The sequence below is a fragment of the Peromyscus leucopus genome, chromosome 3 (assembly GCF_004664715.2).
Source record: "Peromyscus leucopus breed LL Stock chromosome 3, UCI_PerLeu_2.1, whole genome shotgun sequence".
Taxonomy (NCBI): domain Eukaryota; kingdom Metazoa; phylum Chordata; class Mammalia; order Rodentia; family Cricetidae; genus Peromyscus; species Peromyscus leucopus.
The window spans coordinates 78136050-78280228 of NC_051065.1; the positions used below are offsets into that span (position 1 = coordinate 78136050).

At 38.0% G+C, this 144179-nt stretch overlaps 1 protein-coding gene across 3 annotated transcripts; it reads right to left on the minus strand.

The window, feature by feature from the left end:
- Nucleotides 1-13437: 13437 nt before the first annotated feature.
- Snca (synuclein alpha) lies at nt 13438-117923 on the minus strand. 3 transcript variants are annotated; one of them, XM_028889269.2, is made up of 6 exons: nt 117816-117923; nt 115531-115677; nt 107352-107393; nt 101765-101907; nt 15482-15565; nt 13438-14019 (listed from the first exon to the last, which is right to left on the minus strand). In XM_028889269.2, the coding sequence occupies exons 2-6, from the start codon at nt 115649-115651 to the stop codon at nt 13987-13989; spliced, it is 423 nt and encodes a 140-aa protein (XP_028745102.1). In that variant the 5' UTR covers nt 115652-115677; nt 117816-117923; the 3' UTR covers nt 13438-13986. The 3 variants fall into 3 exon arrangements, with proteins under 3 accessions (XP_028745102.1, XP_028745101.1, XP_037059679.1); XM_028889268.1 differs by lacking the exon at nt 117816-117923 and adding an exon at nt 116876-117146; XM_037203784.1 differs by lacking the exon at nt 117816-117923 and adding an exon at nt 116209-116232.
- Between the last annotated feature and the right edge of the window lie 26256 nt (nt 117924-144179).

Here is a 144179-nt window from a genome sequence, read left to right on the forward strand (position 1 = left end):
AACAGTCTTATTAAATAAGAAACACAGAGCCAAATGCAGAGTTAAAAACCCAAGAGGTCAGAGTAGTAGCTAAGAACTGATACTAAAACCCTTTCTTACCCTTCACTGCTACTGTCATCTTTCCCCTCGAAAGAGACCTACTTCCTGTGTATCTGTCTTTTTATTGACTTTCTGTTCTGCCTTCTCATTGGTTCTAAACCCAACCACATTACCTCCTCATCACTGCCTGTCTATACAGACCTCCAGGTCTTCTATGGTTGGCATTGAGATTAAAGGCTTGTATCTCCATGCTGGCTGTATCCTTGAACACACAGAGATCTGTCTTTCATGTGATCGGGATTAAAGGTGTATGCCACCACAGCCCGGCTTCTGATATGGCTTGCTAATAGCTCTGACCCCCAGGCAACTTTATTTATTAACATACAAATAAAATCACATTTCAGCACAAATATCACCATACATATTTACATGCTTCTTTGCAACCTAACTTAATACTGTGTTTATGGAGTTATTGTGAATCAACAGACATTTTGGAAATTACCAATTCTATATAAGATGAAGTAAAAGAAAATATTTCAGGATTAGTAATACTGCTTTAAACTTTATTTTAAAAATCTTTCCAGTTTTTGCCTTAATCTCTTATTCTTTCAGGTTTTATTTATTTATTTTTAAAATAATCCTCACAGTAGCAATAGAAAGAATCACTATAATATAAATTTATAGGTATATCTGTTTAGATAATATATTAGTTTGATGGCATCTTGCTCTTAAAATTTGATTTTTTTCCTTTTATGATTTTTTATACCACTGAAGGTGAGAAGATAAAACTCTAGAACTTACTAACAATACTTTAGTTATAGTAAAGCTTATTTCATCTCTAAAAATGCATAAAATGCCCAAATTCTCAAGTTATATCTAATGTTTAGAGGCTAAGATATTTCCTAGGTTCACATAAGAAGAGTGTCAGAACAAAACCAAAGACTAAGAACACAAACAGGACCAAGATGTTCATATTGGGAAAATGGAAACATGTTTCCCTTTTTAATAACTTCAAATTTGTAGGACATGGTCGTGTATGCCCATAGTCTCAGCACTTGAGAGTCAGAGAACAGAGTTGTTTGAACCCATGAGTTCAAGGCCAGCCTGGGTACCGATGGGACTACATGCCCAGAAGTAGATGGCCAATACAAAATAAACTCTGACTTTTTGGAGAATTTTTATCTCATATCACTTTGTTTGGGCATTGGTTTAACCTTAATGTTCTTTTGCTTGTATCATATGGCTTCTATTTCTTTCTTTTTCTATTTTTTTTATTTATGTGTTTGTTTTCTAAAGAGAGAAAGAAAGGTGGTGTGGAGTTGGATGGATGGGGGAGTAGGGAGGATCTGGGAGGAGATGGGCAGTAAAACAAACAAACAAAAAAAAAAACCCCAAAAAACTGTGATCAGAATATACTGTAGAAAAAATCAACTAAAAGAAAAGATGGTGTCTCTAAAGAATAATAATGAGTATGACTTCAAAACACTGGGTCAAACTTGCTGAAATAAATAAGAACTTGTCTTTGGGGAAAATATCTTGAGGCCAAAGCTCAGTGACTGTAGCCATGCTTGGTGGCATAAGGATATGCTCAGAGCCATACATCTCTGGGCAATTCCATCACTGTTCACACAGTTTAGAACTAGAAAGTGCTAGTCTCTCATTATTAACTACACACGCTGTCTTGTGTCAAGAGGCATGGCAAACGGTGCAAGACTGTTCTCTAAGTGAACTTTTGTCCTAAGTAGGATTCTAAAATGATTAATCACAATCGAAAATGATGAATAAACCGGCCAAACCATTATTCATTGTCATTATTGAGTGTTTGGTATATAATTTTGTGCTATGTTCTTTTCATAACTGACAGCATGGTAGGTTTGTTTCCCGTGCATTATCATGAATGTAGACTCTGTGGCACTTGATGATGACAGTGCCATCATGGCACAGAGCAAGCACAGCTCTGGTCTCCATTGTGATTGTGATCTTACAGGAACACTGTAGTCATGTGGTTTGATGTTCCCAAACATCACAACTGTATACAGTTTACACAGTATTCAGGGTTCAGTTTCCTTTTATTTGGTGTTTCCTAGGACTGTGGAGACTGTGAAGAGCCCTGCTCTGATATCCAGATCTATGGGGTGCATACAGAAAATCCCTCTCATTATTTTAATACATTTTGCACACACAACACACACACACACACACACACACACACAGACAAAAAACAAAACACAACAAACACACACACACACACACACACACACACATCTGTATCTTTTCAAAAGTAAATCTCCAAAGAGAAAACCTTTCTGTGGCTGGCCCAGTTTGTAGTCTTGTCTCTTGTGTAGTTGCTTAATTCACACCTGCTGCTTCTCCATCTGCTAAAATTTTAGATCAGTGAGACCTTCCCAAAATATATGGAAAATGTCAAACATAATCCAAAAAAGCACTGTCTTCTTCAAGATTATGGTGTCCTAAGCTGACTGATGCTTTTCCTATATTAGCACTGCTTCTCCTTTTTTTCATTAACCTGGAGTCTCTGAATTTAAAGGATCAACACAATTTGGTCATGGTTTAAAGAACAGAAAGATAGCATTTCAAAAGCAAATGCCATTGTGCTCAATGGGAAGCACTTGAAAGGTTATCTCTCCTATACTTAGATGATATTAATCACATGCTTGAATAATGTAAGAAGCCTTAATGATGCATTTTGACATTCAGAGAGTATCCAAACAGCTTCTATCTCCACCTTAAATATCTAGTATGAGAAATTTTACACGGAACAGTAATATCCAATGACTTGATTTTTCATGTGAATATTTACTCTGAGCAAGATGGCTACAGAAACTAATATGAGGGATCCAGAAATATGTCCAGGAACTTGTTGACATCATATTTTTGCAGATGTAAACTTGGCTCTTAGCTGATTGTATGTTTTGTTCTTATTGCTTTCTGTTTCTGGAGAATTTGGTGTTTACTTCCCCACACATTTATATAAGCCTTGTACCTAACATTTCATTACCTAAAATTTGTCATTTCATGGTTCACAGCAATAAGGAAGATCTAGGGGTAAAGATGATCACAATGGCTCAAAGGAGTAAGATGCAATGAATTTCAAGCATTAGAGAAACATATGTGTGTTTCTCTTCTAGTTACATACTGGGGTGATGTCAGTCTGTAGCACTGAATTCACTAATTGTTTTTGTAACAATAAAGTATTGATCCTAGAAAGTTTTATTTTAAGTCACAATGGTGAATTGGGCAATGTTGGGTATTTCAATGAAAGCACTGAGTAATTAATAGGTTATACAAATCTCTAATTCTGAGCCAGTCCACAGCTTTATGGTTATACTGGTGTAGAAATTCATGCCATCAGGCAGGTCTGAGTTGAGGCAAAAAGTAGGATTAGTCTCAGGGAGGGGGTGTGCTATCCGATTAGAGACTATGGAGATTAGATTTTCTTCCATCTGTATTACATCCTTGAAACTTCATTTTCTATATCCTTTATCAATGTAGACTATATCAAACTGTGTCCTTAACCGAGGCAGGCTCCATCAAGCTGTTATGACTTTGCTGCCTCTTAGGGTATCTCACTGGAATAATCCCACCTGTAACTCCTCTTTGAACCAAGAAAATAAACACATTTGCCAGGATGAAAAGTAATGAGCTAGTTGATACTCCACCTATAAACCAGAACTTTTCCAGGGTGTGCTTTTGAGGACATTCACAGTGCCCAATGCCAAGCAGATGCCTCCTTGTAATTTGTATATTACAGAACCTTAGTTTATCCCTGAAACAAAATAGAATGAAGTGCACATGGGGTCTTAGAATATGTGACTCCCATGTAAGCAGCAAGTGGAAGTTTTCAACGTCCTGCCTTGCCTTGGACTGTGACATGTTGGAATATTTGTTTCGGAACAAAATTCGTAGCAACATTCTAAACTTTATTTGAAAAATAGACATTTGTTCATCTCTCAAAGTATCAAGAGCACGGTAAGGGCTTTCTTTTTAGTTGGCTGAATGCCTGCCCTGCATCTGAGTGCTTTACTTGATATGAAGATGCTGGGTGTTAAGGAGAGCTGATTGTTAATCATGTCATAACCTTCATGTCGTGTGTGTATGTGTGTGTGTGTGAGAGAGAGAGAGAGAGACAGACAGACAGACAGACAGACAGAGTCATGTTTTGATCACATTCACCCCTACAACTCTTCCAGGATCCCCCCCTTACTTACCCACACAATGTTGTGTCCTATACAACTATTCTTGGGTGTGTGGTCTTTCACTGGGGTGTAGTTAACTTACCAAAACTGAACTCTTTAGAGAGAACTGTCTCTTTCTCTCCCAGCAGATAACAATTGCCAAGAACCCCATGGCTAGATGTGGAATTTTGTGCCCAACTCCCATCTCCATGTTGAGATTTGGTCTGGTTTGGGCTTGCCCAGATTGTGTATGTGCTGTTGCACCCACATAGGGGTTCATTGTGCAGCTGTCCTCATGTGTCCAGAAGACGCTGTTTTGCAGTCTCTCTCTGACTCTGTCTCTTGCACTCGAAACACTCCTTCTTTGAAAATGATTGCCGAGCTTTTGAAGGAGGGGATGCTGTATATATGCCCCACTTGGGCCTAATCATTCTGAAGTCCATTACTCTGTGCACCTTGACCAGTTGAGGCTCTCACTGTTAATCACTGTCTATTGCAAATAGAAGCCTCTGAGGTGAAAGGGCTTAAAGACCCAATGACCTATGGGTATAATGATAAAACATTAGGAGTCAGTTTAATACTATTTCCATTTAGCAAAATAATAGTAATAGGTTCTCCATTAGGGTCTGTGACCCTCTAGCCATAAGTCTTGATTGGATAGTGCTGCAAGTTATGGATTTGATATTGCGGAGCAAAACTTAAATCCAAGCAGACAGTGATCTGTTATTCTCCTCCCCCATGCTTGTGCCACTACTGTACCAATAAGCACGTCTTGCCAGGCCAGTAGTTATTACAGCTCACAAGGCTCACAGTTGGTATGGTTTGTGATTACTTTTCTCTTTTGGCAGCTGCCTAGCACCTTCCAGCACTACGAAATCTAACCAATAGGGATAAAACTTCCAGGTCAGTACCACCTTGATTTATCTATGTTCTATGACTCAAGTATGCAGTATCTTCAGCAACAGCATCATACCCTCTAATCAACTTATGGGAAGCTCTGCCATTCTACTGGTGATCCTCTGGCTTGGGTGAATGATGCTTTCTGCCATCAGACTAGTCTGGTAAATGCCACACATTTTTATGTCCAGAGTGCTGCTTTACCTGTATGCTTTTGTGACTTTTTGTTCAATTGTAAATCCACTATCTATTTTCTATTTATATATATCTATACTCTTCCCTGACAATTCCTTTTCTCCAAAGACAAGTCAATTTTATAAAGTTTTTCCCACCGGCATGATTCATACCTCTGTATTACCTCTGTACTGCAGTGCAGTTACCATGCCTTGACAACATATACAGGTCACTCTACTGGGCCCATTTGTTATGGAAAAGTGTGGTAGTGTTTTTAGGTCTGTCACTATGGTGGCACTTGGGACTGGGGTAACTGCTTTGGGAAACATAGCAGAACTGACTATCTGAAATATGCCTCTGGGTGTTTTAACTCCTAGACTAAAGAGGTAGGAAGTACAATTGGCTCAAATCCTTTGCCATTAGTAAACCTGGGGACCACCAGTATTTCTTCTTCAGGAAAATATCCTGGTGATTAAGATGTATTTGACTACTAGAAAGTATAATTTGGAAGGGTATCATTTGATTGTGCCCTGTCTTAAAATAGGCATTTGGTGATAATATTAGAAATTTAATTAATTATTATATGCTACATTCTCTAGTTAAATTGTTATTATTTAGAAATTTTTTATATTAAAAAGTCAGCACTATTTCACAATCTAATGTAGTGTTTTGTGTCTGGTTTTGGGTGATAGTTGCTTGTTACATTGTAGGTCGGGTATTATTTGGAGACAAATTGGATATAGATATAAGATTAGCATTCAGCAGTTGAAAATGTTACACACATATTACATGCTAATTATCATATATGAACATATCTGTTCTTAATATACTACATAATTAAATATGCAGGATGACAGATGGTCTGTATTAAGCTGAGGTGGGTAGGAGTAGGAGTGGGAATGGAGAAATTTGTCAGCTGAGGAACTGCTTCAGGAATTCAAGTCAATTAAAAACTGTCAATAGAAGTTTTCATCTACAAAAAGGGAAATAGATGTCTTTCTGATTTCAAGAAGAATTACTCCAGAGGAGGAGAAACCCATTTCTAATGCATTCGGCAATGGTCATGAAAATGATGATCCAAAGATATTTGTAATGGCTTGGAACTAGGTCTGGAGAAAGTAAGCAAAGCATGGCATTTGAATATCTCTCGTCACCACAGACAATGACAAGACAGCCATAATAATATGGATACCCAGAGCTCTCCTGAGACACAGCTTTGAGATATGCTAGACTCCTTAGACTGCATCAAGTGTTCACCAGAACATTTCTGCTGAAGAAGCTGTGATTGCTTAGCCTCAAAATCCATTACCAACCATCTTTAACACTGCTGTTAGTTCTTGTATCTTCACTTACCTGAGAAGATCTTTGAAGTTGTGAGGAAAGTATTATCTTTGTAATTACTGTTTTGTTCATCCTCCTCAGAAAATGGCCTTGGGGAAATTATTTCATAAGTTGCTAAGGTCTCTCAAGGCTGGTGGCTAGGGACATCTGCCAGCAACACTTGACAGTTTCTCATTATTCAATATGACACTCCATCTTCCGCAGCAGGAACCAGTCCTGCTGAATTACAAATACTGGCAGCCTCTCAAGATTGGCCCTACCATTTCCACAGAGAACTGGGAGAGGCCTCATACAACAGACAGAGTCTGTATGTAGGGATTATATTTTAAGAGTTAGTTTTTGTTAGGAGTTATAGCATTGGATAATAATGTTCTGCTATTCTTAGTTCCTGAGGCTGTAAAAAGGTGTGAGTGTCCAGAATGTGAAATATTGTCCAATTCACTGGCTTCTAACACTACCCCTCAGGGTGGTCCACAGGCAACTGCCACAGAAAATACCTCATCTGTCACTTTCCCTTGGCTGTCTTCAACCACAAGCATAAAAGAAAACAAGCAGTACTTTCCCTGAAAATATACCTGCTGGCATCTCAGCTGTTTCAGGGATAATGTAGAAGCTGTCACATAAACATTACCTTCTTTGGGGTCAAACATTTAACCCAATAGGAAGGACATGGGGAAAGATTAAAAATGGATTAGACTTAGGAATATGATGGACACTCATGTCTGGCCTTTAAAGTCATTTTTTTTTCTAGTTGACAGATCAACTAGATCATTTACCATGGTATCCTTTTACCATGATGTTTATCTTATTACCATGATGACCAGAACTCTAATCTAAAGCACTCTAAAGACTGTTTATCTATATGTATATATGTATCCCCCTTTCTATCAGCCTATCATCTCACTCAGTTGAGAAGCTAAGTGGCATGATGAGTATAGTTGAGTCTAAAGATAAATGTGTTCCATCAGCATACTGTTTATGGATAAGACACATATTCATCTCCCAGCAATTTATAATTGTTCTGAGAGCTTAACAATATTCAGCTAACTATATATGGTAGCACTGCTATTTATTAAACTATTACAATGTTCCAACTTCAGTTAGTTAATAGCTTATGGCTCTAGTCCCCAACACAGTTCTAACATCATCTAAATCCTGTTAGGTGTGTTCTATTAAGTGTACATATAAATTATATAACTGAGTGCATGTGACATTTCTTCCATAGCTTAAAAAATATAACATATTCTAACCAATAATAGCAACATTGGCTCACTGTTCATTTACTTTAAGCCAGGAATAATCCAAAGCATTCTACTTAATATTTACCATTTGCACAGTAATGCTTTGAAGTACTATGATTATGATATGCATTTTTTGGCAGATAAAGAGAGGCACCCATCTGAGTATCAAGGAATTTGCTCAAAGTAACACTAGCAGTATGTTAACCAATCTTCAACAGTCTTGTCTTCAACACTCCTTCTGCCAGCCTCCCCAAGCATATATCACTGACTTTTCTACATCAAGATTACTATATCTTTCCTAAGGTAAGCACTTAGATTTGCTACTATATTGCTTAGATTTGACTTTTCTGGATCCCAGATTTAATTTTACATTTATGGACATGGGTCAGATTCTATGTCTTCTCAAGATATGAACATGATATTTATTTACCTACAAAAGGCAGCTAAGAAGGCTTGGAGGGACATAATTAAAATGCAACAAATTTCCAAGGCACAGTATCTTGCTGTGTTGCCATAGAAACAGTGGGAATTTCTGGTCACTGACCTTTGAGGGAATCCAAGGATACATTTTCATAAGGCTTATAAGAGAAGCCAACCAAGGAAATTAATATATAGTTGCAGGTGCAGCATTTTGAAATGCCCTATGTAATCCTGGATGATTTTAGAGTTAAATTGTATTATTCATTCTTACTATAGAGTTAAAATGGAGCTTTCTGAAAAAAATGTGTTTAACTGATTATAATAGGATCTAAGATAATCACAGCTACTACAGGAGCAGCAAAGAAAAGGAACTCTTAGATGAGTGTACTGGGATTATTAAAAGCAAGTCACCTTTAAAAAGTCTGATGCTGTATCTGTTTGCTAAGCTTAGGCTTAGGCAAAGCATAAAATATGGCCTCACTGTATCAAAAATGTAAAAAAAAAGAAGCTTGTAACAAAATATTAAGTTATCAGCATCATTTACCAATGGAAATTCTTAGTTCACTCCCTTGCTATGTAATATGTTTATACATTAAGATATTTCAATGATAAATCTGATAAATAAGCATAATTAAAAATGCTACTTGTGTGGATACTAGATGTAAAGCAAAGGGTAACCAGACAACCCACAGCTCCAGCAAAGCTAGCTAACAAGGAGGACCCAAAGAGGGATGTATGGATTTCGCTGGGAATGGCATATAGATGAGACCTCCATGAGTAAACTGAGGATGAGGGGTAGGCAATGGAGGGTAGGGGATGGAGGATGAGAATATAAGGGAACAGGATGGTCTAGTTGGAAGAGGGATGTAGTGGGAGAGCAATGAAAGAGATACCATGATAGAGGGAGACATCATGGGGATAGGGAGAAACTGGTTGCTAGGGAAGTTCACAGGAATCCACAAGGATGACCCCAGCTTAGACTAGTAGAAATAGTAGAGAGGATTCCTGAGCTGGCTTACCACAGTAATCAGATTAGTGAATACCCTAACTGTCATCATAGAGCCTTTCTCCAGTAACTGATGGAAGCAGATGCAGAGATCCACAGCCAAACACCAGGCCGAGCTCCAGGAGTACAGTCGAAGAGAGAAAAGAGGGATTCTATGAGCAAGGATCATCAAGATCATGATGGGAAATCTACAGAGACAACTGAACCAAACTAGTGGGAACTCATGAAATTTAGATCAATACCTATGAAGCCTCCACGGGACTGGACTAGGCCCTCTGCATAAGGAAGACAGTTGTATAGCTTGATCTGCTTAAGGGGCCCCCTGGCAGTAGGATCAGGATCCATCCCTGGTGCACTGCTGGCATTTTGGAGCCCAGTGTCCATGGTGGGACACCTCACACAACCTAGATTCAAGGGGAGGGTCTCTAACCTGCCTCTACTGAATGTACCAGGCTTTGCTGACTCCCCATGGGAGGCCTTACCTTCTTGTAGGAGGAAATGAGAGGTTGCGGGGTAGGGGTTGGGGGTGGGGAGAAGGTATATAAAAATTTGTTATTAAAAATCCTACTTATGAATGAATTTATGTATTTCTTTGGCCAATTAGCAGAAACCAAATACCAATGAGGAAGTAACAAATCTTGCCTTTTTTAGACCATTGTTACTCTTACATCTATATTTTCATTTTCTATTGAAAATAAATGACTAAAATCATTTAATTTTAATAAAATATCCATTAGAGAATTAGTAGTATTCCTAGGATCAGAAATCTCTCTTCAGATATGAAATTCTCATAGCACACAAACACCCGAAGGAAAACAGAAACATACTAATAATTGTACTTTTAGAAGTAGATTCCACACCACACTGCTTAGAGTTCTGGAAATTTCTCTTATATAGTTGCACATTCTTCTCTGAGAGACATTGTGAAGACTGGGACTCCAGGCCCTGCCACTTATTAGTGAGACAGCCTTGAGCAAACTTCTTATCCAGTAGCTGCTTAAGCTCACTCATGGAGTATGTGAGACAGAAAATTGAATCTCTTAGTGTTGTTTTGAGAACTAAATGACCTAAAATTATATATTAGAACCACACCTAACTCTATATCGGGAAAAGAATGTTTTCTTAAAGTATATCCAAATCCAAGGACAGGGCTTATATGATCATGCCAGTCCCGATGTGTTTTGCCCAACGCAGAAAGAACAAAGTGATGAGCTCATCTTACATAGGAATATAGCTTCCCCAGGGCAAGGGGAGGGGCAATGTGTTAAGTTTGTAGTTAGAAGAATATATTTTCTTCTTTGGGATGGGTTTGGCTAGCACTGTCTCTGGTAAAAAGAAAAAACAACCCACTTTTTTCTGCACTAAGGCTCAGGGTTGAGTTCAACAAAACTGTCTCCAACTTCAGATGCCAACAGCTAGTGCCGGGTCTTCTAGTTACTTCCAACTTCTGACTTGGCTCCTAATTACAGGTTCCCAAGATTCTCTGCTTAGTTTTGATAATTTTCAGGAATGATTCACAATTTATAAAGTATATCATCAGCTTATTCCAAAAGATACAACCCAGGAGCAACCAGATAGAGGAAATTCAAAGGGCAAGGTATGGGGTTGCTGTTGTAGAATTTCAAGTTGTCTCTGGATGCTTACTTGCTCAGAAGCTCTCTGACCCCAATCTTTTAGGAACTTGTACAAAGAAATGGTGAAGATGGGTCTTGATGTCTAGATCTTTTCCCTTCTTGGGATACTGGAATAAGGTCTGAAAGTTTCAGGTTTGCAAACATGACTTGACCTTTCTGGTGAAGAAGACCAGGACTCAGCACACATGTCTTGAAATATCACACCTTGGCATTCTGTGTATTTTAAGCTGAAGGAAACAGAAAGCTTCACAAGGGTCTCTCTCTGTATCCCCCTTATCCCCTCTCTCCTCTCTTTCTCTCTGACCTCTTCTTGATTGAAGACACCCAAAAAATAACAGGCACCTGCTCCCAAAGGAAGAAATGCCGAAAGAAGCAAGACGAATACAAACAGGATTTGCCAGCTGCCCCACCCCAGTATATCACCTGAGATTATACCATGTTGTTATTTAACCATAGTTCTATACAACAGTTTTGTTTACACAGAACTCAAGCATAAAAATAGTTTCCTTGTATTTTGGGCCCTTGACTCATGAGTAATTGTGTGTCATGTCAAACTTTCCTTAGCTAAGTTTGCTGTTCATTTTGCCCGTCTTTGTTACAGGGATGTTATTTGCCATCTTTGTGGTGAATGAGGAAAATATACTACTTTCTCTCTTATATACCAGCTTCAGATGCCAGAAGTGTACTTCATCAGAACAAAAGTCAGAAAGTTCCCTGACACTGGGAGCTTGTCTAAACCAGGGATATAGATCAACTATTAGAAGAAAAGACACACTCAGCAACCTTAGCTGATGTTTACAAAATCACAATGCTTTTAAGTACTCTGACAAGAATTGGAAGCAGAAACTATCTGCATATGTGTTTCTTGAGACAGTGACTCAAATACATGATCCTCCTGCCTCTGAATAGATTACAGGTGTACTAGGTGTATGCCACTATTTCCTGGCAAGTGTGTGTGTGTGTGTGTGTGTGTGTATGTATATATATATACCAAATGCATATGTACACATGCACAACATGTGTATGTACATATATTTTCCATATATCACTAATAGCTACAAAGTTAAATATACCTACTTCTTACAATGGAGGAGAGATTTTTGAAAAAAAAAAAAAAAACAGTTGGAATTCCAAAGTATACACTTGAATATGGTATGCTGCCTATTGTGTGCCCAAGCCTGTTGTGGAAGGCTTTCTTTAAAGTCCTTGGTGGACTCATGACAGATCAAAGAGATCAGACTTGGGATTTACATCCTCAAAGCTTAAGCTTTAGACAACAGCCTCTTCAGGCCATACTAGGCAGGTCCAGGACTCCTGTCAAGGCTTGTGTGGACTGAGGAACTTTGTTAAGTGCTGAATGAAAAATAAACTATTAAGATTAAGAAAAAAACAACTAATTAACTGCTCACACATAAAGAGCCAGAATCTGCTTGAGGAAGCAAAGCTTTATAATATAATTTCTATCAACAGAAGTCCTCAAGCTCAAACACTTTCTTCCTCCACCCCACACTGCAGTCAATTTGATTTTATTCTGTTACTTATTACCATTTATTTTTCTTTTTTTAAAGAGATGGTACTTTTGGTAGATTTAAAACATACCTTAACAACATTGGGAGCACCTTAATGGTGATGAATCATTCATCAGCTCCCAGGAAACTTAAGAGAATTGTCACTTCTGTCCAGTGTCAAAGCACACATGCCTCTGAACACTCTGAAGTTGTAGTCTCTCAGCTGGGCAAAGGAAACTTCCAATGCTGTCTTCAGAGTCTCTCCTTCCTCTTCCTTTGCTGTCACTGCCCAACAGGCATCAAAGCACTCATCATCATACATAAGCCACAGCATCCTTTACTGACATTATGCCATCTGCAAATAGCTTCTACCATGACTCTGCTATATTTCTCCTTAATAACCAGAAAGATGAACTAAATAAGTTTTCAATCATAGTCAAGTTTTTTTTTCTACACTCATGGGGAATTAATTAATCCTCTTAAAGGAAGTTTTTCCTAAAAAAAAAAATTCTCAAATCCCTATATTCAAAAAATGAGATTTCTTTTGTTCCATTTTGCTTTTGTCTTCCCATACCTGTTAAGGTATCATATATGCCAGCCTGCTAACTGGGGACCCTGAGGTATTTTAGGTATATATGTAAGGAATTCCAAGGTCAGCTGTTTCTTTCGGGAGGCCTCTGATATGCTAATGTGTCTTATGAATATGTAAATGGCAGGTAGTCACTACCACTCACATTTCTTAGTTCCAATGAACTGTTTCTAGGAGCAGCCAGCACTCAGAGCAGCACTGTAGATCAGAGCTGGCTCTGGGCAGTGGCATTGGGGAATTCCTCCTGCAGTTGAATGATCCATCTCTTACTCCTCTCAATTTCTTAAGTCAGTGTTGAAAACGTTAAATTCAGGATCTTTGTGTCAGTGGTCTTTTCTGTTTATGTTCCTGATAAGCATGGTTTCGGTACTAAAGGGAAATGGAAAAAAAAATTGCAATGAGATGATATTTTATTTTAATTTTCACCATTTATATACAAACACAAGTTAATAAAACACATCACAAAACTGTAAAATTCATAACTGATATTTATAGGTGCATAGTTTCATGCTCACATATTTTAAAATATATATTAACAAATTTCACAATACATCATTCTTAGACAGAAAGAATCATTAAGGACACCTAAAACTCTTGTAAGATAGCAAATCACAACTCCTCAAGAACAGCAACAAAAAATAGTGAAGATTTAGAAATAAGTGGTAGTCACTTAGGTGTTTTAAATTTCTTCTAACGTTTTAGGTTTGAAGCCACAATATCCACAGCACACAGGACCCTGCTACCATGTATTCACTGTAGTGAGAGGGAAGCACCGGGATGCTGAGGGGCAGGTACAGGACGTCAATCACTGCGGATGGAAGACTTTGAAACACACTGTACAGCTTTGAGAAAAGGTCATGAATGGGCACGTTGGAACTGAGCACTTGTACGCCATGGAACAGTGGCCGGCAGATCTCAGGACACTGGGAGCAAAGACATTCTTAGGCTTCAGGCTCATAGTCTTGGTATCCTTCCTAACATCAGGTAAGAAGCGGGGAGAGGGAGAGAGAGAGAGAATTACTTGTCAGTGAAAGTGACAATTATCAAGTGCTACTTCACAGGAGAGAGAATCCAACCTTCCACTCAGATAAAATTGATCCTCAGAACAGTGTTTGGAACATTTCTGTCACAAACATTTATTTGTTTTTTCATACTGATCATGTATAAGTTATGGGAGATGTCAAGGTTAGTTTATTAGGCCTAATTCCATATGTATCATTTGATTTGTGATCTTGTCCTACAGTATGAATCAGCTGGGGCTCTGGATTTGTTTCCCTAGCTGTGCACTGTGAGCTGTTAGCACCAAGGTGAACTGCCTGGGACCTCTTTCAGACCCCTTGTTCCCAGAAGCGACAATGCTTAGAGACAAGGGACACTTCCTCTGCTTTCTCTCTCCCATTAGGAAACTCTGTTGGAATTCCTGGCCATTCCCCCAGCTGCATGACTACACATGTGCAGTTCAGTAGCCAAGTAAGGGGCCTTGTATCCTATGGAGGAGTAATCCTTGCGCTGCGTGATCACGTAATTTGTGCCCAGTGTGATCACGCAATCTATGCGCATGTGTAGCATAGCTCCATAACCCCATATGCACATGTGCAGAGGAATCCATAAGAAGGGAGACACAGACTCCTCCCTGCCTCCTCTTCTCCTCCTCCCCACCTTCTCTCTGCATGTGTTGTCTTCCACGGGCCTGGTCATTCTCTCTTCTGTCCCTCTCTTCTCCTAATAAAGCTCTGACCGTGCGTTTTGTTGTGCCTTGTGGCCTTTCTCGTACTGTAACAGCACCACTTAATATATAACATTTGCACTGCCGCTTTAAAACCAACGAACTCCACCTTCATGGAAGGCTTTATTGGCTCCTTTTTCTTTATTCTAAAGCCCAAGCCTCTTGGACAAAATGTGGATGACGTTCGCAATGGTAATAGCCCTAACTGACTGGATTAGGTAGCCTTCCTCAAGAGTAACTCCAATTATATGGAGATTTTGCTGTTCAACTAAACCTGTCTTCATACACTTGTTTTTGTTTTGTTTTGTTTTGTTTAATTTTGCATTGTTTTAAGTAAATATAAACTTAAATGACAAAGTTACCTTGGTGTTCCCCAGGTTGTCCATATCCTTAATTATGTTCTCAGTCTTAATCTGTCATTTTTCTGTTTTCTAAGCATGATTAATAACTGTGCACTGTTGCTCAGACACGTCCATGTGCCTTTGTTTCTGGTTATCTCTTATACTAGAATGTTCTCTTCTCATTTTGACCTATCATATCTCCCACACAGATCAAAATCATTTCCTCTAAATTTTTTTTCTTGGCTGAACTACCCAGACCCTAATTCTGGAGAAATCTGATAGTCATAAGGTTTTGGTGGTACTTGTTGGCATGATCCAAATTCAACACCTCACTCATTTTTCTTAGTTTTCTGTATATAGGCCATTTACCTCTGAAGGCATTTCATAAGCCTCACTCCCAGGATCCACAGGCATGTCTTCCAGAATTCCTTCTTGTGGGTACCCTTCTTCACCCTACCATCAAAGAGGGAAGCACAAAGTACAATGAGACGACATCTTAACTTTTGAAACATCTATGGGATACCGGAAGGATTGTTGTCAGAACTGCACTCTTTAGCACTGCCGATGGAATTCTAATGGTACCACACCTCTGGAAAAATCCTGTGCAAACATGGGTTACCAATCTGAAGAGTACAAAGTTTTTACCCAGGTAACTAGGAAGTCGCCAAAGCTAGAGTCCATAAATTCTCTCCATAAAAGCAATGCAGTCATAACACAATGGTTATAATCAACGGGTGATGATGAATCACATAATGGTGATTTATTCAAATTATTATAAAAACATGTTAATTTTCTAATAATGAGAACCTACCTATGGAGTAATATTTAGCAGGACATCATTTTTGTACAGAGCCCATGTAGTATTTGAATGTAAAAGTAAAAAACTCCAAAACAGTAAAACAAATATTGACAGACAAATTATTATTTATTTTTTCCCTAAATTTTATAAGGTAAAGTATATATGGTTTGTAATTCACTTAAAACATTTCTATTTTATGTATATGGGTGTTTACCCTGTATGTATGTCTGTGCACTATGTGCATGCCTGGTGTCCATAGAGGCAAGAAGAAAGCATTATATTCCCTAGAACTGGAGTTATAGACAGTTGTGATCCTCCATATGGGTGCTAGGATTTGGGCCCTCTGGAATAAGAACCTGTGCTCTTGACAACTGAGCCATATCTCCAGACCCAATAATTCATTTTTAAATGCTGGCAAAGAAATAAGTTCTCTTCTCAGTTATGAAATTTGAAAATATACGTACTTGGAGTTAAAAAAAAACAAAAACAAGATTGAAACAATTTTTCAAGTTATCTCTCCATAAATGTAGACACCCTAACATTCAGCCCAACACAATGAAGCTTATTTGTATTCTCCATCAAAAGTCTTCTGTTCCTTTCCATTTGTTCCAGCAAGACAATTATTAAATGACTGAGTTCAGTAAAATTTCAAAGATTAGAGATGCAGCCAGAGTCTAAACAGGCTCATTGAACATGTCAAAAGATACTCAGCTTATGTGGACAATATCCTTAGGTAAACGTTAACTCCCACTGCTTTTACCATAGACAAGATGGGCCAGTAGGCAGAGGAAAGAGACAATAGTCGACAGTGAGGCATGCTTTTGATAGCTGGGGAGAACAACTTATAGATCATCCTATCATGCTTTCTGGTCACCACCAATCTCTGTTTACAAACCCAGAGAGACCAATTTGCTTATAAGTTAAATAAATTACAAACCATGCCACAAACACCTCACTTCAAAATGTGGAGTAAGATATTACTTTCACAGTGTTTCATACTGTAATATAAGAATCCAAGTTTTTGTTGTGTGGTGGTTCAGCACCAGGATTTGGTCATAAGACTCATGTTACAATTCTATTCACACTAGATTATCAATCTTCTGTGACCCTGGACACATTTCCTATGCCACTCCTCAGCATCAATTAGCTTTAGTAATAAAAGAAAGTGGAGAGATCTTTTTTATTTGTATACAACTGGAAGAAGCAAGTGATACCATTGACCTCTTCCACTGATGTTTAAATGCTTCTTAGAGACAGTCAATGTAATGGAAATATGGTAAACCACCAGCTCTGTGCATTTTTAATGTAGTCTGTGAGATTTATGTTCTCAACTGGATGAGACAAATGGAAAGCCAATCTTGGGGACTGCTGACTCTCATAAAAAAAAGTGATTCTGCATAAGTAGGCAAAGAGGAGACCATTGCATGTTGGTGTTCATGTCCATGTTTTCACTTCAAAGTTCAGCCAAGCAACACTGGATGTTGCTTGTGGATTTCTTGTCATGTACTACAATCAATTAAAATCCATCTTTGTTTCTTTTAAATATAATATCAGCCAAATTGTAAATGAATAATAATTGGTTATACTTTTAAAATACAGTATATAAGTTTCTGAGTATAAATTTTTCTTGTGCTAAAGACTGATAAAAACAAAATATGCACTTATATTGAATTAAATTCAAAGTATAAAGATTGCACTCTCCTGGATCTCATTTAGGTAACATTATATTTCACAAATTCTTGAGGAATTATCTTTGTCAAAGTTTTTTTTTTATCTTAAGACATTCAAAAATGTTTGGAGGCAAGGGTTTTAGAAATCATTAAGGAACCAGAATTTCTATAATAAAAGTGAAATCACAGACATATGTCCATAAGTTTATCTGTGAACATGTTTCAAGGGAGCATTATATCTTTATGGTATGAATATATACCCCCAAAGAACAAAACAAAATGAAATATTTGTTTAGATAAAAAGCAATAATGTCTTAATAAAACACTCTGATGGGTCACCAGCATGTGTAAAACACCAGCCAAAGGGCAAAGACAGAGCAAGGTTTTGGGACAGATGAAGTAGTCATACAAAAGACAGGCTCACATCAGCCATTGTTCCTGCAGAGAAAGTTGTCAGAATCTTGTAACAAGGATATTTTATATTGTACCTCTTCTTTGTCAGGGAGATCTGTACTGTAATACCACCTGGCTCCTTATGCATCGCTTGTATCCTATCTAAACTTTTAATGAACAACATGCATGCTACCTGGCCCTTAATATATCCTGTGTCCTATCTGGCCCCTAATATACAGCCTGCATTTCATCTTGTCTTTAATGCACAGTTTGCCTCCCACCTGATCCTCCATGCATAGCTTGTATCATATCTGGCCCTTACTGCATAGCTTGAATCCTCTTAGCCCTTAATGCACAGTTTTCAACATGCCTGACTATTTGTATCAATATACAAGAATCCATAACCATGCAAATTATTTAAGGCTGATATTTTACTAAATTAGTTTACTACCTTCATATTCTATAGCTATCAATTTTAGAAAATATCAGCCTTAGATAATTTGCATGGTTATAGATTCTTATATACTGATACAAATGTAAACTATTTTTATATTCCTATTTAAGATCATTTGCATATTGATACAAATACAGGACTATATTTGTTGTAATGTACATATATTTCTACTTCTATTTGAAATATTTTGTAAATTGATACAAATGTAAAATTATATTTGTATATATTTGTATATATATTCATGCATATCTCACAGTTTCTTGGCCCTTAATGTATAGCCTGTGTCCTAATTGTCTCCCCATGGATAGCATCCATCCTACCTGGCTCCCATGTATAGCTTACATCTTACCTCCCCTTAGCTTGCACCAAAATTGTCAATGAAGTTTGCTACAGAGCATTCTGTGTAGGCTGGTTCTTGGTGGCAAAGTAACTATACAGAAATATAGAAAACATGGATTTATTCATGAAGTTAGAAGCAGGAAGTTAAGACCAGAACTGACGAATATTTTCAACTGATCTTGGAAATTACTGTCTACGGTGTGCAATCATTTGTAACCTACATGGTGTCATTTAGTATAAAAACAGAACAATATACTTGCTGCCAGTGTGAATACAATAAAATAAAAGATGTTCTCTACTTCAAAGTTTATGGAGGCTTATGAACAGTTGGGGCTTCTGAAAGACTGTACAACAATACATAGTGATATCTTCAATGGCAAAGGTTAACCAATTACCTGCTATCTACAGCTAGAACACTGAAAGTGGCAGATTGAGATTTTGCCCTGCTGCTCTTATGCTAAGATGGGTTTGGGATATAATCACTGTTTTGTTATAAAGTCAGGCAATGTTCATCAGGCCCTGAATAAAGAAAGCAACACATTTGCTCAATAGAGCAGATCACAAAGATGGAGGAAACAATAGCCATAAATACAAAGGAAGAAATTTAAAAGAAAGAAATTTGACATAAGAGGGTAAAGGTTCTATTATATATAATTTTACTGTGTTAAAGTTAAAACCTTCCTTTTTGATTAGATAGAAAAAGGGAGGTGCTATGGGACATCTTTCTCTATGTTGTGAATATGTGTTGCTTTAATTGGTTGATAAATAAAGTGGCATTGGCCTATGGCAAAATAGCTTAGAGGCAGGCAGAAATCCAAGCAGATAGAGAGGAAGAGGAAGGAGAGGCAGGGAGACACCAGCCTGTTGCCCAAGGAACAACATGCCAGCAGACCGGTAAGCCATGAAACACATGGCAAAACATAGAATAATAGAAATGGGTTAATTTACGTTATAAGAGCTAGCTAGCAAAAAGCCTCCTGTAGGTCATGCAATTGGTAATTAACATAAGCCTCCGAGTAATTATTTTATAAGCGGCTGTGGGACAGTGGGACAGGCAAGACCAGAGAAATCTTTCAACTACATTGGTTAATAAGTACACATATTAGTGTGTTAAGTGTTTCTAATATAAAATACAACTCAGAACTCTGTTTTAGATGAAAATAGCACAGATTTCTTTAAAATGTACATTGCTGAACATAATTTCTCCCCAAAGCCTTGGGTTATTAAATCAAACATCAAATGCCAGAGGTGGGATGTTTTCTTATGACTTATTGATCACAAAGATCCCACAAAACACCCAAACAATAGCAGCTCTTGTCATTCTTCTTTGTTGTCTGCCAGAAGTAGATAAGGCTCTATTGTTAAACACACTAACCATCTTGGATGCAGGACTAAGAGAAGTCAGTCTGGATCTGAGCTGGAAGCTTCCTCCCTATGGCCTAGCTTTCACAGTCTTAGAAGGTGCTATGCAAGATACTGGAAGTAAAAAGACATCATTGTTCTTATCTCATTCCATGATCTATGAGGCCAACTTTCCAAGCACAATATACAGTAGTGGCACTATTGTTCGGGAGGTAACCCATTGCTCTCTGGTTGAATTAGAGTGCTACTTCCAATGAAGGAATCCAAGTCTAGTATTATAAACATGACAAAAACTGAAATCCTAGTAGGAGATATCATAGGTCCTTGAGGAGTCTTGAATAGTGTTGTTTAGCAAATTGACCTAGTATCAAGCTGCCTCTAAATATTTGTTTATGCTCTTAAACAAATGATAGTTTGAGCCTTTAGCAGAGAAGCCTCTTTTTCTAGTGAACAGTGGTGAATGTAGACTCATGACTGTAAAAGGCACTGAGAATTGGTAATCAGCCTTAAACAATATATTTATACTATCCCCTTTAAAGATCAGTGGACCTTGAAGAAGTAGTGACAGAAAGAGCCAGAAGAAAGAGCGAAGGGCAATGAATTGTTATTTCCTTGTCAGGACAGAAATTTCAATCACGAACTCATAGCAGCTGCAGGTGCCTGCTCTGAATATGCATAGAAATGAGCCTGTCAACAGGCAGGCATAGATAGAAGAAGGGCTCAGATGACCCTATCTCTCACTACTGAACTATTTTCTGACTAATTTAGGGAAAGGGTAAATCATTGCCTTCAGTTTTATAACCACTGATGATTCCACTATGTAATAATAGACAATTCCAGCCAAATGTTCACATAAAGGGGCCTGATTAAACCAACTGGGTCACAAAACCAAACCCGAAAGCCATTAATCTGGGAAAGGGGCTGTTAGCAATGTTAGGAGTAAGGTCTTGAATGGGATGAGAGGAAAATATGAAAATGTTAGAGAAAGAGAATTAGGAGGTATGTGTGTGTGTGTGTGTGTGTGTGTGTGTGTGTGTGTAAAATAGTCAATTTTAATTGAAAATGATGTACATACTATATATTCCACTTCTAATATAGGGAAGTCCACATATGTATAAATTAAAAAGCACATTTTACTAAGACAAATAGCCATGTACTTATGGTCATATTAAAAAGTCAAGTTGGCAGGAATGAAAAGCTTGTGAGGAAATAGGTATAAGATGTATTCCATGTATTCACCTTTTTTGTTGTCAGTTTTGCCAGGGCCTAGACATTCACCACCATCAACAATTTACAACATGGAAGGTCTTTGTTCGATATGAAAAATGCTTGGGGCTGGAAGATGGCTCAATCAGTGAATTGCCCTCTCTAAGCATGAGCATCTGTGTTGAGTAGCTTGTGCTTGTAATCTCTGGGTAGGGTATATGGAGGGTTAGTGATGGGCATGAAGTGAGGATGTGAGAAGTTGATCCCTGGAGCTTGCTGACCATCTAACCTAGTGTAGTCTATGAGTTCCAAGTCTGCAAATGACTGTCTTCTTGGCACCTGAGGAACAATACCTGTGAGTTGTCTTTTGATATATACATGCCTGTGACTAGGTATACAAACACTCCTATTCACATGCATGCACCCTATATTCATAAACACATAAAATGCAACTATGAGTTCAGTGGTTGAGGTTTTTCCCTTGACCTTGAGGTCTACTATTAAATTAACAAAAACACAACTATGGCTTGATTTTAGCAGAAACAACAACAACAAAATGACTAGCACAAAGCTGTCTGAAGATACATGGTTCCTGGCTCATCTGAAAGGCTACTTTGCTATCATAGTGACTAATCTGCCCTCACTTGTTACACGTAACAAGATTTCCTCAATGGACAGCAAATTGCTATGGCAGCAGCTACATGTGTCATGTGGAAATAGCAAAGGTGTGGAGCACTGGTAAGCCATGCAGTAAAATACACTGTTCCCAGGTCACACCTGTAAAGAGCTTTTTGAGATTATGAATGCAAATTTATCCAGTTAAGTGGCATATGTGGAGAAGCTAGTCCTAGACAGAAGTAGATGTGTACTCATGTTCTCATTGAACATGGGCATGTTCTCCTTGGGAAGACCAATAGGATAGCTCATTCCTCATTTTCTTGTCTTCTTTCCTTCTGGCACAGTGATTTAATCTCAGCAATCGTGTCTCAGATGGCTAGAACAGCATAGAGAAAAGATGAACACCCACTTATCTCATTGTTTTAAAAGGTTTAGGAGAAGAGGAAAAAGGTAAGATAATATATTAAATACATTTGAGGAATCTTTGTAAATGCTTTCTATCAATTATCAAAAACCACTTGTATAAAACACTTGGCACACTAAATAGGTATCTGTGTAAAAGCCTTTTTAAGGAGGGTTTTCAGGAGGTAGCATGCTATCTTAATCCTCATTCTCTTTGGGAAGCTGTGTAGTGCATGCCATATTGAATGCACAACCATGTCATTAGCTGACTCATCTAATGAGACTGCACAGCATAGCAACAACTACCAGCATTTGTTCCTGTTCTTTGGATCTGATCTGGTTGAAAATACTAACACACAATGGAACCCAGAGAATAAACTGTGTTTTTCATGTTTAAGGACTGTTGAGTGAAAATATTATTTTATATGTTTAAATATATCCTTGAGATTTTTACTCTTCATTTAACCTTGTATGGATTGGACTCATAAAGATAAACTCCCTGGTTTGAGAGGGCATAGGACATCATCAGAGTTCAAGTGGACTGAGCTGAGGAAGATTTGTTGCACACTGCACTCAGAATCAGCTAGCCACATCCTCTTTGCAAGCACACTGATCTTTGAAAGCAGGTCCTAAAATCAACAACTGAATGAAAGGGTAGATTTTGCCCCAAGTATGAAACAGGATCAGTGCTTTTATTTCAGGTGACTTTAGGGAATCTTGAAGATCTTAGAGGAAAAAGTAGGAAACATTAATACTTTAATGAGCCAAGGCACAAGTGTTTGCTTTAAACAAACAAACAGCAGACATTCTATCTTACTATCTGACAGGTAGGAAATACTTCAGGTAAAACAAGCTGTTTGTCTGAAAAAGATGGACAGGACTTATGGGGTTCTGAAGCAGACCGTGGAGGCTTAAAAATCAGAAAATATAAAATCAAGAAATCTCAGAGAGCAAAGGAAGGCCATGTCTTCCTTACCTAAGTGATTAAAAATATTTAAGAAATTTGGAGCAGTAATTCTAACAGAGACCAAGTGAAGTCAAACAGGCCTACGGTCTAGAAGGAAATGTTCCTCCACATCTTAGGGTTGAGTGTGCTATGCAGTGTCTACATGGGACCAGAGAGCACTGAGTAGCTAGTGTCTCAAAGGTCCTAACAATCTACTTCAAAAGGACTTGAAATTTCTGTCACAATTCAATATTGTCACAGTGGTACAGTCACTCTCTCCTCCTCTGTTTTTTATTTTTTGTTTATTTGTTTATTTTTTTGTTTTTATTTTAACTAGACTTTTTTTTGGAAACTTCTAACCACGTCTGAACAGATTTGTGTTAAAGGGAACTTTTTACCAGATTGTAAAGAAAGCTGATGAGCAAGGGGAATCCTTAGGAGAGAACTGAAACCCAGCATGGTGGCACATGCCTGTAATACCAGCACTGGAGAACTGAAGCAGGATTTCCAAGGATTTTAGACCAATCTGGGCTTCATTGTAAGCTCCATGCAAATATACTGAGACTTGCTTATAAAAATAAGTAAATTAATGAATTAAACAAATAAAGAAAGAAGATAATTGATAAGAAATGTTACTAAAATGTTTTCTTTTCCATCTTATTTATAAATGAGCAACAGTTAAAAAACAAACAAACAAAAAAAAAAACAAAAAAAAACCAGACCTTCCTTGGTGCTTCATAAGGGTCTGGGCACATTCCAAAGACCTTAGAAACTTTACCTGAACTGAGAATTCCTGTTGAATATTCAACAAAAGGAGATCTAAAGGAACCAAATTAAAGAATGGTCCTTTGAGAATGTTGAACAGAGCAGAGGACTGACTTACTGAGAGTTTAATAATATAAGTAATCCAGAAATAATGGATGCTTTAAAAGTAATTAAAGGACTACAAAGAAACACTTAGTGCCTTATTATAAAGAAAGGAAAGACAACATTGAGCTCATCAATTGTGATGAGGAACTAATCTTTTCTTCCTCTTCAGATCCTACATGAATAAATAAGCAAACTAACATGATGACTAATTGTGGCATCTGCCCAGTGGACTTACTTAATGGATCATTATGCTTTATTGTAATAATCAAAGTGGACATAATACAGGGGCTTAGGAGGGATTACCATCTTCAGTGCTCAGCAAAGCTTTGCTCCTTGTCAGCATGGGAGAAGGAAGCAACTTAAGTGATGATAATTCAAACTATCCTGCATATTTTTAGTGTCGGGGCCTCTGATAAAATAGCTTACCACAAATTCAGAAAAGAATGCTGTCTGAGTAAGGCTCTTCATTAGCAGAATTTTGTTCATTGTCCCCTAAATAATAATAATAAAATCTCTTTTTGTCCTTGGCAAAATATTACACACACACATACTGAATTCCCTTAGCAGTCTGAGATTATTTTTCCTGCTGCAAATAATAACATGCTTTAATTAATACCAGGCATAGTTCAGGTATTTAATAAAATGTTTTACATTTTTAGAAATTAATTATTCCTTGTTCATGGAGTCTGGCTTAATGTTTTATTATGAAGATTTTATTTACAAAAAGATTTATAAAAATACAGCACAAGAATTAAGAGGGTGGGCTTTGGAGCCAGGTGCAGTCTGTTCAGTGGTAGATAAAATCAGATCATAAGGACAGCCTTATCTAAGAGAACAATGTAAGCATCTCCAGTAGCTGTAGGTACTCTTGTTTGGTGAGAGTTCATGTGTATGTGAGAGAAAAGCCCATCTACGGAAAACTGCCAGCTCAATCAATTTGGGGAAGCTTTTTTCCTCACAAAACCACTCCAAGCATCATGTATCAGGTTCCCCTCCTAGAAACTATATACACATGTTTGGAAAACTGGAGAAAATATGCTTTATCCTCAGCTAAGTATTTGGTAACCAAATAACAAAGTGGCAAATGGTACCTGTGACATCACAGATATTAAATATGATGACATAAAGTAGCTGGTAAAGAGCCGGGCGGTGGTGGCACACGCCTTTAGTCCCAGCACTCGGGAGGCAGAGCCAGGCGGATCTCTGTGAGTTCAAGGCCAGCCTAGTCTCCAAAGCAAGTTCCAGGAAAGGCGCAAAACTGCACAGAGAAACCCTGTCTTGAAAAATCAAAAAAAAAAAAAAAAAAGTAGCTGGTAATGACTACTGGTTACATAACAGAATATTTGTTAAGAATTTACTAGGTGCTAGCATAGCATTTGATTTTGTTATGTATTTCAATAAACACATATTATTTTACTAATGAGTACTAATTTTTACATTATCAAGTTATAGCTAAATTTTTTTCTTAGAATAGACTAAAGTTTAAAAAAACTCTATATTTTAATAATAGAAACTTTTTGTCTGTTTTCATCAATTAGTTACATTTGAGTCTATAAGGAACCTTTGTGTTTGTCTTTCTCAAACTGGTACACAGGCCCTTCCCTATCTCCATCTCTTAGCTGCCCAGGAATGTGGATACAGACTACAGTAACAAATGCTGAAGTCCTAAACATGGATAAGAAACATCCAGTAGGAGACTAACAAAGCAGCAGCTAAAAGCACAGCGCTCTCAACATCCTTCCATACAGGCTTATTCACAGCAGCAGGAGCAGGACTTACAGTGGACTGCATGGAAGTGGGACTCTCCATCTTGGTTCTGGAGAATGAGTAGACTTCTATTAGTTTGTGTGATGGTACTAAGAAGTCATTTCTTAATCTTTTTCTGTCACTGGTCCTCTTATGGAAGGCAAAATAAGAACTCAATGAAAAGCATGACCTTTCCTTTGTAGACCCTGGGTTCAAACTCACAAATAGACTAACTAGTGTGCTGCCTATGAAACTTTCACAACTGAACATGAGCATGGTTGTGATCTTAGAGCTGACAAATAATTATTACATGATATTAGTGGCTATGATAGTGACTGGCTGCATGGTGGCTAGCTTCCAAAAACATGACCTATCTTGTGTTACAAGGTTATATAACTTCTGCAAATGTAGACTTAATGTTATTTTATTTGAAGAACTGACCAAATCATAGAGATGTTGTGATATTTTTATGTACCAGTAAAGACTTCAAAAATTGGTGAAGGTTTTTTCCCATTCTGTAGGCTGTCTTTTGGTCTTATTGACTATGTCTTTTGCCCTACAAAAGCTTCTCGGTTTCAAGAGGTCCTGTTTATTAATTGTTGTTCCCAGTGGCTGTGCTGCTGGTGTTATATTTAGGAAGTGATCTCGTGTGCCAATGTGTTCAAGACTACTGCCTACTTTCTCTTCTATTAAGTTTAGTGTAACTGGATTTATGTTGTCAACTGAAGACTTGGTTAAGAAAATGTGGTACACATACACAATGTAGTACTACTCAGCAGAGAAAAACAATGACAGCATGAAATTTGTAGGCAAATGGATGGAACTAGAAAATATCATCCTGAGTGAGGTAACCCAAACCCAAAAGGACAAACATAGTATGCACTCACTCATAAGTGGATACTAGATATAAAGCAAAGAACAATCAGACTACAACCCACAACCAGGGAGGCTATATACCAGGGGGGACCCTAGGATGACTGTGGTTTGTAATAAGTTTTGGTTTTACTCAATTACTGAACAAGCCTCAATGAAACATTTCACTATTAGGATAAGAATTGATACTGTGTCAAGCTGATAATAGAAAAATAAATAAATAAATAAATAAATAAATAAATAAAATAAAATGAAAAAGAAATAAACATAAAAAGCAACATTTAAAAAAGTCTTCAAAATTTTCATAAAATTGAAATAGAAAATGTTATTTTCACAGTCTAATTCAGTGATGGAATCTATGTTTTATGCTACCAAAACTGCAATGTTCCTACAATATCAACCTATCAGTCTCTTCAAGTTCTATAATAGATCCTAAAAAACAAATTAGAAAGAAACAAACCAACCACTGAGAAGCAGTATGTAATAATAGAGACCTTGCATTGTCAGGGAAGACATGGAGCATAAAAAACAGAACCCGAGCATCACCATTTGAGGTCTGCTCAATCAGTCCAATATTCCAAGTTTTCTCTAACAGTTAAGACTTACTGCTGTGGGATGGTCTGTATGTCAAATGTGTTGCTCTGATTGGTCAATAACCAAAACACTGATTGGCCAGTAGCCAGGCAGGAAGTATAGGTGGGACTAACAGAGAGGAGAATAGAGAGAACAGGAAGGTGGAGGGAGACACTGCCACCCGTCGCCATGAAAAGCAGCATGTGAAGATGCCGGTAAGCCATGAGCCACGTGACAAAGTATAGATTTATAGAAATAGATTAATTTAAGATGTAAGAACTAGATAGGTAGAAGCCTGAGCCATTAGGCCAAACAGTTTAAATAATATAAGTGTCTGTGTGCTTATTTTATAAGTGGGCTGTCGCTTGGCAGGACCGGAGAGAAAACTCTCCAGCTACAACTCACTCTAAATTTTTAATCTTTGAAGGACAGAAATTCTTAGAGGCTGTTTTGCATCTATAGTTAAAAAATAAATAATGTCCAAAGTAACAGATAACAAAGTTTCTTCAAGGAGAATCTTCAGGTAGGTTCTATACAAGAGTCAACAATACTACAGTTACTAAATGCTGAGTCAAACACATGTGTGACATGTATGCAAAATAGTCTGCTATCAAAGTCCTAAATTAAATTCCTATTTATTAGTCATAAAAAAAAGATTTAAAAGAAAAATGTCACTTAGACATCAAGCAAACATATAAAAGAAAGCCTATACGCAATGGACTTTAAAATTAAAAGTTGGCTGCAATAGGAACAGGATCTATCCCTGGTGCATGAGGGGGCTTTTTGGAGCCCATTACCTATGGTGGGACACCTTGCACAGCCTTGGTGCCGGGAGAAGGGCTTGGACCTGCCTCAATTGAATGTACCAGGCTCTGCTGACTCCCCATGGGAGGCCTTACCTTTTCAGAGTAGGGAATAGGGGATGGATTGGGGGGAAGGCTGGAGGGGGCGAGCAGGAGGAGGGAAGAGAGGGGGCTCTGTAGTTGATATGTAAAATGAATAAAAAATGTCTTAACAAGGAAAAAAATTTCCTCTCAAAAAAATTAGTTGTTTTTTGAAATTAAAAACAATCAGGTCTGTTTTTATTTACTTGTTCTGGACAAATACTGTTTTGCCTTCTCTCTTTTTAGAAACTTACTACTCTGCTTACCTATTTTGATACATCCTTGCCACTTTAATTTTTTAATTAAATTTTATTTTTACTTCTTGAGACTATCAGACATGGGTAAAATGCACATTGACTCTAACACTTAGTTTTGACAACTCTCAACTCTGAGTTATTTCCTGGTGACATCTGCTGAATGACGGCAACCCCCTCCCCCCTGAAAGTGTGGCTCTTCTTCGTTACTATTGTGCCTTAAACTATAATTTTTTGTCTAGTACCTGAACATCGGATCTCTTCATGATCAATTATGGTGTAGGCAACACCAAGATGAAGGGTGAGAAAGGCCACCACCATGTTGGGGGGTGGCAGTGCACGCCACCTCCCAGGCCAGTCCCCCACCCCAAAGCTTTCTTTTGAGATGTGTCCTAGGCATCCTAGTGGTGAAAGCTTCCTTGAACCATGGATATTTTAAACCACAGTACACTACATTCAGGTTGTATAGCTATATGGCTATGCTTCTGCTGGGAAATAAGGCAGGTTCTCTAAGGCTGAAGGTCATGACTACTGCCCAGATGGTCCATTTGATTGACTTAAGCCTCTCTGCCATCATCATTTTATTTCACAGTTGCCATTACGAAAAAATGCAAAACAACACTATTTATAGTGTTGCCTTGGCCCAGAAGACTTGGACACAGAAAATGAATCTATAGTGTCCATGGGGGCAAGCATGACAGCTATAGCCATGAACTCAGTAGTGTTTCTATCACTGATATAATAGTTGATAAAATGGAGTGCTGCTGATTAATAAATGAGGTTACTTTCACTGCACTAAAAGATTGTTATTGTACAGAGTACTGAATATGCTGCATATCATCAGCATACCTATAAAATTGGGGGTTTTCAAAACAATTCCTCAATGAGAGCCAATTAGGAAAACTTGGGGTTTCCCTTTTATTTTCTTCACAGTCAAGCAAAATATGGACTGGATGAGTCACCAAACTACTGCAACTGGTTGACATGTCTTATTTTTTGTCACATAGAGAAGAACAACCATTTGTAAAGAGTATTTAAAATGAACCGGCTCATGTATTGCTCCAAAATCTCTCTTTCACTATTAATTCATCTGCTTTGCATGTTAAGTGCTGTTCCTGCCTCAGACCCTCTCATCAAATGTCTCCTACCTCTGAAAGGAAGGATGACTAACCTTGCTTAGTGAGTACACACTACTGTAGAGCAGAAGGCACCTGCAAGAAAAGGCTACCAAAACCAGGAAAGCAACCCAGGAAAAGAAGAAAGTGCAGGTAACAGAGCAGATACATATGGTCCAACTTGTAATCTACTGTGCATCTGTCACAAAAGGAACACAAGGTGCTTTGAAAACACAACATGACCTGTGGTTAAAGTTAACACTGTGACTACTCAATATAAAGCACAATGTTCCTTCTTTCTTGAAGGACATGCAGGACATCTAGACTTGAGAGCAAGCTCTGTCTCTAAAGTAATTTTACACGCTTATCTTGAGATTCATGGAGAAGATAACGCTTATTATTTTTAGGAAGCAATGCCATAATTCAAGTCAGACAGGGTCACCGAGAAAAGGTTTTTTTAAAGGCTTAGAAATAAAACCAAACACTTTTATGTGGTTTCAGATTGACTTAATGTGTGAAGTCCAGAGAGATTCCATTTCTTTTTAACTGAAAAGATGGAAAACAAATTTACTTGGACTACTACCAATTATGAATTTAAGTCAACAGGAAATTTAGTTAATGGGTATTTGAATATGGTATCTCAGCAAGATTTTTCCAACACTGCCCATCACTGGAGTACTAAAAAATGCTGTCCTAAGGAATGCCACATGTTAGGAATGCAACACATTAGGAATGCAACACATCGATGTCTGATCTCAACCTTAGCAAATAATGCTCAACTGTTTGCTGTTCTGGACAGATCTTATTATTTTTTTTTTTGCCTCACATTATTTATTTCTATACTAGTACTTCCCAACTTTATTTTTAGTTAATCCTCTAATTTCCAGCATTTTACTTTGTATTGAAATCCCCCATAGAGACTTTAGTAATGTTTGAGTTTCTGATATGCAGCTGACTTTGTCAAGTACAAACACCAACACAAATGAAAAGATTTTAACAATAGAAGGCCTAAATCAACACAGAAGGTCAAGTTTCTCAGGATGTCTTATGTCTTGAAATTACTCCCTCCTGTAATTATCTGAAGCTTTGGTTGGATAATTACTGAGGGACTCTGCAGTTGTCCCTTCTGTCTACATAGGTCACCACATTAATTAAGAGAGCTTCACTGGGGACAGGTTGCTGCTCTGCATTTTAAAGTATTTTATTTTTAGTCTTTTATTTCCAACAGAGGTGGAGAAAACATTAAGGAAAAAAAGCTGCTTCTCAGCTGAGTTTCTCACACAGAGATTTAAGAAAAGGCGGGTGGTGGGGAAGCAAAAGCAAAGGAAAGAATCTTCTAGAATGAGCCTTCACATTGGTACTTTTACACATTTTAAAAATGAGGTCAGTTTGGAATTCACACATCTTTCATAACTTCTAATATACTTTTCTGGCTGATTTGTTTGAATTAGCAGGAACATGTGAACCAGGTGCTGACTTTTGGCAAGGGGCTAAAGTTGTCTTCACACTGCATCACCACCACTATCGAGTGTGAAAACACAGTGGGACAATGAGTAAGCTGAGAACTGAACTGACCAACAGGAGACCGGTCCACATCTACCCAAATGGCTCCTCTTGATCAGATATGATGGTGATGGGGAAAGACAATTAAATCATGTTTCCCATAGAGCTTTCCCAAGGCTGCCTGTGTTACAGTAATACTGTAAGCAAAACAAGTCATCTAAGTGATAAACTTGAACTCACTTTCATCACCAGTTGTCCTAACTACCTGTGCTAAGGCTGGCAGACATGCCCCTAGAAGAGAAGGGGTGTGAGAGGAATAACCTAATGGTGTTCCCTATTCTTAGATCCTGGAAGTGGTAACCAATAGCCAGACTTGGTGATCTTCTACAATTATCTCTTCCCTGTGTGCTTCCTCAAGTACCCTCCCACATACACCACCAGGCTGGAGAGTTCTGGTATAGGTGAAAAGCCTTATTCCTCTAGGGTGGTGAGTATCTAAAAGCAAGGGAATCACAGACTCCCATCTGTACCTTCTTCATCTGTTCTTTCTTCAATGCTTAGCAAACCCTGCCAATGAATAACAAGTATGCAAGACAATTTAACTACTTTCAAACAGCAAACTCTCAATGTTTTGTGGCTGAAATTTAGACTCAGATTTTAAAAAAGGAAAATATGAGTTTTTTATATCATAAGCCAAAAATGTACATTGCTTGATGTTGAGTTTTTATTTCACTTTTTTCTTTTATATTTTGAGATTATAATATAATTACATCATTTCTCACTTCCCTCTCCCCCCAGCCCTCCCATATACCCCTTGCTCTTTTTCAAACCTATAACCTCCTTTTTTACTAATTGTTGTTACATGCATATATGTGAATGTATTTCTAAATATAACCTTCTCAGTCTTTATAGCAATACTGACACGTATTTTCAGGGCTAACTGTCTGGTATTGGTTAGCCAATTGATGTACTCTTCCCTTGAGAAGACTATTTCTTACATCTTACACTATGGGAATTCCTTAGTTGCCTGTAGTTCTTTGTGAAGGTTTGAAATCTCATGGGCATTTTTTTCCTTCCACTTAAGCCTCTCTTGTTGCCCTTGTTGAGCTCATGTTTAGGCAGTCACGTTGGTGAAACTTTATGGGTGCAGCTTCTGACACTACTAGAAGACACAGTTTCTCAAAATTACTAGAAGATAATTTCTATGGATCATGTTTAAATCATATCTTGACAATAAAGGAATCTGTAAAGCAGAGCACTTATGTTGACATACTTTTGAAGATTTGTTTCTTGTCAGGTGAACACTAGGAACATTACCTCTGTCTTAGTAGCTATGCTCCAGGATTAGGCATACTCTGTAGACGATTAACCTAGAGCTCTCAGTTACAGTGGATGCAATTGGAAGTGTGGCTGTGTTCTGAGATACCAGGCCTCCATGCCTCTCAGAGCACACTCCTGTGTGGCTTCAGGTTTAGAAGGTGAACATGCCAGTTTGACTGAAACCACTTCCTAATCTTTACCTTGTGGTCTGAAATTCCAAGAAAATAAGAAAACCCTTGTACTTTAAAAATAATTGAAAGTGTCATTGAATTCATCCATAGCATACATGATACATTTTCCAGCACTACAGTAAAAGTATAACAGGTAGCTGGGAACTTTATAATTGATTTGTACACAAATACAAAAAGTACTTGTTTATATATGAAAAAAAGTTTTTTTTTTTTGTTTTTTTTCATTTGACATCTTATTCTTAAGTCTGAAGTTCTCTCTGGATTTGGCTTTAAATTCTGCCACATTGCTCAGAAACTAATATGTCTTCTTACAAACTTCTACTAAATGTTTAGGAAAAAGGAAACAGACTGAACACAATAATTCCTTACACTACCAGCAGTCTCACATTGCTTCTCTAGAGGGTAACACCTCTTCCACAGTGGTCAACAACAGGCAACTCTGTCCGTGTTAGAAACGGTTAAAATGCAGCTATGTAAGCAGCACATTTAGACCATGCTTGTGGTGGGCATGCTTTCTGAGAGCTGGTTCTGGGTCCCTGAGTGATTCTTTACTTTGGTCAAGTTTCTTAGTGTTCATTTTCATGAGAAAATAGATTAGAACTAACAAACTGCTGCATGTCCTCTATTTTCCTTTTTTGGTTTTGTCTATTTCTGTGTGTGAGCAAATGCGTATGTGTGTGGCGGGGGGTGGGGGAGAGGCCACAGGACAGCCTTGAGTGTCATTCCTCAGGATCTATCCAATTTGTGTCTTGAGATAGAGTCTCTTTTTGGCCTGGGACTTTCTGATTAGGCTAGGCTGGCTGGCTGGCTAGAGAGCCGCAGGAATCCATCTCTCTATGGTTCCCCATTGCCACCACAATGAGGCTCAAACTTGGGTCCTTGTGCTGTGAGTGACAAGAACTTTATTGACTTAGGTATTTCTCCAGCCTGATACATGTCGTGTCCTTTAAGTGTGATTTTTATTAATCCCTGGGTTTGACTTTGTTAGTAACAATTTGACTAGTGCCCCAACACCTTACAGTTATATAAATAACTAGTAGTATTCTGCAGTAGAAAGCACAGGTTCACTGCTTTGTAATGGTAATGTTAACCAGTTCCTGACCATTTGTCAGGCTCACCCCCTGGTAATGGTAATGCTAATCGTCTCTGCCCACTGGTCAATTGATTTCAGAGCCTATGGCCCACTGTTTCATTCTTCCCACAAGTTTGCTAAATCATTGGGCATCGTCTTTGACATGTGTTGGTTTTGCCTCTGTGCAGGAATAATATTCTATAGCTTTTGTAAAAATGATTCATCAACTCTAGTTCAGCAACTGCTGAACAAAACTGAAGTGTGGTGAAATCATTTTCTTTTTTTAGTTTTAATAATCTGTATAATTTAAAGTGTTTTAAACCTCAGAAAATGCCTTCTTGGTCTCTATTTATAGACTTTGTCAGTACTATAATGTCATCCAAGTAGATGAGAAAAGCTCCACACAGACTACAAATGCCAGAGAAAGCTGTTTTCCAGGTATCCAACTGTGCTCTCTATAATGGATCTTGACTCTAAGCTAGATGAGATTGAGCGGATGGTTTATAGTACACTCCAATGGGATATCACTGTAAGTCGATTTTAGAAAGTGCATTGTCTCTTTCATTTATTTTTGTATTTGAACATATTACACCCTTTGAGAATTACAGAATAAACACGCCACTTACTCAAAAAAATTTTTTTTTTCTGAAGAGTACAGGTAAGTGTGCTAAGAGAAGAAACAAGAATAAGTAGCTGATCCTCTGTTCAAATGGCCTCAGAGCACACAAGCCAGAGCTTCTCCAGCTGGAAGAGAGTCTAACCACAGGGAAGCTCTGGAGAGGCAATGCTTTTCATAGGCAGCATCTTTCTGTTGTGCTCCAAGGACAAAAGAACTCTCCAGATAATACCTTTTCTCATTCCCCATTCTTTTCTACACATAGACCCAAAGAGATCAATTAACAGTTGTTCCAGGAAGAAACACAGACAATTGCATCCGTATCATGATATTCCTTTGTGAATAAGTTTGAAACTTATGGAGAGGAAGAGAAATGTTTTGAGAAGGCAGAATAAAAACAAACCCCTTGACCTTGTTGCTTAACAAGGTAAAACCTGTGGTAAAATAAAGCAAAAGCATGGTGTATTGAGTGTGGACTGTAATTGTAGGCCTGGTCTTCTGAGAGGATTACATAAAATAAATGAAGCGTCTAAAGTCCATTGTGCTCAGAGAAGGTCAGAAGATTTAGCAAGCAGACAGGAATGTTATGAGCAGAAAGACAGAATAGGGTCCAAGTATAAATAAGCTTACATAGTACTGGTATAAATGGAGCTTCATTTTGTACAACAAAATCTATGGCATATCCTCAACAGTTTTAGAAGTGTCCTTGTTCTTTCAAGAAATCCAATAAAACCAATGCTTTGAAGACTTGGATAATTCTGAGCCCTTTTCAATTGGTAAATTCCAAGTTCACTTTTAAATTAAATGTTTAAGTTAGTATGTAAAGTGATTCATTTCCTTATGGTATTTTCAAGCATGTATATCACTGTGCTTGATTATATTCACCCCTATTGTCTTCTTGTGACCCTCTCCATCATACCGGTATCTGTCCTCTTCCTAAGTGCTCCTCTTCTCTTTCCATGTCAAGGTCAGAGCAATATATATTTAAATCTAGATTACATGTATGAGAGAAAACATGAAATATTTGTTTTTCTCCCACCATTGCTGTTTCAGTATCCCTCTTTCTCTCATTGGCTCCCTTTCTCCCAAGATTAGATGATAGATCAAGAATGTATGTTCATTAACCAGATGAAAATAAGGGGATACATAATATACATCTGCTTTTGTGTGATGGTTTGGAACCCATCAACCAGCCAGTTACAACCTATCTATTCATAAAACTACTTGAAAGTACTTAGGTATAATTTGAATAATTTTTTCTTCCAGAATTCTAAGAAGACTAAAAAATTATAAATGCGTTAGCTCAATAGTGATATAATGTTTCTCATTAGCAAGTGGAAACCATTTTTAGCAACCATCCCCAATAAAAATTAGTATTCACAAACACAGGCATATAGAAATTTATAAGCAAAGTAATAAAAGGTCTTTACATCTTTATACTGCATAAATACATTTGTGACCCAGTTTACCACTATCATTCCAGTGTCTCTGTCCAGGTTTAATGTTCCTGGAACATGTTTAGTTATAAGTAAAATATGTCTTAAGTTGGATTATAATAATCTCCTTCATAAAATACAACAAGTCTATGCACAAAATCAAAACTTCTTGCTATGGCTGTACTAAGACATCTACCCGCAGGCTGCATATCTTCTCTCCCTCACTCTCTCCCAGTTCTCTGCCCTCTTTCAAGCCTTTATGACACAAGGTTCTCGTATCTAATTCAGGAAATTTCTCTGCTTTGGATATGTTGTTCCTACAATCTAATGGCATCATTCCCAGACATTCTGTTTTTGTGATATGGCTTGACTCTTTGCTTGTCTAATCTACAATGAAACGTGGTCCTTCTGTATAAGCTTTATATAAATTGGGCTGCCTTACCCTCCTATTTCATATGCTGTTGTTTTATGAAAATTTGGAAAATATGTGTACATGTGCATGCATGCATTTACAATGGACATAAATAGCTATGGGAGAGATTCAGGTAACATTGCCTGTTCCCAGCCTGCCTTGAAGGATCACACTACTGTCCACAATGGGTACATCACCAGAACTGTTGATACTCCATCTTAAAAACTCCAGACACAAGAAACGGGGTCACTAGTAAGGGGAAGAGAGTGGCATGATTCCTTGCTGAGTAACTCATAGGTAGCTGGTTACCGCAAGGACAGCCAAGCAGATCAAAGTGAACACATTAGTTCTCAAGTGCATGAGATACCCTTGCAGACACCAATAAATCACCAGTGATCCTGGAAGGGTGGCTTAGGGCCCAAAGATAGTATTTACAATGGATGAAAACCATGTTTAGCCTTGAATCCATCATGTCTGAAGATTTTCAGGTTAAGTAGATGAACTTTGGGATGGAAAGAGTGAAGATTAGCAGTTACAGATCTATCTCTATACCAAAAATAGATACCACATCTAGGATTATAAAAAGCTACAAATCCATTTCAGTTCCTTATCAGGAACTCACTCACAGTTCGCCCCTTACCTCCTTGCTACTCAACAGCTACTGGGCAGCTGTCTAACAGACAAGAGGTGGAGATGCACATTGCTCTGTGATTTAAGGTGAATAATTAATGAAACTTGGTATTAGCAGGAATTTCATCTGTTTTTGAACTAGCTTTCTTTTAGCAAAGCCACAAATCCACCTGTAATTGTCTTGAACTCAATGATTCACTACATATAAGCATTCATTTGACTTTCAACAGTGAAAAACTGCAGCTAATTTGACAGTAAGGATCTGTTCTCATCTCTGTACATATTGCATGATACTATCAATACACAAGCTTTGAGGGTCTTTTTTATTTTTTGCAATGTCAGAGAGCTCAAATCATTTTATATCCTCATTGACCTGCTTTAAGTAAAATAGAAAGTATTTGAAAGGCAATGGCTGTGGCAGAGTATATAGTTGGCCATTTGACTATTCTCTTATGTCAAACAAATAATGTTTTTAGAAAATAAACACAGCATATCTATTCATTTTTAAGACACATATGCTATCACATCATCAGTTAGTGATGAAATTATATAAAATTCTGTAATCAATAAGAATAAAGATTCTGTTAAATTGAGATATTGGATTGATGTTTTAATCTCAAGGGTTGTCATTTAAAACAAGTATATAAACATTTATTTCTTAATCTAAAAACAAATTTAAGAAATTAATTTAGTTTTAAATCATGTTTATATTTAATAGGTTCTACAGTAAATAGTAAATGTTTGTGTATTTTAAAAACATGTTTGATATCCTCTACATATTTCTGAACATGGACAAGATTTTGAAATCTCCAGGAACTTTTATTCACTGACTGAATCAAATACAAAGAAACTTAAGGCTTCATCAAGTGTTAATTTAACATCTCAGGTTTTATTCATCAACTCATAAGGGAGGTAATGAGATTAAAAGAAGAGGCATCATCTGTGAACAACTCTGTTTCCAGACTCCAATTAAGCCATTTGACTATTTATGGCCCTGAGACTGAGTCAGACAGGTTTGTGTACCCTTCTATGTGGCCATATTGTGCAACAGTAGGGGGTTTGAAAAAAATAGGCTCACTCATCCTTTAAGGCTCCAAGAGAAGTGGAGGAAGCTTCAGTTTGCAGCTATGATGAATTTCAAAATAGTCATGCTATTTACAAGTCTATGTGGGTCCAAAAAGTAAAAATACACAACAGCAAAAGAAACTAATTAGAACTTGACTGGTTGCTTCAGACATAGTTATTATGATATACATATTAAATATCAGGATACTTTTTTTTTACTGAAAATAGATTATTTTCTCATATAATATATCCTGATTACATTTTCCACTTCCTCTATTCCCCCCATGTCCTCCCCACCCCCTCCCATCCAGAGCCGCTCCCTTTCTGTCTTTCATTAGAAAAGAACAGGCTTTTAAGAGATAATAATAAAATATAACAAAACAAAATATAATAAGATAAAACAAAAGCAATCACATTGATGTTGGACAATACAAACCATTAAAAGGAAAAAGCCCAAGAGAAGGCATAAGAATTAGAAGCTCACTCATTCTCATACTCTGGAGTCTTATAAAAACATTAAACTGGAAGTCGTAATATATATGCAGAAGACCTGGTGAAGACCTATGTTGGCTCTATGCTTTCTGCTTCAGTCTCTGTGAGTTCATAGGTGCCTTGCTTAGTTGATATAGAGAGCCTTGTTCTACCATTCCCCTTTGGTGTTAATACGCTTTCTGCTTCCTTTTCTATGGGGTTCCCTGAGCTCTGAGGGGAAAGATTTGATGGAGATATCCCTTTTCCAGCTGAGTATTCATGATACACTTGTTAATAATATATTCCCCTTATAATCCATTCCATTAAATTAAAATAATTAGCATATAGGTTTCTGGTCAATGGACTTCAAGAAAATACAGACCCAAATATATATACTATCATTGGGCACAGGATGGTGAACTAGAAGCCATGTCAGGACATGGCTTTTGCTAGGAAAAACAAAGATGTAGAAACATTCAATAGCTCTCAGCTTTGCTAACCTTTGAATGGGTTTGATCAACACCCCAACAAACATTTATTATTGGACTCCCAAAGTTTGTCTGTCATTGGACTGGATTTGATGCTGGGTCTGCAACCAACACAGCTTCCACCACTACTGCATTTTTTACCACCTTCCAGAAAGATGGCCTGAAAATGGCCTACAAAAGCTGTGCTGATGAAGATGTTATAAAGGGGATTCCCAGTGACTGCTGCTCAGGCCATCATTAGCATCCCATGGGGGAAAGCAAGGTGGTTAGTGCTTAATGAGAGCTTGAAACATTCCTGTGGGTACCACAAAGCCAGCCTCCTCTATTGGTCCTGAAGCAATATAGCAACTCGGTTTCAAAGACTTTTCCTCCACCATCTACAGTTTACAGAAAATAGTCAAGAAAATGCAAGAGGAGATGTGAGGACTTGACCAGCAAAAATCAACGTGGATGTAGCAAAGACCAGAACCAGGGAGACAAAGCCTCAGATCTGCCAAGGTGATGAAAACAACACTCAAGACAGTGGCCTCATTTCCTTATATTGTCCTCAGTTCTCTTCCCCACTATAACCATCACACACCTGTCAGAGATTTCATATATCCATGTAGCTCTCCTCCTGGCACAACTATTTCCTACCTAAACAGCCTAGTAGGTCAAGTATCAGTCCAACACTGGTCCTCTTTCTCTTTGCAGCTTTTACTTATTTGCATTCTTTCTCCTAGTTTCTTTTTCTCCTCCTGCTTGTCTTCCTCATTCTCCTCTTCCTTCTCTCTTGGTTTTATTTTTTCTTTCTCTTCCTTCTCTCTTTTTCTGTACCTTTTCCACTTACTGTTACATCTCCCAAAGTTCAAAGGCTGATCTGGTTAATGATATCTCGGTCCATATTTTTTTAGTCTACTAAACAAAACCTCCACACATCCATGACAATGTTCCCTTTACATCAATTATTCCCACTCATACATATGTATTTCTCTCCTACTTCCCCTCTAACAACCTAATATTTGTCAGTACTCTCACCATGATTCCTAAACTCTTCTTTTCCTCTCCAATTATAACCACACTAACTAACATATTAGTATACACAGAGCTATTAGAGTCGCCTTACCCCCTAAACCAATCAGTACTTAACAAGAGTCTTTTTTTAGTCACCTGTTATTCAGAGTGGGTTAGCAGTTGGATAGAGACTGCTGCCATAGGCAGTACTCAACATACAAGGGCAGATTAGAGATAGAACCTGGTGCTTGGAATACCAGTCTAACAGACAAAATATAACTAAAGAGTACTACAACCTAGTCTCCCATGAACACAGCAAACACATCCACAGAAAGAAAAGAGACACTGAATTAATGGTAAGTGGATGTTACTCAATTAGTGGTACCAAAGAATTTTAATTATTGGTCAAACTACAGATTGTTAGATACAATGCAAAACCAAAAGTTCATATAAATGTAGTATAACAACTACTTATAAAGCATTTAGTATTATGTACTATAAGTATGCTAGAGATAATTGTAAGTATGTAGGAAGATACAAGCTGAAAGTATATATTACACAATTTTATATAAGAACTCAGGCATCTTCAGTTTGGCATCTGAAGGGGATCCTGGAGCCATCTCCTATAGATATAGATGGATGGTAACATATGAATCATAGGCCTTAGAAGGGGTTCTATAGCTTTGTCCTAGAGATAAAGAGGGATGATGGCATATAAATAATTAGCATCTGAAGGGGGTCCTAGAACCAAGTCTAAGAGATATAGGGAGATGATGGTTACATGACTCATTGGCATCTGAAGGGGGTTCTGGAGCCATTGCCTACAGATATGGATGAAGAAGGCCATATGAATTAATTGGTGTGTAAAAAAGAAAATAAGAAAATGTCACAAAACTTACTTTATATAACCACTGGGAAGGAGTGTTATATGGAGGGACAATAACATAATTTATTGGTATATAAATAACAAAAAAAGAAAATGTTACAAAATTTGCTTTATATGTCCACTGTGCATGAGTATTTGATGATTATTAGAAGGAAAATGTGAACAGATATATTAAATACACCTAAGACAATGTATAATTTTAAATAAAGAAAACATTGTTTTAGTTTAAATTTATTAAATAAATATATTACATGATAACATGATCATATTTTACCAACATTAATAGCTTCTAGTTTTAGATGTATTATTTCCCCCAAACATATAATATTGATTATCTCTCAAAATAACCACTTTAAAAGAATTTATGATAAAATTTTCCTGATATGCTTTGAGAGATGTCAGGAGATAATCTTTCAGCATCTGTGATGGAAGGCAGTGGTAAAGGAAGGAAGAGTTTCTTTCCAACAAAAAAGTAGTTGACGTTTTGTTGTTTATTTTTGAAACTGTATTTTTAATTACAATATTTCTCTTTCCTTTCATCCCTCCAAATGTATATAATTTTTTCAAACTGTCTTCAGTAGCAGTTATTTCCATATTCCCTCCTCTACCCCACCCTTCCATTCCCCCCACACTCCATTTAACCCTTCATGTTCCATAACTTCCATTTAACTTCCACCATGCTCCTCCTCCTGTCCCTTGAAATCCTCCAGATGGCCTCATAATTTCCTGATCTTTATGAACAGTCCACATAAAACACATATATCTAAGGATCTAAAACTAACATCTATAAATGAGAGAAAACATGGGAATTTATTCTGGGTCTGGATTATTAGAGGAGCTACTTTTTACAATAGATGGTGATAACAAAGAGACCCAAAGAGAATAAGCAATTGTGGAATGCTCAACCCTAAATGAGACATCCTAATCAGATTGTCTCTTCCCAAGGCTCAGTGATCATAAAGGAAGAGAGGGCAGAAAGATTCTCAGAGCCAGAGGCAGCAAATGATTATAAGAGAAACAGTGATTTCTGGACATAGCAGAGCTTGTGCACATATGAACTAACAGTAGTTTCCACAATATGGACAAAACCTGTGTAAACTCAAGCCAGACCAAATCCCTGCCTGCATGGGGGAGAAGGTGGGCACAACGTCCCACCACTGGCCAAGGAATTATTGGACATTGTTAGGTGGTGGGAGAGGGGGAAGGGATTTTCTTTAAGTGTATTTCTCCTGGTAACTAGACCACAGTGGAAGACCACACATTCAAGAGTACATAGGCAGTACAGATTTTATTTGATAGTTTTGTTGGTTTTTTGTTTGTTTGTTTGGTTGGTTGCTTGGTTGTTTTTGTTTCTTTTTTTTTTATTTTGTTTTTTAGAAGACACAAAGTTGGATTGACATAAACAGATGTGGATTTTGGAGAAGTTGTGGGCAAGTGAATATGATAAAAATACATAACACAAATTTCTCAAGGGAGTAATAGAAAAGTGGGGAAATATTTTTGATGGAATTAAAAAGTTTTAGCTACAGATTCTTATTTCAGAGGTGGTGTGACAGTTTATAAGAATTCTATGGCTATAAGAAATAAATTCACTATGCAAACTATGAGGAAAGAATAATGTCAACACTGAATCACAAAGTGTTTTGAGACATTGGAACTAACTGTTCTGAGTCATTTTTTTAGTTGTGTTTGACTCACAACTGACACATTATCTTGAAATAGCCTTTAAAAGAATGTCTTCAGCGAGGCCTTAAAACCTGACATGGAATGTGTTGGAAATAGCTATGTGGGGTAGCTAGGGAATAAACAAGGTTATGGGTACAGTGGGAGATTTAAACTTTAGGCTGCAAGGTGATGTCATAATAGTTATGCTAAAGAGCTGTGTTTAAAAATGAGTTGGTCAGCTCCATCATCAATGTTCTAAAACATGAGGTAAAGATAAATGTCAGTAATTTATATATTACAATAAAATAATACTATAAAACTAATTTTTCTAATACATAATAGAAATATATACTATTTGCAGTGTGTATGAAACTGTAAATTCTGCAGTGTGACTTGGAGACAATGGGGGGACAGGGAGTTTGTGGTTTTTATGAGCCAGAAATCAAAGTCTTTCCTTCTATTAGCTGTTTTCAAGGGAGATCTATGTGTGTGTGTTGGGGAGCCAGAGAAAAATTAGCTTGTAAGCCATTATCTGCTGCAAAAGGAAACATTTATGAATTCATCCATGAGGCGATAGTTTGCTAATAGCTAGGCACTCACACAAATCTTCAGGGACTCAGATTCTCTAGAGTGTGACAGAATATTCATCTGAAATGCAGCAAACTCATTTGAAAAGATCACATGCAGCAAATGGCCTTGGTATTGTGAGTTCTGCTCAGTGACAGGTTAATTTTCAATCAGGTTAACATGTGAAGATGAAAAATGATCCTATATCAAACTTCTCCTTCAATACTTCTATGTGAGCCCTGCTAGCAATAGTCTTTGACTGTAGTTAAGAATGATCTTGAAAGCATTTAAAAGTGAAACTAACTTCTGGGAAGCCATAGACATCACTCTGTTCATGCTTCTCTTAGATTATTATCTGAGGACTATAGATGTGAACAAATGTTTATCTCACACCACCCAAATCCAGAATGGATTTGTCATCATTGAGCAAGATGTGTAACAGCCTTGGTGTAAAAATAGGCTATACTGACAAAATCCATTTCTTACTTATCTCCTTGCTTTCATCCATTTTATTTGACAACCAGTTGTTTTATGTCTGAACCTATGAAAAAGGCCCTGTTAAAGGCTATCAGGGTATACATACATTTCCTGAATTGCATCTGTTTGTAAGCCACAATTATCATCTTTGTTTGCTTTTCCAATTTGGTCCTATGAGCTTCAGAGCTATTTGCATTAGGAATGCCTCATGAAAATAAGTAGTGTTAAACCAACTGGGACTCTAAATGTTTGAAAAGGGTCAGAACATATAATTGATAATTTTTGTGTAATCTTTGTGTATAAATGACAAAAGGAACATTTACTCTGTCATTCTTTTATGAGAATAAAAAGATCAAGTTTATATTATCACAGAAAGAACAATGGGAATTATTCATTCATATATTTCCAGACTTGCAACTGCAGTGATTCTTTATACCAGTGCTTTCACTTAAAAATATTTTTATTTATGATATAGCCTTCTTTTCTTAAAGGATACTTTAACACATGTATATAATCAACATCTGTATTCTTTGTTGTTCTATACATTTCCTGTAAGTATAGCACTAGTTGCTCAGTTTCAGTCTGATTATATTTGTTGTTAATGGCACATGTATAAATCTTCTACCATCATTAAGCAGGAAATATTTAAGGAATTTCAAATTCTTTTAGAGCAGAAAAAAATAATGATTTGCCATGGTGCATAAGCTTTTAATATTGACAGTGATCTATACTGGCTGCAGTCCTACAATTGCTGTTAGAAGTGAAGAGGGTATGAACAGACCTGCTGGCTGGCTGGCAGACTATTCTTCCTCCTGTCCCTTCCTAGCAGATCTACAGTGGTATTGGATAGTTGAAGCTAGTTCCTCTCCTGTGATGCAGCCAAATGAGTCGCATGAATAGGGGGCTGTTTGTGTGGACTGGACAGTATTGCCACAGGCAGTGGACAATAGGAAGGATATAGGCTTATAGAGGTCTTGGAGGAAAAGGTCAGGAGTTAGGGGCACTTCAAAGACAGCATCTATTATTTAGTAATGGGGTCATCAAAATCCAATATTTCTGTTATATTTGATAGCACTCATTCATAAGAGCTCATCCAAAAGGGGCAATAGAGCATAAAATACATTCCAATTTCAGTTGTCACCTAACACCAGCTTTCATTTCTCTTACACCATTTCCCCAAGTACACAGTGAGAATGCCATTCATATTTCTTGCATATTTGTTATAGCATCCTTGTGATTTTTGTTGTTGTTGTTGTTTGTCTGGTGTTGTTGAATGTTTTGTTTCATTTAGATAGACAGTCTCTATGTGTAAGGAACTGTAGGAACTCTCAGAGATCAGAACATCACTAACAACAATGGGGGGAATTAAGTATCATGAGAGCTGCTGGATGCCCCTGTTCACAACTGGTCAGGGAGATGAGTAGGAATGGGAATCTTCTATCCCAGTGCTGAAACTCTTACCCTCCAAAAAGAACAACTGTGTTCTTGCCAGACAGAAATCACCCTCAAGCATCACTGATGAATGACTTAACTCTTTTTCCTCAGACATTTTCTTATATTCTGTATTTACAGGATAAGCCTACATAACAACTTACCTGCCTGGGCTAGCCATGTCTCCTCCGGTGCTCAATGTTTGTGCAAGGAGTAAATAAGCCATGGCTCATGAAAAATTATATTGTTGAATTTAAAATTAATTTGGAGGTGATATATAGCCATTGATTTACTAGGGCTAACATACTGCTGTATTTTTACTGTTAAACTCCCCATAATTCAATTAAGAAAGGTGGTATTGGAGAGTTATGTACTTGATAGGTGAATTATCTATAATTTTTCTGTAGCACTGACTTTCTAAAATTACGTTACAAATACAAATTATATGGCATTGAAGACTATAAAACTTTCTATTTATCCTTTCTATTAGCAAAGGTCTGCCTGTATAAAATCATAACAAAGTATACTGTAATGTAAATTGTATGAATTGTCCCTCTCAGAAACCTGTAGGAGTGCACTTATGCTTATAAACACCAGTAGACCTGAAAGGATGAATATATCTTTCAATAAAGCTTGTATGTACCAAAGACATTCAATTTCTAAAACCTCACTATGTAAAACTATACTGAAAGTGATAAAAAAGACCAAAGCTGCAGAGATAGTAATGAATCGCTACAGACCAATTACTGTAATGTCTGCAGGGGATCCATGCCAAATGTTTTACTCCTAGCTAATGAGTGCTTCTACAAACATTTCTATTCAGACCTATCTTCAACATTAAGATCTTACTGAGAAGAAGAGGGAAACAGAATGATAAATTTTTTCATTTCTCTCTGATATGGACAGAATTAATTCATTGATACTCAATGATTGTAAATTCACATAGAATAAGAATATTCTTTGTTTAGTTTCATTGGCAATCAAATACACACACCATTTTAGGTTCCATGGAACTCACTAATTATATAGTTAGTTGGCATCTTTAATGACCTTTCTGAACCTGTGGTTACCAGGCATGTACTAACTGAAAACTTTATCAAACACTGACAGGTCATAAACGCTCCCTCCACAGAGCTGGAGCCCATCTTCAGTAGGCTTTGTCTCTGGTCAGCTACCACAACTTTAAAACATGACTTTTACATGGCAAGTTATTTATTTGTGCTAGAAACTTAAAGTATGATTTTGAGAAATAAAAGGTAATTTCAAAGGAAGGCTACTGTGTTTTAGGATCAGAATTATTTGGAAACAAGATACAAAAGAGTTATCATTCTTAATTCAAATCTTCTCACTTGCAGTTTAACAAAACAGGCTTAAAATATGAATAGCCTTTTGAAAATAAGAAGGTGGGCATGGTGGTACACACTTTTAATCTCAGCATGCAGCAGGCCAAGGCACGAAGATCTCCATGAGTTCAAGGCCATCCTGGTCTACATAGCCAGTTACAAGACAGACAGCTAGGACTACAGAGAGAGAAACCTTTCCTTTAAAAAAACAAGAAACAAAAAATTGAGAATGACTGTAGAATTTATATTTATGAATAAAGGGTAGACTGAAACAACTGGTCTTTGTAGAATTTCTATTTATGAGTAAAGGGAACCCTGAAACCACTGGTCTTTGTGGAAACTGATAGAGGGAGAAACAGTTGAGAAGGCTTTCAGCTGTGACTCTCTGTGATGAGCAGTAAGAGCTACACCTACCTGCTGGTCTAAGAATAACTAGAATGCAATCAGGCCTTACACTGAGATTTTAATTCTTTGAGAATTCCATACAGCATATTTGGTCACATTCACCCCAGCTCCTTCCCCCAGTTCTTCTCCGATCTGTCTCCTTTTCCCTACCCCCTAAACTTTGTGTCTTTTATTTTATTCTCCCCTTTTAAAACATTTTTGGTAAAAAGACCCTATATGTTAACAAACAACCTGGTCCTCTGGTTCTGGCCATCTTTCTAGCCCTCCTTCCACAATGTTTCCTGGCCTTTAGTTATACGGGTCATTTGGAGACATATTGACGGGGGACAAGCAAAGTCAATTGTTTTCTACACTTGACCAGATATGGATTTCTGTACTGGTCTCTTAGTTGAACTTAGGTTCTGCTCAACAGGAGGACATTTGAGCTTGGTACTGTAAACTCAGCCAAATACCCACGGCTGGTGAGGCAATGGACCCCAGAGGCGAACCTACTGCTGCCACTGTTCTAAGTCAGTGTAATTACTAGCTGCATTCCAAATAGCTACCACTCATCAAAACAGCTGTTAGCATCAGAAATAGATCATCACAGAAAGCCACAACTGAAAGCCCTTTGAACTATTTTTCCGTCAGTCAGTTTCCCAAAGACCAGTGTTTTCATTCTTCCCTTTATTTGCAAATATGAATTCTTCAATCACATATTCAGTCATTCTGCGTCCAGTTCTTTCCAGGTCATATCTAGTCTATGTTTTATATCTTTACATTTATAGATATCGGAACTCTAAAGTGCAATTAAGGTCAACTGTGTTCCCTTCATACCACCGCTGAATTGAACTGAATTGAATTGTTATGTGAAACCCTTTATTTAAATCTGTTGAAGCAGGAGTAATTTTTATGCTCATCTCACATATGATGAAACCAAGGAACACAAAAAAATAAGAGATATTGTACAAGATCTCAGGGCATGTAAATAGTCTCTTTGACAGGAAGACAGTTGGTCAACAACTGCAATCAGACATTTGGTCCAGAGGCCATGAGCCACTCATTGCACAAACTACACACAGGCTCTTCGTGCTTCATGTTCACCCCTCATGTGCCAGTGATAATAGAATTTTACTTGCATTGGAAGTCACTTACTGAAAACATAGCAGGAGAAGAAAATGAAGGTAGACCACAGATAACCTGAGTTTGCTAATAAGACCCTTTGGCATTGTTTTCTATGCTTTGGGAAAACATTAAAGGGCTGTAGCTAGAAGTTTATGGAAGAGCAAGGTGATCTCTAACTGGAGACCAGGGGAAAAATAGGGAGATGCTGAACTATGTTATCTTGGAGAAGATGTGTGTGGAACTGCTAGTTAAACATGGTTGACAATCACTGTGGAAGGCAAGATGGCATATATCTTGACTATCACTGTAGAGCTGGAAAAGAGACTTGTTTCTGGTTCTGCTCTTATTGCCACTGTTGGCATGGGCAGTGCCTTTCATGGGCAGCTTCCTCCAACAATAAGTATCCAATCTCATAGTATCAAACAGAAAGCACAGAAAAAAGAAATATGAGGAAGCCTGAGGCTGCTAGGCTTTCTAAGTGGTAGCTTAGGTGTTGGTCTCTATGCAGATATATATCTTAGACTTCCTTTAAATAATACTATAATCTGTCTCTAACTAAAATACTAAAATCTTTCTAATATTCTATTTAAATAATACTGAAAAAGATCAAAAATAAGATTTAATTGGATCTTTATATTTTCAAGTAGAAGTCCTCACCATGAAGTAGTATTTGAACATGCAGCTATTTACCAAACAAAAATTATAGAGATGATGATGATGCCTCTGTATCCAGAGGAGAGCCACATCTTACCTATAGGGACATATTGTTAAATGCTGTGGAATTAAATATTATCTAATGAGTGTGCTTTCAATGTAGCTCTTAAGTGGCAAAAATAAAATAGTTGTCACAACTTTACCACATCAGCATAAAAGCTCATTTAAAACTGAATTTTCCTTAGAACATCTTAGAAAATCCCACAAGCCTTGTTTGATGGAAGAAGGGTTAGCCAAGGAAGACTTTGGAGTCCTGTAAGCTCTGCTCAGGCAGATCAAGTAAAAAAAGCAGGTCAGAAGCAAAATGAAATAAATATGTGCCAGCCAAGTATGTGTGCAATGAAGCATCTTTAGTGTGAAAACTGGGGAAGAAAGTGCATATGAACATAGGAGTGTAAACATGAGAACATTTTTGGAAAGACATATCCAAAACACTTTTTTAAAGTCAAGCAAAGCCTGAGTTTATTTAGAGCTCAAAAGGAAAAAACCTAAAGCAAGCAAACTGTAATTCTCTCAACAGGTGCCCAGAAAGGGAGAATAAGGAGGAGAAGGAAAAAAATTCTGTATGTTGGGGGAAGCACATTTAGAAAAGACAGAAGAGCTGGGCAGTGGTGGCACACACCTTTCATCCCAGCACTCGGGAGGCAGAGGCAGGCAGATCTCTGTGAGTTCGAGGCCAGCCTTGGCTACAGAGTGAGATGGAGGAAAGGCACAAAGCTAAACAGAGAAATCCTGTCTCGCAAAACAAACAAGAAAAGAAAGAAAGAAGGAAGGAAGGAAGGAAGGAAGGAAGGAAGGAAGGAAGGAAGGAAGGAAGGAAGGAAGGAAGGAAAGAAGGAAAGGAAGGAAGGAAGGAAGGAAGGAAGGAAGGAAGGAAGGAAGGAAGGAAGGAAGGAAGGAAGGAAGGAAGAAACAGAGAGAGAGAAAAAAAGAAAGAAGAAAAGCAAAGACAGAAGAAAGGGAAAGTTATGGTCCTCTGTGTAATTTGGCAAAGCAGACCAATTTGTGATGATAACTATACTCTGTACAAGACTCTGCCAATGGGTAGGAATTCTGAGATGTAAAACTATCTCAGGAAAGGGATAATTATTCTGCCTATCATTTTAGCAAGCCTTGAGCTGAGTCTACTACCTGTGGAGTGGCCCTTTGGCTAGGTGTCTGTATAACCTAATTCTATTCATTTATTTATGTTTTGAGTAGTTTTGCAGTGTTAGTTCTTGCTAGGAAAAGCAAGAATTCTAAAGAGAGGCCACCAGAAAGTTTTTACTTTTTTCTTCATATGTTTACATGTAGGGAATGAGGATACCAGAAGACAGTATAGAACAAGGCATAAACCCAAACACATAGTAGGCTCTTGCTGAGTAGATAGCAAATGATGAATGAAAACCAGGTCATAGAAATGAGTGCTGTGCAAGTGAAATACAGCCATCTGCTCAAACTCTCCATCTGAGATGCAGCTGTGACTCTGGCTCAGGACTTCAACTGTTTTATTAACAGGATGTATAAAACTATGTAATAAAAATCCACCACACAGAGAATTCCCTGAACTAAAAGTATCTCTATAAGAATAGAGACTACTTAAAATGGAAAATTGCTTTCACTTAGCTGGGTACCTCCAGCTGGACCATCTAACTCTGAAAGCTGTGGTGGATGGTGTCCCTCACCTCCTTTAGGAAAGCTCCTGGAACCAAGCTAAAGATTCTGTCTTGCCCAGTCTAAGCTTCTCCACCTCAGGGTACTTGGAGTCATATAGATGCTCTTTTTGAGGCTGTCCTAAGGACATTTGTCAGGACTCCAGAAAAAAAAAAAAAAACTTCTTTTTTTTTTATTATTTTTCTTTTATTTTACAATAGTATTCAGTTCTACATAACAGCCACAGATTCCCTTATTCTCCCCCTTCCTGCCCCCTTCCCTTCCCCCCAGCTCAACCCCCCATTCCCACCACCTCCAGATCAAGGCCACCCCGAGGACTGAGATCGACCTGATAGATTCAGTCCAGGCAGGTCCAGTCCCCTCCTCCCAGATTGAGCCAAGCGTCTCTGCATAAGTCCCAGGTTTCAAACAGCTATCTCATGCAGCAAGCCCAGGACCTGGTACCACTACCTAGATGCCTCCCAAACAGATCAAGCCAATCAACTGTCTCACCTATTCAGAGGGCCTGATCCAGCTGGGGGCCCCTCAGCCTTTGGTTCATAGTTCATGTGTTTCCATTCGTTTGGCTATTTGTCCCTGTGCTTTATCCAACCTTGGTTTCAACAATTCTCACTCATATAAACCCTCCTCTTTCTCGCTAATTAGACTCCCAGCGCTCCACTCAGGGCCTAGCCGTGGATGTCTCCATCCAGATTCCTCAGTCTTTGGATGGGGTTTCTGGCACAAATATTAGGGTGTTTGGCCAGGCAGGTTGCTTTAGGGGCCATAGTTTAAATGATAGCATCTTCACTATTAAGAGTTACCAAAATTATTTTATTTTTTATTTATTTATTATTTTTTTTTTTTTGGTTTTTTTCGAGACAGGGTTTCTCTGTGTAGCTTTGTTCCTTTCCTGGAGCTCACTTGGTAGCCCAGGCTGGCCTCGAACTCACAGAGATCGGCCTGGCTCTGCCTCCCGAGTGCTGGGATTAAAGGCGTGCGCCACCACGCCCGGCTAAGAGTTGCCAAAATTATTTTAAAAGTGGCTGACAACAGAATTTCCCTTTTCCTACTGACATTTGAGGCTGTCAGAGTTATGTGCTGAGGTGGAAGAGCTAATGGACAAAGAAGTATTTCATTGTTGTTTGACTTGAGACCATCTTGAAGTTGTTAACTACATTATTGGAAACTTGAGCCTTGAAAGGATTTTTAGTCTTGAAGAGTATGCCTCTCTGGCTTTTTGGTCTTGCTTTTTAAAGTCTTCCTTCCATAGTCTCCTTGGATTCCTAGCCATGTGCTTTTAACAGTTCAACCCTGTACTTGAGAGCAAAAGTACCTATACTTTGTCGGTTGTATTGCTCCTTCCTTTATAGCTAGCTAGTCCTTTCTTTGAGGAAGGGGGGTTTCCCCACTCTTGGTTTTCTTTTCCTGGTAGCTTGGTTCGACCATTATTAGGTCACCAGGCTCAAGGAGACTGAACTTTAGACAAGCCACTGGATGAGAATAAAATGGAACAAGATGAAATTGAGCTCCCAACAAACTGAACTATAAGTAGATGCTCAGATTATTCTGTCATAACCCCTTTGGTAGATGCCAGTCAAAGTTTTAAGAAGTCCAGTCAGTCACCAGAACGTTGTAAATCTAGAATCAGAGGGAAGGGTGTATGTCTGTCTTGAAGAAAGGCTCCATATGAATAGTAAGTTCCTGATTGGTGAGATGGTTTTTGTTCTGTGAGAATTGTTGGTGCTGAATGTACTACCACTATCCCTCCCACCCCCATGGTTAATATCCAATAATTAGTGGTTGATTTTCAGCACATTTCTTTGGTCTACTTCTGTTCACGAAAAAAACTTCTTAAACTCAGGTAGTCTCTCCTGTATTTCCTATGAGGATTCTATGGAAGCTGACTTTGCTCTTTTGCCCTCCATCACAAAGAGGTGTGACCACATGACATTTGGAGCTCATTCACTGTGTGTGAGGCACTGTTCCCAACATGAACAGGTTGTAGTTTGTTCAAATGTGTAATGCTTTTATTGTCCTCCTTCTGGGAAATTTGGGAGAGGACAGTATAACATTAACACCAGCAAGAGCAAAAACAGTCACTATTTCCACATGATATTTACATGTCTCATTTAAAAAACTCAGAGAAAACTGAAAATGCACTATGTCCCATGAACTTGACATAGGGGGAAGGTATGAAAGAAAATAATCTAACATTTGATGAAGGCTGCATATAGATTTAAAAACAGCTTACTCATATAAGCAAACTTTCTGTGAACTTTGCTTTAGAAGTTTTGTCTCTTGTGTTGATAGTTGTTTCCCACTGACTCTGTGACTAAATTAACGGCCTCTGTTCACTGGCACTGTGTGGCACATGGGTTTATTTCCATCTAGACATCACAGGATTGTGGTTATTCACACACTGTAAATTTGATTTATTGTTATTCTTCACTATCTTGAACACAGGATGACCAGTCTGTAATCAGGCCCTTGAGTATGTATAAAGTACCACTACACAATGTGAAAATACAAATGAAAGTATGCCAAGCTCATTGCACTGAGATAAAACCATCACTTTGAAAATAAAGCTTGGTAAATAGTAGCTTGGACATGCTAAGGTTGTGACTTGGATCCATAAGCTAATGGTGACACTATGGGGTCTGGAGCTGAGGCTGTCTGTGGCTTGTCATTGTTAAGAGTCTGTTCAAGGACAAATCCTTTAAGTTCACAGGTGTCTGTATCCTGAGCAAATACAGGTAAAGGTGACCAACGGTGCTCAGCACGTACCAACTGATCACTGTTCAGTACTGCTATTCTGTCAATTTAGGAGTTTACAGGACTATGCTTCTTTCCTTTTTAAAATTCTGATATTATGATACATATTTTGAATCAGGAAATATATTCTCTTCATTGTCTGTCTCACCAGTCTTTCCAGTGTTACTGAATAGGTTGTATATTTTACTGCTGGTTTAATAGTCAGGAATATGTGAGAACAGGATATGTTTGATTCAAAGACTGAAATAGAATGACAATGAACCCAGAGAGGAGGAGACATTATTGACAGCTCTGAATTGTGCTTTATCTTAGTCGTCACATCTCCTCCACAATGCTAATTCTGTTCCTTGGCCATGTTCTTATTTAATACTCAACAAAAATCTCTTTTGTGATAATCATAAGTGGTATGAGAGGTGCAGAAAGTGTACTGTGCTACCCCTTACCTGCAGGACACCAAAGCTAGCATAAAGCAAACATGAAGACATTCTTGCAGCTTTGATTGGAGAAATAGGCCAACTTCCAAAGGATGAAAGTGATACTAGGTAGTCAATTCAATATTTTTCATTTTATGATTGACTATAAAATGCCCACCAAAGAAATTTTGAAACTGTGTTACTCCCTGGACTTGACACTGAAATTGTACATTTCTTATATGAAAATGGTGTAGCTACTACTCATGAATGTGTTGCTTCCTGGATTCTCCATGGACTACAAGTATGTGGAGTGGATTAACATGTAATCTACACTGTCTCATGTCAGAGAAATAGATGGCCTGGCCAAGGGTGTATTGACAAGCCAAGTGTATTCCCTTCTGCTGACATCAGGATCAAAATGGGCACTCCTTAATTATTCCTACCATGAAGGTCAGAAGCCTGATGATTGATGGATTTACATAGTCAAAGTTCATATTAAATATTGTTCTAACAAAAGGTGAGAAATAACTGATTTTTTGCTGGGCAGTGGTGGCACACACCTTTAATCCTGGCACTCAGAAAGAAGAGGCAGATGGATCTCTGTGAGTTCAAGACCAGCCTGGACTACAGAGTGAGTTCCAGGAAAGGCTCCAAAGCTACACAGAGAAATCCTGTCTCAACAAAAAAAATCTGATTTTTTTTTGAAGAAGGGTTATTATACTTCAGTTAACCCAGGGCTGATGTCAACTGATGTATTATCTTTAAGTGAATACATTGTGTTACTAGACTCTCGATGTAGAACAAGTTGAAAACTCAAAAGAAAGTGAGTTATTCTAGATAAGAAATGAATTGCTTCCATCTGTAAACTGCTGACATGTCCCATATCTGAACATGTGAACTGTTTTTGTTATCATGGGTATTTCCATGTGGTAAGACTCATGTATAGACATATGGTAGTTGCTGACAGTTTTAAATAAGAAATGTTGGTTAGTGACAGTAAAAAAAAAAAAAGCACAGTAGACAGATATTGTCTCTTACTCTATTGAGAAGATACCTAATATTGAAATGAGGTAGTAGTTGGTTTGTGGTTATTTATCTAATTAAAATAAACATATATAGGTATAGGTATGGGCATTTATCTTCACAAAACTGATAAAGATCAAACTCCCAGGTAGCTTCAACCCTGTGTAGCTCTATTCTTCATGCATGTGAAACATTTGCTCAGAGACACACAAACTCATCTTTCAGATTCATTTTACCTGGGTGAAGCTATAGTTGACATGGTACAAGCTATTACTACCAAACCAAATAGCAGAACACTTTTAAAAATGAATGCACCAACATGGGACAGCATAAGCAAAGACTGTGTTAGGTTGCTCTTGCTCACAGGCAGTTTTACATAGCGAGGCTTGGGCTATATTCAGAACCTTTCTAGCGTTTAGAAAATACACAGATAAAAGAGACACCTAGAGTTTGTGTCTTTCTGAAGTGATCTCCTCCCCAGGAAGTATAATGGAGACCAGTTTCCTAAGCACTGAGGAAGCCACAGCCCTCATTCTGAAGAAGAAGGATGAGTACTATTTTGAAGCCTTCTCTATTTCCTGATTTCTGAATAGAATTCTGGATCCAGGAGCACAGGATTTCTGGCCTTTGTAACAGAATCATTTTGCAGATCAAGCCTGATATTTGATGCAAAGCACAAACAATTTGGCATTTGGCTTCAGAAATATCCTCAGTGTTGACAGTTTCTCCCCTCAGCAACAGGCATGCAGCCAAATCATTTTTAACCAAATCCCAGAGCCCAGTTCTGCCGCTGCTACCGAGACTATTTCATTTGCTGTCAAGACACGGAAAAGAGTGAAATATTGGCACTTCTGAGATAAATAGATTGCTCACCAGTTATAGTCTAGCTTAAATCCAAGTTGCTAAGAGTTTTTTGTGGCTACTTTGATTGTTTTGTTTTGAAGCTGAACTTGGTGAAGTGGGAAATAAACATTTCAATCAGAAATATTCAACTTCTAGACTAGCAGCTTAGGTAGAACCCTGACCTAAATAGCCTCCTTAGACTGAATCTTTCATGCTTTCCACAAACTGTGAGGAACTTGAATTTTATTCTAATATGGATGAGAAAATGAATAAAATGTCTGTTGCTATTTTCTTACAACACTGTTGTCTGATATTACTTTAAAATTCTGTTTTTTCTTTTTCCTGAACTTCCACATTGTTATATAATGAAGCATTTTCCCATAATTCATTGAAGTTAGTGAACGAGAATCCTGTATTTTCCCTCTCATGGTTTAATTATGTAGGTTCTAGAGAAATGGTTAAGGTGCACAGGATGTTTTATCAAGGCTTAGAGGACAAGTTAGAATAAAACTAGGAAATTCTTCAACCAACATCATGAGAAATAGTAGACAGTATGTACATATGCACATATTCTAGTGCTTATAGGACCTTTTAAGTGCATGGGGTATTATTATGATAAATTATTATATTAAGATCAGTGATATGTAGATATATTCTTGATTTCATGGAGGTAGAGAGTAGAACAGCTGTCAAGAGAGGCCAGGAGTGGCAAAAAGGGATAGACGAGGCTGGAGGAGGCTGGGTAAATGCCCCAGAATATAGACCAAATGGAGGAATGATCTCTGGTGTTCTACTGCAGCATAACACAACCACAGTTTATAATAGTTTATTAGCTATTTTTAAGGGACTAGGGGGATGGCACTAGGAGTTTCCTAACAAAATAATGAGAAATGGCTGAGGCACTTTACAGCCTGCTCTCTTAAAGTGAGTGATGTGTGTGTGTGTGTGTGTGTGTGTGTGTGTGTGTGTGCGTGTGCGTGTGCGTGTGTGTGTGTGTGTGTGTGTGTGTGTGTGTTCATATGTGAGTGAAGGTGTGCATTTATCTGCAGGTGCATATGTATGTGTGTGTGTGTTCATGTGTGAGTGAGGGTGTATTTCTCTGCAGGTACGTGTGTGTGTGTGTGTGTGTGTGTGTGTGTGTGTTAGCCAGTGAACGTCTTCTGATGTTGTTCCTCAGATTCTGCACACATTTTTTTTTTTGACAATGTCTCTAACAGACTTGAATTTTGCCAAGTCCATAGTGCTGGCTAGCCAAGGACCCCAGAGGTCTTCCTCTCTCTACTTTTTCAGAGCTGAGATCACCCACGTGTGTCTTTTAAATAATGCCCAGCCTTATTTTAATGCAAATTCTGGGTGTCAAAATCAAGTCCTTGTGTTTGTGATATACCTACTGAGCCACTTCTCTGGACTGGGATCCCTAATTGATCATTACACATCAGATGTGTGTGCATCAAATCACTGCGTAGCACTCCGTAAGGATACACGATATGATACCAATGGTAAGTATTCAGAAAGGCTGTTCCTCAACTTATGATTAGGAAAAGGTAATATGCTGTTTACATAGGGTCGTGGGCTTAGTAGAACTCACTTCTTTTTGCTGGTCTGGGACCTCAGGAGAATTTGGTGGCAATAAGGACAGACTCCTTTGGCAAAAGTGGATATTAAAGATTATAGAGTGAGAATTTATACTTCTTCATTTTTCATTGTGCAGGTAAACTGTTAGTCACAAGTATTTTCCTTTGTTCAAAAGTAAATATCAGGCCTGGTTAGCTCAAAGACTCCCACTTTCGTTCACCTTTTTAAAAACAGACATCCTCACTCATGCTTCATACTGGAACTTCATACTCCTATCACATAATTTGGGAGCTTTTCTCTATTCTCACCTAACAGTTTGTGCCAGGCCTTCAGTGATCCCTCACTTGTACTTACACTTTCAAATGGAAATCCTCTGCCCGAATTTATTGATTCTACACAGATCATGTTTCTAAAACCCAGAAGCAAGTCTCCCATTAAAAAGCAACTGTCAGTAGGTGAGCATAGCCCACTAGCTATAGGGTTCAAACCAGCACACAGCATTCATGCACCACAGAAGATGAGCAAGTGTCCAACTTTCATCAGCTGGTGTTGTGCAGAGGGTGCAAGAAGGTGGCAGCCATTGTCAATGAGCTCACAGTGCAACTCAGGAGCAGGACCTGCAGACCGTTGTAAAACAGTTCCGCTGCTGCAGAAACAGAAATGGGCGTATGCGACATGGAAAGAAAAGGAAGGACAGATAAGCAGCCAGAACTAGAGGGAAAGTGGATTAAAGGAGACTTGATGGAGGATACAACACATAGAATGAATGTGTAAAGGAGTTGGCTGACGTACGGAGAAGGGCAGCAGTGTAGGAGGATAGACCATGAGCTGAAGAAGTCTGCGTTGAAGCAGTTTGGAGACTGACAGTACGCGCATCTGCACACTCTCCTCCACAGGTACTCCAATCTGCACTCTCCTTCACCCGTAATCACATCTGCATGTTCTTTTCCACCAGTACTCCCATATGCACCCTCTCTCTTCACCAGTACTCACATCCACACACTCTCCTCCACCTGTACTCACATCTGTGCACCCTTTTCCTCTACCTGTGATCACATCTGCACACTCTCCTCCACAGGCACTCACATCTGCACATTCTCCTCCACCTGTACTCACATCTGCACTCTCCTCCACCTGTACTCACATCTGCACACTCTGCTCCACAGGCACTCACATCTGCACACTCTTCTCTACCTGTGATCACATCTGCACACTCTCCTCCACAGGAACTCACATCTGCACACTCTCCTCCACAGGCACTCACATCTGCACACTCTCCTCCACCTGTACTCACATCTGCACACTCTTCTTCACTGGTACTCATATTTGTACACTCTCTTCCACCTGTACTCACATCTGCACACTCTCCTTCACAGGCACTCACTTCTGCACACTTTCCTCCACCTGTACTCACATCTGCACTCTCCTCCACTTGTACTCACATCTGCACACTCTGCTCCACAGGCACTCACATCTGCACACTCTTCTCTACCTGTGATCACATCTGCACACCCTCCTCCACCTGTACTCACATCTGCACACTCTCCTCCAGTGCTCTTGGTATTATCTGTGTTCTTCTGTCAATTTAAATTTGATTCTCTGTTCATCTCTGCATCACTCACCTCTGGAGGATAACCATAGAGTGACCACACAGATGTTCTGTGGATTTGGGTGCTGTGGGATGGTCTGTATGTCAAATTGCTCTGATTGGTCAATAAATAAAACACTGATTGGCCAGTGGCTAGATAGTAAGTATAGGTGAGACTAACAGAGAGGAGAAAAGAAAGAACAGGAAGACAGAGGGAGACACTGCCAGCCGCCGCCATGACAAGCACCATGTGAAGACTCTGGTAAGCCACAAGCCACGTGGCAAGGTATAGATTTATGGAAATGGACTAATTTAAGCTATAAAATGAATTAGCAAGAAGCCTGCCACGGTCGTACAGTTTGTAAGCAATATAAGTCTCTGTGTTTACTTGGTTGGGTCTAAGTGGCTGTGGGACTGGCAGGTGACAGAGATTTATCCTGACTGTGGGCAAGGCAGGAAAACTCTAGCTACATTTGGGGGTCTCAGGAGATTAAATGGCTAAGGTGACATGGAAGCTTTATGACTTATCCCATGGAAACCAGGAGACCCAAATATCAGTTGTTAAAAAGCACTTGCTTGTAAAATCCCCTTGTTTATGATGCTGAGGCATCAAAAGCATATTTTAACCAAGGATGATGGGGTACAAACAAACAACATAGTTGCCAACAATTTAATACTTGAGATCCTTAGCTATTATGAGAACAGCTCTGGTCAAATAAACCACTTCAAGAGCTTCACAGAAAGGTCAGAATCACTGGACTCATCAATTTCCCACCAGGCCTGACTTCTTTTACATCCCAGACCTACCTGAAATATGGCTTGAAATACTTAAGCAGCACCAAGTGCCTATTTAGGTTGCACTGGGCAGTCTCTGCCTCTGTCTTGCTGTTAGCTTTTCCTTCATTCACTTCAGTCATAGCCAAGGCACATAAGGCACTAGCTGAAACCCCTTAATGCCTAAGAGCTGATTACTAGGAACCTAAATTGATATTCAAGTTTCACTTAATGTAGACTTGTTATGGGCCAGTGGCTTTTAAAACTACCTCCTTTCAGCCATTATCCAACAACACACATGTAAAACCCTGTATGGTACCCAGGTCTCTGATCTGAAATGAGAGGTTTTAAGCCAATATTCCAGAAACCCTGTTAATCTGACCCATGTATTTCATGTTGTCCAACTTGAATCCCATTTTACATCTTTCTTCTCATCAAGTGTGGTGGTATATGCTTTTTTTTTTTTTTGGTTTTTCGAGACAGGGTTTCTTGTGTAGCTTTGCACCTTTCTGGAACTCACTTGTAGCCAGCTGCTCGAACTCAAAGATCGCCTGCCTCTGCTTCCCGAGTGCTGGGATTAAAGGCGTGCGCCACCACCGCCTGGCTTAAGTGTGGTGGTATATGCTTTTTAAAAAATATTTATTATGTATACAGAGTTCTGCCTGTATATATACTTACAAGCCAGAAGACAGCACCTGATCTCACTATAAATGATAGGCACCATATGGTTGGTAGGAATTGAACTCAGGACTTCTGGAAGAGCAGCCAGTGCTCTTAACCTCTGAGCCATCTCTGCAGTCCTTGGTATATGCTTATAATCCCAGTGCTCAGGAAGCTAAGGCAGGAGAATCATGAGTTTGAGGTCAGCCTGGGTCTTTACCACAGCAAATACTGGCATCTGCTTAACGTGAACCCATGATATATTTTCTGGAAACTAATACTCCCTGATGGACATCCAGGATACATTTTCTAATACTATGGACTTCTCCCTGCATACAAATGGGTGTATGTGTGTGTGTGTGTGTGTGTGTGTGTGTGTGTGTGTGTTACTTTATTTTACTTGTATCCTGAGGAAACTCTTCCACAGAACTGCATTTGTGTGTTTTGTCAATTATTGATCTGTCTTCAGTAGAATCCATTGGTACCAATGACATGGGCTATCCTTTTTGGATGCTGGTTCATTCAGCTTCTCTATTATGGATGAACAACCATAGGACAATCTCAATTGAGAGATAAGAAACACAATGAGTATGAAATAATTTCAGACTTTTCATAAAACATCTGAATGCCCTAATATGGTTTGAAGTCAGTGTATCAAAACCATCGACAAATACTTAACATGCTATTTAAAATGAGGGCCTTAAGAAATACTACAACTGCTTGTAAAAGTTTGACAAATAGGAATAGATTAAATTTCAAAACTCTTCTCCACCACAAAAATGAGAAAATGTTACTTTAAAAATGCTCTACATAGGCTATTTTTTTTAAGTTTTATTTATCATTTGTACATACGTGTGTGGTGTGTGTGGCATGTGGGGGTAGAGACAAGTGCAATGTGTGCATGTGGAGGTCAGAGCCCATCTTTGTGCACCCGGTTCTCTCCTTCACCCTCCTGTGGGAACTGAACTCACGACATCAGGGAAGCATTACAAGTACTTCAACCTGTTGAGCCCTCTTGGCTGATAATATGCAAGCCACTGTAAACAGAAGAATTCTTGTTACATTTTTTAAACATTTGCATAGCATTCAGTGTACACAACCCTGTTATGTAAAGGCATTTCAGATGAATTTACTGTAGATTTCAATTTTTAGTTCCTACTTCTAAATTCTATCCTAAAGCATTTTGCACTTGCCATCAGAGTAAATTCAAGTTTCATGTTACTTTTCTTTTTCCTAGTTTTGAGGGACCAGATGAAGCTTCACTATTGTATGCCTAGTTCTCACTCCACCCTTCCCTATTCTCCTCCAATACATTTTCTTTAACATTCAGTGTGTGTTTTACTTATTAATCCATAATATAACTTCCTTATCTTTGAGTATATACTTGAGTGTTAGTCATAGTAATTCATCTGTTATTACATGTGTTGATTAATTCTTAATATCTCATTTTAAACTTTTATTTATTTAGGGTGGAGGTGCACATATGCCACAGTGGCATGCAAAGGTCAAAGGACAGTTTGTGGGATGGCATTCCATCCTTTTACTCTGTGGGTTCTAAAGAATCAAAAAGGTCATCAGGATTGGCAGGAAGTTTCCTTACCCACTGAATCATCTCACTGACCCTAATATCTCTTCACTAATTGCATCTTGAAGTATCTAGTCAACTGAGTAGAATCACTCTGTGAGTGATTGCTGATTGAATTATTCTTAGCATACAGAGCCCCACATGAAGGAAAAGAGTCAACTATAAATCAGTTAATTGATCAATCAACTGACTGCACTTCACAAAGGCTTGAAAAAACAATATCTCACAGGGAAGTTCACCCATATTTTAAAATAAAGCTGGAAGTCCTGTGGCTCCTTGATTTGGAGTTAATTCACAAAATTAGAGCTTTTCTAGATCCCCAGGGACACAGTCACTCTTTCACAGTGAGAGGAGCGCTAGGCCTGAGTGACAGCCCGGCAGTACAAGCAGTGGTCACAGGAGGTGGGCTTTGCAGTGCCATTGTAAATAAGGGAACTATGAACCAAAGCTTGTGCAGAATCTTGATTGCAATTCAGATCCAGTCTGCAACAGAGGCCCGCACCTCACAGTCCGATAAGTAACTACAGGAAGACAAACTCACAGAAGTCTACCCAAGAGCACTGGCATCCATGCTGCCTCAGATTGGGACTTTTCCTCCCTCCATCCCCACCCCCCAGACAATTTTTAATCCTTTCTACTTTGAATACAAGGCAAATACCAGGTAACACATGTTTCATAGGCACAGTCCTCAAAGTAGATATATCCAAACACCTAAATTTTGCTACTTTTTTTTTTTTTTTTTGCCTGTGTCTTTTATGACTATAACCTGAAACCACCCACAAGTGGTATAAAAGCTTGTCGAGTAGCATGCAGAGTAGCATGCGTGGTGTCTGCTTCCTTTCTCCTTCACAGAGGTCAGCATTTTATTGGTAGTAATATGTAGAAGCTAAAGAACTTGCAGTTCATACATCTTTCTTTTTTGTGTGTTTTGGTGGCACTGGGAATTGAAGCTAGAACTTATGCCATGCTCACTAGAAAGAGTGCTTGCTACCAGGGAGATAACATTCTCAGACCTCGAATCTTCAAATGTGGTGTAATGATTTTAGTGATGGATGGGTGTGTGAGATCTAGAAAAGAAACATTCTTCAGATCTGAGAACAGATGGCTAATCATTGTGACAGGAGAGAACATATCCCAGATGAATGGCTGTCAGGCTGAACTTGTTTTAATTTTTGAAATCCTCCATCAGTTGAAATGCCCTGCATTAGCAGAGGTGACACACACAAGCCTTTAGCATGGTCCCCCTGCTTTGGTAAGTCTCTTATTGCCTGTGCTCAGCAGAGCAGCAGTGTGGTCTCAGGGACTGCTTCTTTGTGACCTCAAGTGTCCACACAGAATTGGTTGTTTCTGCATGACAGACAAAAAATAGCTGCCATACTAATGCAGGCCTTAAGTACAATTATTTTTCTGTAATTATTTTATCATGTAGAATTCTGAGCCTAATTCATCACTAATTCATTTATTTGTTCCATGATCAAAGGCTAACTGGAGGTTTCATTGTAATGTTTGAAGTTGTGAGAGTCAGGTAAGAACAAAAGTGAGATGTTTGTTTAAGTCATGGTGCTAAGACAAAGATTTTCGGAATGAGGATAGTGGTTTCTGTTTTTTTTACTTGATACCTTCTACCAGGAAGTGGGAAAGACCTACAGAGGATTTTCAAGGTGAAGTCTCCAATCTTGTATTTACTTTAAACTCTAGAAGCTTGAAACAAAATTCACAGACACATCTTGTGAATGACAGAAATGATTTCTATTTCTTTGAATCCAGATGGATATAGTTAAGGCAGTGTTATGGGGAAAAATTTTCATCACATTTTGCTCACAAAAGATGAAAAAAAACAGTATTTAAGTTTTTCATCAAGTGCCTTTACCAGAATCTATAAATATTTACTTTAGTGAATCATAATATCATATTGGCTATTAATTTCAGAAGTCTAGCATTTAAATGAATAATTAGGCAGTCATATTCTTAACTGAAGGTTTTGGACAAACACATTTATAATTCTGAGCATTTTTTGATGGTAGACACCTTGAATATTTTTTCCTTTTAAAAAGAATTTGGCCTAGAGTATGGATGAGTGGGTAAAGTGTTGGCTGAAAAGAATGAGGAAATGAACTCAGATACCTACCACACATGTCAAAACCAGGCATAGCTGCGTCTATAAACCCAGTGTGGGGGCATTGAAGGAGTTCAAGGGGCAGCCTAACAGTCTAACTGAAACAGTGATTCCAGATTCAGTGAGAGAAAGTGTCTCAAAAAATACTCTGAGAATGGTTGAGAAAGAGGTGATGCAGACCTCTGGCCTCCACACACAAATGCACCGAGTTGTACAACTAGATACCACACACATATGTATACACTACACACATATACATACATAAGTACATGCATATGTACCTACATGCATACACATTTGGCATGAAAAATGAGGAGAAGAGTAACAAAAAGTCCATTGTTTATAGGAGATCTATATTTTAACATTTATATTACAACATTATATAGCACTGTCATATAGCACAAATATATGTTTACTATACCTTACTATTGTAACTCACAATTAGTGACCTGACATAGACTTGTGAAATATTTTTGGAATTGATTGTTTGAATGGAGAAACAGTCAAATTAACCAAGAAAATTGTTCTTGCTACAGATACAACTTTAAAGAGGGAGAATCCTGAAGTATGCCCCAGGTCAGGGACAAGAGTAGACAAAAAAATAAGTAAGTATGTGTTTTTACAGGAAGAGATAATGAAGCAAACAGGATGTGTTGATGGTCACTACATCTCTCCTGGGGGGAGAAAAGAACTGACATCTGAAATTTGACTCAGTAACAGCCAATAAACAACTGAAGTAACAAATGACTAGAGGTTGAATTGATAAACAGAAAGAGGCTTATACCTGGGGACCCTTTGAGTCTTTGTGCATAAGTAACCGAAGTCTCTTAAAAGGAGCATGTGACAGGCGTCCTCCACTTGTATACAAACATGGGGATGAATAATACAAGGCCATGAAGCTCAGAATAATATAAAAAGGGAAAAGGAGGAAAGCCGAGAGTTCCTCTGCACATGTGACACAGCATTTCTTCTAATGAGTTAGGAAACACTACCTTGATGTGAAAGAAAACATTTATATTGGGTATTGTTACTACCAAGTATTTTGCAGACAATGGAGAGGAGATGGATGGCAGTATTTATTTTTTTAAAGAGTTGCCACTATCATGGGGTGGGATGGACAATGGGAAAGTGTCATTGTTGATTAAAACTATGCAACAGGACAACAAAGAAACATCACAGGGGACAGAATGCTTGATGACATCAGAACACAGAAAGCTTTGTAGGAAGATGACTCTGCCAGCCAAGGCTACACCTGTGCAGGTGCTCATCTCATCGGTCCAGTTGAGTGACCACAAACCAGTTAATCTGGGTCTCGAGATTAATCTGAAAATGAAGGACAATGTGAGTCCTTCCAGAACTAGAAAATTCTACAATACGAAGGGTATTGGACCTATATATCATGCAAGTGTGGGGATGAGGGGATTATTTTTTTAATGTGCTTAATATTTATTTATTTTGTATATAAATGTTTTTTCTGCATGTGTATATGTCCACTATGTCCATGCCTGGTGAGCATGAAGAGTGGAAGAATGTGTGCTATTCCCTGGAACTATAGTTACAGACAGTTGTAAATCACTATGAGGGTGCTGGGAACTGAGCCCTGGTCCACTGCAAAAACAGCAAGTGCTCTTAACTGCTGAGCTGTCCCTCCATCACCATGGTGACAACTTTTTATTACTTTGTAGGAAATAAGCTGTTTCCTACATAATACATGGTATGATGTAGCTTCCTCTTTCTGGGACCAGTATGCCCTGGCCATGATATCATTGTGCCAATCAACTGCACCCAGAAGATGGGATAAGATGTCAAGGTAAACTTTCCATAAGCTTCAAAGGTGCTCAGATGGTTTTCTTTTACAGCTTGCTCTTTAAAATGGACCATATGAGGCACATCTTGGAATTGACCCATTACCAAGGATCTGTGTTTAGAGAATGCTTCAAGTAAGTCCATGTGTTTATTTCTTTTAATGTAATTTTGTAAGTCTGTTCTCTGTAAAAAGCTTCAAAATTTCACCATTTCTTTATTTTTAAATATATATAATATGTTCAACTAAAACACAAAGGCCAATGGACTTTATTTTATATGTTGCTTAAAAGCAGTGTTATATGTTTGAGTTTAACAGGTAGGTTATATAGCCTGTGCTGTATTTTGGCACAAACTCCACCCCTACCAAAAAAAGCACCAGGTTGGACAGATAGCTCAGCAGTTATAAAAAGTACTTGATGCACTTGCAGAGAATCTGGATTCTGTTCCCAGTACCTCCATTGTGGTTCACAACCTCCTGTAGCTCCAGTTCCATGGGATCTGGCACCCTCTTCTGTCCTCTGCAGGGACTGTGCACACAGGTGATGCACATATTGGTGCTCATATACACATTAAAAAAAAGTGCCCACTAACAAATATTATGACATACTAAAAGAAAGCTAATATAAACTGAAATTAAATCTAAAGACCCCTAAGTTTATTTTTCCACTTCATTAATAAAAAATTAATAACAATCAAACTATATGGGTCATTGTTGCTTATAAAGTGGTATTTTTACATGTTTCCAACTGAGTGAACACATTGCCTTACTATGATGCATACGAGGTTGACAGCAATTCTCCTGCTAATTAGATTCTGAAAGGATAAGTGACATAAATACGACTATGGATTTCTAAGACTATGTTGTATTGATAACCCCCATATTTCCTTTGATAAAATTAACTGGTTCCACTGACATAAAAAAATGTTTATGGATAAATGATTCCATGAAATTTTACTGACATTTTCATGACCTGACATGCATTTACTTAGAAAAGTATTTTAAAAAATAAAAATGAATAAATATTGAAATGAGAAATATTTACTAATTATGGTGCATTTATTTATCCATCAGAAATCTATAAGATTCTGAGTGGCAGTTTTGTACTTCTAGTATTTACTACAAAATTTCCCAAGGATCAGTTAAAATATAACAAGGGCTGTTGAACAAAACTGTATTTATAATATATAAAATGTTTCTTAACCTAGTCAAATGGATTCAAATTCAAAAATGGGTGGACGAAGAGGTTTTATTCAAAGGTAAAGGGAGGCCAGAGAGGCTGCCAGATTTCCTCACTGCACTGCCGGAGGCAAAAGCAGATGTGGATTAAATCTTTGTTATCTGCCCAGACACAGATTCACCCTGCCAGGATACTGTCTATATTCTACCTGAAGGGCTGGTGGTTTGTGCAGCTGCACATGTGAATTCTGTCTTGTGTATACTTTTGACTATGACCTAAATAAAACACGGGGAGCAGATGGGTAACTGAGTAGCAGAACCACAACTTATATGCTGCTGTTGTGCCAAATGTTAGTAAGACAATGTTAAATCTCTTTCCTGGGTCTTTTTGTTATAGTTTTTGCCTTTGGGTCTATTAAGATAAGACCTCACCATATAGTCTAAGTTGACCTTAAACTCACTATGTGTCTCAGTCTACCTAGAACCCAAGTCAGCCTGCCTCTATCTGCTATGCTGTGGTATAGTTATACACTACTGTATCCCATATCCAAGGTCATGATCTACATCTTATGTCATAGGTAGTCCAAGGTATTCTATTAGAAATTAGTCTATGAAGGCCTCACTCACCTGAAAACTAAAGGCATGAGTGATATGTATTGAAAAGTAAGGGATAAACCAACATAGACATTTTAACTGAGTTTTTTTCATAATTAAACTTTTCTTACCCACATAATGCTTTTGAGTTCCTAAAACAAATTAAATCTAAAACAAAGTAAATTCAAGAACAATTTCAAATAAAAGATAACTCAGAGTTAATAATTGAAAGAGACTTCTGAGCTCACATTCACAGAGGCTGCCAGTGTTCAGCTGGCAGTAGATGCTTCTAGGGATGAATCATACATAAGAAGCCAAGTTCAAGCTGGTCCACAAGCTGACATTAATTACTTGAATCAATTCCCAGTAGGGCAATGCCTAAAGATGTTTTAGTTAGAATAGCATATAGATTTGTTTAAAAAGGTAATGATCTAGCCAAAAGGTGTCTGACCTCCAAATATGCCATTAGTAAAGAATATGTGAGGAGGATTTGGATGTGAGTGGGTGGAAATCTGCAGCACAAAATGGGCATCTTCATATTCTGGTCATGGCCACATGCATGGCCAAGTCAATTTACCAAGTCTTTAAGAGCAACCAAGATGATTAGATGACTGCCAGTGGAAAATGCAGAATTTTCATTGATAACATGTTCTCTTCCTGTGGTTATAAAACTGTAATCTTTACTTTCTGAATGTTGAAAAGTATAAATATCTTTAAACATAAAATTGTAAAAAAAAAAAAAAAAACTATTTTAGCAATTACTATCTTTCCATCTAGTCTTTCTTTCCTTGACATGATTGCATTAAATGATGGGTTTTAGCCTGCCTACAGAAATTTATTGCTAAATTGTACTTGAGAATACTTCATTTTACTTAAATGATACAAGTTCTATGTAGGCATGATTATTTTTCATCTTCATCTTATTGTGAGTTCACTGATAGAACTATATCCTCTTGTTAAATTCATAACTAGCCTAGTTTCAAGCAAAAGAAAGACACCCCGCTCTCTTTTAGCATCAGCCCACATATTATGCTTAATAGGGGGCCCATTGTGTTTTTTTAGTGATCTGCCAAAAATCTGTTCTCCCTTCTCTGTCAGACATGTGCTCTACAGGACACTTTTCCAGCCTCGTTAGATTGTGAATCAAAGCCCATGGCATGGAAAAACAAATGATATGTGCTACTCCAAACAAGTGGTGGAGTGGAGGACACCCTGGGAGAAGACAACGGGGAGGCATTAGGGAAGAGTTTGGCTACCTCAATTTCTCTGCTCAGGAAACTGTCACTTGCCAAAATGCCCACTATGCACATATTATATTTCATCCATTTTTATAGGAAATACAATAAATCATCTTATTTTGTAGCTTAAGTTTTTCTTAATTCAAAATACATTCAAGTCCACAGAAAAGTTTCAATAACAGTTCAAGGGGCCCTATACTCACATTTCTCAGAATCCCTAATCATTAACATTTTACCTTATTTGTCTTCCTATTCATTGACACATGCTCTCTCTCTCTCTCTCTCTCTCTCTCTCTCTCTCTCTCTCTTCTCTCTCTCTCCCTCTCTCTCTCTCTCTCTGTCTCTGTGTGTGTGTGTGTTTGTGTGTGTGTGTGTGTGTGTGTGTGTGTGTGTGTGTGCATTTGTATGTGTAGCATGATGGATGATGGGACATAACCCTCAATGCTCAGCAGGCATCCCCTGGAAACAGGAAGATTAGTCTATACAAACAACATTCTATTTCTCATCAGTCAGGAAGCCAATGCCAATATAACACCACTATCTGAACTAGAAAACGTTAGAATTATTTCACTTACTATTTGTTTAATTGTTTTTGGACAAAGATGAAGCCATACCTTCTATTACCCACTGTCTAGACACCTTTTTCTTTCCCACTTCTGTGGCTGCTGAACACTGGCATTGATCATGGCTTGATATCATTTTTCTTTACTAGGCCTTCTCAGACACCAGGCAGTGGTGTTTTCATATCCCCATACCGAGAAAGAAAAGGTGTGCCAGAAATATCAAAGGGCAGATGAAGAAACAAGGGAAAAGGAGTGAACAAATCTATGTTCAGTGTAATGCTAGCATAATTTTGAAAATCAGTGCTACAAAAGACATCCCTCAAGGACACCTAATATAGACATTCACATTTCACTCAAGCACTTGTTGGAACTGGGATGGTCTAAGTACAATTTTGGAGCAACAAATATTCTTTTGAACCACCCAGTTACTACATTCAGATGGCTGACAAAGTAATTTCTGTATGCTTGACATTTAGCTTCTTATATCTTTTATTAGAATCCGTAGCACTGCTTACTTATAAAATATGTATGTTAAGTCAACATGACTTGGTCAAAGCAAATCTTTTCTCTGAACTCTTAGTTCCAGAAGAAAAGAGGTTTAGGCTTAAAGCAGAGTATAGTACACACTGAGAAACATTTGCCTCACAGTAAACACACTCTCCATGTAGGAGTAGAAGAGTCCTGCCAAAAATACGTTCCCTTCAGGGAATATTCACAGCAGCTTGTCAAAAATTCTCACAAATATGTTAAGGCAGGATTGATTATCAGGATCATGTTTCACACAATAATAATTTGGATTTAAATAATTCCAGCATCTATTCATTGTGTTAAGTAATTGCAAAATTCTCCTGACTAATGCACTATGCATAAAATTTTATTGAGTATTTTGATAGACTAACAGCAAAGGAAAAGTTTTCTTTGTTCTCTTCAATCACACTATTAGTTTCAGCTGAAACCACAGGGTATGAGGACATACAAGAAGACGATCATGATTGTTAATGTGACAAGAAGAGAGTATGTCTTCTAAACTATCATTGGGCTTCATCCTAAAAAGGATTTGCCAAATCTTTCGTTTGAAGAAAAAAAAAAAAAGGAATTTGTTTCCACCTCAGAAATATCATTAAGGATGTGGTTTGTTCCCAAGAAAGTCCAAAATAATCCTCTTAAATTTATTATGTCATAAAACTGAATGCTAGTCTTTACCCACTCCAAATGTTCATTCTCAGGACACTCGTTGTCAGCAATAAGTCTTCCTAGTTTTTATTACAAGAAGCCCCAACGCCCTGTAGGACTTCTGGAGTATGTTAAGGAAGGGCTGCTGCAGAGAGGGACTGGCTTTTTGAAAATGAGGGCAGTATACGTGTACAGCTGGCTGGTAGTAAACTCTGTACTTCATGATACCCTGACTGAGCGTGATGAGCAGGGAAGGGAACTCAGTGCTGACGGCTGCTGCTGGGGGAGAAGTGACTTCAAAGGAAGCAGCTGTAGTCAAGAACTATAAAACAAAGGGAAAAGAAAAACTCCACAGATAGCCTATTGAAGTGACAAAATCCTCATCTGAAAAAATAGGAATTTATGAACTCAAGTGCAACCTAGTTCAAAAAAAAAAAAAAAAGTCACCATGCAATGTCTGTAGCCTGCCTGAGTCCAGTATTTTCTAGAATGTCTTCTGACAGGAATGAGAACTACTTTAAATAACGCTCAGGCACAAAGTTCCTATTCAAGGTTTATGTGCCTTGTAATGCTGTAGCTTCTTCAATCCTGTTTTATATGATAGCTCTGTATGTAATAAAGAAAACTCTAAAGAAACTGAGGTAGAGGTTAAGGTAACCACTTGGTGGACCTGATATCTCTACCAGCAGTCACTGACTGGTAGGTTCTCATACCCTCCTCTATATATGAAGAGAACAAGTTCATGTCCAATGGCAGCTTTGTTGTTTTCTCACAAAAGAATGGACCCCACTGTGATTTAGAATGTGACAAAGATGAATATGTTTCACTGTCCATACAGGAAACAGTATAATCATGTTCAGCTGCTTCTGCCTCCTTCACCACTCAGATCAAAATGTCCTTAGTCTCAAGCACTTGAAAGGTGGTGACACATTGTCGTCTCAGAATAGTCTTCAACTCAGTCTTTGTAAACTTGCGCATCATTGAATTTCTCTCTTCTATGCTATATGGCAATGGTGTCTACAGATAAAGATGTCCTTTGGACAGGGAATTTTCCTCTAGTTGCCTTCAAACACTCATAGTGAGCTCTCCAATATGCTTTGATTTGAGGGGGAAATGTGAAAGTGTACATTCCAAATTTAGGAAAGAAAATCTTTCTAAGTTGCACTTACATCAGACAACTTCTCATCTGTGATGGTTTCCATTGTAAATGCTTCTAAGGAGAGACAAAGATTTGTTGGATCTAAACTTCAGCTATGTCCTTTTGGGGATGCTAAAATCTGTGTCCTGCTTTAGAACAGGCACTTGTGGGGGCCTAGAGAGATGGTTCAGTGGTAGGAAGCACTGACTGATTTTATGGGTTCATGTTTTAGCACTCACAGAGCAGCTCACAATTGTCTGTGACTCCAATTCCAGGAGACCCGACAACCTCTTATAGACATACGTGCAGTCAAAACACCAATGCACAAAATAAATAGATGATAGATAGATAGATAGATAGACAGACAGACAGACAGACAAATAAAAAACAATCAAATAAATGCAGGCACTTGTGATACTCTATTCGTCTAGAATATATGAAGGTTGTAACTTTCCACTATGGAAATGGTAGGGAATGGCAGTTTCACAGCTTCACAGCCGTCAAAGCCCTTCTGAGATCCTGTAACCCACATTCTTATATTCAGTGAGAGAACAATATTGTTAGGGCCATCATGCTCTTTTCTACTTGACATGAACCCAGTAAGGCAGTACCTAGGAACTGACTTCAAATTAGCCACTGTCTGGGTTGTGATTATTTCTGTGTACACACTGCTTGAACTATTGCTGGCATAGCTCATTTCTTCTCATGGTTGTATTCTTGCTCATGACTATCACTAGCACATGGACCATGAGTATAGGTCTTGATATTTCTAGCACCTTTTTATTCTTACACACATTAGTCAGAGTCTCAACTCTTTCTCCTTGCTTTTTCTCTTGAAAGACTTCCATGGCTGACCCAGTCTATTTTTAATATAATACAATTAAAATTTAACTAATTTAATACAATGAAATTCTTTGTTGTCTTTTTGTTGATTGCTGCTACATACTGGCAATATCCTGGGATATAGCTTCCATTTCATCACGGGAATTTCTGTGTATCTTCTTACACACATCAGTTACTTGAGCCCTTAAAGATTTATGAGAATGGTCATAAGGCATTAATTATGGATTACATATTATAAACCTCAGAGTAAGTGTTCTAAATACGTTATTGTGTATAGTATTAACAAGTTTTGAAGCCATTATTTATAATGTACATTTTTTCTGTTTTATCATTTTTAAAAAATTGGATTATAATTTATTTTTATTGCTGCAATAAATTTAGTTTAGTGACTTCAAATCACACACACACACACACACACACACACACATATATATATATATAATTTTAGAGGACTATAGTTTCAAAACCCATGGAAGTCTCACTGCTAAATGCAGTATACAGAAAGGATTGTGTACCCTGCTAGAAGGTCTGGGGAGAGTCTCTTTCTTTGCCTGCCCCACTCCTCAAGGACATTCATCATTCTGATCATGATCTACTGTGTATCACACATGTTCTGCTGTTAGCTGTTTAATCTCTGTGAGGGGGTTAGTTTCCTAAGCAAACATGTCTTTGTTTTGCTCAGAATCCCACCATGCCAGCATGACACTCAGAATCCAACATGAGTTCATGAATCACTGAGCCAAAATTTCCATTCCACTTAGTACTATGTGATCTGAAAGAAATACTTCCACTAAAAAGCTCACATATAAGCTACATGTATTAGCACTAAAATGTAAGCTAGAGGAATGGTAGCTCTGCTTATAAATATCTAGTGCCATAGTGTCTTTCACACATTAACAGATTATGTCATTGTTTTTATTAAAATACCCTTCCCTTTATTTCTATCACTTACATTACCTAGTTATCTAGATTACTTATTTGCTCGTTTAGTAATGGCTGTATTAAGAGAAATATCTTGCATGTTTTTGTCTCTGTTTCACCAATGTATTGAATAATGTCTGGTACAAGGTAGAAACTGAAGAAATGTTGGTTGAATTAATATAAGTCACCTGTAGGAAACAGGCCTTTCATTTGATCAAATGCCATTGCATCCCTTAGTATGCTTGCGTAGCATTGTATCCCTAAGGACCAGTTTCAGAATTCAGAAGAGGTGGAGATGTAGTGGGATTGTTGCATGAGGGCATAGTAGACACTCTCATTCCCTCTATAATAAACGTTTTTATGTTCTTTCTATACTTTAAACTTGTTAGACTCTAATTAAAGCCATGATATGTCAGATGTTCATTCTGATGACATACATCTCTTAATAAACATAACACCCTGCATAGAAATCCAAAGATGGATTGTGGAACCAATGAAAATACAGCAAAATCCCTTCTTCAGGTCAATCCTTTCCCGGGAGACTCCTTCCCAGATATAACAGTACGTGATGTGCAAAGCATGGTGTGTCAGTGTAGCAGAAGGGCCAGGGGCAAAAAGCAGCTAGTGAGGTATTATTACATTCAAGGCAAGGTATATTTGAAGACTGGTGTTGATATTTGTTAAGGAAGTTTCATATGAATAGTAGTGAATTGTCCTGGTATTTTGGAGTGAAGGATAAGATGTCACCCTTAACTTCAACATTGCTATGCTCTGCAATCAATATTTTAAACGTTTTGCAGTTGTGATAAAGTATTGTAAATATTGGCTATACAAGGACTTGTAAAAAAAAAAGAAATAATCTAGGATAACTTTAATGTGATTTTTATCAATTTATATAGCATTATAACCCAGAGCTCATTTGATACAAGCTCATTCTTCCATAGAAGAATGGAAATGGGTTAATTTAAGTTAGAAGAGCTAGTTAGAAACAAGCCCAGGTAGGACTGAGCTTTCATAAATAATAATAAATATTTATTATTATAAGTAATAATAATAAATGTAATTTTTTGTGAGCTGGCAGCCCAAGAAAAAGCCTGTCTATAAAGTTTTGTTTTGTTTTGGTTTTGGTTTTTTGAGACAGGATTTCTCTGTGTAGCCCTGGCTGTCCTGAAGCTCTCTCTAGAGACCAGGCTGGCCTCAAACTCACAGCAATCGACCTGCCTTTCCTTCTGAGTACTGGAATTAAAGCATGTGGCACAACCCTCCAGCTATTTGAAGATTTCTTAATCTATAACAGAATAGACTTAAGATTTGTTTAAATATACCCAATTCTGTACCCTAGAAACCATTTTCAATTCCCACTGAACAAAGGCTATTGAAATCACTGCAAATATGAGCTGATGGCTCAGTGAATAGAGAAGTGTCTGTGTGCCAGCCTGCTTACCTTAGTGGGATACAGGATGTGCTAGAAATGAACCAACTCCAGAGAGATGTCTTCTGACCTCCACTGCTTTGTGGCGCATGCACATTGTGGAACATGCACACACGTGTGCATGCACATACATAAACACACACACACAATATTTAGAAAACAATGCATACAGCTGGGAACATCATTTAGACATGTAACACCTATAAGCTCCTGCTACTGATGGAGTACTAGAAATTCCCAGAACTGCCTGAGCTTCAGATGGAGAGGTAAATAAATAACCATTCTAATAAGGTAGTCACTCCTTTGGTAGTGGTCAGGGCAAATCTTGCTCACTTGCAATGGAAGTCCCTAAACAGCCTGGCATCCCAATTGATGAAGCAAGGTCTTCATTGGTTAACTATACAAATGAAGAAAATTCAGGCTTCCTTCTCCCAAATGAAGTCTCACGTGCAGGATTTTGGGTGATGCTTCAATGACATTCCTTTAAATATCCTAAAGTGGCTTTATCTTGTCAATCCTGACAAAAGTAAAATGAGATTTTTATTTTGTCTTTTATTATACTTCATGCTTTAAATTGTTCCTTTACTAAACTCATTGAAGGGACATTTTACAGTTTCATTTCCCAATTGTTTCTAATATGGAAAATTTCAACTAGTATTTATATATTATTCTTAGTGTTTATACCTTATAATTGAACAGTTTTTTATTATAACTAAGTCCTTAAGATTATCTTAGTTTACTGCTGAATCAAGATTTTTCTTAATTCTCCCATTTCAATTTTACTTTCTTTTTTTGTTTGTTTTTCAAGACAGGGTTTCTCTGTGTAGCTTTGCTCCTGTCCTGGAACTCACTCTGTAGCCCAGGCTGACCTCAAACTCACAGAGATCCTCCTGCCTCTGCCTCCCAAGTGCTGGGATTAAAGGCATGTACCACCACTGCCCGGCTTCAATTTTACTTTTAAATTTACTTTTTTTGTTTGACTACAAGGACTAATATCTCCATGTGGGCCAGCAGTGGTACTGTGGAAGGTACTGGCATGAAGTTAGTCAAGGTATTTTGTATGTTACCACCGAGCTACCTCTCTAGTGCATTTCATCTAATAGAAATGATCACAGTGGCAATTTTGTGTTACTTTGTTTAAAGAAAAATAATGTTTAGTACCTCATACACATAAAGATTGTATTTTTGACAATTACCTTGCATCAAACTTGAGAAGCAGGGCTTCTATTTCTACTTTTAATGACATTTTTAGGAATCAAGAATGAGGGCTTCGTGTGTGTGTGTGTGTGTGTGTGTGTGTGTGTGTGTACAAGTGCATGTACGTACATGTGTGTGTGTGGCCTCATGTGCCATGGCATGTGTGTATATGTCAGAAGACAATTTTGTGGAGTCAGTCGTCTCCTTCTAACTTTATGTTTATGTGGGCTCAAGGTTAGACTCTGGTGCCCAGGCCTGCACAGCAAATGCTTTACCGCTGAGCCATTTCTCTGGGCAAGGAATGAAAAATTGTGTTACTGTTGTTTGTCTACCTGCACCTATTAAAATAGTCCAATATTTAATTGTATTGACTGGATTTTAAATATTTGTCTATTCCAACCACATATTCATATGGTTAAAAGCATCCTTGGCTGCTGGGCAGTGGTGGCACATGACTGAAATCCCAGCACACAGGAAGCAGAGGCAGGCAGATGTCTGGGTTCAAGGCCAGCCTGGACTACAGAATGAGTTCTAGGAAAGCTGGGACTACACAGAGAAGCCCTGTCTTGAAAAAAAAAGAAGAAGCCATTGGCTTGAACTTGCTAACCTTTTAAGACTCTGTCTTTATGTTCCTGAAACATATTTTTCTATTAAAGCCTTTTGCAGTATGATTGCCAGATTCTAGCATTGAAGTTATGCTGACTATAGAGAGCAGGTTTAGAAGTACTCCCTTGTCCTTTGAGAGCTAGTCCAAAACTGGATGATTTTCTTCCATAAGTAGTTCTTGTACTTCATCAAGAAACACATTTCCAAAAACCATGTTCCTCGTGGAAGGTTTTAGATACGGAACACAATTTCTTTAATAGCTCAGAGTTATTTCACTTTTTTCATTCATTTTAAACCAGTTGTAATACAGTACTTTTTAAATTACTTATCCATTTCATCTGAGTTGAATTTCTGTGGGTGAGTTTCTTCAAAAACTTCTCTCATCATCCCATTAAAGTTTGCAGACTTTGCTTGTTTTGATATTTCTAACATTTAGACATTTGTTTTGTAGCCTCTTTTCATTTGAGGGATACAAGTCCGTTATTTACATTTACAGAAAACTATTTTTTTGGATTAGGGTTATAGTTCAGCAGATAAGAGTACTAGCTACGCCACAACCTGAGTTCAAATCCCCAGAACTCATGTTAAGCTCTGGCATGATCACACTTGCTGCAGCTCCGGAGCTGAGGGGCAGACACAGGAGGGCCACTGGTTTTTCTGGCTGTCCTCCTAGCACCAGAACAATGAGAGACCCTGTCTTGAGGGAATAAGAGAATGATAAAGAGGGTGACACCATCATCCTCCCCTGGCCCTGTGAACATGTACATCCATAGGCATGTACACCGACACACATACATGATTATTAAAAATAAAATAAACAATTCTGAGGTTTAAAACTAACTTTATTACATTTTCTATTGCATTAATCCAATTCTATTAGTATCTGGCCTGCTTACTTCAGCTTTTTTTCTTCATCCATCTTAATAAAACAAAAAATCTTACATTATATCATTATCATCATTATAATTTTAGGTGCCTGTTATTATTCCAATGAAAGAAAGAGAGGGTGTGGATTTGGGTGGGTGGGGAATTAAGGAAAATATGCAAGGCCTTGGAAGAGAGGAAAATATCATTATAATATATTGTATGCAAAAAATCTATTTTCAATAAAATAATCTACCAAAAATATTTTAGATCATATTTTTTTCATGATAGAATTTCTCTATGTAATTTTGGTGCCTGTCCTGGATCTCACTCTGTAGACCAGGCTGGCCTCGAACTCACAGAGATCCACCTTCCTCTGCTGGGATTAAAAGTGTGTGCCACCACTGCCTGGCTCCATATTCTTTTCTAATATAGACACTTAAAGCTACAAGCTACCTCTAAGTTAGTGGTTCTCAACCTTCCTAATGCTGAGATCCTTTAATACAGTTCCTCATGTTGTGGTGACCCTCAAGCATAAATTATTTTGTTACTAATTCATAACTGTAATTTTGCTATTGTTGTGAATTTTAATGTAAATGTAAAAATTGCAGGATATTTGATATGCGATCCTGTGGGGGGTCCCAACTGACAGGTTGAGAACCACTTCTCTAAGTCTTGTCTCAGCTTCATCTCACAGCCTATCAAATTTTTTTCACTATTAAAAATAAGTTCTAGCAAAATTTTGGTAATTTAACCTCTCATTGCAGTTTCTTGCTATTTGGGAAATTTTGACAATTTTTATTTCCAGATTACTTTCTTGAACGTATTTTGCATGATTTCAACTTTTCTAAGTAAAGAATTGTTTCACGGTCTTGAATGAGATCTCTTGGTCGCTGTTTTATATATGTCTGATAATAATGTATACTATTATTTGTGATGGAGTAGTCTATAAATGTTGACCAAGTTTCAGGAAGTAAAATAATCCTGTTTTGCCAGAGCATACCTTTGCTAGAAATTTTAATTTCTTTTTCACTATCTCTGTGTGCTTGAAGTGTGTTCATATAAATATATGCATGAACATGTGTGAATATAGGTGTATGTGTGTGTGTGTGTGCACATCTGCATTTCATTTTATGTATATGGGAGTGAAAGGACAACCATGGGTGCCAGTTCCTGCCTGCTATCTTGTTCAAGACAGGCTGAGCTTGGCCATGAGCCTACAGTGCTACTGGTGCCTCTACAATCCATCATAGGAGACCTGGGATTACAGACACACAATGCTATACTGGCTCTACATTAATTCTAGTAATTCAAAGTCAAGTCCTCACATTTTTGCACCAAGAACTGTATGCTCTGAGTGTTCTCCCAACCCTCCATTTCTGTTGTTCTTTTTAGGCTCTGGTTTGGAAAACTTTATTCTACTTTCTTAATTAATTGTTTTGGATAACCAAGCAAAAGATTATTAATAATCATATACCAAAATATATGAATAAGATTAATAATGAAAAGAATTAGAGAGAGTCCCTTTGTGTGCTGACATTAGGTATAAGATGATACTTATGCTGCCTGATTCGGTTTCATATGAAGATGATACTTGGATAGTTTCTAAATGGATCAAATGTTAAATTGTGAGAAATAAGTGCAAAGAGTACAATGGATTTCTAACACATAGTATTTTTTAATTAGCATGGAATTTCTTGATAACCTTACATAGATTCCATGTAGAACCATTGATATGTACATTAAATAGGTTTCTTTGTAGTTTCTAATGTAGTGGCCAGGAGCCTATTTAACCTATGTCTCAGTTGAGTGTGTGTCACAACTATCTCAGTTCCAAAGGCTTAATAGCAATATTAGTCCAGTTACAGACACACTAGACGTACGTGTGTAGAGATAAACAAGAAGTACTGATTAAGTACTACATTAGAAGGGAGAATTTCTTGTATGTTCAATAAATAGCTAATCCAAATGTATGAGTAAACAAACAACAGGACATATATGCATGTAACGAGGGTAGAGAAAAAATAAGAGCGTAAGACGAATACTGGCTTATCGTGAGGACCTAGTTAAATGTGTATTCATAGGAAATCCTGTCTTTAGGTACACATACAGCTAACAGTTAACCAGAGAAAAAGATCAACCAGGAAACAAGTTGCTAGTCTCCTGCTCTCTCCAGGTCAGTGTCTCATCAGAAGCCCCTGAATGAAAATGATGGGGGAGAGGATGGGAGGCAGAGTGGGAAGGATAAGGAATTTAGAATCATTTTACAACAAAGAAGGATAATTGCAACCTTCAAATGCATCCATGTTTTGTGTTGTGGCTCACAGTAGAATATTGTTTTCAATGCTGATAATTCATAAGGCAGTGTTATTTGTTTGGGGAAAAGATTAAGCTGAATTTTTGACCTCTTGAAGCTGAAATGGAGCATCTTTCTAAGCAAATATGTGGTGTATGTGAAGAAATATTAAGTCAACGATGTAGCTAGAATTGTAAATAAAATGATAAATGGTTTTGAGAACATATGGCATTTCTGGTGAGAAATGCAAACCTGGAAAATATGTCAGGCAATCTACACAGTGGCTTAAAGGCTTAAATTGTGAAAGTGTGTTTAACAGATTTTGTGGACAATGCTTTGGGTAATATAGGAGAGATGAATAAAAGAATCAGATAGTAACTATGTATCTTGGTGTACACAAACATGTACAGCTGCAAAAATGTCAAGGTTCCTGTCTCATGTGTTGCATCACTATGCAAATCACAGCTTCCAAAGGTGCACAGTGAAAGCAAGAGAATCAAGTGTAATATCATAAAATCCCCTGTGCAAACAGGATGTTATCCTATTACTTTCTTGTCCGTGTTTTACATAACATGGTCTGACTGTAGTATGAGTGCTCAATGTGCCCTTTATTAACAGATCCTTATATAAGTCCCACAAAGATTTTCTAAAGACAAACCTTGTTTGCTAAATATTATGTACTCCTTCCTGAATTTTAATAAATCTCATAAACACCACCAGGTGTATTTCTGAGCCTTTTCTATTTTTCCTGTTGTCTCTCCACAGGTCGTTTTCACAGGTTGTTCCATGACCATGCTTTCCTTCAGACACTGGCCTACCCCTGACATTCCCTGAGAACAGGAACCATATGGATGGCTCTAGGGCTTGTTGAGTCTCACACTACTGACATCAAAGCAGGTGACTTAATCACAAGATGTGTTCTGTGCATTGGAGGCTGGACAGAGAATATTAAGCTTCTATGCAGTGATGGCTGGGAAGCACTCTTCTCCCATGGAGTTGAGATGACTCAAATTTTCCCTTTTGGGAAACCTGTCCTAGATAAACAAATTAGTCTATGTCTAAATACTGCTTCACCACTATACAACTATGGGGCATTGGCCAATACAAGAAAGAGAGGGATGGGAAAGGTCATGTGAGGTGATCTGTTCCCAGACAGTCACTCATCCCTCTCTGCCAGGTGAGGGCAAGCAGGCAGTTGTCAGTCCACAGATGGCAAGCCCAGCCAGGAAGACAACACTTACTACTTATTTCCCCCTCTTCTCATCTCCTGTCTGCTGTCCTTCCTTTCCCAACTGCGTCGCTCTCTTCCTCTCTTTATGGTGACCTCCTGACTGTTTAACGGGTTGCTGTAAGGTGATTTTATTACTAACCTGCATAAATTGTCATTTAACGGAGTTTCTTCAAATTGTTTGATCTGACCATACCATCTGTTTTTAAAGGAATTATAATAAATACTGAGGAAGTATATACCAAAATATTTAGAGAGAAGTAAAATTCCAAATAGTTATTGAATTCTTTTAGCATTGGCTCTAGTCCTTGGGACATTTGTACACATAGCCTTGGGGTAATTGCAAGGTAACACTTCAATTCCCTTTATACCTTAATTTGCTTAGTTAGAAAGATTATTAAAAATTTGCCTTATCATTCTCATGTGAAACTGTGCATATCTATAATAGAGAGTAGCTCATTAGGGGCATTGTAAACAGCACTAAAGCCAGGAAACACAGAAGTACCCTGAGGTGATCTGAGGCCATGGACAGCATACACTTTCTGTAGCATTCTCTTGTCACACGTTATAAACAAACAGGGAAGTAGACATACATGATTGGCTACTCATTTAATCATGGGATCATTTTCTGAGTCAGTACATTCTAGATGCCTATTAATTGTGATCAGTACTGTAGAAGTCACAAAGGCAAGTAAAATGCAGTCTTAGCCTGAAGAAGAATATATAATCTTCTAAGGCATGATAAAAAATTAAGATTGTACATGGAGTGGACATTAAATTACAGTGTCACTAAAAACTCTCCACAGTGCCTATAAAGGGACTGACTACTCAATAGCCAACAACAAATGCGTGTTGAATGGATCCAGATTACAAGGCATCTGAAGAAAGAAGGCAAAACATTTACTCAATGCTTCAGTGCTGTGTAGAGCTAACACACTAAACCCTTTTCCTAGGTTCCAGCCGTACTGCAGACCTAACTAATGCCTACCAACCTTCCATGAATAAAGGTCTCATTAGACATCTACCGCCCTTCTGCTCCTCTTCATTTGAGGAGCACTGCGACAACAGGATGATTTTTGAGATACAAATTATTTCCCATACATTTGAAATCTACATATTTGCATTTCTACTGTTACCAAAGTGAATTCAACTAGATGACATAGGATAGGTGGAAGAATGCAAAATGAAGGTTTAGTACTCTGGAGATAGATAGATAGATAGATAGATAGATAGATAGATAGATAGATAGATAGATAGACAGATAGATAAAACCTGGGGGGTGTAGATAGTTTTGATACACTATTTTTAGAGAACCTCTGGACAGAATAGTTGCACAGCAAATAAAGAGGTTTTCCAGGTATTCCATTTTCTTTCCTCCCCCACCTTACCATCTTACTTACAGGATGTCATTATTAAATTTAATGAGAACTGATATAATAGTACTAAAGATCACAGTTCATCTTGGGGTTCCCACTGTTTTATATGAGTCAATAAATGCCCAACATGAACAAACACAGCATCAAAAACTTCCCTGCCTAGTTATGCCCTCAACTCTACCACTCAGCCCTCTACCTATCCAGAAGCCATTGTTTTGCTTTCTTACTGTCCTCAGAATTTTGTTCTACAGCATCATATATATATATATATATATACTGTAGTTCATAGTCTTATAAGAATTGTCTTATTTTTATTGAAGTCTATATTTTAATTTTCACAGTAGGTTTTTGTGCTGTGATAGCTCATTTTTAAATCATCACTGAATAAAATTCCATTGAGTGGATATATTGTGATTTGTTCATCCATTCACCTATTAAAGAACTTCTTGACTGCCTCAAGTTTGGGGAATTGTGGATAAAACTAGTAACAAACCATGTGCCAGTCCACATGTAAACATAGTTTTTCAACTCAAGTGAGTAATGTTTAAGACTGTGACCATGATAAGAGATACTAAGTCCAGTATTAGCTTTGTGAGGAACTTAAAAACCACATTCCAATGACAGAACATGCTTTGTGTGTCCAGCTGCAGTGCACAGGTTTCTCTAGCTAACCACCCATCCTCCCTAGCACAACTGATATCCCTACTTTGTATTTGGTCATCCTATGGATACTTGGTGAGCTTTTCAAGTGGCTAACTGTCATGTAGACTTTCAAGTCATCAAAGGAAAGCAAAGCCAGAGGCTCTCCTGTTTCAGGGAAGCACTGAAGAAAAGAGTGGATACTATTGAAAGGCAACACGCTGAATACAGAGACCTTCAGAATCACTAAACTAGGATTTTTAATGGTGATTTTTTTAAAAACTGACTTGTATATCACAGGATATACATTTTTCACTTTCCATTTTTCTGTTGGTTTAAGTAGTTCATAGGATAAAGACTTGTTTAACTGTTAGCAATTGTGAGTAAAACGCATATGTTGTGATATGTATGACTATATTCATGAGAATCCTGTAACTCTGGATTCAATTCCTGAGATGAACAATACTCCTGGTGAGTCAAGCAGACGGTGTATTTTAGTACAGTGGATCTATTTTCTTTCTGGGTCACTTCACACCATTTATGAGATTTGGAGTTCATTCAATTTGTTTGTAAGCTTTAAAATGTGTTTATAAATTGAATTACATTATTTTTGTAATGTAGCATTAATGTCTTAATTAAGGTTTCTATTGCTGTGAAGAGAAACCATGAACACCGCAACTCTTATAAAGAAAAACATTTAACTGAGGCTGCCTTACAGTCCAGAGGTTTAATCTATTATCCTCATCATAGAAAATATGGCATCGTGCAAGTGAACACAGTGCTGGAGAGATAGCTGAAAGTTTTATGTCTGAATTGGCAGATAGCAGGAAGTGAACTGTGACATTGGGCATGGCTTGAGTATAGGAGACTTCAAAGTCCACCGCCAAGTGACACACTTTCTCCAACAAGCCACACCTACTACAACAACGTTACACCTCCTAAAGTGCCACTCCATAAAGACCTATTTTCACTCAAACTACTACAATTAATGTTGACAATAAATAATAATTAAAAACTGTGTTATGCATTTTAAATTATGTAAAATCTGAAATTTATAAAACACTATAAAAAGTGGATTGTCTCATAGGTAACAGTCCTTAATTCACAGAGTTTATAATTTGTCAGGGAAATGTGATACTTATTGACCACAGTGCAATTTAATAAACGTCAAGATAAAGCATTAAAATTTCTAAACCAATAAGGAATAGAAAGTTCATAAACTCTAAGCTCTTTTTTGGCAGGAACTAGGACATTTATCACCACACCTCTAAAATGTGATTTTTATTAGTTTCAATACAGTTTAAATAACTAAATAATGAAGCAATGTGTTTCTAACCAAACAGCTAGTGAGTGTGTTCTCACCTTCTGCAGGGCACTGTAGAAAGGTACATTCTGTAGCCTTAACTACACAGACTATTTCCAGAATTCTAATTTCTAGAAACCAAACCATCTGCATATATGATCATATAACACATGGATGGTGCCAAAATCTTGGGTATCTCTGCCAGATGCTCTGGCAGGCAGGATTTGTACGTTCTTAAGTCTTAGTTTTGAGCATGGCTCTACAGCAATAATGCTATTTTACTTTTTTTCTATTAAATAAACAACAACAACGAACTCTTAACCTCAATTCTGTTTTCCACCTTCAGTAAAGGTTAGCCTGAACATAACCTCAAGATGGATTTATAGAAGATTTAGTATCCTAGCCTTTCTTCTTCTTGGCTGTGAGAAGTTAAGAGGTTTTGAATGATTCAGTGTGATCAGGAGGGAAAAGGCATTGAGCTAAATTTCTAGAATAAGACAGCCTGAAAAAAAACCGCTTTCTTTTCAGTTCATTTTTTAGTTTAATATGGGAAGGGAACAGAAAAGAGGAGTCAATGCTGCTCCATAAAGATGCTATGCTCATTATTCTGCATCTAAGAACACATCTTGACCATTCTTGTATCTTAGCACTTATAGCAGCACACGATGTTGCCTATTAATCCATCACTCAGTCAAATATTCATGTCAAGAACATAGTAACAGGCAAGGATGATGTATAATTTTGTGTGCTTGTACATGTTATATATTTACCTATATGGTTGTTTTCAATACAGTTTTGTTTTTGAAATTCCTACCACTTGCTGTGCAGAATTCACCTTCATCTGTCAATCCAAAATCCTCTGCTTGAATGGAACCTTGGGTATTAATACATTTCCAGCTTAGATTATGTAAAGAAACGAGAGTGGGCAGATGAAGTATGACACTGCTGATACCTGTGCATTAATAAGTCCTGACACAAGGATTATCTCTACCAGCTTTTTGAACTATAACTGGGTAAAATGACAAAATGGTACCTCAGTGCATTCTAGGACACTGAGCATCAGCCAGGTGCACGGAAATGTACAAAAAAACACAAATAGGGCTTACAGGGAAAACTCCACTGCAGTAACTCTGACTCCATTGAAGATATTGTAAAACATTTCAATTGTATCAAATATAAGTGTTAAGAAATTATAAGTCTCCTTTCAATTATCCAAAAGGAAAACACATAGAAAAACAATAAAGAAAAGCAAATTCCAAATTGAGAGAAAAGTTACAGAAGCTCACATGAAAAGCATATAAACATGGAATTTTATAAGAAAACTACAGATATATAATCAGTGGAAAATGAAGATAGCTCTTGCAAACCACCAGATAAAAAAATTATAAACACATTTTACTGAATTTTGAAATTAATTTTAAAAGTAAAATTGTTTTATATGGAGCAAAGGACCTGCCCATGTGAGACCTGACTTGGGTTTAGTTAAAATGCTGAGTAAAGAAGGGAAAAGTGGGGGAAGAAATACATCCATAATAAAGAATATGAATAAATAAATCCAGCAAAATCTAAGCTGATGATTCACATAATCAATGACTCAACATTTTCCATAAGGCACAAAGTGTTAATTCCAAGTAAATATCCTAATATAGTAGGAGAAGGTATAGCTGATCTGTGCTTGCAGTCACTTTTGTATTAATGGAGCAAATGTCTGAGAGCTACATGGCCAGCTTTAAGTATCTCTGTCTTTTTCCTTTACCCTTTAGATGAGGGTCAATCAAGCACAGAAGTGAAAGACTGGTGTCTCTCAAGAATCTTGTTCACAATTCTCACTGACATCCAGGTCTCATAGATGTCTTTTGTATTTAAGAATAAGTGCACACAAAATGTGCCTTGGATGTGCAGATGACAACCCTTCAACATGATTGTGCTGTACAGCATCAGTAGATTCCCTCCTACAGAAAATTGTTAACTGTGGTGTTTTGAATAAGAATGACCCAATAGGCTCATAGATTTGAATGCTTGGTCATTGGAGAATGACACTATTTAGAACAGTGGTTCTTAATCTTCCTAATGCTATGACCCTTTTGCCATGAGCTATTGTGGGACATGATGCAAACACAGCTTATAGCAATTGATAATTCAGATGTCAACCGACCAGAAGAATGATTCTATGATGGGATAACGCTGGCAGGCAAGGATTATGGACGACTGACTCTGAAAACTGTTGCTTCCACCTGTGATTTCACATGTGCAAAACAGCTTAGGTATCTCTCCATTACCGTGCATTTTCCTATGATATGCATATGTAGTCTAGTAATTGCATCTCAATCTTATGGGCACATATACACATAGGTGGTCAGGAAGATGACTTCTAATTAAGCTGTATAATTTTGATGAATAGAAATACACTAAAATATCCTCATAACTAGATTCATTGTTCCAAGTGGACTGTAAGACATTTTAGAAGCCTGTTCTCTATAATTAGCTAAGCTGACAGGGCATATTGACCAGATGTAGTGTCTCTGTGGATAGATCACAAGTTGGACTTTCACAGATTTTACTCAAGGAGAGAATTACAGAATTCTGGCTTTGTTGAATCACTGTCCTACAGAAACTGAATTGCCCCACCAGCCGCTGATATCAGGACTCCCAACACTTACCTGCTCTGACCCTTTAGCAGTTAAAACTTTGTACGAACATTCTAACTTCAGTTTATGATATAAAACTGAAACTTCAACTAACTGTTTATTATTAGGTCCCAAATTACAACAAATCAGTTAGCCAAGTCCAGAGAGAAATAGTTTTAAATCCAGCTAACTGCAGATGCCACTGCCTAGGCAAGTGCCAAGCACCAAGTCCTTGCCTATGTGTTGCCATGGTAAAGGCTTTGCTCCTTATCTTCTCTCTAGGACTATGCTATGGCCTTGAGAATCAGCCTTGTAACTTTTCTGATTATTGCAAAGAGCCCACTGTTAGAAATGTATATATAGTAGATAGAGAAAAGAGCTTAGAAAAACTAGAGAAAAATTAAAACTTAGTAGAAATTAGAATGTAGGTACAATTAAAGCTGAAAAAAAGCTATAGAATTAGTGCTGAAAAGAAGCTGTAGAATTAAAACTGGAGAAGAATAAAAGAAAATGACCCTCAAATCTTGTGCGAAGTTATTATAAAACTCTTTCAATCCTTGCCCTTGGGAAGTGTTCACTGAATTACCCTGGGTGCAGCACTGAGGACTGGACCAGCAGGCTGCTAAACCCTTTAATACAGTTCCTCATATGGTTGTGATCCTCAACTATAAGATTATTTTCATTGCTACTTCAAAATTGTAATTTTACTACTGTTATGAATCATAATGTAAATAACTGTGTTTCCTGATGTCCACTGTCAAAGGGTCATTCAGTCCCCAAAAAAGGTTCAGAAGTAAAGAACCACTGATTTAGAAGAAGTAGGACTGTGGTCTTGGTGGAGGAAGTATGTCACTTGGGGAGGGTTTTAAGGTTTCAGAAGCCCAAGCCAGGCCCTGTGGCTCCCCCCCCCCCCCCGATTGCAGATTGAGATATAGAACTCTCAACTACTTCTCCAGCACCATGTCTACCTGCATACTATCATGCTTCCTACCATACTGATGACAAAGGACTAACCCTCTAAAACTGTAAGTAAGCCCCAGTTCCTTTATAAGAGTTACCGTCGTCATGGTGTCTCTTCACAGCAATAGAACACTTTGTAAGACACTAATCTACAGTAGTTTCAACCAGAACAAACAGCACAGTAAACAGCATTTCTCTGGAGTTTTGAACATATTTTTTAAGAAAAACATTTGTCAAACTTGAAGAAATGTCCAATACTGAGAAATCTCCAGATAGAGTAGAATAAGCTATAGATAAAGGAAATCCCAGTTTTCCTTCTTGACTAATTTCAGAGATGAATCACAAAAGATAATGTGGTTTGACTTTTCTCTCTTCTTATAGTAAAACCATCATTGCTGAAGAGTTTTTTAGATTTCAAGGAGCCCAGGGTTTCAGATGGACCTTCTGGATTCCAATCAATGGCAGAGTCCAGACAGTGGCAAAGCCATACTGTCCCATCCTTCAGCATAGTCTCATTCATCCTTCTCACCACACCTCACCTGTGTGTGTGTGTGTGTGTGTGTGTGTGTGGTGTGTGTGTGTGTACATGCATGCACACACACACATGTGCATGTGCATGAACACGCTTTTTCTCTCCCTCTCAACTCCTTGTCACTAGGAAAGCTGTAGTGTCCCCTGTCAAGCAATTTATATTTTCTAACTAGCAGCCTGGAATAAAAGGTAGAAGGAACATGAGTTACTTTTTTAGAACTTCATCACTGTTTCATTTTATTGTTTATATTCAAATCACTCCATGAAAGCAGTGGGTACATTTGGATTTGAGCTGGGAGAAGTTGTTTTCAAAGGCATTTATTTCCAAAGGAAAACATACAGTTAAATTTTACTATCAAATACACACATGTATAGTCAAAAAATTCCCAGGCTATACATGAGATCCCTGTTCAGCTGTGAAACAAATCCATACACTGTGGATTTGTCTAATTATTAGTAATAAAATGATGATAATTATAAAAAAAATCATGTGCTTTTGTGACTTTCTGTACCTTATCAAACAGGATAACAAGCACATTGGGAATGATATGTAAGAGAGGGATTTTGCCATGTTGTGTTAATACAGAGAGGAAGACATTCTAAGGGTATTTGAAAATAAAGATAATTGCTATTATTGCCTGAATGTCCCCAAAACCCATTGCCTCAAATTAATCACTACTGTCACAGTATTATGAGGTAGTGCTCCTTAGAGTTAATTAAGTCCTGAGGGACCTCTTGTTCAGTAAGGGGGTATGAAGGGATAAGTTTACCCCTTCAGTTCTTTTCACCTTGTGAGGACAACAAACCTCCCGTCCAAGACACAGCAACAGAATGCCATCTTGGAGCAAGATGAGATCCTCCACCACCTTAATCTTGGAGTTTCTGGCCTTTACAATGTGGTGAGTAAATGTCTGTTGTTTATAAATTACCCAAAATCATGTATATTATTACCATAGACCATGTTGACTATGAGGATAGCTCTCTCAGAGTCCAAAGTATTTGTGATAAGAATTGACAAAGCTAGTTAATGAATAGGACTCAGATGATCAGAAATAGTTGTCAGATGTACACAAGCCAATAAATCAACCACTCAGGCAATACAATCTATAGCTCTTAGAAATTTTTTGTTCAAATGTGCTCTGATATTTGGATATGGCATGCAATTATCATAAGCTACCAAGAAAGAAAATTGCCAAAATAGTATTTATGTTGATTTGATAATTAAGATCAAACCAACATATATATATATATATATATATACATATATAAATAATCAACATATATATGTTTATATATATAACAAATATATTTTTTTTTATATATATATATATATATAAGATCTTTATATATATAAAAGAACTACTCCAGTTAGAAATTGTTAATGATCAGAAGCTATATAATATCACAAAAAATCTGGTTTCATACTAGGAGGAAACAAGATCATTGAGGAAGATTATTTCAAGCAAGGTTCACACTTAATCAATGACTATCAGGATTCACAGCTGTGTATAAGTGCATTGGATCCCCAAAAGCAATATTATAAATCACTTCAGTTACAATTCATGGTAATTCATAGCATTAATTAATTAGGTGAACTTATGTATGTATAGTTAAGTATATGAATGAACAGCAAAGGTCATAGCCATATAATTAATTTCAAGTCCTACAAAGCTAAAATAAAAAAGCTTTATAAATCAATATAAGTTGGAATTTTGGCAACAATAAGGAAAATTTATATCTTTATTTTCTAATTGTAATTAAAGGAGAATAGTGATTAGAAACAAACACACACATATGCACACATCACACACACCCACATACACACACATACACACACACACACACACACACACACACACACACACACACACACACCACATATGTATATTTGTAAGAACAGAAGTATTTACCACATTTAGTACTGTTTTATAATCTGGTCTTTTCACTTAATGCAACAATAACAACTTAATATGACATCCATTATTCTTCTGCACCTTTCTGTTCAAGTCATTTTTACATGGGATGAGCCATCATGAATTTACTCTGGTAGCTGTGTCAAGCTTCTAGTGCTTAAGAAATGTATCATAATTAATGCTTTGATAAATAATCTTATATATAAATCTAGAACTGCTAAACTCCTGGACACAAAATACACTGAACAGAAAAGCATATTTGCAGTGTTTTTCCATCACTGTCCCATGTGTCCTTAGGGATGCTTCTATCAATGCAATCTTAACCTGTGACATAGAGATGCTCAACATGTGGAGCATCAGCAGAAAGTACCATGCCCTTCCTACCCCAACCTCGGTTCCTGAGACTGAACACTAAAATGACAAATTCCTGAGTTCTCTGGGTTCAAATTATGCCTTAGAATGAAGTGTAGGGTGGCTCATCACAAGGAGAGAAGAGAGCAGGGAAATGTTCTCTTTCCAAGGCCCTAGGTAGGGAATGTACCAGCAAGCACATTTCAACCACAAGGAAGAGTGGTCACAGACAGAGCTGTGCAGGAGCCTGGGATGACTTCTAAAAGCCTGCTAGAGGAAGGGCACTTCATGTCCCTCTTTCTTCCTCTTCCTCTGCAGAGACACTTTCCTATTTTTTAAAGAACTTAGGAAAGAAGGAAACTCTAAATGTCTGTGTGGAGTTGTTCTCTGGGACAGCTCTCATAACAGGAACTTCCAGCATCATGAATTAGCATGAGGAGACACTTCCTGTGTGTCCCTCTAATGTCTATGAGGAAAAGGGCTGAGACAATGAAGATGTCAGTTTCATAACTGGTCTTTTTGGACTTTGCACCATCTAAGCCATGAGGATCTTCTCCAGATTTGGTGTAAAACGTCACGGGAATGATGTGATCATTTCTTTGTCCTTCCCTCAGAAATTTTTTTTAAGTGTGTACAAAAGAATAGATTGTGATACAGAATGCCAAGAGGCTGGTCACTTGCTCTGAAAGTCCTTTTCTCTGATATTCAAAACTAACCATTTCTAAGAAAAAGAAGAACAGAGTTAGGCAGGTCATTAACTCAGGCCATCTCATATCTGTGTTCCATTGAACACTTAGAATTGTTCTCTATGCACCTGGCACCAAGAGAAACTAAGGAAGATAATTATACCTCTACCATGTAATTTCCAGCACTTAGGTTTTCTTCAATTTAAAAAAGGAGCTTTTAAACTTTGTTTATGGCAGTGTTTCTCAAAATCATTTAAGCAGAACCCTAATTACAGCATGAAGATAACATTCAATAAAACCTGGAGGAATTGGGCGGTGGTGGTGGCGCACGCATTTAATCCCAGCACTCGGGAGACAGAGGCAGGCGGATCTCTGTGAGTTCGAGGCCAGCCTAGGCTACCAAGTGAGTTCCAGGAAAGGCACAAAGCTACACAGAGAAACCCTGTCTCGAAAAACCAAAAAAAGAAAAAGAAAAAAAAACACACACAAAAAAAAACCCTGGTGGTTTTGAAAAATCTAAGTGAAAATAAAAGTGGTGTGATATGATTGCTAATCTCAACTGTAAACTTGGTGTGCTCTAGAATCATCTGGGAGATGAGCCTCTGGAGATGCCTGGGAGAGGTTATCCTGATTAGATAGCTAAAGTGGGAAAACTAGTCTACTATGGGAGGCATCATGCCGTAGGCTAGAATGTGGAATTGTATAAAAAGAGAAAGTAACTGAAATGCTAGCATTCATCCTTCTTTGCTCTTTACTAGTCTCTTTTGTTTTGTTAGGTTTTTTTGTTGTTGTTGTTATGACTTGATGCTTTGAATTTCTGCTCCTCAATTTCCCTGCCATGATGAACTCCACCCTTGAACTGTGAGCCAAATAAAGCTTTTCTTCTTTAAGTTGTTTAAATCAGAGAATTTTATCACAGAAACGTGAAGAACTAAGACAAGCAATGTAATTCTTTTTGTTTGTTTGTTTGTTTTGTTTTTTGTTTTAGCCCAATAAAGTATAATCTGCAACAAAGTCTATTCCTTTTAGTGTTAAAGCACTTAATAAAGGCAAAATATGCTAATGTGGGAAAGGGCCTGTAAAATCATGCATTAAAACAGAGATATAAAGAGAAACATGAAATTCTTTACAGAAAAAAAAAATGCCATGACTATGTTACAATCCAGCTGATTGCTTGTCTTTTGTCTGCTGCTGCATTTCCTTCTCACTCCAACTCTGTGCACTTGGCTGGCCAATTACAGATGAAGAGCACAGTTTTAGAAAGGTTAAATGAGTTGCCAGGGGTCTGGCAATGCATAATTGAAAAAAAAAAAAAAGGAAAAAGAAAACCCGGCCTAAAATGCAAACCATTGGATCAAGATAGAAAACAGTTTGAGCTCATTTCACTCGGCAATTCTACTCCACGGATAAAAATGCCCGTGCTCAAAGCCATGTGATGACCTCATCCAGCATAGCAAAAGAGAAGAGAATAATGCCACACTCCATGAACTATAGAGTTGCCCTCTATACTCAGCCACATTTTACGTCTGAGCAAAGTAAACAGTGTGCATAAATCAGGCACTGGCTATAAAGATCAGGACCAGATGGCCATCACAGTGGGTCATGTAGCAAGAAAGTAGCTCTAATCAGAACGTGTATGAACTACCTTTGTTCTAAACTTAGAGTGGCTGCCCTCCATGGAAGGATGATTGCTACCATTAGCAATTCTGCTAGTATTAGTGGAGATCTTTTGAAATGTGTCTGCTTTACATATGTTGTAAAAATTAGATGAAAGATGAAACATTCTAGTAATGTTACACTTTGTATGTGCTGATTCCAAGTTTGGTGACCTAAGTAGGAAGCACCTGCCTTCTCCCAGAGAATTTGCAAAAACACATGAGCATGTCAAAGTCACGCTGAGCATGCGTTCCCTAAAGTTGTGTGACAGGAAGTCATATAACATATTAAAAAGGGAAATTTCTCTTTTTGTGTGTGGATACACAGCAATAAGATAGAAAGGTGTGTGTGTGTGTGTGTGTGTGTGTGTGTGTGTGTGTGTGTGTGTAGTTGCTGATAGTTTCCTACTGTAAATTTTCAAACATATCCCTTCACAAGCATAGTAAAAAATCTGACATTCATTTTATTCCTTGAATATGCAGACCTGTAACTGTATTCATTTGAATGGACTGAGTTCCAAATAAATTAGTCATATCGTTTTAATCAGAAAACATCAGTAAAAGATAAGGAAAAAGGAAATTGAAATACACTTGACTTCTCCCATTTTTTTTCATTTATTTTATTTTCACTGATTCCAAACTCTATTGTTTGTTTTATTATGCACTATAGCTTTAATAGGAATTAAATACTACCATGAAAATTATAAAAATATCTATTTAATGATTACACCACATGGTGGGAGGGATCTTTAAAGTCTACCTAAAAATTAAAAAGTTGATAGAAATTGTAATAAAGTTTCTTAGGAGGTAATTACTTCATACTGGAATTGACAATTTATTTTCTCCTAAGAGAATGATTAGATTCATGATATATATCATCCAATTTCAGTTCTCATAAATATATATTCCCATGGAAAACCAAACCAGTCTCATTTACTTTTTTTCTATTCATTGAAAATATCAAGTGGTTGTATTACCTACTGATTGTTGTGTATTTTGAATATTTTGAGAATCATAGGACATCTGTCATTTCATTTTGACAAGTGACAATACAATCTATGTTTCTAGAGATTGGAGTCAAAGCCTACATATGAAAATCAAATAATCAAGTTATTTCTTCTTTTTGAATTTTGGATAAAACTAGTGACAATCATAATATATAAACATATCTTAATAAACTTCTGCCTCAATATGTAGATGCTATCTAAGTCTGCCATTTTGTTACAGAATGAAAATATGGGTTACATGGGAAAAGAGATTAAAAAGAAAACAAACCACCTACATGAGCAAGTCTGGAGAATTCATGAATATAAAGACAAGAGCTAAAATTGACTGTGTCCAGGTAATTGAAGACAATAGCTAATATTGAGTATATACAAGTCATTTTCCAAGAGAGTAACTTTTAGCTTCTGTTACTAAAAAATAAAGAAAAGTAATGCTATGGCAGGCATGTTAACTTGTTTGATTGTAAAGGTGTGTGTGTGTGTGTGTGTGTGTGTGTGTGTGTGTGTGTGTGTGTCAAAATGAGTGTACCATGTTTTATCCCTTTAATATATAAAATAAATTTAATAAAATCATGTAAATTTGAAATCACCAGACATACAATGGTTGCAGCTCAAAGAAACCATATCAAAAATATTACATAATAGTTGTACATGAAGGGGCCTTAGCAATAAATGTTCACACGTGTGCAACTAAGACCAATTCATGAAATTGCAGTCATTTCTGTTATGTAGCACTTATTAGAATACTAATCTACGCCAACATTTAGGAAAAAATAAACCAGTTGCATAGTATAGGTTGTACCTGTTCACTGGTATGCTTAAGGTCATACCAGGCCGACCTTAGAATGCATTTCTCTTGCAAACAGCAATATCCATGGTCTGGCCTATGACATTTTTATTCATGTCTATGCTGCTGAAGGTTTTATGCTAGCAGATTGTAAACCACTGAAACCTAGAACTTGAGTGGAAGCAGTTTTGTGTCCTTAAGTCTAAATAGCTGAAATATTACGGTTATCATTTGTCTCAGGCTACTTTATATACTGCTGACAAAAACCCAGCTTAACACTTGTCAAGAGTTAATATTTATTTGAAATAGTATAAATTCTCTTTCATTTCTAACAAAAGTCATTTAACTTTTCCTATAATAGATATAAACATAGGGAATATACACACTGTAGTCAAATTTTCACAATAGGGATAATCGTATCTGTTGCCCTACATATTTCAAGGCAGGGGTTATGCACTCATGATTCATTCACCTCCTGCTGACCCATCTGCATACCTGGAACATGAGTAAATTATGCATTGCTATTGAATTACTACAACAACAACCAAAGCCCAGTAATCTTATTTTTCCTTACCAGTTTATAGGTAATTACAGAATGCCTTTGCATTTAAAGCCTTACTTGATTAAAAGTCACTAAGATTCACAATTCATCTTCATCCATGTATGTCCAATGAAACAGTGCCAGACACAGGACAATTACCTAATAGCTGTGTTTCTAAGTAGGGACAATGCATATACATTTATTAGATTCTCCTTTAAGTAAAAATATTGTTGTGCATGGACCACATTGCAAAAAAGTTACCAATGGTATCTCTTTTGAAATAAATCAATTAAGTCAATTGTGTTTTTCCTTTTTTTGGCGTATTTTTATGCTTTAAGATTTCAAGGAAGTTTATGGACCCCACTCTCACAACAAATACAGAACAGGTCACTCACTGTGTTACAAAGCTTTCATTTAGATTTAAATATTCTTAACAATGGAATTGACTATCCTCAACTGAACAGACAGGACTCAGAGATCTGATGATTTCAGATGACGTATTGCATTAACCATTATGAAACACTGAAGGAGAAAAAAATGACCGTGCAGGAAAGCATTTCACTAGTCCTGACATTTGATTCCACTTGTAATCTGTGTATTTCTTTGGAGAAACCTGAAAGGTTGCCTATGGCCTATGGCTGCTTTGCGACACGGGATAAAATGACTCACCTAGAGGCAGCACATGTCACTTGTTCGAGCTCTATTTCTGTGTTTAAGAATTCATCTGCATGATGCTGCATGTGTCAATCATGCTAACAGGAGGCAGGAAAGGGACGTGATGAAAAGCACAGGCCCTGCCAAACCTGACACTGAGACTGTTCATTCTGCCTTTATCTCCTTCCCCCAGGGCACACTTGGTAAGCCACCCTCTTATGAATTAAGGAATGATTATAGACTACATGTGTTTAATCCTGTTTTGAAATCCAGGTTTTCAAAAACTATTTATAGTCTCTTGATGAAATGTTTCAAAAATAGCAATGCTTCAGAACTTTCTTTTGATTCTGGAGAAAGATAATTAGCACTCCTGAGCCTTGGTGCTTCAACCTTACTTGTATGAAAACTGTGAGTTACCAAGTGGATAGGTCAATGCCTAATGGGGACAGGATAAGAAGCAGAGCAACATCATATATGCAAGGCAGCAGCTCCACAATTGACTCAGTACTTCCACACATTTTAAAAACATTTTTAAAAAACTGGCTACAACTTTTCAGAGTTCTCTAAATGGAATTAAAGAGATGTACATTTATTTAGCAATGGCTGATTTCAACAGCAGCCCCATACAGAACACCATTGAAAAGCTGTAGAAGACAAACAGGCCAGATATCCTGGCCAAATAATCCAGTGATCAGCTCTGAACTGTGAACACTGTACCATTACTTAATAGCATGGACTCCTGTAACATCCTTTGTTCAACATTCTTGGTAAAAGCAGATCTTTCTCTCAGCCAAAAAATGGTTTGATCTGCTGTCCATAAAACCACTGCTAGTTTGCATTTTGACCAAAGTGTATTGGCCAATTTCTACTGTAACCATCCACTGAATCAGTCTGGAACACATGATAAGCTTTTGCGCACAGTTAAATGTAGATCAGGTCTGTCTATTATTGAGTCACCTATAACATTTTCCACATTTGGCATCACCACTGATTATCTCTGTTTGTGTACATACAGTATAATATATGTACATATATATATATATATACATAAGTATGTATGTGTGTGTTTTATATGTGTGTATTGATATATACAAATAAAAAACTGTAAATATTACACCAAACAGCTAATAAACAAATATGGTAAAGCTTTCAGATAGGAACCCAATATGCAAAATTAAGAAACCATTTTATACAGGTACCTAGCTATGAAAGAAATCAATAATTCCATTTAAATAGTACCAATAGCATAAAAAGCATCAACAAAAATAAAGTACTTAGAAATAAATTTAATGCATGTTTTAAATTCTCTAAAAACTGCAAATTATAAAACACTGATGAAAGAAATTGAGATGCCAGAGGTAAATGGGAGGATAACGTATATTCATGGATCTGAAGAGTCAACGATGTCAGATGTTCACTGTGGCCAAAATGGCTTAGATTTGAGCTGTGCCTCTGGTCCAAACTAAAAGGCCATATTTCATAGACAGACAAAAGCCGCCCTAAATCCAGAAAAGTAAAATCAGAGGACCTTAAATGTCCAAAGCCACCTTGAATAATATGTAATCACAGCAATATTTCAGATTCATAACTGGAAGCATTCGAGTGCCTGATTTCAAAAATTGTTACAAAGCTATAGTAACAAAAAAAATAGTATATTGACATAAAAACAGTCACATAGCAAATGTGATGGAGAGAGAACCTACAAACCCACAGACAGGACATCTCTCAACCTTTCCAGGTGCATCAAAAGGACACAGTGGAGAAAGCGGCACTGGGAACCCTCAGTCAGCATCACTGGAAAACTGGATAGCCACAAACAGAATGGAAAATGGGCTTAATCCCAAACACAGCATTCAAGCCTTGAAAGCACTATACCAAAACATAATGGAAATTTTCTTGACATTGTTCTGAGCAATCAATTTTTTAAATGGGACTAAAAAACGACAAGCTACAAAAATACACAAATGAGACAACATCAGACTGCCAGCTTCTCCACTGCAAACTAGACAATTCTCAGAATACCGAAGTAACGTGTAGAATAGCAGAAACAGTTCACAAACCATGTGGCTATTAAGTGTTAAATGGTTTTGTTTGTTTGTTTGTTTGTTTGTTTGTTGCTTTTTTCGAGACAGGGTTTCTCTGTGTAGCTTTGTGCCTTTCCTGGAACTCACTCTGTAGCCCAGGCTGGCCTCGAACTCACAGAGATCTGCCTGGCTCTGCCTTCTGAGTGCTAGGATTAAAGGCATGTGCCCCCACCGCCCGGCAAATGTTAAACTTTTTTAAATGAACTTGATTTACTCAATAGAAAGAAAGTAAATCATTTGCTTTAAGAACGAACAAAAGAGTGTAAGAGCCAGAGGGGATGAAGACCACCATGGAAACAAGACCTTCTAAACACAGCAAGACTGACACACATATGAACTCACACTGTCTGAGGAAGCACACATGCACAGGGCCTGCACAGATGGAGTCCCAGCACTGCAAGAAGTGGACAAGAGTTCCAACCCCTAAGCCAGAAGCCATTTCCAGTTGATAACCACTTGCAAATGAAAACTTTGTTTTTTCCAAAGGAGCCTCACTGGAGAAACTCACTCTTAAGGGCAGGCCCCATGCCCTGCAGCCGGTGACCAATACACAAGGAACTCGGTGGCATCTTCAGAGGTTCTTTGTCTGATAATGTTGTGTTAGGACATTTTTTTAATGTTATAGGTCTTTGAGTATAGATTATGGCTTCTGGTTTTGTGAGGGTTTGGGGGGAATTCCTGTGTGTGTATATATGTGTGTCACTGTATCCATATGCGTTTTCATGCTTTTTCTTTGGCTCTTTTTCTTCTGTATGTTCTGTTTTATCTAGTTTTATTATTATTCCATAGTTGCCTGTTTGTTTTCTAAGGATAGAAGAAAGGGTGCATATGTGGATGGGAAGGAAGATGGGGAGAAACTTGGAGCAGTTGGGCGAGGGGAAGCTATATTCAGGATATATCATATGAAAAAGATCTATTTTCAACAAAAGAAAAAATGAACAAAAGGAGCTGCACAGTTGGCTCATTGGGGACTGTGACTGATGCACTAACATGGGATCCTGAATTTAGAACTCCAGCACCCACATGAAAAATCAGACACGGCACAGCACATCTGCAAACCCAACACTGGGAAATGGACACAGATAGATCCTGAGAAAACTGACTGAAAAAGATATCCTAATGTCAACCTATGGCCTCTGTACATGCCTGTACAACAAGTGCATTTGCATATCACACACATACACTCACACAATCCACAGATACACTACATACACCATACACACATGAGTACCACACACACAAACTCACATGCATATACACATATACACATGCAAACCATACATAACACCCACACATGCATGTGCACACACACATACACACTCACAATGAATTAATTATGTAGATAAACATTTATCAAAGAAGACACACAAGTGGACAAAGGGTACATGAAAACCATTCATCGCTGACCATTAAGAAAATTCAATTCAAAACCACAATGACATATTGCCTTATATCCATTAGACTGGCCATCTAAGAAACAGATGTCAAGTATCATGATGATGGGGAAGACAGGGAAGCTCTTGAGCTCCAGCTGTTAAGAATGTAACTGATTGAGCCATTATCAAAACAGTATGCAAGTTCATCAAACAATAAAAGCATAACTACCATGTAGTTTGGCAATCATACTCATAGGTATAAAGAAATAAACCACTCACAATAATCAAGATATGCAAAGCATGCAAAAAATAATCAGCAGCTGAATAGGTAAAGAAACTGGTGTGTGCACATGTATGCAAATGAAATGCTATTCAGCCTTCAAAAGGCCTTTACAGAGAAGGAAATCCTTGCATTTGCCATAGCATGACTAAACCTTGAGGACATCATACAATAGAAAGTAAGCCAGATGCAGAAAGGTGTGATTTCTCTTCTGTGTGAATCTAAAGACATTCTATTTTATCCTATTCTAAAAACTTCAAGGACATAGAAACAGGTTAGAATGGTGGTTATCAGGGGCTAGGAGATGGGAATATATGGCCAGATAGTGGTCCTAGGATATAAAGATCCATTTCGGGGGAAGGGAAGGGAGGGAAGGACCTAGAAACCTAATATGCAACACAACTGTCACAGTTAGTAGTGTTTTGTTGTATACCTAAACTGTCACCGCAATAAGATAAAAAGTCATATAAGGTGTTGACTATGTTAATTATATTGACGGAGGCAATCATTTGAGGATGTATGTATACTTACTAAAACATGGTGCTATATTTCATAAATACAATTTTCTTTAGTTAATTGTACCTAATTAAAGCTGGGGGCAAATCTCACCTTAGATATATGAAATCATATCTCTCCACTGATATTAAAAATGGATAGAGATACAAGAGCAGCGATGTCCTAAAGAAATGAATTTAGGGACTAACAGCCTAAAGAAATGAACTATTATAGCTTAGTTCTAGAAAAGAAAACACAAACAAGAAGGAAGGAAGGAAATGTGCCTGCCCTCTCATCTCCCAGGAAGCAATGAGACAAATATCCCCAGGAAGCATGATGGATTAATTCAAAGTTTGTCACCTCTGTCCCTGGTGTTGCTGGTCCTAGGGATCCCAAACACCAAGAGAATGGCAGTGTGGTTAATCCACTTGTATGAGCAAGAAGTCTATGATCTCCACTGGTCAAATCCCTGTGCTTCCAAGTTTCTTAAACACTGTACATAACCATTATTTCTTAAAAATAGGCAAAATGGGATCGCTGACAATTGGCTATAAAATAAATACATAAGTACTTGTTTCTCTTTATCAAGATCAGTTTGATTAGAATCTGAAAGATAAAATAAGATATTTCACATTCCATTAGGAATAAATTTGATGATTTCTATTTAAACTGTGGATATGTTTAGCATCAAGAAATATGGTCAAAACTACTGGCAATTATTTGAGCATTTCTTGAGATTTTATAGATATTTAGAATTTCATCACTAAATTGGGTTTTATCAGCTTTCTGATAAAGTAGTAGAATTTCCTCATTACTTATGGAAGGGCCTTAGGCACTGAGCACAAGCTCTCACACTTAGCAAATGGCCCATTATAATATGAAGATCAACCATTTAACCCTAAACCCACTGGGTTTTATCTCAATTTCTACTTCAATTTCTATGTTTATGGATTCATTTTCATACTAGAAAATTTTAAGAACATACAATACCCATAAGAGAAATATCTGAAAGTGTTTCATTTTGTAACATTGGTAGATTTCTGCTTTAGAACATTAAAATAAGGATTGGTACTTATAAAGATAAAAAACAAGCCCAAGTTGATGGGAAGTATTTTTAATGAACCATTTGCATATGTTAAATACAAGCAAAGTGGAAAATGGAATGATACATGCTGCCCAGCCTTTCTACATCCAAAGCAATGAATTCTCCTACTAACTGTAGTACATAATTCAATCTATATAACAATATGAAGTTATGCATTGGACATGGTTAGGAAAGTGATAGTTCAGATAGATGTGTGCTAGAATTATCCAGTAAACTCCAACAGGCTGAAGGACCTTGATACTTCCCCTGTACAAATTCTACATTGTAAAATCAGGGAATAGTTTTCAAATGAGATTATGTTGATGGCCTTCTTTTTGTCCTTTGGTATTTTGGTTCTTGTGTTTTTCTGATAGAGACTCCATTGTTATACCTTGAATATGTCACTGGAGCCCCATATTTATCCAGAAGCAAATTTAAAATTCTGGAAATGTAAGAATCACCATATGAAACCATGATCTGCGTTTGGTATACACCTTAAGTCTCTAAGTTTGCAAAAGCATGTATTTGGTAATGGGTTAATATCTGATATGCAAATATGTCATTTAGTAAGAGATTGTGTCATTACAAAGAAATCAAATTAAAGATCTTCATTCTAGAAATTCAAGAATTAGCACAGAAACAAGTTGCTATTTCCACAAAGAGGAATTCCAGACCGACCATTCATGTGAAAGTAGCCATTCTTTCTTGAAATGTCACCAATTCTTTAGCACTTATGATATTGTTCACTTCTGTAGTTTTCTTCCAGAACTTAAAACAATCAGGAATATTGTACAGTGTGCATGGCATTCCTTCCCCAGGGTTAACAGTTTGTCAAAATAAGAGCTCTATAAAAGTCCTTCCTGCAGTGTACATCTTGTGGCTGCTTTCTGATGCATTAGAGGGATCATGGTATCCAAGGTTTAATCACTGTAATATATAACAGGCAGCCTTACCTTGCCCAGCTGGTCCTTCTTGACGAAACCAGTGGCAGCAGCAATGTTCCCAGCTCCCTCCACTGTCTTCTGGGCGACGGCTGTCACACCAGTTACCACTGCCCCTCCAACATTTGTCACTTGCTCTTTGGTCTTCTCAGCCACTTAAGAAAATCAAGAGCAACAGCATATTAAAAGATGGTGGTAGGGCAGACTTTAAAAAATCCCAGTTCCAGCAGCTGTCGATTTCTAGAGACACATATGCCATAGACAACAAGAGTCTGGGGAAACAAGACACCAAGAAGCGACATGTTTCAGCCAAACACTGGATCTGAGTTATCATTATGCATAGATTAGAAAATATGGAGAGTGTAGTTATAACACAGTTCAAACAAGATTTGGTTTGCATAGAGGCAAATGGACAGAAAACAACACACTAGGTACAGTGCCAAGTTGTCTGAGCATCTCAGCATTATTTCAGGTACAATGCCAACTCTTTTGGTCTCATTTACCAAGTTCACATCTGTGATCCCTTCTCAGTAAACACTTCTCACACATTTAGTATCACTACTTGAATGTAAAAAATTCAAAATGTTCCTAAATTCTTAACTTTGGAGCACCACCAATGTGATACTAGCACAAAGTTTCACACCATGAACTTTGTTACATGCTCAGAATGATTCTAAATTAGAGTATGACATGGCCTTCAGACAGTATGTACAGGGTATATGTAATATAAGTGAATTTCATGTTTAGACTTAGGTCCCACTGCCAAGACGTCTCATTATAGGTGTGCAACTCAAAAGTAGTTGAAATATAAAGCAAGTCTTGCCTTTAAGCATCTCTGAAAAGGAGGCCCTACATGCTCATACACACTCCTCAGATGTTTTGGCGATAGGTGATAGAAGAAGACATAGTAGAGGAAAAAGTTGCTTCTTTTAAAAGATTGTTGTTTTAATTAAGTGTATTTGTGTCTGGTGGGAGCAGGTAGATAGTGCACAGGTATGCAGGTGCACAAGGATGCCAGAATGTGCAGTCAGATCCCCTGGGGCTGGAGTTATAGGAGGATGAAGGCTTCCCAGCATGGGTGCTGAGAACATAATTCTGGTCCTCTGGAAGAGCAGCAAGTGCTCTTCAACACTGAGGCAACTCTCCAGCCAAACAAAAATGTTAAGACAAAATTTCAGCCACTTTAATGGAAGCAGAGAAGCTAGAATTTTAGTAAGTGAGAAAATGAAGAGATTTACTGAGCATACTTATATTTTATTTCCATGAAAAAATAGAGCTCTTTAATATGTTTTTTAAACAGGTTAAAATTCAGAGAAGATACTACAAAATAGTTCAGTTGGGATTTATTAGCAGATTTATTTTCATACAAATTCTCCCTGCCATCCTAGAAGTATGCGTAATTGCTAAGCCAGTCATTCTTAACCAATTCCATGTATGTATATAACAGAAACTCAAAAGGAAATATCTTTCCACTAACTCCAGAGTTCCATGCAAGATGAACATGAGACCCCACTTGTTAAATAATTCTAAGTTAAATAAGTAAAAGAGCATGTCTGCAACCGAACGTCTACATTCTATATTCACACAGCCTGATGTCTTCCAGCTCTCATCCGCACGGATGTCATGCTTGCCTTTCATTTACTCTACATTTGTTTTTTTTTTTTGTTTTTTTTTTTTGGGGGGGGGGTGCGGTTTTTTTTTTTTTTTTTTTTTTGCTGTTGCCCTAAATTTCAGTTGTTTGAGTTCATACACTCCCTGTGTTTTCTCTCCTAAGCAAATTTTATGCTTGTTTTTCTTCGTGCTCTCCTGAGAAGCCTGTGTCCTCATACCCTGTGGAGAGGAATCACACCACATCAGCAATTCACATGGCTACTGCACTTATACAGATTTCACATCATCAGCCAGAAAGGCTAGTAGTTCAATAATGTGGGCAAAGAAAATTAATTTGGAAGGGACAAGTTCTGTAAATTGAAGTTAGGTTGGCTTGTAATGGCACTGCCTTACCCCTTAGGTCAGGCAGTGTAGGGAAGCCTGAAGGTCATGGAGACGGCAACCAGCATTCACAAAAGTGACTCCATAGCTGCCTTTCAAGTTTGAGCTCCGGAAGTCTGCCTATGGACTCCCTGCCATTCTGTATGCTTTCTGAAGAGCACCGGGTATCCACGGTATAATTTTAAAAGCCAGAGCAAAGCAATGTTAGAAAATTTGCTTTTAAATGTTGCTGGAATCATACTGAATTCTGTTTCAGGTTGTTATTTTTTTCTTCCAAGAATACGATAAAAAGTTTTGCTTGAGATTAACATTTTCTTGTTATAAAAACATCTCAAAGCAAGGCAAAATAGGTTTTGCCTTTTTACATATTCATATTTTCTGCCAGCCATAAAATTTACTTTTTGTACACACTTCTTTATATAAATATCAATTTTATTCTTGCTGTTTTTAAAACACAAAAATTGTACAGTAAGTGTAATTTTTGCATGATTCCCATTTTTCTGTTTTATCGTAATAATAAATAAATGACATTATAAAATGACAGCTTGGGATAGTGATACAGATATGCTTGCTTATAAAGATATGAATATAAACATCTGTAGGACTATATTTTGCCTTTAAGACCTTTACACTGTTTATCTATTCATTGACACTGCCTTAGAAAACTAAAGGAGACAAACTTACTTGCGCTTTCTTCATTCAATAAATAACATTTATTTTGTAGCTAAAGACCTTATAATAAGGATCAAAAGAGTATTTTCCTACTGTCTTAGTTAGAGTTTCCATTGCTGCAATGAAACACCATGACCATAAAGCAAGTTGGGGAGGAAAGGGTTTATTAAGCTTACAGTTTCACATTGCTATTTACCACTGAAGGAACTCAGGACAGGAACTCAAACAGGACAGGATCATAGAGGCAGGAGCTGATGCAGAGGTCATGGAGGGGTGCTGTTTACTGGCTTGCTTCTCATGGCTTGCTCAGCCTGTTCTTTTATAGAACCCAGGACCAGCAGCCTAGGGATAACACCACCCACAATGGCCTGGGCCCTCCCCCCTTGACCACTAACTGAGAAAATGTTTTACAGCTGGATGTCATGGAGGCATTTCCTCAATGAGGGTCCTTGCTCTCTCATGACTCTAACTTGTATCAAGATGACACATAAAACCAGCCACTAGTGGTAGGTAATGGTGTAAGCTGTAGGAGAGTCTCTTGCTTCTTTGTATAAATATTACTAACAATAATGGAAACATTTACTGAGCAGGTATGATGCACCTGTAATGTGCATTTTATATCCAGCACAATAAACCACCAACTCTCCCTCTATTCTCATATTGAGGTGATTACCAGAGCATTTGTCCCTGTAATAGAAATTTGGGTTTTATATTAAATAATACGACTCAATAAATTAAGCAATTTATTTATATGCAGTGGGGAGGAATGGTACTTTCTGTGGCCTCTTTTTGACAATGCATTTATTCATAGCCAGACTAACTGTGATAGCATGTTTGATATTATACTGCTGCCAAAGTTCTTAACTGCTGGAATGGCAGCCCATGTTGCCTATACTCGCATCACTATGTTCTTGCTGCCTAACAGTGTCTCTCAGAGTGCTTAGTGAAACACTAGATTCATATGATACAGTAAGCATTGAAAGGAAGTTTCATTAGTGAACGTTTCAAGATCCCTGGATTATAGGATATTATGTGTGTTTATTTATTGTGAGGCATCTCAAATTCTTTAGTAGACTAAAGCAAAACTACAGTATATAAAAACTTTAAACATTGTAAAACTATGGAAACATAAGTTTGCTGACTATTATTCTTTAGAAAATATTTGCAAAATATTGTCTATTGCATAAACACACCTTCCCTCTCTCCTTCCCTCCCTCCCTCCCTCCTTTCCTCCCTCTTTCTTGCTCCACCTGCCCCCATTCTCTTTCACACACAGAAAAAAAAAAAAAAAAAACAACCTCCTGTTCTACATCCTACTATTCAAGAGGACAGTAAACATTTCCAAACTTGTCTACAGAGAGCGCTGCAGCCTGTCCCCACAGAAGACTCTAAACCTCTCCCCTTGGCTACCTGTACCCTTTGACTACCTGTGCTGTGAACAATGTGGCTTCTCCCTCAACTATCAAAAGTGAAAACCATTACTCTAAGGTGAGGACTCTTCCTGATACTCTCCACCTGTCTAATCTCTGTGTCTTATTACATTCATGTTTAAGTTTGCCTTTCTTTCAGCCTCCAGAGACCAAGAAGCCTACTTATTTGTCTCACTATCTGCACTTCCTGTTGGCCAGCAGCAGAGAGAAGAAGGCATCAGCACTGTGAGCTTCGAGCCTGTGGTCCTGGGCTTTGATTTTTACTTTGAGGCCTCATTCTTTATCAGAACCTTGTACTAAAAGGGATGAAGCTATTTTCTTCCTCTGCTGGCCAAAGTTGCTCAGGAAAGGGTCGCTGGGAGATGCCAGTTGTCCCTGTATAATACAATGGATTTGTTTTCAGTTTTCAAGGTCGTTCATAGATGAGAAAATTAAATCCAGGGAAAGACAGGATGCCAGCAGAAAACCAGGCAGCAATGAAGAATAAACAAAAATCTGAATCAAGCCCTGACTCTGGCACTTGCATATTTCCCATACTGAAGTAAGAGTAACATTTTCCCTGTTTCTGTTTTGTAGGTTGTTGATGGGCGCTTGCTATGCTGCATGGTTTTATCATGGCCAAGGCTTCCCGATCAATTACATTCTGACAGGTCTGTTCTCACCATGGGAAGTCTGATGCATGATGAATGTACATTAGGAAGTTTGGCTGCAGCCAAGCTGTGGCAACTTGATTATATTTGTTTTCTCTTTTGTTTTCCTAGTCTTTTATTACTCATCCTCCTACGATTGCCACAGCATCTTTTCATTCTTGTTCTTTATTGTAACTCTCATTTTAGGGTTATGGAAATTCTTTCTGCAATTAGGCCAAGTGGACATAAATACAATAAAAACTATATTTTTTTAAATAACATACTCCTAATGATATTTTCTAAAAAGAACTCTTAATCAGATGAAAGGTTATAATCAGTTTAATTTACGGTCCAAATACCAAACACTGGAAAATATTTATATAAAACATTTAAAGAAACAATAATATTATTACATTTTATTTATTTTGCTATTTGTGTGTTTTGTCTTGTTTTGTTTTGTTTTAGCCAAATACCCAAATACCAAACCATTAGGATTAAATACGGCTGGCAAATTTAAAGCCATTATTCTTCACCATTAGACTTTTGGGCTATAAGTCTTTAATCCATATTTGCCTATTTAAAAATACTTCATAAACAATAAGATTTAAACAAGGCTAGTATGCAAGGTACATTGGCACATGGCTGTGATCCCAATACTTAGAAGGTTGAAGCAGAACCCAGTCTGGCCTACATAGCAAGACTCAGTCTCAACAAACCAAAATAAATAAAAAAATTGATACACTAAAAAATAAACTGGCCAACGTTCCTCTGCAGACAGTGGTTTTGACAGCTGTACTTTGAACCATAAGCATAAGGTGCAGTTGGCCTAGAGGGCATTTTGTGTATCACCCCTGGATAAAAGCCAATGAAACGTACCTGTGGTGACTCCATGAACCACTCCCTCCTTAGTTTTGGAACCTGAAAAACAAAGAAATTGAATGCGTAAATCTTAAACTGTCCTTTGATTTCAAGTCAGCCAATTAAAATATCTCAATATTTAAAAGTTCATGTACAAAGATAACCTCAAAAGACAAGCAAAACCAAGCACACACAAAACCCACTGAACTGGGAAGATCGAACCACCAGAACATAGGAAAACTAGCAGGGGCCTCTCCAGGTGAGTTCAGCAGGGAAGGCTAGAGAGTATAATTAACGTGCAGCAAATTGAGTTAGTCAGCAGTATGAAACTCCTGTGCTGTTCCAGTGGGGTGCTCATAGGCAGCAACAGGGCACTGTGTAACTCATAAAGCTACAAGAGAGTTTAATGATGCTTGTCATAAATATCTGACAAGTATTTTGTTTGTTTGTTTGTTTTTGTTGTTGTTGTTGTTGTTTTGAGACAGGATTTCTCTGCATAGCCCTGGCTGTCCTAGAACTCCATCTGTAGACCAGGCTGGCCTTGACCTAAGAGATCTGCCTGCCTCAGCCTCCCACGTGCTGGGATTAAAGATGTGTGCCACCATGCCCACCAATATCTGACAAGTATTTGAGGTGACAGAGATGTCTAATCTGACCACACTGTAAACATGTATGGAAACATCACAAGGAGCCTCACTGATAGGTAAACATTTTGTGCCTTCATGTGTCAGATAAATGTAAACTTAATTTTCAAAAAAATAAAAATAAAAACAAGATTTTCACAAAGCATCATGGCTTTTTATCTAACCCTTGCTTGATACTTCATATATCGACTTACCAAAGGGTGAGATATCATGGGGCTTAGGAAGACTCTGTGGGCAGCCCTGCACACGCTGCAGAAGCACAGCAGAATAGAGACTGGCCAGGCCACAACACACAAACAGAAGGAAAGAAGGTACTAGTGTCTGCCCAACCTCTGCTACAGGTTCACTTCATCTAATCTCTAAAACAGCCATTCAATGTCCATTTCATACATAAGGAAATTAAAAACCATGATTAAGTGATGTGTCTAATATTAAGTAATAGCATGATATAGGCACAATGTCTGTATGTAAGATAAGAATCTCTTTGTCATTACTAAACAAATAATGATTGCACATGTTACTAAAATTGTTTGTAAAGCATTTTAATCATAACCTCTCTAATGCTAAGTTTCTTCAGTATAATTCACACCTTTTGAATTAATGATTTTTGGAGACTTGAGGTTGATTTGAAAAATTGGTATATATATACCAGAGTCTCTTCTTCCATTCATCCATTGGTGAGTAGCTGAGTAGCTGGGCTGATTTCGTAATGTTCCAGGGTTGAATGGACAAATAAACCTGGGTATGCAGTATATCATTATTGTATGCTGGCTCTGGTATTTACACAGAAGTGGCAGAGAATTCTCCATGCACAATTCATAATTCATTTTTACTCAGTCATAATGAAGAATGAAATGATGATATGTGTAGGAAAATGGATGGGTCATTATGTTAAGTGAAATGAGCCAGTTCACAAAGATAAATATGGCATCATTTTTTTCTCTCATGTGCCATATAGAGTGATTAAAAAAGGAATGCAAAAGTAACAGAGCACTACTAAAGATGTGGAAAAGAAGGGCAAGGGAGAGAAAGAATAGTAGAGGAGGGTTTAGGGTCAAAGTGAATATATGCATTGTGAATAATTATATTGTACATACTTATATTAAAATGTCCTTATGGAACAGTACCATGAACAATGAGTATACACAATGAAAATAAAACAGCAGTAATAAGAAAGGAATATTAAAAGGATTGTCTCTACAAACAATAAAAAAAACTGAGCAATAGAAGGGTGTATACAACCCCTGTATAATAAATGCATGTGTGGGAGAATCATAATGAAACCTTTCACTTTGTGCAATTAATACCCACAATTTATATATACACATATATACAATATATATATATATAATATATATATATATATATATATATTACAAATTTTAAGTGCAAGTTATCCTATAGGGCTGAAGACATAATTCTTGTACACAAATATTTCCAGACGTCCAAGGCCCTGATTTTGATCCTCAGCATTAACAAGACAACAAAAAAGAAAAGAAGAAAGAAAAGAAGAAAGATGGGGAGAGAGGAACATTGACTATCATAATATTATCTAGACACAGAAGAATGTGAAGGATAAGAGAAAATAAGGACATACAGACTGAAAAAGATTTAGGTCTGTGCATGGAAAAAAATCTAACAATTTGTATTTTTAAAAAGCACTATTTAGAAAAAAATTCTGGCTAAGTGTATAAGAAATAATTAGAAAAAAAAACTAGAACAAAACCATATCATAAATATATCTTCCTAGAGGCCAAGTGCAGAGTAAATATAAAGTACAGATATTAACATTTGTAATGAACTCTGTGATTCTTGTACAAATCAAATTCTTCTATTTTGGAATAAACACCATGGCCAAATGCAACATGTGGAAAGGGGGTGTTTATTTCAGCTTGCAGTTTAGAAGTGCATCATCTAGGGAAACCAAAAGTAGAAACTCAAGCATGGCAAGAACCTGGAGGCAGGAACTGATGCAGCGGCCTTGGAGGAACAATGCTTACTGGCTTCCTCTCCATGCCTGTTTTCTTATAGCACCCAGGACCACCTGCCCAGGGGTGGTGCTGCCACTCACAATGGGCTGGGCCCTCCTTCATCAGTTAGTCATCAAGAAAATACCCTCACAAAAATCTCACAGGTCCATCTAATGAAGGTACTTCCTCAGGTGATATATCCTATTCCCAGGTATTTCTACCTCATGTCACATTGACAAACATTAACTAGCATATGATGTGATTTCTAATTCCAAAATTGTTTAAATTTCAGATGTGCATTCCTACAATCTGAATAATATGATCAATAAAATGATCTAATTAGATGTACAAAAGTATGTGAAAGCATTTAGAAAATATTTTTGAACAAATATAAGCATAGCCTCAAGTGAAATTTGTATATGTCATATTTAAAATTATATTTTAAAAGGGGTCAATTCAACTCCCTATTTCAAAAAAAAAGCATATGTAGGAACTTTCATCTTGAAAATAAAGACCCCCAATACAGAGTCCAGGTTTCAACACTCACTTCACTAAAGAATAATCAAATCTGCATCATTAGTAAAAGAATCACAAGAAATAGTTCAAGTAAAGCCCCAGACTTGGTGAGAGCTCTGGTTCTTACACACACAACACTTACAAAGGAAGAGCTGGAGCTGAAACCAGAAGATAGATCACCAAACTAGGAGAACAGAGTGAAGGGCATACTAGCTGGCATGAATGGGCATGCCCCAGTGTTTTACATGTGTGCTGTCTATGTGTATTTCACAGGCACTGTTCATTTTGCAAGGCACTCTAGAGCTGGTGCAGAGAACATGACCTAATAATGAATGGGTAAACTGCATAAGCAGGGTAAGGCTCAGGGCTATTATTCAAATTATTAAACGCTCTCAGTCATTTCTACGTATGTTGGGAAATGATAAAATATTAAAACTAATATTTACCTTACATTTTGTAGATTAAAATTTTTATTTTTTGCAAAAAATAAAATGTATTAAGTAGTTTCAACAGTGCTTGCCTTCTTCTTATTGCATATGCCTTATGGAGTAGGTATCTCTTTCATCCTATGTGTGGATTAGAGTCCACATTAGCAGAGGGACTGCAGGGCAGCAGGAACAACTGAGAGCTTGCATCTTGATCCAAAATCAGCAGACCAAGAGCACACTGGGAATGATGGGTGGTATTTGAAGCTTCATAGCCTGCCCCTGTGACACACCTTCTCCAACAAGGCCACACCTCATAATCCTTCCTAAACAGTTGGGACTAAGCTCATGAACCTCTGGGTAGCATTCTCATTCAAACTACCACAACGCTTCATGTCATGATCTGTCCCTGACAGTTCCTTTAGCATGAGATTGAGATGGCATTACTTCCTTTGAGGCAATAGCTTCTGGTATATCACATTCTCATTCTCAGTGTATGCTTACGCATTCACCTCCAGACCTTTAACTGCATGTATACTATCTAGGACTGCAAAAATAAAAAATAAAAAACCACATCTGCTATCGCTATTCTTTGTTAAATTGACAAACACTAACCAGAATATGAGGTAATTGCTAATTCCAAAATTATTTAAAATTCAGTTGTACATTTCTGCAATCTGAATAGTGAACTGCTTCTTCTACAAAGCAATTACTGGCAGCATTTTTTACTTTGTTGCTTTGATACGCTTTCACCTCTGCTGGTCAGTTTTCTTTTTCTGGAATGCATTTCTGTAAAATATCACATAGGTTCCTTGCCAGGGGACAGCAGACAACACACCCACAGGTGTTGCTGTTTGTGAGAATTGTGTAACAGATGGAAAGTGGCAACCCACCAACAAATTCCGAATGAAGTGATTTAACTTAGTCACCTATTATAATGGGCCTTGGTTCTTTGTGTGATGATTTTGAGGGTGAAGAGCGAGCAGTAAAGTTTGTACCTTGCAAATTTGCTCTTAATTTATGCACTGCAGAAACAGATATTTAAATTGTGTTCTTCGGGGTGGGTGCTATTAAAGTCACAACTGGAAGGTGAGTAGACTGCACAAGTAGTCGCACAACTTGTGCAAGGGAAGGGTTCTCTTCTGTATCCTTCCCCTTCACTACAGCCTTTCAGACCATGACTAACAGATAGACGTGCTCACCGCTCACCCAAGTCTATCTGCTCCGCCTCAGCAGTCGGGAGAAGTTGACATTTGATAAATCATGGAATGCCTTTTTAACGAAAGACAAATGAGACTCTGATGAAGCTGCTGTATCTCAAAAAATACCTCATCTTTGTTTCATAGTTATCAGTTAAGCTATAAATGATAATTTGCCTTCAGTTTGCAGGTGATAATATATAGCTAAAAAGTAGGTGGCAAGTGAGAAGCAAGACATGGAAGCTGGGGGACAACACAGAGGATGGCTTCTCTAAGATGAGGTGCCCTGCCCCCAATCTTGTCTTGTTTTTTCAGATGTCACAAGGGTGTAGACGGGAGAGGGAGGGCTTGAGGACCCTGCTGTAACATTGTTTCCTATGTTAACTCTCTCACTGCCTGTAATAAGCCTCACATGTGAGACTTAAGAGTTGGATACATGGCCACAGCCGCTCCTCAAGCAGTAAAACAGAATTTGAGGGTGATTTTTCTTCAACTTAATGCTACAAAACTAACATTATGGGAAGAAAAAATTTGACTTTAATCTTGATTTATGATTATATGTCCTGTGATTGAGATTGTTGTTTATAAAACTGAAATATGTTAATCGAAATTTTCATACAACTATCACAAAGGGAAACAGCACATTGGCTACTGTGGCAGCTAGTTCTTCAATAACTTAAAAGGCAGCTGTCCAAAGCACTTGTTATAAGTGGATGAGATGAGGCGTCTGCCGAGCCCTTTCAGCCATCAGTGAAATTTAAGTTTTTCTTTGATTACTTCTAATCTTTTTTTTTTTTAAATCTTTTGATTTTCTGGTACAGAGATCGAACCCAGTGTTACATGCACACAGACAAACTTTGTGCCACTGAGCCATAATTCCAGCCCAGATTATTTCTAAGCCTTCAGGCTAATTATTGGTAATAGTCTTATATATTAGATGAAAAATAAGAAGAATTCATGTTGGCAAAGTAATTGTTGAGTTGAACAGCTTATCTGATAAAAGTGAAAGTTCCTAAATATGGAAGTTCACTCAGTTAACACATTTCCACAGAAGCTCTACAAAGCAATTGCATTTTTCTGAACTATATATGTTTGTGGAAAAGGGAAGTAAGTCCAGAGATATTAAGTGACCTCCTTAAGATCCTAAAGGTAGAAGTGATGTAGCTTGGATTAAATTTAGGTTTTTATGATAATAAGGCCATTGCCCAATTTCCTTTCACTTTTCCATAGCCTCCAAGTTAACTCCAGCTTATCATTTTGGTAAATAAAAAACAGAAACAGTGCCACACTGGTTACTTCATATGGTTATTTTCACACTTCAACAGCAGAGCTGATTATATGAAACATATTTGCTAAAATAAGTTTGAACGTTAACAAAAGTTGACCAAAGTCTGAACTATAATTCTTATCTTCGCACCTCACTTTTCATCCTAAATTCTATGCATGTGTTCAGCTTTTAATTAGACTCCAGAACATAATAAGCAATTGATTAATTATATGTGTGTTAAATGCAATAACAGATGTTGATAATTTTAATAGCATTAGACATATTGAAAAATTACACTTTTTATATAATTGCCTCACAGCAAACAACAGAATGAATCTTTGAAAAATGCAATCAACAATTAACAATAAAATACATAGGTGTTCTACTTGATAAACTCTGTTTATTATCTGGATAGAGTAATAAACTTCTAGATTCCCTTAAAATTAATGGTCCAGCCAAGCAATGGTGGCACATGCCTTTAATCCCAACACTTGGGAGGCAGAGGCAGCCAGATCTCTGTGAGTTTGAGGCCAACCTGGTCTATAAAGCAAGCTTTATGACAGTCAGAGCTACAAAGAGAAACCCTGTCTCAAAAAAAAAAAGCATCAAAAGAGAAAAAACAAAAACAACAACAACAAAAAAGAAAATTAGTAGCCTAAAAGAAAGAAAGATGTATTTATTAAGTAACTAAAGTAAAAAGTAAAAAATTTAGTCATGAGCCTATAATGGCTGAATGTGGGATCCTTGAGCCTCCCCCCAAAAAAAATCTACAAATAACTGATTTCATATTTTGAATTCTATCTAAAACATTATACTTGACTGTTCACAAAAGAAGCACTTAACTCACACCTTTCTCTTGTAATATTCATCTCAAGACTTTCTGAAAAAATGTTTCAAGGTAGAAAAAGAGTGAAGTCAGCATAAAAATAATGTATGGAGAATGAGCAAAGGTGATCTGCTAGAGACTTTGAGGAGAAGCATTCATAAAAGTGTTCCCAAGTGTAAACTTTCCCACCCATCTGCTGGAGGCTCAGCACAGCTCCCTTCTCTTGACATTTCTCAGTGTGGCCTCACTGGCATTTCTGCCACCTGGTCTGCTCTGACTCCATTGAATATTGACCCATTTGAATGCTGACCCTGGGCCTTCTACCAAGATAGATGTCCCCAGAGAAGGTGAGAAAGCTCAGAGACGCCAAGAGGGGCAGGTGCGTCACACATCTGGGCTCCCGGGTGCACCTGTCTCCCTGCTGCAGATGAACGTGTGTACATGTGTGTCATTTCCTTCCCCCAAAGTGTTGGAAGTGTGTCTAAGATTGCACTCAATTTACCGCAGGGGAAGACACAGAAAAGAGAGTGTTGACCTCTGTTTCAAGGTATACACTTAGGCACAAAAGGCACCAAGTGCCAACCTCTTATTGTTCCTGGCACGTGACTGCACACACACATACACACACACACACACACACAAAAAAAAAAAAAAAAAAAAAAAAAAAAAAAAAAAAAAAAACTTCTGAGGTTCCTTGAGCTTCATCTCTAAAGGGAGATCCACTGAAGACATTTTCCTTTTCTCTATTTGAGAGCCAAAGTAGGTGTATTTTCACAGATATTAAATACAGTCACACTAAAGTCTTATTTTAAAATTATAGTTCATTGAAATTAGGAGGTATTATCTTCAATGATGATGAAAGAAGCCAAAGCCCCATGAGTCTTTGGAGCTCCTTGTTTTCTTTTGTGATAGGATTTCACACAGCCCAGACTGACCCTGACTTCACTATGTACCTGAAGATGACTTTCAACCCCTGATCCTTGGGCCTTCACTTCCCCAATTTTGAGATTGCAGGCAGGAGTCACCATGCTTGGTGCTGTGAAAGGGTTTGATTCATGAGCATAGTCTTAGCTATTTTTTCATGGGTTTCCAGCTCTAAAAATTCCAATGTAATCACACACAGGAACATTGAAAACTGACGTAAAAACCCTAAGTAACAAAATTAAGTACTCTAAGGAAAGAAAACATTGTTCCCATTTGTTTCTGAGATCTAATCAGCAGGTTCACATTCTCTCACCTCCACATACCTGTCACACTCCTGAGACGCAGTGATGTACATGAATCAGACACCACACACCGGCACTGAGTTATTAGCCATCCCAGCTCATCAGTCACAATGTCACTACCTACCTACATAGAGGACTCCCTCTTTTGTCTTTCCTGCTGCTTCTGCCACACCCTGCTTGGTTTTTTCAGCCGCAGCCACAACTCCTTCCTTGGCCTTGGAAAGTCCTTTCATGAACACATCCATGGTTTAAAGACGTATCTTCCTCCACACTAGAAAATACACAATACATTTTCAATTAAAAATTTGGGTAAAAGAAAACAAGACTAAAGCAGCTAGAGTGGGAAGAATAAAAAAAAAATCGAGAAAGAAATCACTGAAAAATCAATAGGGACCACCCCCTCCCCCATACCTGTGTAAGTACACTTACATTTGTTTTTTGGTTTGGGTTTTTTGTTTTGTTTTGTTTTTGTTTGTTTGGTTTTTGTTTTGTTTTGTTTTGTTTTTTTAGGACTGGGCATGGTGTTACTTGTCAGCCATTTCACTCAAATCTAAGAAAAGTCAAGTGACTTAAGGATGGGGGAGATCCAGATGGATCACCTGGCAGTTCTTACAGCAGTTGAGGAGTGGAGTTACATTGGATGATGAATGACCTCTAACCCATCAAATCCCCGTGTCCCAGAAGTGGCATTCTAAGTAAAAAGCCTATCTAGAAAACAAGATGGTGTGTGGGGGGGGGGGTGGGGTGGGGGAAAGCTGAAGTCCGAGGCAAGAGTCAAAAGGATCCAGAGGGTGTTACTAACTGGTTAGTCTTTGGGGAGCAGAGGGAGGCGAACTGCTCACTTCAAGATGAAGGGAACAGTGGGCCAACTGCCAGCAGCCCAGCCTTTCTAATCTGGCAAGACCTTCCACCCACCACCAGCTCTCCAGTCTGCTATCTGCCCTGAGCAGGCGCTGTCCATACACTCAAGCAGTCTCACTTCAGCGCCACTCACCCTAGGGGCACTATCCTCAACTGGAATCTGCTAGAAGACCCCGCACCCCGTGCTCATTAACCCCTTATCACCTGTTGCCAAGTGTCCTCGCACGTCTATCAATCACTGGCCAAATGCAGCCTCCTTACTCCACAGATAAAAGCTAGAACGCTCCCGGAGTAGGGGGTGAAAGTTAGATGCTCATGTTTCTCCCAACGCACAGCACCCAGCTTCCAGGACCCAGGACTCAGCACGAAACACCCTAGTGTTTCCTCTCGAAAAAGCAGATGCCACAGGCAGCCTGGCCTTTCCCTCGGGCTTTGCGGGGATGGAAGGGCCCGTCTCCAACCGGAAGAAAGCCAAGTAATGTACTTTCCTCGCGCTGGCCGCGTTCCCACCGCCTAGGTAGCAGCGGCTGATCTCCTCCAGGCGTCCAGACTCCCCTTAGCCAGGGCTCTCCGGGATCCCCAGAGCTGTGAGATCTACAGGTACTTACCGGCACCCTTGGCTTCCTCACAATTCCGATTCCTCCTCTTTCGAACAAACCCCTGATTTTAAATTCAATAGCAGTGAAAGGAAGGCTCTGGACCGAGGGGCAGGGGCAGCACTTGCTGGTCTCCTGCCGTCTGCTGCTGGGCGCTCTGGCTCCCGGGCTCCTCCACGTCGCCCCCGCAGCTGATTTGTCAGCGCCTCTCCCCGCCCCTCGCCTGCCTCGTGCCTTCGCCCCTTTCCTGGGGAGGGATGGGATGGAGATGCGGGAGGGCTGTGGGTACGAGGAGCGTGCTCCCCAGGAGGAGGGAAGAGAGCGTGGCTGAGCTCCACCTCAAGTTCAGGGACCCTGGGCTCTATCGAGGGTGAACTTGGGCTGATGTCTGTCCTGCCCATCAACCCCCTTCCCTGCCTCCGCCTGTTCCAGGTTCCTCTCGGCGACCCTCCTCTGGGATGAGCTGGGACGCGGACCGCCTGAGGCTGCCTGTGTGCGGAGCCAGACCCAGGGGAGGGAGTACACACCCTTTGGCTTGCTTTTGTTCACACAGTCTGAGATTTCCATTTGCTTTTAAGCCTGCAAGGACCTCAAAGGGTTTTGAGTGTGAAGAGGAGACGAACTAAGGAAGAGTTACAGGTCGAGAAGGCAAGGGGAGCCTCAGCAAATCCTCTTTCCGACTCCACTATCACCATTTTCTTTTCCACCAATCAGCAGCTGCCAGGCGCTGATTTTTTTTTTTTTTTTTCTCCCATCTGTGGAGCAAGGAATAAATATCCCCAACCGTCGAAAACCAGCTGCCTAGAGTTGTTTTGGCTCTTGAAATGTGGCTTACTGTAGAGACCCACATACAGACTTGGGAGATAACGCCTGTGGGATTCACCCTCCGGGACCTTCAGAGGCAGTTTCTTCCTCCGCCCCCAGGGATAGGCCGATTTTGCACACCTCTTACCTTTCCGACTTCTGGCTGCTTGGAGCTCCAGCTGACAAACCCTTCTCCCATCACACACGCACATGCACACGCTTCCAGACAGTCTTTGTGTTGCTTAACACATCTCCACTTCTTCTTTCTGAGCTGAGCAGAATACCGAGGTTCGCATAGCTGACTAGAGCGGAGAACCAAGCTCCTCCGCCGCCCCCCCCCCCCCACCGCAGAACGCTGTTGTTGCTTCCCTTTCTTGTGTTCTGAACTTGAGTTGGACACTGAAAGCAAAATCAAGCTTTTCTGTATTATAAAAAAAAAAAGTGTTGTAGAAGGAAAAAAGCTTTCTCTGATCTTTGCACTAGTTTGACTTCCGAATTCTGAATAACAAATAAATAATAAAGTTGAAATCTGAAAGACATTTTGAAACGAGGGGAAAGCAGTTAATTTTCGAGCCCTATAGAGAGGAAGCAGGTAGAACCACATATGCTAAGTAGAAGCCATGTGACCGAAATTCATTGCTTCAGCACCTCATGCATGCTTGGCTTCCTTTTATAAATCAACCTTCCCACGCAGTGGTTGCAAATATTGTGTTTACTTGAAATTAGAGGAAGAAAGTGGTGTTCCTGAAGTAGATAAGGTCAGATCTTGGACCTTGGTATCCCTAATGAAGCTGGTTAGGACATCTGTCCTCAACAGACCAGCTAAAGAGACATATAAATTGTACAGTGTGGGGGGCAGGGAGTTAGTCAATGTGTCCACATTGAGAAGAAGAGCAAAGAGGTCCAGTGCCCCCAAGTTCATCTTTGGGGACCTAATATGAGGTTCAGGTTTAAACAGATGGCAGGAAATCTGTATGACTAAGCAATCCTGGTCAAAGTGTGGTTCCAGCCATCACAGTTGTCCATGTTCCTGTCTCTTCTACAAGGTGTCTGGTTTGTGTGGACTCTGAAACTTCTTCCTGGGAGACATGCTGACCCTATATTGGGCACAGTGCTTCAGCCTTTTCCTTCCCCCAGAAAATTCCTTTTCAATTTCAATTTCTTGGGGTCTATTGTTCAATAGTCTGAAGCCAGATGAAAGGACACACATGTCTCTTTATGGTAACTTCTGCACAGCCCTATTTTGGTTGAACCTAGGAGCTGGTTCTCTGGCTCTCAGAACTTGACCAAGTTGTGTTCTGTTTTTCCTCAGTTTTCTTTCATAAAAGGGAAAATAAACTGTGGTGATGCCACTCCTCTGAAATTTTGTTACGTAAAATGTTCAAACTATACAGAGTGGTGTGAACAAGACTCCCACATGAATATCACTGGTTTCCACAATTTTTCAAAGCATGATTTTGTGCCATTAGTGTGGCTACTTTGTAACTAACACTTCCTCTCCTTATTGAGGTTTAAGCTTTACACATTTTTCCATCTGTGAACATTCCAGCACACATTCATAAAGATGAGTACAATGGAAATACCTCAATGACATCAGATGATATTCTATATTAAAATATAGTTCATAGAGTGAACTGCCCAGATTTTAAGTATCTCCCAGTTTTGAAAAATACATGTGATTGCACAACTTACACCATTTTGAAGAGAGACTATTTCATCACCTAGAAGTTCCCTTGTGCCCTTGTTAAGGAAATATGAAAAACTAAGCAATGTTTTCAAGGTGTGGTTCCTGCCTTCAGCATTGTCCGGCTCCAGTATCTCCAGTTATATGGTCTGGCTAGTTGTCTGACCTGTGTGAAATCACAAAAAATAGAAGGAAAACTGTGAAATTTTGAACTACACATTTAGTTCTTTTTTTATTCTATGCATATTCATGGAGTATGACCTTTGCTTACATCAGTCAGCCTAATGTGTTAGTTCACCCATGTTGTTCCATGAATCAGTAGTTTATTGCTTTCTTTTCTTTTTTTATTACTGTCAATAATACATTTTCACAGTGAACCATAAAACTCAGTTAGCTGGATAGACTACAGGGACAATTATGCAATATATCTCCTAATATGACATATTTATAAGTTCACAGGGATCCCCTTAAGCCCTGGTGCTTTTGGTTAAAAGAGAAATAAAATGGCAGAGGCTTTCGGGCTCACAGCCCACCAACGAGGGAATAACCAGGATGGCTCTGCTTCCTACAACACAGCAGCAGCATAACTCCACATCTGTATACAGTGGTTTATGTCTGGCAAAGGACCAAGGTGCTGTGCCATGTAATCATAACAGGGGCATAAATTTAGTGTTGTGTCACTTTTCTAGACAGGAAAACTGGAGCTCCAAGACTGTGTTGGATTCAGATCACTTCAATCATGAGTCGGACATAAGATAACACTAGCAGGCTTTTCTGGAACACACAATCCTCTATCATTGTAAACCACTCTCTAAAGTCTCCCAGATAAGGCATGTAAAGGAAAAAAGTAGGGCCCAGCTTTGTTAGAAATAGCCTTCAAATGTGAATATGACCGTGGAAAATCAGGAACGTAGGTTCTCATGAAGGCACAGGAACCTTTGGAGTATCTGCATCAGTGGTCTTTGGTGTTGGGTGTTGGAAGACTATTTCTCTCCATGCACACACACACACACACACACACACACACACACACACACACAGGGGGAGAGAGAGAGAGAGAGAGAGAGAGAGAGAGAGAGAGAGAGAGAGAGAGAGAAGAGAGAATGAGACATACTAGAATAATAAAATTATTTTCATCATTTTGAATTATTAGTATAGTTCTGTTTTATTCTGTCCACATCTCAAAATGCTGTGAGCACAGTAAGCAGCTGTTTTAACTGCTGATGTTACCGAAAATCCTCCTCTGGGTTCTTATATCTGCATTTATATTGGAGCTGAAGTCCTCTAGAAGAAAGAAAGGAACTGGAAGTTACTGCTGTTTTCTTTTTGTTCACACCTCATCGGTAGCAAAGCCTTTCCCTGGAAATAACTTTAAAATTTTAAGTTGATAACTGCACTGTAAGGAAGAGTAGCATTATGGGACATATGGGTGGTGTGCACATTGTTACCAGCTGCTCAGATGTGTTGGCTGTTCTTTAAAGAATGAAATCTAAGCGGTGGTGGCACATGCCTTTAATCCCAGCACTCAGGAGGCAGAGGCAAGTAGATCTCTGTGAGTTTGAGGCCAGCCTGGTCTACAGAGCGAGTTTCAGGAAAGGCGCAAAGCTACACAGAGAAACCCTGTCTCAAAAAACAAAACAAAACAACAACAAAAAACAAACAAACAAACAAAAAAGAATGAAATCTATTGTTTTACCATGCTAGTAGCCTTGACTTAACTGGGCTGAATCAGATAGTTATACTGTAGATTAGCATTCTATTCAAATATATACTTAACCTGGACTTCCTTTGATTTCCCCCAAGAAACAAGTGTGAGGTTTGCTGTGCACTAAGCATTCACTATTACAAAGAATGAAATGCCATGGCATGGTAAGAAGGAAGCTTCTTATGTCGAGGTGAGTACAAGGATGAAAAACATTGACAATGTGTAGCATGAATCTTAAAAGTTCTTATTAATAAAATCAAACCCGAGGCCAGTTATTGGGGTCAATGCTGGTAGATCAGAGAGACAGAACAAGCCACAGCTACCTCACCTTGCCGGATCCTCAGCTGGTCTTGTCTCCTCAGACTGGAAGTCTCTGTGACCTCATATCCGAATGGCTCTCAGCTGAACTGTGTTGCTAGCAGCCTTAAAGCTTAACCAGCCAAATGCTTAACCAGCCAAATGCTTCTAGTTTCTGGTCCTCATGCCTAATATACCTTTCTGCTTTCTACCACCACTCCCTGGGATTAAAGGCTTGCTTTCTGGGATTAAAGGCGTGATGAGTCACCATGCCTGTCTGTATCTTTGAACACATGGATTTCTGCCTCTGGAATGCTAGGATTAAAGGCGTGTGCTACCACTGCCTATCCTTTATGTTTAATATTGTGGCTGCTCTGTCTCTGACCCCAGATAAGTTTATTAGCATGCACAATATTTGGGGGAACACAATACCACATTAATGTGCTTAAGTGAGTACAGGAACAGTGTGTTTATCACTGAGCCTCTGCTTCTTAGTGTTTGTCCCTTGCCATTTCTATAATCATGTGAGACATGTATTGCCGAGATCTGCATGTATGTATCCTACAGTCTTAAACGGGAGGTGCAGGAGAAATGCCCAGTTCATGACTTTAGGGTTGCATCATGTTTTGTTTTCAAGGGTCATGAACTTGAGACAGAACAGTGACGTTACTCTGAATTAAAAAATAAAAAAGGATCAATAAAGGAGAAATGTAGTACCTGAAGAAAACCTTTAATTTGACCCCTTGTGCAATTTATATCATTCCTATTATTCAACGAGCAGAAGAAGGGAATGGACAACAATGAAGAACAAATGTAAATTCTGACCACAGGAAAATAGGATGGCATATATAAATAATTTAGTTAGATATCTTTCTAAACATCACAATCATTTTTGTAGTACTATGAACATGAAGACATACATAATTTTAAGATTAAAGACAATAAAACCAACACAAAATGCATTTACTATTTTATAATATAAGAAATTCATGGACATCAGAATTAGAAAAAAAATCATATTGATGAACCCAAGAAATGAACTCAACTCTGGTAAACAGGATGGACTTCTGAGAGTGCCCAAGGTAAGAGACTGACCCATGTACTGCTACTAGCCAGAAAAAAATAAGGACTGGCACCTCACATTTCTGATCTCATCTGCAAAATAGGGTAGATATTTTGTTTGTCTTGTGTGATGTCAGTAATATAGAAAAGCTTCAACTGAGTGTAATCTCAAAATGAGTGCACGTATTTTAATGTTGAAGTTTGTGTATGTGTCTGTATAGGGTATGTACACATGAGTACAGTGGCCAAGGAGCTTAGAGGCATGAGATCTTCTGGAGCTGGAGATGCAGGCTGTTTAAGCCTTCTGATGTGACTGCTAAGAACTGTACTTGGGTCTCTTCAAAAGCAATTTGAGCTCTTAAGCACAAAACCATCTCTCTAGTGCCATGAGTAGATATTTTTATGTAGACTGCTGTTTGACATGAGCCAGGAAGCAATTATTATCTTTGTGGTAGTTTTGAGCCTGATTTGCAGACCTGTGTTTTCTCATTCCATTCACAACATGGCTGAGATGTCTGTTACTGCCATCAATGGTTTTGTCTTAATATACTAAGTAAACTATTTCCAACCAGGGATAAAAGTTGATGGGATGTGACTTTTAATACTTCAGATGAGCAAAAGTAGGCAGATTAATGAGACAGATGTACTTCAGTAGTATTTTTGCTCAGAAGAACAGAAAATAAATGGATGAAAAGGCATCTCAAAGGAATTTATGCCGTTCTGACTTGAATTGGTTATTATGTCTTTCAAGGAGAGAAATAACAAAAAGTCAATAAAATGAGCATTTTCTTGTAACATCAGAAACTCAGAGCATCTAATACTTTTTCCCTGTTTAGATAATTTGAGAGTATGAAAGTGATATTTAAGAAATTTCCTATAACATTATATAAAATACATCATTAGCATTGTCAAAGCTTATTATTACACATCAAGTATGAAAAAAGTTATTAAGCAATTTAGAAAATAAAATTATGAGCAAAATGATAATTTATTAGTAGATAAATATTTTAGTTTTCAAACATATCATTTTAAAGTCCATTTATATTTAAGTTCCACTTCAGTTTTCTCATTAAAACACTAATTATTATGTGTGTATATTTATATCAGAATAAGAAACTCCAGGTAATTTTCAGAGACTTTGTGTGTAGCAGCCATGAAATGTTTGAATAAGACTGAAGGAATAGAGCTATGTGTTCTTATTTTACTTGTCAAGATATAGACTACAGAAATCAAACTTTCTAGATATGTAACTTTCTAATTCATAACAGAAGTATGTACACAACAAAGAAAACTTAAACATTGTCATGCAATGTAACTATCCAAAGGAAAAACTCAATTATTTTACTCAAATGTACACAGTTCCTTTTCAAACAAAGAAATATTATATAATATTCGATAATATTGAAATGGAGAGGAGATGACAGAATATGCATGCAAAAACATATGTGCATAAATATATAATATATGTTATATATATTAATAAAAGAATAAAGAAATGATTTGACAACTTTTTCAAATGTAAAATGTACCTGTGTTTAATGAATTGATTATTGTGTGAGTGTCTGTAGCAATAATTAATTCAGTGAGCATTCTGTCTCCTTAATTACCTTGTGCTGTGATATTACCTATAGAGTGAATTTAAATAGTTAAAATCGCACTCTCAAGACAGATGGAAAATCAAAGTGAGTTTCTGTGATAAGATGAACAGACTTCATACTTCACACATACAAAGCTTTTTTTGCTGCTAATTACAGAAAATTAAGTCAATGTAGATAAGAAAAAATTAAGCTCAGTACTGTATTAATCTTCCTTGAAACACGTTGATAACCTTTAGATTTTCTCATTGAAGATTATTCTAGAGAGGACTCCTAGTAATGGAGGATACAGACTATGAGCCAGCCATCTTCTGTAACCAGGAAAGGCTTCCTTCCTGTGGTGGGACTGGGATACCAATCGGCCACAAAACCTTCAACCTACAACCTGTGCTGCCTGTAAAATGTGCTGGGGCAATGGAGTCTGTGGGAGTGGCCAACCAATGACTGGTCTAAGGAGGCCCACACAGAAGGAGCCCATGCCTGACACTGCCTGGATGGCCAGGAACCAGAAACCGGATGGCCCAGAGACCTAGAGCAAAATCAAACACTATTGACAAAAACAAAAACAAACAAACAAAGTCGATGAAATGATTCCTAATGATATTCTGCTATACTCATAGACTGGTGTCTAGTCCAATCATCATCAGAGAGGCTTCCTTGAGAAGCTGATGGGAGCAGATGCAGAGACTCACAACCAAACTTTAGGCAGAGCTTGGGGACCCCTATGGAAGAAGAGAAGGAAGGGTTGTAGGGGCCAGGGGGGTCAAGGAGACCGCAGGAACACGGCCTACAAAATCAACTAAGCCGGGCTCATAGGGGTGCACAGAGACTAAAGCAGCAATCACAAAGCTTTCGTGGGTCTGCGCTAGGTCCTCTGCACACATGCTGTGCTTTTTTAGCTAGGGATTTTTGTGGGACTCCTAACAGTGGAGCTGGGGTGTCTCTGCCTCGTTTGCCCATTCTTGAGTCCCTTTCCTCCTACAGGATTATCTCGTCCAACTTTGATATGTGAATTTGTGCACAGTATTATTGCATGTTATTATGTTGGTGTTCAGTTGATATTCCTGGGAGGCCTGCTCTTTTCCAAAGGGAAATGAAGGAGCAGTAGATCTGAGAGAGAAGGGAGGTGGAGGTGGGGAGAATTGAGAGGAATGGATGGAGGAGAGGCTGCAGTTGGGGTATATTATATGAGAGAAAAATAAAAAAGACTTTCCTGAATGATCAGAAAATATATGTCCTAAGAATATTGGCATATGTCAAAGAAATACTTTTCTTTTACCATTTTACACACTGTTGATAATGATCCTGCATTTTCCTTAAATATTTTTATTAAAGCAATTGTCTATGTAAAATTCTTGCTTAGGGACTTTTCTAAGCTACCCACTCTTTATGTGAGAAAGTCTTACACCATCAGGATGTGGTGAGATGCACCAGCCCCACAGTCTTTTCAAGCAACATACAGTAAACTCAAGTGTACAAATAAGTGTCATAATGATGGGCGGCCAATTTAGTTTATACAGTATACTTCAGGAAACAAAAAAGAAGAGTAATCAGAGTGCTTCATTTTTCTTAGCTGTCACCAATGCATATAATATAAACAAACTTGCCCAGTTCAAGGGCAGATCTGCAAATATGCACAGAAGTGCTACTAACTGGTGAAAAAGAGGAAAACTTATACCAGCTTCTCATTAGTCTTACTCTGATAAGTAAATTATTTCCAACCATAAATGAAACAGTGATTAAAAATCTACAAGATATGACTTAGATGCCAAAGAGGACTGACTCATAAATGTCTGCATTTATTATACTGATTCCTAAACCATGTATTCAGAGTAAATGAAAATATAATCTTTAAGAAGTAGTTGGTATTAGGATGTGAAGCTCAAGGGGACTAAATTAAACCTTTTCAACATATAGTATCTCTCATCAGATTTAAAAACAAAATTAAGGAAATATGAACCTTTGAAATAAACTAAAAACACAAAACTTAGTTCATAGATGAAACTATTTGAAAGCATTACAAATGTGTCTGTTGAAAACAGTTCCCTTTGCTTCTCCATCATTAAGCAAATATGTTTGAATAGTGTACTGGTTATTCTTATCAACTTGTTCCAAACTGAGACATACTTGAGAAGAGGAAAAGCTAACTGATGCATTATTTCCATCAGATTGGCCTTAGGGTGTATACGTGAGGCATTTTTTTTTTTTTTGATTGATGATTGGTGTAAGAGGGTCCAGTTCACTGTGAGCAGTGAAGTCTGGGGAGATATAAGAAAAGTAGCTGAATTCTTCATTCTATAAGTTAATTTGGTCATAGTATCTTACCACAGCAACAGAAAAATAAATAATACAGATAGCATCAAACACAAATTCACTAGAATTATAGCCATATGCATAAGGCAGTTACCACTGAACAAAAATCAAAGAGTTTTAAGCCTTCTTTTATAAATGTCATCTTTAATTAATAATCCTATATGTGCATTTAATTAAGACAGTTGTTAACAGGAGTGTTTATAAATTCTAATTTTGCTTCAGGGAGACAAGAAATTTGTGTGAGAATATAGCAAGTAGTCAGGTTCCCTGTTTTCACATCACACCTGCAGAATACATCTGGTATCCGCAAACAGTGAAGCTTAGCCAAAGATGAGCAAGACTAACAACTTCATAGCTAAACAGCAGAGCACATGCTCCTCTCCACCAGCAAAGGTTCAGCATCTCAAAGACTAATCTCCAGGAAAATGTTTCTGCATGAAGCAACTTGTTTCTAGCAAAGAAAGAAGCATGCTCCTTCATCCCAATTCAGACCAGAATAGCTTACAAACATTTCTTCTTCGCCTTCTTGCTGATAATAAATAGTGCCATTTGTGGAATGCATGATAATTTTCACTATTACTATAGTGGATATGGCCCATTTCACTGGGGCCTCATGATCACAATATTCTACTTCTCAAGATATTTTCTACCTCTTCTTTTTCCCAAATAGGCAAAATGAACTTAACACCTTTTGGAATAGAATTTAATAGCACAGAAAAAAAAGTTGGACCTTTTAAAGTGTTAATATTGGTGACATCTTTCCTATAAAATTCTTCTACACACACACACACACACACACACACACACACACACACACAAACACACACAACTCTATCTGGATGCAGAAGATAGGGAATCTATTAGAATCTTCATGCAATAAAATGTATGCATCCAACCTGCATAGAGATTATGTATCTCAGTCTTCCTCCACCCCTTTCACCTAACCCTTCACTTTGTCTTTTAAATTTAAAATTTGTGATAGCCTTTTCTCTATACATCAGGCAGAGAAAAGAGAAGAATTTTGTTATTAAGATGCTGTTTTAAAATTTTTTTACCTAGGCACCAGTAACTGCCATCACTAATACTACAGTGTTAAGGTCTGAGTTGACTCTCATAAAATTATATATTGACAATAGCCTCAAAAATAAAGTATCTTAGAATAAATCTAACTAGGGAAATAAAATATTTCTACAGTAAAAATGTTAAGACATTAAAATAAAAAATTGAAGAAGATACCATGAAATAGAGAGACTGCTGATGCTCATGGATTGGTTAGAATTGATATTGTGAAAATGATCATCCTATCAAATGCAATCTAAAGATTCAATGAAATTCCTATCAAATTCTCAGGCCAATTCTTCAACACTTTTGAAAAACAAATTTTAGCCTCATATGAAAATAGAAGAGCCAGGATATCAAAACAATTCTGAACAATAAAAAATACTTCTGGAGGTATCAGCATACCTGATTTCAAGTTATACCACACAACTATAGTACTGGACACAGACACACAGCTCAGCAGAACAGAGGGCAAAGACGTAAGTCCACATCCCTAAAGCCACCTGATATTGACAAATGGTCCAAAAATATACACTGAAAACATGACTATATCTTCAACAAATTGTGCTCACCAAACTAGATAGCTACATGTAGAAAAGTGAAACTAGATTCTTATCCCTCACCCTGCACAAAATCTAATTCCAAGTACATCAATGACTCAACACAGATCTGATAACCTGATTCTTTCAGAGGAGAAAGGGATTATATCTCAATTTATAAGTACAGGAAAGACTTTCTGAACAGGAATCAGCTGAACAGATATTAAGAAAAACTGACAAATGAGGTCATGAATCTCTAAAGCATCTGTACAGCTAAGGACATTGTCATTTGTGTGAAGAAACAACCAGAATAATGGAGAAAATTTTTACCAGTTGTGCATCTGAGAAAAGATTAATTTCTAGAGTATATAAAGAACTAAAAAAATATAATCTAAGCATCATGAACACAATCTAATTAAGAATGAGTCATTGGGACTGTCTTAGTTATAATTTCTATTGCTGTCAAGAGACACAAGACCACGGCAACTCTTGTGTAATGTTTTGTGTTCTGACAAATACAGCTTGCTTGGAGTCAGAAGATAGAGCTAGTCATTAGCTGACCAAAGTTAAATTAGTATGGAGGACTGTAGATAAACAGGAGACAGAAAGTAGTAAAGCAGAGGCTGAGAGAGGATTTCTGCCCTTTTGGAGGAAGGAATGGAAGAGATAGGAGGTGATTGGTGACTGCTCCCCTGTTTCTCTGAACTTTCAGGCTCTTACCCTGATATCTAACTCCATTTTTGTGGGGGGCGTGGTCCAGGACAGGGTTTCTCTGTGTAGCTTTGGTGCCTGTCCTGGATCTTGCTCTATATACCAGCCTGGTCTTAAACTCAGAGAGAGATCTGCCTGCGTCTGCCTCCTGGGTGCTGGGATTAAAGGCATGCACCACTGCTGCCCAGCGCTTACTTCAATTTTTTTATTGCTAAAGAATAATTAGATAAATGCTTCAAACTCTTATAAGGAAAACATTTCATTGGGGCAGTGTGCTTACAGTTTCAGGGGCTAAATTCATTATCATCATTTCAGGGAACATGGAGGGGAGAATAGCAGCAAATAGACAGACATGTTTATGGTTACATTTTGATCAGAAGACAACAGGAAGTCAACAGAGAAATTGGGTGGTATCCTGAACATAGAAAACCTCAAAGCCTACCTCCACAATGACACACGTCCTCCAATAAGGCCATATCTACTCCAACAAAGCCACACTTCCTAATAGTACCATTCCCTGTGAGCTTATGGGCACTGATGAGATTCAAACTACCACATTCCACTCCCTGTCACCCAAAAGCTTTTAACAATATCATAATGCAAATGCATTCAATCCACCTTCAAAAGTCCACATAGCCTATCATAGTCTCAACAATGTTTAAAAGTCCAAAGTTCAAAGTCTTTTCTGAGATTTATGCAATCTCTTAACTGCAGTCCCTTATAAAATCAAAATAAAAGAACAAATCACATACTTCCAACATATAATGTCACAAGATATGTATACCATTCCAAAACATAGAGAAGGATGGTAATACCAAGCTCTTGGAGCTGCTGCTTGACAAAGATCACAGTGCTTGGATGAGTTGGACTGACCTGACCTTCACTGCCCTTGATGGAATTTGCTGCACAACTCTTGCCTAAGTCTTTGACTTGTTTTAATATTTGAATTCTTTGCTGTTAAGGGTCCCTCAGTGAAGGCTAGAACTGGTACAATATAACAATCCTAATGAAAGATGATTTTAAGAATAAAACTTACGGTGATTCCTTGGTAGAATTAGCTATGGAAGAAATTGAGTCTTCTATAGAACTTATTACTTAAGTATTATTAATAAGCATGAGACATAGAATCTGGAACAAACCAGTTAAGAAGAAAAACTTAGGGAAATTTTAGAAACTGACAAACTACAACTGAATCATTAGGTTTTTATGCTTTGCCCCAGAAAACATGGAACTGGTATGGGAAAGGAAAAGATTTTTGATAATCAAGTTAACCACAGGCCTTGGTACCTTCCAGAAGGCAAAGTAAGCAGCTTTAGGAATCTTGGTGTTCTTTTCATCTTTGTAGGTTTGTAATAAAGATAGAGACAATATTTAAACAAGAGTTTATGACAAAGACACACAAAGAAACATCTTGGCTCCGTGAACTGCCTGGCTTCTTGAGCAGACTTGTCTAATCAGGGATTCTCTGATTGAAGAAAGAATAAAGAGCAGAACATGGTATTTCAGAAGTCAATGGAAAGAATGGTGTTCTTATGTCAGATATAAAAAAAGAATTTAAACGAGGGACCAAGGAATTAGATTTCTGTAGAAAGATCAAATATTCCTTATAGTATGTTAGTAGAATAACACATAGTAGGAAATAACTTCTGATTTATTAACTTAGTCAAACTTAAATAGAGACATCCTGTCCAGTTTTCTGTAACTGCAAGGCATTACGACACCAATGTTAAGGGAAAATGATTCTATCATAATGTTAGATTTTAGTTCTCATGACATTTGCTGTTTGCTCATTTTGTTTCTTTTACTTTGATGTGCTTATATAATTACGGAAGACTTTAGAAAATGTATATACCATGGAGAGACTTTGTAATCAATGATTAAAATCTATGAGGAAATGATTTTGTGCATAAATAAAGCCTGTGAGAGATGCAGGTTGTTATAGTAGGACAAGTCACACCAAGATGTGCTTCCTCTCTGTCCATCTCTCCTAAAACAAAACTGAGAAGTTTCCCATATCTGATTTCTCCGTCACCGCTCTTGCATCCACCCATCTTCAGACCTGCCCTCATCTGGAGCTGGACTCTGGCAAGAAGGGAGCATAGTGAGGAAACACTGGACCAATGCAAGACTGAAAACCAACTAGGCAAACTCCAAACTCTGCATCTCTGTTTCTGATGTCAAAATGCTCTTCAGATCTCTGTTCAGCTTTTTTGACTGCAACATACTTCTTTATTTGGGCTGATTCCACTCCCTGCTAGGAGTTCTCTGTAGCAGGTATCTTACAACTCTGACATCTAGAACATACTGGGTTCTCCAAGGCAATTCCAGCTTTAACTCCACAACTTCATGCACCTGACCTCAGAAGCTTCCCTTAGTCTCAGGAGCAAATTCCATAACCCCTTTCTTCTACCCTTAACTCCTGAACCATGTGATCTAAGCTGCCTGCCAATTCTGCTACTTACTGGGGCTGGAACTTGGACTCCTTGTTCAATTACATCTTCACCAACTTTCTTTCCTTCACTGCCTAAGCTTGGCAAGATCTACAGATGAGCCTGGCTGTAAACTCAGAGATCTGCCAACCTCTCCCCATCAAGTGCTGGGATTAAAGATGTGTACTACCACATCTGGCTCTAAGTTATCCTATAATTCCTTTTCACAGTTTGGAAACTTAGCTGGGTGGGATATTGCCCTGAGGTCACCACTCCCTTTATTCCATTTCTCAATCTGTTTATCTCCTTGAACAAATACTTAGCTTCATTCTATTTCTTGGTGCTCTTTCTCTCCTCTATACATTTTGTATTTCACCCTGCTCAGCTGGCTTCTTTTCATTATAAATCTTCATTAGAGTTACCACTAATAACCACAGTGACAGAGTCTATAGTAGTCTGTTTTCAGATTTCCTCTGCCAACAGAATTAATCCCAAACTCTTTATATTAGCCTCAGGTAGACTCTTTGGACAAGGGCAAAACACAGCTATTTCCTTCACCAAAATATCACAATAAGGATCTTTAGGCAACATACTAAAATTCTCCTCTGAAACCTCTTGAATGAGTGTAGCACCACTATCTTCCATGTTCATACTAGTATGGCCATTAAGCAGTGTTTAAAACATTCCACTTCTTTCCTAACCCAAGGTACCAAAGTTCAAATTCCTCCAAACAAAAATATCATCCAGCCTGTCAGAGCAATACCCATTCCTGGTACCAACTTCTGTCTTAGTTAGGGTTTCTATTGCTGTGAAAAGACACCATGACCATAGGAATTCCTATAAAGAAAACATTTTATTGAGGTGGGTTGGTTAATGTTTCAAAGATTCAATCCATTGTTATCATGGTAGGGAGCATGGCAACATGTAGGCAGACATGGTGCTGGTTACATCTTGATCAGAAGACAATAGGATGCTGACTGAGATACTGGGGGTATCTTGAGTGCAGGAAACCTCAAAGCCCACCGCCATGGTGACATACTTCCTCCAACAAGGCCATACCTACTCTAACTCCATTCCTCCTAATAGTACTCCCTATAAGTTATTGGGGGGCAATTACATTCAAACTACCACAAGGACTGAATAGAGAGCTCTCAAAAGATTAAAATACACATGACTGATGAACATTTTCAAAATATTCCATATCCTCGGCCATTGGGAAACACTACCCCATTCAGGATCTCTAAGACAAATGGACAAAGACAACTATTCTGCTGTGGATATAGGAAGGGAGAACATTTATTCAATGATAATGGGAGACAAAACTGGAAAACTCACTGTGGAAATCAATGTAGAATTTCCACAAAATAGTAGATGTAGATATACCATATCATCAAGCTATACAACTCCTGGGCATTTTCCCATAGGACTTTATATCATACTCCAGAGACACTTACTCATCCATATTCATTGTTTCTCTATTAATAATAGTCATAAAATAGAATCAGCCTACATGACCATCAACTGAGGAATAATGAAAACATGGTACCTAAATACTATGAAAGTCTATTCAGCTGTAAAGAAAAATGAAATTCTCAAACAAATATATGAACCTGGAAATAATCATCCTAAGGTAACCCAGATCAGAAAGATAAATACCACGTGTTCTCTTTCATGTGTAGATGTTAGCTCTGACTTTTTAGATATCTGTATTTTGAATGTTTATAAAATTCAGAAAACAAGTAAAATAACATCGGGTAGGACAATGGTGGTGGGGTTTAAGGGAAGAGGGAAAGAATAGTGGCACAGGATGGTTGAATGGAGTGGATTACGAGAAGAAAAAGTAGAGAAGTGAGGATGGGGAAGGATGGATAATATGAAAAAACCTTTGAAAAAGGCACATGAAAACCGACCATTGTAGAGGCTTCCTAACATACACACACACACACACACACACACACACACACACACAAAAACACAGTTTAAATGATATTACCCTATAACAGATAGATGATTCCTCTTTCAGACAACATAGTCTAACGAAAAGATCAGTTTGGTTATGGATTACCTCTTTTTGAGTTAATGAGCTTCTATAGAAATATGCCCCTGTTCAAACACTAGTGGCTGTTGACACTACTACTGATTACTCACCTGATATTGATGGCTATATCCTATTGCTGAACAGACTATGTACTTGAGAAATAGGACATGGAAAATTAAGCAGATTCTGACCTGGAAGCTTCATACCTACTAGGTTGCTTTCATAGTGCTGGAAGATCTATGCATGCTGCTGGGAAAGAAAAGTAATCAATGGTCTTATCAACCTGTGAACCCTGAAAGCTACAATAACTGCTTTCCTGGAAAGATATGCACACTGATATAATAGTGACATGAATGTTGTGGGAGTAACCACAACTTTCTGACTGGATTTAAAGCCCACTAAAAACTGGTTTCTGGTACCATTACCTGGGCCAAAACCTTATGGCTGACTAGATCCAAGGCCTTAGAGGAGAACTTAATATGATTATTCTTTTAAGTAGACATAGTATTAAAGTGCCACATACATTTTTATTTTCATATTCATATATTAGTGTATCTCTCAACCCTCATCAGAGATGCTTCTTTTTGCAGTAGATGATGATTAGTAAAGAGACCTACAGCTACCAATGTGAAAAGAATAAGATACTATGCAGTCAGTGTTCAACCCCAAATGGGACATTTACATCACACCCCCTTGTCCCCAAGGCTCAGGAATCATAGTGGAAGAGGGGGACAGAAAGTTTGACAGAACCAGAGCAGTGGATATCTTCAATGAAACATTGTTTGGTGGACACGACAGAGCCATTGCCAACATGAACACAAAGCAGCTGTAACTACATATACAAGACATGAACACTAAAACAATATTCAAAATTTAAGCACGGATGGGAGAAGGACTGATGAAGTTCCACCTCTAGCTGAGGAGCCATTGGTAATTGACAGGTTCTGGTGAATCAAGAGTCAGCTTTTTTTTTTTTTTTTTTTTTGCTACCCTTCCTCCAGTAGATTGTTCTACACCCATGCACATGCAAACAACAATAGTCAGCCATAATCAGAGGGGCTTCTCTTTGCAATTAATAGCAGTGAACGCAAAAACTCCAGGCTACTTAAGTCTCTATGAATCAGTTACTGTTGAATGCTCATCCCTAAACAGGGCATTTGTATATTAAGGCTTGAGGAATGCAAACCAAAGAAGGGAAGAATATAGTAATCTGGTTGTTAGGGAAAAGGCTTATGGAACATCATCTTCAGACTGTAACAAAGCCATTTTAATCATGAGCTCACAGCAGCTGAAGTTATTGGCATTGAGCCTGTACAAGACTGTGTCTGTTAAAAGTTCACCACCAGTGGGAAAAAGTACTTCTGGCCCCACCTCTCCATGATGAGCTATTGGCTACTGATAGATGTTGAAGGAGGTAAAGTCATTGTCTTTATTTCTCTACCCATTGGTGAGGTCACCAGGCTCCAGTGGTCACACACCCATGGTCACAAAAATGCACCTAGTTCTACTCAGCGAGTCACAAAACAAAAGGACATAAATGTGAGAAATGGACTTTTCGAAATGACGGTGGGGCTTGAAAGTGTAAGAGGTAAATAGAAGAGAGTAGAAGGTGAGAGTAATCAGAATGCATTGTGTACATGTAGGAAATTGTTGAATACTTTTTAAAGATTTTTAAGTAAATTAATTAAATATTTAAATGTGTTTTGAAGTGCTAACCTTCAGTACATCAAAGTACTGCTATGTTTGGACTTGGTGTCTTTAAAGAGGACACAAAGGTTAAATCATGCCATTGAAGAATGCCCCAATTCTACCGTGATTGGTATATTTACAGGAAGAGCAGACTAGAATCTATTAGCCGTAGACAGTAAGGCTGTACTGTGAAGATGGTAGCCTATGAGCCAAGGACAGTAGTGTTAGGATAAATCAGCACTGTTGACACCTGATATTAGACATCTCACCTTCAGAACTGAGGAAAAACAAATATCTCTTATTTAAGACACATCATGTGTCTTTCTCATGGCTGCCTTAGTGGACTAAGGATAATACTTATTTTTACAAAGTAACATTAAATATCTACCATTAAATAATATCACATAGGGCTTTATCCAATGTACATTAGCCATGAAAAAGTTGTATGCCTGGCTCAGGATTTAACAATAGGAATCATATTTATAGCTTTCATCCTATCTACAATGTCATTGTCTACTCTCATAATGCAATAAACTAGGGTGTAGATGAAATTCAAAACAGTCTTATTAAATAAGAAACACAGAGCCAAATACAGAGTTAAAAGCCCAAGAGATCAGAGCCTTCAGTTTTACCACTCGCTGCTATCCTTCTCCTGAGAGAGACCTTCTCCTGTGTGACCTGTTTTTTTATTGCCTTTCTGTTCTACATTCTCATTGGCTCTAAACTCAACCACATGATTTCCTCGTCACTGCCTGTCTATACAAACCTCCAGGTCTCTATGGTTCATAATGGGATTAAAGGTTAAGGTCACTGTAGCTAGAGTTTTCCTGCCTTGCCCACAGTCAGGACAAATCTTTGTCACCTGCCAGTCCCACAGCCTCTAGGACCCAACCAAGTAAACACAGAGACTTATATTGCTTACAAACTGTATGGCCGTTTCAGGCTTCTTGCTAACTGTTCTTATAGCTTAAATTAATCCATTTCCATAAATCTATACCTTGCCACTGGCTCGTGGATTACCGGCGTCTTCACATGCTGCTTGTCCTGGCGGTGGCTGGCAGTGAGTGAGTCCTTCTGCCTTCCTGTTCTTTCTTTTCTCCTCTCTGTTAGTCCTGCCTATACTTCCTGCCTAGCCACTGGCCAATCAGTGTTTTATTTATTGACCAATCAGAGCAACACATTTACCATACAGAACATCCCACAGCAGGTCACTGCTTGGCTGTGTCCTTGACCACACAGAGACTCAGGCTGCCATGTGATCAGATTAAGGGTATGTGCCACCACGGCTGGACTTCTGCTAAATGTTTTGCTTTTAGCTCTTATCCCCAGGCAACTTTATTTATTAGTATACAAATAAAATCACATTTCAGCACAAATAAAATAACACCATACTAGGGAATAAAATACATGGAATTGGTCACCAGCTTTATAAATTCTTTTTTGTGCTTTGTGGACTTTAGGAGATGAAGAACAAAATCTTGGATAATAAGGCTATAGAGATGGCTCAGCAGTTAAGAGCATAGGCTGCTGTTGCAGAGGACTGGATTTTTGAGCCCTAGGACTCACATGGCAGTTCACATCTGTCTATAACTCCAAGCTCAGGGAACCTAATACCCTCTTCTGGCCTCCACACACACCAGGCACACAAATGGTGTGCATACATACCTACAGGCAAACACCAAACATTAGAAACCATCTTGGGTAGTGTACACAGACTGATGCTATGACTATTTCTTAAAATATTGTGCATCCATGCACAGGATTCTAAAGCTTGATTGGAGGCTTTGAAACCAGTGCTCTCAGCAGATCACAGCTGATATTATTTCACCCATCCCTTTTTAAAAACAATAGTTGAAGGGATTAATCTTCCAAATTGTAACCCAGAAAATCATCATGTTTTTACTTGAGACAGTAATGAACCAGAGTACAGTCAGGTTTTAAAGAATGTGCCTAACCTTACCACTGATTTTAGGATGAACAAAAGAATTCTGTAACATGGACTGCCCCACACTTTTCAGTAGATAATGGGCATGCTGACTGCTAACTAGAGCAGAAACAGAATTTTGACATATTCCCAGGAACTGGCTTTGTTTTTATATTTAAAAACAGATTGTACATTTTAACGATGGTAGTAAAAGCACAGGGAATACATGAATTTTAACAGTTGCAATGTAATACCAAGCAAGGAATTTTTGTGCTTGAATTTGAAACATCACAAAGTTTTAAATCTTCCTAGGACAAGATCTCATAGAATCCAAAGGTGCTCTGTAAGCTTCCAAGGGAAAAAAATGCAGCTGAAAGTTTTCCTGTGTCTTGGCCAATCCACAACTGCTCAGACCCAAATAAACACACACAAGCTTACATTATTTTTGAACAATGGCCTTGGTAAGCTTCTTGCTAGCTAGTTCTTATAACTTAAATTCACCCATTTCTATAAATCTATACTTTGCCACGTGGCTCGTAGCTTACCTGTACCTTTACATCTTGCTTCTCATGGTGGTGCCTGGCAGCATCTCCCCTGCTCTGCCTTCTTCCTTCCTCTCTCTCTCTAGATAGAATGCCCTGCCTAATTTTATTCTGCCTCACAATTGGCTAAAAAGCTTTATCAACGACTCAGAGCAGCACATATCCACAGCATAAAAACAGTATCACCCATCATTTCCCCTTTTGTTTGTATTCAAAAGGAAGGTTTTAATTTTAACATAATAAAATTATGTATAACAAAACATTTGTCAAGCAAGAATTATAATATCTAGTCTATTTGGTGAAATTAAAGAAAATAACGTATCTATCCTATATTTGTGAGTCTAAGGTTTCATATCTAACTTATCTCTTATCATAACGAAGGAAAACCATACTTATATCTCTCTAGTCTTCAACTAGGTCAAAGACCCCAGAAGGATATTATATTACCTAAATAAACAGGAAGAGAATTGTAAGCAACTTCCAAAAATCTAAAATGACAGAGAGAGCTGTCTGCCTGGACAGTCATCCAAAGTTCCTCTGTAATGACAGGGCATCCATATTCAGCCCATAGGTGTAGATGCTCTTAGCCATTTCTTTTTTTTTTTTTCCTTTTTAATAAAATTTATTTATTCTATGTGTTTTTAACATAGAAAGTATCTTTTTATTCACATTTTTAATTTTATAGTTTAATTTAATTTAATTTTACATATCAGCCACAGATTCCCCTGTCCTCCCTCCTCCCACTGCCCCCCCCCAATCCACCCTCCATTCCCATCTCCTCTAGGGCAAGGACTCTCCCGGGGATTCAGCTCAGCCTGGTAGATTCAGTAGAGGCAGGTCCATTCCCCTCCTCCCTTCACCCAGGCTGAGAGCAAAGTGTCCCAGCATAGGCGACAGGCCAAAAAAAGCCAGATCATGCTCTAAGGACAGGTCCCAGTCCCACTGCCTGGGAGCCTCCCAAACAGTTCAAGCTAATCAACTGTCTCACTTATCCAGAGGGCCTGATCCAGTTCCATGGAGGCTCCTCAGCTATTGGCTCACAGTTCATGTGTTTCCACTAGTTTGCTGTTTGTCCCTGTGCTTTTTCTAATCATGGTCTCAACAATGCTCGCTTTTACAATCCCTCCTCTTTCAGCTGATTGGACTCCTGGAGCTCTACCTGGGGCCTGGCTATGGATCTCTGCATCTGCTTCCATCAGTCATTGGATGGGGTTTCTACAACAACATTTAGGGTGTTTGGCCATCCTATCACCAGGGTAGGTCAGTTCGGCTTTCTCTTGACCATTGCCAGTAGTCTATTGTGGAGGTATCTTTGTGGATTTCTGGGGACTTTGCTTTGCTTATTCCTATTCCCTGGGGTCTTCATTTGTCATGGTCTCTTTTTCCTTATTCTCCCTCTCTGTTCTTGATCCAGTTGGGATCTCCTGCTCCCCTAAGCTCTCTTCCCCCAACCCTTGCCCTTCATTAACCCCCTCACATCCAGTTTGCTCATATAGATGTCATCCATTTCTCTGATGTTGGGCAATCCCTGTGTCTTTGTCAAGGTCCTCTTTACTAGGTAGTCTCCCTGTAGTTGTGAGTTGCAGTCTGGTTATCCTTTGCTTTACATCTAGTATCCACTTATGAGTGAGTACATACCATGTTTGTCTTTCTGAGTCTGGGTTACCTCACTCAGGATGATTTTTTCTAGATCCATGCATTTGCCTGCAAACCTCATGACAACATTGTTTTTCTCTGCTGAGTAGTACTCCATTGTGTATATGTACCACATTTTATTTACCATTCTTCAGTTGAAGGGTATCTAGGTTTTTTCCAGGTTCTGGATATTACAAACAATGCTGCTATGAACACAGCTGAGCATGTGTCCTTGTGGTATGATTGAGCATTCCTTGGGTATATGCCCAAGAGTGGTATACCTGCATATTGGGGGAGATTGATTCCCAATTTTCTAAGAAAGTGCCATATTGATTTCCAAAGTGTCTGTACAAGCTTACATTCCCACCAAAAGTGGAGGAGAGTTCCCCTTGCTCCACATCCAACATAAGCTGTCTTCAGTGTTTTTGATCATAGCCATTCTGACTGGTGTGACATGGTATCTCAGAGCCATTTTGATTTGCATTTCCCTGATGATTAGAGATGTTGAGCAATTCCCTAAATGTGTTTCAGCCATTTGAGCATCCTCTGTTGAGAATTCTCTGTTTAGCTCTATAGCCCATTTCTTAACTGGACTGTTGGGCATTTTGATGTCTAATTTCTTGAGTTCTTTATATAATCTGGATATCAGCCCTCTGTCAGATATAGGGATGGTGAAGATCTTTTCCCATTCTGTAGGCTGTCAGTTTGTCTTGTTGTCCATGTCCTTTGCTCTACAAAAGCTTCTCAGTTTCAACAGGTCTCCATTGATGGATTGTTTCTCTCAGTGTCTGTGCTACTGGTGTTATATTTAGGAAGTGATCTCCTATGCCAATGTGTTCAAGACTACTTCCTACTTTCTCTTCTATCAGGTTCAGAGTAACTGGATTTATGTTGAGGTCCTTGATCCATTTGGACTTAATATGTGTGCACAGTGACAGATATGGATCTATTCGCAGCCTTCTGCATGTTGACATCCAGTTATGCCAGCACCATTTGTTGAAGATGCTTTCTTTTGTCTGGGGTAGAGCTTTGGCTTCTTTGTCAAAAATTATATGTTCATGGATGTGTGGATTAATATCAGGGTCTTCAATTCCATTGGACCACATGCCTGTTTTTATGCCAGTACCAAACTGTTTTTTGTTACTGTAGCTCTATAGTAGAGCTTGAAGTCAGGGATTTTGATGCCTCCAGAGATTGTTTTATTGTACTAGATTCTGTTCACTATCCTGTTGTTTGCTTGTTTGTTTGTTTGTTTGTTTTTCCGTATGAAGTTGAGTAATGTTCTTTCCAGGTCTGTGAAGATTTGTGTTGGGATTTTGATGGGGACTGCATTGAATCTGTAGATTGCTTTTGGTAAGATTGCCATTTTTACTATGTTAATCCTACCTATCTATGAGCATGGAACATCTTTCCATTTTCTGACATCTTCTTCAATTTATTTTTTCAGGGACTTAAAGTTCTTGTCATACAGGTCCTGTACTTACTTAGGCAGAATTACCCCAAGGTATTTTATATCATGTGGTTATTGTAAAGGGTGATGTATCTCTGATTTCCTTCTCAGCCTGTTTGTCAATTGTATATAGGAGGGCTACTGATGTTTTTGAGTTGATCTTGTATCCTGCTATGTTACTGAAGGTGTTTATAAGCTGTATGAGTTCCTTGGTCAAATTTTGGGGGTCACTTATGTATACTATCATGTCACCTGCAAATATTGAAAGGTTGACTTCTTCCTTTTCAATTTGTATCCCCTTGATCTCCTTATGCTGCCTTATTGCTCTGGCCAGAACTTCAAGTACTACATTGAATAAGTATGGGGAGAGAGGACAGCATTGCCCTGTTCCAGATATTAGTGGAATCACTTTGAGTTTCTCTCCAATTAATTTGATGTTAGCTGTTGGCTTGCTGTAAATTGCCTTTATTATGGTTAGGCATCTTCCCTGTATTCCTCATCTCTAAAAAGATCTTTATCATGAAGAAGTTTTGGATTTTGTCAAATGCCTTTTCAGCATCGAGTGAGATGATCATGTGGTCTTTTTTTTCTTTCAGTTTGTTTATATGGTGTATTACATTGTCAGAATTTCGTATGTTGAACCACCCTTGCATCCCTGGGATGAAGTCTACTTGATCATGGTCGATGATTGTCTTGATATGTTCTTGGAGTCTGTTTGCCAGTATTTTGTTGAGTATTTTTGCATCAATGTTCATGAGGGAGATTGGTCTGTAGTTCTCTTTCTTTGTTGCATCTTTGTTTGGCTTAGGAATCAGGGTAATTGTAGCCTCACAGTAGCAGTTTGGTAATGTTCCTTCTGTTTCTATTATGTGGAACAATTTAGAGAGTATTGGTATTAACTCTTCTTCAAAGACCTGGTAGAATTCTGCACTGAATCCATCTGGTCCTGGCATTTTTTTTTTTTTTTGGTTGGGAGACATTTAATGACTGATTCTATTTCCTTAGAGGTTATTGAACTATTTAAATAATTTATCTGCTCTTGATTTAACTTAGGTATGTGATACCTATCCAGAAAATTATCCATTTCTTTTAGATTCTCCAGTTTTGTGGAGTAGAGGTTTTTGAAGTATGACCTGATGATTTTCTGGATTTACTCAGTGTTAGTTGTTATGTCTGCCTTTTCATTTCTGATTTTGTTAATTTGGATGTTCTCTCTCTGCCTTTTGGTTAGTTTAGATAAATGCTTGTCTATCTTGTTGATTTTCTCAAAGAACCAACTCTTTGTTTCATTAATTCTTTGTATTATTCTCTTTGTTTCTATTTTATTGATTTCAGCTCTCAATTTGATTATTTCCTGGCATCTATTCCTCCTGGGTGACTTTGCTTCTACTTGTTCTAGAGCTTTCAGGTGTGCTGTTAAGTCACTAGTGTGGGATTTCTCCAACTTCTTTATGTGGGCATTTAGTTCTATGAATTTCCTCTTAGCACTGCTTTCATAGTGTCCCATAAGTTTGGGTATGTGGTATATTCATTTTCATTGATCTCTAGGAAGTCTTTAATTTCTTTTTTTTTTTTTTTAATTTTATAATTTAATTTAATTTTACATATCAGTCACGGATTCCCTTGCCTCCTCTCCCCCTGCATTCCCCCCAGCCCACCTCCCATTCCCATCTCCTCCAGGGCAAAGACTGCCCTGGGGATTGAGTTCAACCTGGTAGATTCAGTCCAGGCAGGTCCAGTCCCATCCTCCCAGGCTGAACCAAGTGTCCCGGTATAAGCCCCAGGTTCAAAACAGCCAGCTCAAGCACTGAGGACAGGTCCCGGTCCCAGTGCCTGGATGCCTCCCAAACAGATCAAGCTAATCAACTGTCTCACTTATCCAGAGGGCTTGATCCAGTTGGGAGCTCCTCAGCTATTGGTTCATTCTTAACCCATTGGTGATTCAGTTGAGCATTATTCAGTTTCCATGTTATTGTAGGCTTTCTGCAATTTTTGTTGTTGTTGAATTCTAACTTTAAACCATGGTGGTCTGATAAAATACAGGAGGTTATTCCAATTGTTTTGTATCTGTTGAGATTTTCTTTGTGGCCAAGTATGTGGTCAACTTTAGAGAAGGTTCCATGGGGTGCTGAGAAGAAGGTATATTCTTTTTTACTAGGATGGAATGTTCTGTAGACATCGATTAAGTTCATTTGAGTCCTTTATTTCTCTGTTAAGTTTCGGTTTGGGAGATCTGTTCAGTGGTGAATGTAGGGTGTTGAAGTCTCCCACTATTAATGTGTGGGGTTTTATATGTGGTTTAAGCTTTAGTAATGTTTCTTTTACATATGTGGGTGCCCTTGTGTTTGGGGCATAAATGTTCAGAATTGAAACTTCATATTGGTGGATCTTTCTTGTGATTAGTATGTAATGCCCTTTTGATTGATTTTAGTTTAAAGTCTATTTTGCTGCATATTAGCATGGCTACACCCACTTGCTTCTTAAGACCATTTGATGGGAAAGACCTTCCCCAGACTTTTATTCTTAGGTAGTGACAATCTTTGAATTGGAGGTGTGTTTCTTGTATACAACAGAAAGATGGGTCCTGATTTTGTATCCATTCTGTTAGCCTGTGTCTTTTTATAGATGAATTAAGTCCATTGATATTAAGGGATATGAATGACCAGTGATTGTTCATTCCTGTTGTTTTTTGGTGGTAGTGTGTGTGTACTGGCTTTTAAATGAACCTTTGGGAGTTTGAAATTTAAAATGTGGCCTGGTATTTCCCTATATAGTATGCATCAATGGCTGTTTAGTGAACAATGGAGGGACACCTTGTGACCTCAGCTCATTTGCTGGAGGTCCCCCAATATACCTTGACTAGTGATCTTCCATTCACTCGTTCCAAGATTTCTGTTTGTTTGTTTGTTTGTTTGTTTAGTTGGTTGGTTGTATTTGTTTTGGTTTGATTTTTAGTTTTCTTTAAATGAGAAAAAAACTCACCTAAAGTCCTCTGTGCAGACTGGCAATCCAGCTCACTTACTTGTTCTAGATAATATCTTTTTAACCTTGTTTAACCTTGGAGATTCACCCTAGAAACTTCTTAAGTGGAGATTTCCTTGCATGTGAAATGACTAACTTTGATTTTTAAATGTCATCAAATCCTTATATCCTTGTCAACTGATAATTTTCTGAAGAAATTTAGTTTAAGTGTTCTTTTTCTTTCTCTTTTGTATCAAAAGACTCCCTTTAAGCAATGTTGTTATTCTTCCTCTCTCAATAATGAGCCAAATTTATCCACACATCAACCCTAGTAGGAGCACACACAGCAGAGACAGAATGATTGGAGACTCCAAAGAGAACAGACCCTTGAGTGCTGCTCTATAGGAGGCTGCTGGTTCACTGGCCCTTTGGGAAAGTCAATCCTCCTTGGCTAGCACATAGTGAGACACAGTATTCTTCAAATTTCCAACTTTAACACTATAGCAGTGATTTGTGTTCCACCCTGTATATTCCTCAAAAAATTGTGACTGAAAAAGAAGTTTAGAATGTCCACAGTTTATAGGATCTAAAAACCAGAATCAGAGTCAAGCCAGGTAGCTCATGCCTGCAACACTAGTACTTTAGAGGTTTTGGTCAGAGAATTACTGCAGCTTTCAGGCCAGCCTTGTGGACACAGAGAGAGTCTGTGCCAAAAGGAAAAAAAAAATGAAAGAAGAATTGGGAATAATAGTCACATGATCAGAAAGGTGTTTGGTAACATGAAGGGTACTGTTTTTTAAAGAAAGAATGTTTACAAACACAATAAATTTCCATCATCAACCCAGTAAGATTTTGAAATCAGGTAAGACATTTAGTGTT

Coding starts and splice junctions, on each gene's coding strand:
- Snca (XM_028889269.2), bottom strand. CDS start 115,651: ATGGATGTGTTCATGAAAGGACTTTCCAAGGCCAAGGAAGGAGTTGTG. Junction 101,908..107,351: donor GGTTCATGGAGTCACCACAG/GTACGTTTCATT, acceptor GATTTTCTTAAG/TGGCTGAGAAGACCAAAGAG. Junction 15,566..101,764: donor AGAAGGACCAGCTGGGCAAG/GTAAGGCTGCCT, acceptor CTTTGATGGTAG/GGTGAAGAAGGGTACCCACA.